The 121,896-nt window shown below is 39.9% G+C and overlaps 8 protein-coding genes across 12 annotated transcripts in view; 7 read left to right on the top strand and 1 right to left on the bottom strand.

The window, feature by feature from the left end:
• Positions 1 to 621: 621 nt before the first annotated feature.
• atad5a (ATPase family AAA domain containing 5a) lies at positions 622 to 18,335 on the top strand. Its single transcript, XM_089019179.1, has 22 exons — positions 622 to 952; positions 1,169 to 1,232; positions 1,327 to 2,834; positions 2,919 to 2,985; positions 3,722 to 3,877; positions 5,221 to 5,347; positions 5,435 to 5,695; positions 6,897 to 7,045; positions 8,170 to 8,311; positions 8,586 to 8,834; positions 9,626 to 9,722; positions 9,817 to 9,899; positions 10,003 to 10,139; positions 10,739 to 10,907; positions 12,127 to 12,294; positions 12,377 to 12,598; positions 12,831 to 12,895; positions 13,734 to 13,923; positions 14,002 to 14,156; positions 15,751 to 16,568; positions 17,536 to 17,694; positions 17,800 to 18,335. Exons 2-22 carry the CDS (start codon positions 1,182 to 1,184, stop codon positions 17,876 to 17,878), a joined length of 5,052 nt encoding a protein of 1,683 aa, XP_088875305.1. The 5' UTR covers positions 622 to 952; positions 1,169 to 1,181; the 3' UTR covers positions 17,879 to 18,335.
• A 930-nt stretch (positions 18,336 to 19,265) lies between these two features.
• rhot1a (ras homolog family member T1a) lies at positions 19,266 to 32,349 on the top strand. 2 transcript variants are annotated; one of them, XM_089019009.1, is made up of 20 exons: positions 19,266 to 19,632; positions 19,951 to 20,009; positions 20,088 to 20,169; positions 20,269 to 20,312; positions 20,389 to 20,442; positions 20,587 to 20,639; positions 20,749 to 20,857; positions 21,457 to 21,558; positions 22,465 to 22,563; positions 22,679 to 22,787; positions 22,884 to 23,004; positions 24,274 to 24,358; positions 24,920 to 25,065; positions 26,183 to 26,283; positions 26,371 to 26,501; positions 26,633 to 26,716; positions 27,988 to 28,110; positions 28,308 to 28,510; positions 29,728 to 29,850; positions 31,476 to 32,349. In XM_089019009.1, the coding sequence occupies exons 1-20, from the start codon at positions 19,596 to 19,598 to the stop codon at positions 31,591 to 31,593; spliced, it is 1,983 nt and encodes a 660-aa protein (XP_088875135.1). In that variant the 5' UTR covers positions 19,266 to 19,595; the 3' UTR covers positions 31,594 to 32,349. The 2 variants fall into 2 exon arrangements, with proteins under 2 accessions (XP_088875135.1, XP_088875136.1); XM_089019010.1 differs by lacking the exon at positions 29,728 to 29,850.
• Positions 32,350 to 33,100: 751 nt separating this feature from the next.
• Positions 33,101 to 36,854, top strand: LOC148885287 (relaxin-3-like). The gene is made up of 2 exons (XM_089019096.1): positions 33,101 to 35,541; positions 36,564 to 36,854. Exons 1-2 carry the CDS (start codon positions 35,382 to 35,384, stop codon positions 36,836 to 36,838), a joined length of 435 nt encoding a protein of 144 aa, XP_088875222.1. The 5' UTR covers positions 33,101 to 35,381; the 3' UTR covers positions 36,839 to 36,854.
• Positions 36,855 to 38,531: 1,677 nt separating this feature from the next.
• Positions 38,532 to 50,373, top strand: LOC148885286 (interleukin-6 receptor subunit beta-like). The gene is made up of 15 exons (XM_089019095.1): positions 38,532 to 38,580; positions 38,673 to 38,762; positions 39,768 to 39,912; positions 40,052 to 40,203; positions 40,532 to 40,674; positions 41,895 to 42,036; positions 42,117 to 42,193; positions 43,036 to 43,270; positions 44,589 to 44,789; positions 45,805 to 45,909; positions 45,990 to 46,124; positions 46,969 to 47,145; positions 48,432 to 48,498; positions 48,592 to 48,685; positions 48,759 to 50,373. Exons 2-15 carry the CDS (start codon positions 38,699 to 38,701, stop codon positions 49,071 to 49,073), a joined length of 2,052 nt encoding a protein of 683 aa, XP_088875221.1. The 5' UTR covers positions 38,532 to 38,580; positions 38,673 to 38,698; the 3' UTR covers positions 49,074 to 50,373.
• A 283-nt stretch (positions 50,374 to 50,656) lies between these two features.
• On the top strand, positions 50,657 to 69,098 carry LOC148885285 (transportin-2-like). 3 transcript variants are annotated; one of them, XM_089019575.1, is made up of 26 exons: positions 50,657 to 50,746; positions 51,576 to 51,658; positions 52,044 to 52,143; positions 53,224 to 53,299; positions 53,393 to 53,542; positions 53,737 to 53,843; positions 55,036 to 55,169; positions 56,164 to 56,245; positions 56,330 to 56,452; positions 57,177 to 57,295; positions 57,395 to 57,455; positions 57,555 to 57,726; positions 57,898 to 58,050; positions 59,011 to 59,236; positions 59,466 to 59,637; positions 60,393 to 60,479; positions 60,605 to 60,712; positions 60,793 to 60,951; positions 61,067 to 61,154; positions 61,250 to 61,348; positions 61,706 to 61,801; positions 61,902 to 61,977; positions 62,929 to 63,028; positions 63,103 to 63,177; positions 64,245 to 64,381; positions 66,779 to 69,098. In XM_089019575.1, exons 3-25 carry the CDS (start codon positions 52,045 to 52,047, stop codon positions 64,350 to 64,352), a joined length of 2,670 nt encoding a protein of 889 aa, XP_088875701.1. In that variant the 5' UTR covers positions 50,657 to 50,746; positions 51,576 to 51,658; position 52,044; the 3' UTR covers positions 64,353 to 64,381; positions 66,779 to 69,098. The 3 variants fall into 3 exon arrangements, with proteins under 3 accessions (XP_088875701.1, XP_088875700.1, XP_088875702.1); XM_089019574.1 differs by lacking the exon at positions 66,779 to 69,098 and adding an exon at positions 65,538 to 65,677; XM_089019576.1 differs by lacking the exons at positions 51,576 to 51,658; positions 66,779 to 69,098 and adding an exon at positions 65,538 to 65,677 and having other exon boundaries at positions 50,678 to 50,746.
• An 876-nt stretch (positions 69,099 to 69,974) lies between these two features.
• Positions 69,975 to 75,456, top strand: fbxw9 (F-box and WD repeat domain containing 9). Its single transcript, XM_089018657.1, has 7 exons — positions 69,975 to 70,424; positions 70,707 to 70,824; positions 71,739 to 72,621; positions 73,749 to 73,897; positions 73,969 to 74,172; positions 75,054 to 75,119; positions 75,230 to 75,456. Exons 1-7 carry the CDS (start codon positions 70,315 to 70,317, stop codon positions 75,311 to 75,313), a joined length of 1,614 nt encoding a protein of 537 aa, XP_088874783.1. The 5' UTR covers positions 69,975 to 70,314; the 3' UTR covers positions 75,314 to 75,456.
• Positions 75,457 to 75,603: 147 nt separating this feature from the next.
• Positions 75,604 to 84,153, top strand: dhps (deoxyhypusine synthase). Of its 2 annotated transcripts, none has more exons than XM_089019432.1 (10): positions 75,604 to 75,726; positions 76,396 to 76,604; positions 76,701 to 76,850; positions 77,156 to 77,277; positions 78,519 to 78,615; positions 78,706 to 78,792; positions 80,031 to 80,136; positions 80,222 to 80,325; positions 80,718 to 80,843; positions 82,199 to 84,153. In XM_089019432.1, the coding sequence occupies exons 2-10, from the start codon at positions 76,410 to 76,412 to the stop codon at positions 82,292 to 82,294; spliced, it is 1,083 nt and encodes a 360-aa protein (XP_088875558.1). In that variant the 5' UTR covers positions 75,604 to 75,726; positions 76,396 to 76,409; the 3' UTR covers positions 82,295 to 84,153. The 2 variants fall into 2 exon arrangements, with proteins under 2 accessions (XP_088875558.1, XP_088875559.1); XM_089019433.1 differs by having other exon boundaries at positions 75,612 to 75,726; positions 76,331 to 76,604.
• A 34,474-nt stretch (positions 84,154 to 118,627) lies between these two features.
• LOC148885282 (Na(+)/H(+) exchange regulatory cofactor NHE-RF2) overlaps positions 118,628 to 121,896 on the bottom strand; it is an 18,168-nt gene continuing 14,899 nt past the window's right edge. Inside the window, exons 4-6 of the mRNA XM_089018492.1 lie at positions 120,702 to 120,855; positions 119,334 to 119,446; positions 118,628 to 119,251 (exon numbers count right to left, since the gene is read on the bottom strand). Coding sequence (XP_088874618.1) covers positions 119,093 to 119,251; positions 119,334 to 119,446; positions 120,702 to 120,855 — 426 coding nt within the window. The 3' untranslated portion in view covers positions 118,628 to 119,092. The remainder of the gene's footprint in view (positions 119,252 to 119,333; positions 119,447 to 120,701; positions 120,856 to 121,896) is intronic.

The raw sequence follows: 121,896 nt of genomic DNA, 5'->3' as shown, positions 1-121,896 counted from the left end.
CACAGACACACCGCCGTAGTTTAGTGATCAATTGCCCATGTATTTGCAATGTGGGAGGAGAAAACCTACGCAGGCACGGGGAGTACATGCAAATCCACACAAGGAGGCCATGGGCAAGAATCGAAGGAAGCCATAGCGTCTCTGTTGTAAGGTTGAGGTGTTAAACTACAAATTGCCCCTCTTGCTGTAATTTTACTAACATACGGTATAGTATACCGTATGTTTTTTGAACCAGGGCACGTTTTTTTTACATTGGAATTTTTTGCGGCACACCACTAACCATCTCGCAGGAAAGAGGCAATCAGTGACGTGTTTCCACACGGACGAATATTAAATTACCCTCCGAGTCTTCAGCACGGACACCGGACAATTACATAATATCGGGAGAAAATGATTAATAAATGTTTGTTAAATTTTAAAAAGGGGCATTGGATAATTTCTCACGGCACACTAGTGTGCCGCGGCACAGTGGTTGAAAATCATTGCGGTATATTATAAACAAGTCGCAAGGGCTGACGCCATATTTAGTTTGGTCATGTGATGACAAACGGTGACGAGTGTGTAATCTCTCCGCTGATTGGTGGAATTCCCTTCCCGTTTTATTTACGTATGTATTGGCGCTCTTGTTCCTCTGGCGCGTTTTTGAAACGCTCGTCTGGAATAATGTTTTTTCGATTGTAAACATTGACGTTTTGAAAAACATTAATTTAACACTTACACTATGCGTTTTTTTTACATCCCAAGGTGACGCTAGCAGGATGTGCGGGCCAGCTGTGGGAACTATTGGGCGCCAAAGTTTCTTGAAGACGTCGTGTTTTGCTAAATTGTTCCATTCGAACATCGATTACGTTTATGCTAGCACCCTATAAATGTCCGTCTCTCGTTGTCGACGTTTATTTTGCTGTCCACACGAAACGAGGTGGCTGTTTCTTCTGGAGCGTTACTCTTTTCGGTAAGTGTTTCGGCACTAATATTACAAATATTTCATCTTTGACAGAACCGCATGTGTTACCCTACAAGTGTTTCCCGAGTTATATGTCTGCCTTGACAAAGTTAATGTTCTAAGATGCTGTCACATTGATTATCAATCATAAATGCAATTTCTATAAACTGACGGGGTAAATATCTTTTTTATTATCATCTTATTGTGATTTATTTTTGGTCTAAGGTCCCAGTAAAGTATGGCGGGTGTTGTGGCAATGGCAACTGTCATAGAGGATTTTGACACACAGGTATTTTTTGTACTCTAAACACATGTTGCATGTAATCGCTATCATGCTGTGTGTCACCTGTGTGAATAACTTCTCTACCCTGTTATGTTCACAGCCTTGCAATAAAGCAAGCAGTGATGGCAGGAGTGCTGTTGTCAAGACAATCACCAGCTACTTCTCTCCTGTGGCCAAAGCTGTGGAGAAACCCTTCTCACCTCCGCGCTCCAATAACATCATGGACTATTTCACCCGTGGGAATTTGACCTCCAAAGTAAAATCCAGCCCATCACAAATTATCAAAGACACTAGTCCGAGATCTTCCGAAAAACATATCAACCCAGTGGTAGTGGAAAAGCATCAGTCTGTTAAACGGAAGAGAAAGACAACAAAAGCTGTAAGTGAAATTGTGGATTTGGAAACTGTTGTCTCAGATAATGTGGAAAACTGCTCTATTGTGGAGGGATCCAACTTGGCGCCAGATTGCCACAGAGTCTGTGTTGTTGTTAGCAATCATAGAGATGCTCTGGCGGCTAATATAGCTAATCGATCAACGGAGAGCAACAACTGTCAGCCCGCTAACCAGGCTCAGAATGATGAATCTCACAAAAGTGCCTCTAAACGTGGGAAAGATAGCACCTCATCTACGGTCGCATGTGTAAAAGACAAGGGGAAACCTGTTAAAACAAAACGTGTATGCACTTCAAGGAAGAGCAAACAAAAGGAGGAAAACCATTCAGAATCCGAGCAGAAAGGTGCAGAAAATTCCTGTGCTGTCCACACTGAGAGTTCCGAGGTGAAGAGCAACACGGTAAGGATCTCCTATGAGGATTTTGTACGCAGTCAAAGTGAGGTCAAATGTGAAGAAACGAGGACACCCGTGCATCGTGAAGGAAATAATATACATCAAGAGGCAAATGAAATGGACACCAATAATTCTGTAGGCTCTACAGAGGTCTCTGTCCAAGTCTCACCCCGAACCATCACCATTCAGGCTCAAATGCACACCATCTCACCAAAGCAGGAAGCGGGAAGACCTAAGAGAAAATGTGCGAGAAGTCTTGCAAAACCAGAATCACCTTCTCACACGGAACCAGCCAAACGGAAATCCAACGTGGTTCTCGAAGAGGAAGATCTTGACCTGGCGGTGATTGAGAGTGAATCCACACCAAAGTGCCAGGATGTTGAGAGAAGACATTTCATGGCGGCCTTCAAACAACCCGGCCTGGGGAAGAACCAGGCTAAGCAAAGGCAACACGTAGAGAAGGATGCAGAAGAAAATGACCTTCAGGAAAATAAAATGATTCCAAACACTAAGTCACAAAGAAAATGTATAAAAACAACAGAAAAAGTCACAACCTTCGAGGACATTGAATCTGATAACAAAGAAGACTATGAAGCTTCCTTAAATCCCGCTCATCCAGTTGTGAGAAGGTCTCAAAGAGCAGCTGTTGTTCGGTTAGCGCCAAAAACATCCGAAACATCTGCAGTTACCAAAACGGATAGCTTGAAGGATTCCGCCGAGACCTCCGTGAAAGGACCAACCCCTAAAATACACAAGTCCAAATATGGAGTCTACGTAGCGGAGATGCTCTCCCCACCTAACCCGAAAGAAAATCCAATCAGGTAATACATGATAAGTTTAATCATTTATAATGCCTGATCGTCAATTACCTTATGATGGTTGATCGATTCATCAATGTGTTCAAGGATAAAATTGAGGAGAATTCATCAAAATGAATCTGGAGGTGGCAAAAATCCTTCTTTGGCCTGTCATGTGAGTAAGACATTTCTTATATACAGTGATACATTGGCTTATGAGCTTAATTGGTTCCCAGACAGAGTTTGTAAGACGAAAAGTGTGCATCCTAAAAATTAATTTCCCATAGGAAACCATTAAAATGAAAATAATCCGTTCCCAGGTCCCCGTAAAACATAATTTTCTACTTTCTAATTTTCGAAGCCTTAAAACTACACAAAATATACATTATTTTATGTATGTGCTATGTTATTATCATTAAAGAAATAAACTGTGCTGTATAATAGTCATTTTATTTACCTTTGTGATGGTCGTTGATGGCTTGATGGAATGGAGTGGCCGTTTTCCTCAGCATGAAACACTTGATAAGGAACGTAACCTTCTTTCAACAGCTTGAGGAATGATCCCTTGTAGCTGCTTTCTCTGTGATAATTTTATCTAGTTCCTCATCAATTGTATTCTGTTTGGCTGGGTTGATAGCTTTTTGCATCAGATGTCTTGTGCGGGTTGGGATGGCTGCCATTTTGTTGTTAGAAGAACGGGCTCGTTCGCGAATGACACATCACTCATTGAGGCAGCTCCGTGTGTATCCCGAAAAAAGTTCGTATGCCAAGGTAAACTTTTCATAAATTTACCGTTCGTAAATCGAGAGGTTCGTAAGCCAAGGGGTTCATAAACCGAGGTATCACTGTAATCGATAATAATTCAGCTGTTTTGAATCAACTAAATGGTGGTCTTGTTTGTTTGTTTCAAGGCATCGGACAACTCCAAAAAACAGAAGAAGGCGAGGAAATTGGTGGCAAAGGCTAAAGCTGTTCAACAGACGAAGAAAGATGCTACAGTGAAGAAATCCTTGAGGCGTTCATCAAGAACTGAGGCTTCTATCGCAAAGAGTTATTGTGAAGATGAGGTAGGTTTGACTATTTCGAAGGTAAGAAGTACAAAGTCAGTTGAAATGACTTTAAATGACGAAGTAGAAAAACAAATACTGGAGCTACTGTAAAGGCACTCACTCTCGCGACGCCATCCTGAAGTCAAAACAACAACAAAACATGTGATCAAAGGTGTGCGGCTTGCCCTGCTTTGCAATCAGGTAAGCAGCTTCATACGATGCTGTGAGGATGGGTTTGCTAACAGGTACAAATCCAAGAACAGGTAGAGTGGCCCATTCATCGAATCTAGCTCTCTTCGCCTTGAATTCAGCAAGTGTTGTGTTCTTGGATTCCCCGTCTCCATGCAGCTTGATGAAGTGCTCCTTTAGTTTTGCTGGTGCTAGTCTAGAGTTGCTCAACTTGCCGTTGCTAATCATGCAAATAGGACGCTCACTCCCATCACGTTCCGTGATACATGAAAATGTTACATGTACATATTCATCCAACCACTTTCTTCTTATGCCCGACATTGTATGGATGAAATATAAAAAACAATGTACTACAACGACAGTCACATGTTGGTTACTGCAAGCTACTGGCTAGCATTTGCATATCATTTTCCAAAGTAAATGCACAGAACCTCAGCCCAGAAGACATATTCAAAACAACAAATGTGACGTTACAAAACGTAAATTTACATTAAACCGTGACTGTAGAGTGTACGTGAGACTTATGAAAGGGGCTTAGTGGCTTGTAGCATGCCATGCAAACGTTGCATTGAGCACCATGATTACAAATGACTACTGCAGAAATATCTACAGCCATTGATTTATACCGTGAATTAAGCAAGGTAGCATTTGTGATAGGTACATCCGTAATTAAAAAAAAAAAAACTTTATACTGACAATGTTATTTTTTAATGTGATTAGTCGTCTAGTTGTGTTTCAAGTTGTGAAAAATGGAGCAGGCAGGTTTCCAGAGTTATCTGCCCTGTTGTCCGCTAACTTTTTGTCATGAGTTTCAGACATTGTTTTTACTATAATTTGGACAAGTTCGGCGGGCCGGGTTAAAAAGCCGAACGGGCCGTATGTGGCCCGCGGGCCGTACTTTGCCCATGTCTGAGCTAGCCTGTTCATTCGTTGTGAATGGGGGAAGCAGCAGCAGTCTACCTGGCCTCTCTTCTTCTCTCTCTGCATTCATTTTTCCATTTTGGTATGCTTCTCACTCTATACTGCCCCCACGATTTCCTGTGGTATTTCTCCGTTTTGCCCGGAGCTCTACCAATTGCTAAACGGGCATAGCACGGACAAACCGACCACTGGAGTGGATACATTTTTTACACGTCTGGCAGTGAATGAGTTACCTTGGTGTTTGATTTCAGAATTTTGTCATCGACCTGGATGACGCCGAAACGGACCCACCTCAGATAGGACCACGAAAAAGTAGAACCAAGACGTCTCTACGCAATCTAAATGACGTCCTGGGGAAAGCCACAAAAGCTCCCCCAGGTAGCGCTTTCCAAGTTTTAAATATCCTTCCATTTGTTTTGATAACTCTTTCAGCAACTGAATGTTTCTATATTGTCTTTCTAAAAGACTCCAAGGGCAGCTTGCCGGGTCAAGAGAAAACTGCTCGAAAGGCACCTTCTGTGATTTCCATCTTTGATCACAACAACGACCAGCGCTCTGAAAACGACCAAGATGATGAGCAGTTCAAGGCTCGCAGAGAGTTCCTCAAGAGTGGCCTACCCGAGTCCTTCAAGAAGCAGTTGGCCAAAGCTGCTGTCACCAAAGAGACATATGCTCTTTCCTGTGCCTCTTTCCAACCAGTTGCACATGTGATGCAAATACCAAATGGTAATGACACCCTCAGAATCATCTTTATTAACCAAGTACAGTGATACCTCGGTTTACGAACCCCTTGGCTTACGAAATTTTCGGTTTACGAACGTTAAATTTATGAAAAGTTTACCTTGGCATACGAACTATTTTTCGGGATACACACGAAGCTGCCTCAATGAGTGATGTGTCGTTTGCGAACGAGCCTGTTCTTCTAACAACAAAATGGCAGCCGGCTTGTTTTGGTCCTCTATTCCCCGCCCCAGTCTTCGGTTAAAGCCACATGATTGGTCAAGAACGCAGCAGTGAGGGGAGGTGGTTCAAACATTAAAGAGACAGGCAGATGACAGTTAGAGAGTTTCAACTTTGATAGTTCAAAAGCAGAGTGTAGACTGTAAGGTTAAAATATCCCATCAATCAGGCTCCACAAATAACCCGCACAAGTCATCTGTACACATGATGCAAAAAGCTATCAATCTAGCTAAACACAACACAATTGATGAGGAACTAGATAAAATTATAACAGAGAAAGCACCTACAAGGGATAATTCCTCAAAATGTTGAAAGAAGATGGTTACGTTCCTCATCAAGTGTTTCATGCTGATGAAACCGACCACTCGACCATCACAAAGGTCAATAAAACGACTTTATTATACAGTGCAGTTTATTTCCTTAATTATAATACCACAGCTCATTTATTATACATAAAATAAGGTATATTTGGTGTAGTTTTAAGGCTTAGAAAATTAGAAAGTCGAAAATTATGTTTTATCGGGACCTGGGAACGGATTATTCTCATTTTAATGGTTTCCTATGGGAAATTAATTTTTGGGATACACACTTTTCACCTTACACACTCTGTCTGGGAACCAATTAAGTTCTTAAGCAAAGGTATCACTGTATGTAGAATGCACAAGCAATTTGTCTCCGGTAGAACACGCTGCACTAGTATCATTTAAAAAATGCAAAGAGGCGCACTATACAGTTAGATTTGGGTTACTGTTTAGAGAGTTAATTGCGACGGGGGTAGAAGCTGTTTATATGTCTGCTGGATTTCGTTCGCTGAGGGGAGTCGCTGGAAAAGGTGGTGAGCAGGATGCTAGGGTCCGGTCGGATTTTCCTCCCTCTTGTCTTTATTCATCTTTTTTTTTCTCTTTTTTTGTCTTCACACCATGCAACGTGTCTCATCAAAATTCATCTGGTCTTTGTACTATGACAGATTGTCCTCTTTGGAATCTACCCTGGCCCCAGTCTAACCAACTCTGCGATCTCAGGAAGCTTTGCGTTCAAACGTCTGACCCCTATCTGCCTCCAAATGGCTCCTTGGGCCTGAAGATAAAACCGCAACATGGAGTGTTTCGTGAACGAGTAAGTTACGCATTAAAATGCAATATATTTAAAGATTGCCGCCTACTTGCTGTCATTCCGTAAACTCTACCAGATTTAATAATAATAATAATAATAATAATAATACATTTCATTTATAAGTGCCTTTCAAAACTCTCAAGGTCACTTGACAGTCACAGGATATGTTTTTCTGTGGTTGAGCAGCGGTAGCCAAATGTGCCAGCGTTCACTCAACCCGGAAGTAAATAGTTAGAAATCTAGCTAGCCAGCTAGTAGATAGCTAATAGATAGCTAGCTAGATAGGTAGCCAACGGGTAGCTAGCTAGATAGGTAGCCAACGGGTAGCTAGCTAGATAGGTAGCCAACGGGTAGATAGCTAGATAGGTAGCCAACGGGTAGCTAGCTAGATAGGTAGCCACCTAGATAGCTATATTGCTAATAGCTAGATAGCTAGTTAGCAAATACACACTGAATGTCACTAATTAAATAAATACAGTGATACCTCGGCTTACGAACGCTTTAGCTAACGAACTTTTTGCCTTACGAATATTAAATTCGCGAAAGAGCTGTCTGCCTGTTGTGAGTATGATAGAGAATAAAAGTTATCCTATTTAAAAGTTTCAAGGTTAGTTGGCCGCCGAACACAAGGCCCACAATGGAAGCACAGAAAATCTGGGGTCAATCTGAGGTGAACAGACACAGCCTGTTAAACTGGCATCTTCATGTAGGAGATCTGGCCTTGGACTAATTTAGGACTTGGTAAACTCCTTCACAGGAAGAGCTCATTAGCCAGGTGACAAATCTATCAGTTCATGGAAAGGACAACTTATTAAAATGTCTATGTTCTGTTGGTTTATGGATGTTGGTTTTTGCAACATGGGACGTCCAGGGGTGTGGTATTCAAATCAAGAAGACTATGTTTTCCGAATGTATCACTTCAATTTGCATATATACTCTCAATAAATAGCTTGGCTGAGAGCTGAAGAAGTTGGGCGTCGGTCATGAATGTCTACGTCCCCTGCCGGCAGTAAAAGTCAATCTTCCTATGTTCGAGCCTTTGTTCAGTGTCCGAACAAACATCTCTGACAGAGTATTCAACTTTTATTGTGTAAATTGTGCTTTTTTTTCCCCACCCACTCCTCTAGGGTTCCGGTTGGAGGCTTGCGATTTCTGAAAAAAATCGTCAGCTCCTCATGGAAGAGATCAGCACCTCAAACCCTCTCTTCCCCTGTAAGACATTCCTGCCTCGCTTTTTGGCCAGACGTGCTGATCACCAACAACACTTCGGTAAGTCTGCTGTGAAGACAAATAATAATAATAATAATGCATTTTATTTCAAGCACCTTTCAAAGCTCTTAAGGACACTTTACAGTCACAGACAAGCATAGATACAATAATAGATAAAATACAATACAATTATTAATAGAAACAAGAGATAGAGCTACACAGAAAATGCAATGGAGTGGACATGATGTAAAAATCAAGTGGTAATTATGAAATAATGTTTGAATGTTTTTTTTAAATGTATTTTGTATGCATTTTTGTAACTGAACTCATACAGACGCCGCAAGTACATGGTCGTCACCCGAGTCAGTAGGAGGGAAAAGAAAGAGGACAGATGACAAGGTGTCCAAAGTCGCGAAAAAACAGAGGGCTGTCCGTCACAAAGACAACATTTGTACCTCGGAGCCAAAGCCATCAAGACGAACCCAGAGAGCCAAACCGGATAAGGCAAAGGACAACCCGTCGCCTGGAAACAAAAATGGTGTGATTTGGATCGATGACCCGTACGAGGACGCCGAGAAGAAACGTGGGCGATTATCATTTTCCTTCTCTCAGGACTTAATTCAACCTGTCAAAATCTCAGTGGCCCTCTTTTGTTTAAAGGACAACCGACGTTACTTTTTTGTTTCCTGACTGACATCAGAAAAACGTTTTATAGCATCTAAAATACCCAAAACACGCAGGCTGATATTTTTAGTCAAATGCAAAACACCAATATAAAATGAGTTAACGTGTCTAAAAAGTACTTCAATTTGAAACCGGAATTGATTAAAGAATTTATTCCATGTCATTTTGAGGCATCAAGGTGGGAAATGTTGCACCCAAAAAAGGCAGAACATGGCGACAAAGCCATGTAAGGAATTAATCAGCCCGTTTCCACAGGCTGATTAATTCCTTACATGGAGCTTTGTCGCCCTCTTCTGCCTCTTTTTTGGTCCTACATGACGTTTTCAGATCAAAGTACAGCAAAATGCATTGACGTGATGGAAGGACTGCTACAATGTGTCCTTTTTTCAGTCAGGGGCGTTCCTTCAGTGACGTAGGGTGAGGACTCCTCACCAACTCAAAAACAAGACTTCCGGAATATTCAGCGCGAGTCTTAAAACGTAAAATATAGCTATATGCGATGGAATATTTGTAAAATACGCTCAGTAGAAGAAATTTGAAGCCATTTTACAAATTATGGACACAACTTGTCTGGAGACGTCGGTTGTCCTTTAAGTTATTATTCCTCCCCGCAGCAACAGCTTCCCTGAATGTCATCTGTGGTTATTAATTCGAATGAACTCAAAGGTCAATCTTTGTTATTTTCCGCAGTCGAGGCAAAAGAGGATGTATTGTGGACCGAAAAATATCAGCCGCAGCACTCCGCTGACATCATCGGCAACGCGACGTCGGTGCAGATGCTGCACAGGTCAGCACCAAAAAGACATTTGTTTTTTTTTTGTGTGTGTTTTTCATTGTTGAAATAACCATCTTACTTCATTGCTTTTCCTTTTTTTGCGCAGTTGGCTGAAAGAATGGAAGCTCCGTGCGGATAGGGACGAGAGAAATAAGCAGAAAGAAAAGAAGCAAGAGGAAGGCGGCAGTGGTGTGTCATTTATAACAAAAAAAAAAGTTATTTTCTTAAAAAGTTTCATAATCAACCATAATTTTATTCACTGAATGTCTGAATATTTGTCTTCTTATTACAGACTCTGACTGGGACTGTGAAGATGAGGACCCTCTGTCTTCTGAGGACTCTTTATGCAATACTGTCCTAATTGTTGGACCCACCGGAATAGGAAAGACCGCCTCAGTCTACGCCTGTGCTCAAGAGTTGGGCTTTAAGGTGATGATGCCGCAACACAATGACAGATAAATTAAATGTATTATTATTATCTAGCTAGCTATTAGCTATATATTAGCTAGCGAGCTATCTTTCTATCTATTTGAGTTAATTCCAGGTTGAGTGAACGCTGGCGCCTGTGGCTGCCGCTGCTCACACACAGAATAAACTGATCCTGTGACTGTAAAGTGACCTTGAGAGTTTTGAAAGGTGCTTATAAATTAAATGTATTATTATTATTATTATTATCATCTCTCTATTTTGCTATCTAGCTGGCAATCTATCTATCTATCTAGCTAGCTATTTGCTATATATTAGCTATCGAGCTAGCGTTCTATCTATTTGAGCTACTTTCGGGTTGAGTGAATGCTGGCATATGTGGCTGCCGCTGCTCACCCATAGAAGAACTTATCGTGTGACTGTAAAGTGACCATGAGAGTTTTGAAAGGTGCTTATAAATTAAATGTATTATTATTATTATTATCATCATCATCATCAATCATTATTATTATTATTAAAAATAATAATAATAATAATAATAATCTGTCCTGCGCGTCCCCGTGCACCTTCACTTTACGCTTTTCTCCATCTGGTCTTCCAAGGTGTTTGAAGTGAACGCTTCGTCTCAACGGAGTGGCCGTCTGATTCTATCCCAACTGAAGGAAGCCACTCAGTCGCACCAGGTGGACGGTCAAGGAGTCAGCGCTAACAAGCCCGCATACTTTAACAGCTACAGCACAAGCGGCGGCGGCAAATATGGATGCTCTCCAAGTACGTACACATACAGGTACCATTCGACTTACGACCGGGTGTCGCTCCGACCAGCCAGTCATAAGTCAAAATGGTCGTAAGTCGAAATCCATTCGTAAGTCGGATGGTACCTGTATTGCCGATCCAATGTCTGTAGATGCTAAAGTCTTTGAATTAGACTTTGCGAAATTTCAAAGTGAGCGTGAAGAATTACATTTACTCCCTATGGCGCGGTTCTGAAGTCACAAAAATGTCACATGGCTGTTGTTATTTTCTTGTTAAAAGCTCCAAGAACTGTGAAATAGGTTGACAGTTTATAGTTAGTTGCTCTATAGCAGGGGTGTCAACGTCAGTTTTTTGCCGCGGGCCACATTGTAATGATGGTTTCCTCTCGGGGGCCGTTATGAATTTGGGGAAGCCATTAGAATGTTGAATTCCCTCCACATATTACATATAGAGCGCACAACAAATTAATGAATAACTAGTTTTCAAATCTGAAGTCAAGAATAATGACTGTTATTGGGGTTTACGTCCAAAAATATAACATTTTGCTTAGGATTTTAGCAAGCATTATGGAATTTCATAAGTTTGATTTACTCTCGTGGCCGAACGAAATGGTGTGGCGGGCTGTATTTGGCCCCCGGGCCTTGACTTTGACACCTGTGCATTATAGCATTGTTAAATTCAGTAAGTTAACTCATTCACTGCCATTCCCGAATTTATTCGGGAATTGAAAAAGCATGACGTGGAGCGCCATTTCCCCGAATTTGTTCGGGTTTAGTTTTTTTTTCCTTGTGGGGGTGTCGATTAAGCACTGGTCAGACCTCTGGCAATGTTTTTACCCTCCCACGAGGGTATTTGCCTTTTGTCCATGTTAATTAACTCCTTCTTTCTTAATGAATGAGAGTTTCAGGTTTCTTACGCTGAATTGAATGTTTATGTAGTCAATGTTCTCAATATTCTGTGGCTCCTACAATGAAAATAACAAAAACCTTGGCACTGGAGTGGACACATTTTTGCACATCGTCTGGCTGTGAATGAGTTAAACAATTAATGCGGCATCAGACTACCATCATACAAAATCACTCCTAGTAGTTATTTTCATCGAATAAGAGGTCTGAAGTGTAAACAAAAACGTTCTCATCAAAAAGATGTCCAAAATATGGACCAATTTTAATCTGCAGACCAAAAAAAAATGCTGAAAAGTAATCTCAACTAATTTCATTTCTCAATCATTCAGGGAAGTTGAACTCTCCTCGCAAGGTTGTCTCATCTCCCAGAAAACCTCCCAACTCCCCGAGAGGAACCAAACGAGGACGCTTGGCTCCAACCTCTTTAGCTAACTTTTTCAAAGTGGCCCAACCCAGCAACAAAGAACAACCGAGCGCCAAGCAGGAAGACCAAAAAGGTAAATGTTTCAACTGTGTCATAATAAAGAAAAAAAAAATCACAAATTGTTTATGAATAATCTTTTATTTTTCACCTCATAGCCCCGTCCAAGAAATTGAAGCCACGAGATAACCCGACAAAACGGAAAATCACAACGGTGGTCCCCACGACAGACGAGAACGAAGAGCAGAGCAAGCGGACGGCCACTTCGCTCATCCTGTTTGAAGAAGTGGATGTGATTTTTGATGAAGATTCTGGCTTCCTTGCTGCCATCAAGACGTTCATGAGCACGACAAAGAGACCAGTCATCCTCACCACCAGTGGTGAGTACAAGCATGGAGGCCACAACAGTTACCGTATTTTCTGCATTATAAGGCGCACCTAAAAGAAAATATTTTTTTCAAAAGCTGGCCACGCGGCTCATAATCCGGTGCGGTTTATGTATAGAAAACATTTTAAAATATGTCATTCGTTGAAAGGTGCGCCTTATAGTCCAGAAAATACTGTATTTTATATATTTGTTTTTCATTTTCACTCACACTGTATGGTTTGCAGATCCCACATTCAGCACCACGTTTGATGGCAACTTCGAAGAGATCCACTTCAAAACACCCTCGTTGGTGAGTGGCGGGGATTTTTTTCTCGTGTAATTTCGAGTGAAGTTAACTGGTTTTCATCTAGAAACAGTCCTCTTAAAGGACAACCAACACCATTTTTTTTTGTTTCCTAACTGACATCAGAAAAACGTTTTATAGCATCTAAAATACCCAAAACATGCAGTATGATATTTTCAGTCAAATGCAAAACACCAATAAAAATGACTTAAAGTGTCCCAAAACTGCAGATTCAGAAAGTCCCGCCCCCTTGTTTGTGACGTCACTATTGGTCACACACTGCCTTGCTCCAGAATCAAAACAATGGCTTCAGATAGTTCAGATTCAGAGAAGATGCTTTCTTGTTACTCATCCAGTTATGAATATGATTCAAATAGTTCTGAAGAGGAAAGCATAAATGTTTGCCATCGATTAAAGAAGTCCTTACGTATCAATTTGAGCCGTCTCGATTCTAATGTAGCGCCCAGAAAATGCACAAGATGGCGCACAAGCTCCGTTGGAAATGGGTTGATTTGTCTGGTGGGAATTTGTGTCAACTAGTATCAAATAGTAGTCAACACACAACGATTCACCATTGCGTTATTTATGTGTTTTCCGTCTAATTTCGCCATCAATACGGATTAACACGATGTTTTCAGACCAAACAAAGTACCCAAAATGTCCTGATGAAAGAAGATAATCTATCATTTCCTTGAATGTTTATGTAGTCCTAAAACTCAATATTTTATGTGTCCTGTAATTTGAGTGAAAATGACAAAAACCCTGGCACTGGAGTGGACACGTTTTGCACATCGTCTGGCAGTAAATGAGTTAAGTTACGCATTACCATCTCTCCCTGTCTTAGTTGGACGTCAGTAGCTATCTGCGCCTGTTGTGTCTGGTTGAGGATACGAGGACGGATCAGCGCGACATCCGCGCGCTACTGCAACTCAATGGCGGTGATCTCCGGCAAAGCCTTTTGCAGCTGCAATGCTGGACTCGAAGTGCAGGGGGGCGCCACGTGACCTCACACTCGGAACACAGAAACCCAAATGGTAAATCAAATTCATACTTCCGATGAAGTTACTGTCCGAATTGGGCCATTAAACTATGTGCGTGTTGTTGAAATTTAGAAAATGAACCCAAGCGAGATCCCGGTGATGAAACAGCAGACACGTGTTCACTGTCTGGAACGTCATCTCAACCGCCATGTGAAAGTGGATGTGCGGAGAGCCGACTGGGTCTACTGAATATTGAACCCGAGCGCGATGTTTGGGAGCTGTTCCGGGTACACCGCCGAATCTTCATGCTGTAGACTTTTTAGCTTTCAACACAAATAACAGGATAGTGAATGCTTTTTTTTTTCTTTTTTAACTCATTCACTGGCAGACACGTGCAAAAATGTGTCCATTCCAGTGCCAGGGTTTTTGTCATTGTCACTCAAATTCCATGACCCATTGAGTTTTAGGACTACATAAACATTCAATACAGCGTAAGAAACCTGAGACTCTCCTCTTTCATTAGAAAAAAAGAGTTAATTCCTAAATGATATGGGTCTGGAGTTATCTTAGCTTGAAATGAGAGCGGCTGTTCAAAATACAATGCAAGACATACATATTGGTTTATATCGCGCTTTCACAACAGCTGAAGCTGGAACAAAGCACTAACATGTAAAAAAGGGAAATGCTGACCCCTTGTGGAAGGAAAAAACATTGCCAGAGGCCATGGCCAGCGCTTTATCGGCACCCAAAAAAAAACACATTTGGGAATACGTCTGTAAACTCTGTCGTACAGGAGTGGTCCATCGATGAGGTTTCTTCAGCCGTCATCTGTACTACTTGGCCGTAGTTGTGATGTATTATAATGTTTTATATTATATTATATTGTATTATAATGTATTATTATAATACAATTATTATAATGTATTATATTTGCTATCTATTAGCTAGCTAACTGGCTACCTAGCAATCTAGCTGGGTATCTAGCTAGCTATTTATTAGCTATCTATCTGGCTAGCTATCTAGCGAGCAATCTGTGACTGTAAAGTGTCCTTGAGAGCTTTGAAAGGCGCTTGAAAAGAAAATGTATTATTATTAATAGCTATGTATTAGCTCACTAGCTAGCTTTCTATCTATGAGTTACTTGAGTGAACGCTGGCGCGTGTGGTTGCCGCTGCTAACTCACAGAAAAACTTATCCTGTGACTGTAAAGTGACCTTGAGAGTTTTGAAAGGCACTGAATGAAATTTATTATTATTATTATTATTTATTAATTAAAAAAAAAATTGTAGTTGTTTATTTTGTTCATTTTGTTTATTGTTCTTTTTTATTATTATTATTATTATTATTATTTATTAATTAAAAAGTTGTAGTTGTTTATTTTGTTTATTGTTCTTTTTTTATTATTATTATTATTATTTATTAATTAAAAAAAAATGTAGTTGTTTATTTTGTTCATTTTGTTTATTGTTCTTTTTTTATTATTATTATTTATTAATTAAAAAAAATTGTAGTTGTTTATTTTGTTCATTTTGTTTATTGTTCTTTTTTTTTTTATTATTATTATTATTATTATTTATTAATTTTAAAAAAAATGTAGTTGTTTATTTTGTTCATTTTGTTTATTGTTCTTTTTTATTATTATTATTATTATTATTTATTAATTAAAAAAAATTGTAGTTGTTTATTTTGTTCATTTTGTTTATTGTTCTTTTTTTATTATTATTATTATTATTATTATTATTTTTTATTTTTTATTTTTTTATTAATTTAAAAAAAATGTAGTTGTTTATTTTGTTCATTTTGTTTATTGTTCTTTTTTTATTATTATTATTATTATCATCCTAGCACCCGTATTGACAGAATACATTTTCCCATCCACAGATTCAGACACACGAGATGACTTGCTGGGAGCTGCTAACAGAGAGCACTCGACGAGGAGTTCATTTGCTCTACTCCAACATGGAGACCCTCTTACCTTTACCCCGCACGCAGTTAATCCCCACCTCCAAACCAGAACCTCCTACGGATATCCCATCTGCCTCCTCGCAGTCTGCCGCTCTGTCTTTTCAAGAGCAGCTGCCAAAATCACCCGCGCTGGTTGATAGCGCCGATGACGAAAGTCCAATTAAAGTGTCTCAAAGAATGAAGCGGAGCAATAGAAGACACGGTGGACCTAACCAGGATAGACTAGACTCGGACTCGGATTCTGAGGACAATTTCCTTTCTCTCTGCAAGCAGCAACGGGGTTCTCAATCCAAAAAGGAACCCAGTGAAAGACTAGTTCCACACTTGGAAAAAAGAAAGCCGCTAACTCAAGCCGAGCGCCAAAAAAGTGTTCCTGTCTCCTTGTGTCTGGAATCCATCAGTGACTTTTTCCACAATATGTCCGACCTCGATTCCTCGCTCGTTCATAATATCCGTGATGTTCACGTCGCAGCTCTGAAGGACGGAATGACCGATGAGTCCAGAGAAGAGCTGGGCACGTCCAGCTGGGTGGCGGACGAACGTACGCTGGAAATCCAAACTGCGGTTGAGGCGCTGAGCTTCCATAAATGTCGACGCTCCGTGGAAGAGGCTTGGGACCGAGCTCGGCGGCTCGAAGGGCAACTGGCGGAGGACGCTACGGCGGAAATCACGCTCCCTGTTGCCGCTCATTGCGAATCTTATAGCTTCACTCAAAGCAGCTTCTGTCAGCCCCGGTGAGTACAAAATATACCATGTATTTATTGTAACGTTTGCGTCAAAATGCGGGGATGCGTGTACATTGAAACGTGGGGAGGTTTTAGCGTTGGGAGTTTTTTTGAGTACTTTTCATGTTTTTTTGTGTATTCTTTTTAGAATAATAATAATAATACATTTCATTTATAAGTGCCTTTCAAAACTCTCAAGGTCACGTTACAGTCACAGGTTATTTTTTTGTGTGGGTGAGCAGCGGCAGCCACACGCACCTGCGTTTACTCAATCCGAAAGTAACTCAATTAGATAGAAAGCTAGCTAGCCAGCTAACTAATAGATAGCTAATAGCTAGATGGCTATATACTACTATTATTACTATGATGACTACTACTACTACTAATAATAATAATAATAAGAAGAAGAATACATTTCCTTTATAAGTGCCTTTCAAAACTCTCAAGGTCACTTTACAGTCACAGGTTAATTTTTTGTGTGGGTGAGCAGTGGCAGCCACACGCGCCTGCGTTCACTCAATCTGGAAGTAACTCAAATAGATAGAAAGCTAGCTAGCCAGCTAACTAATAGATAGCTAATAGTTAGATGGATATGTACTACTATTATTATGACTACTACTACTACTATTAAAATATTAATATATAATATAATGTATATGATATTAATATATATAATAAAAATATTTGAAGAAATGATCACTTTAAAAAATGATGAGCTACAAAATTGTGACAGATCATTTATAATAATAATAATAATATAAAATAATATTAATAATAATATTATGTTTTTTACTTTTCATGTTTTTTGTGTATTCTTTTTATAATAATAATAATACCTTTCATTTATAAGCGCCTTTCAAAACTCTCAAGGTCACTTTACAGTCACAGGTTAATTTTTTTCAGTGGGTTTTTCAGCCCCTTTTTTAATTTCCCCGATGCATCCCTTGAAAACGAGCCTGTTGTTGTTTACCTCCAGAATCGTGCAGCAGAGGCGAGATCTTCTGGAGAACCTGTTGCGCAGCGGAACATTTGCTACGCTGGGCAACAGATCTGCGGTAGCCGTGGACTACTTACCAGCCCTGCGTACCATCTGCAGGTCGGAGCAGATTAAGGAGCGAGGCAAGGTGAAACGACGGTAAGCAGAGGCAGCAGGCCAGGATGCGGTTACGTTTCTTGAGGCGGACGGACACGGTTTGAAACATGCAGTAAGTGGTCTGTTCTTCTTTTTTTTTTCTACTAGGTTCTTGCATTACCTGGACTCCATACGTTTGGGTCTCCACAAGAATAGTCTCCAGTCTCTTTCCAATGATTTCCCATAATCCTCAGAGAAGAGCTTGTGTGTACTTGTGATGATTCCAGGTGAAAAAAACACACGGGTCAGGTGCGCTACTCTGGGTTTCGAACGCGACTACATTGGGTAACTCACTTTTAGCTGCTTTCCTAAGCAACGTTTCTCACAGAATTTGCATCCTCCCATTTGGAATGACTCACCACCACATAAATGTTGTAGCATCATTGGTCTCACACGCGGTGCTTCACTAAATCGATCATCTAAACAATTTTGTACATTTGTGGTTTTTTTGTTTTTCTATACTCGCTAATGATGATAAATTCTTTACTTTTTGCATTTTTTTATATATATAATATCATAGGAATTTCCATGAGAGCAAATTCTGATCTTTAATCAATGTGAAAAATAGTCTCGTAGTTTTACACATACCTTATATTTGTATTTCACATTGGGCGGGGTTTTGTTTTGAGAAATTAAAATGTTATTCCAGTTTTATAAAGTGTCCTCGCTTTATTTAAAGGACAATAGACACCATTTTTTTGTTTCCTAACTGACATTAGAAAAACGTTTGATGGCATCGAAAATACCCAAAACACGCAGGCTGATATTTTTAGTCAAATGCAAAACACCAATAAAAATGACTTCAAGTGTCCCAAAACTACTTCAATATGTCCCCGGAAATGGCGAGTTTCAGAAGGTCCCGCCCCATTGTTTGTGACGTCACGCAAGGACGTCTTGCCTTGCTCCAGAATCAAAACAATGGCTTCAGATTCTGAGAATATGCTTTCTTGTTCCTCATCCAGTTATGAATATGATTCAAATAGTTCCGAATAGGAAATCATAAATGTTTGCAATCGATGAAAGAAGTCCTTCCGTGTCAATTCGAGCCATCTGGACTCCAATGTTGCGTCACAGAAAAACAACAACAAAAAACAAATATACACAAAACATACATAACACAAAAGACACAGACAGTCATTCAATCTTAAGCACTTTCTGCACCCTCATTGTTGTATGAAGCAGTTTTAGATGAAACATGACAGGATTCGGGCATCTTTTTCACCAGTGTATCAGAGACGTCATGGTGAAATATGCACGTCTGCTACAAGTTAAATTGTTGATAGCAAACAACTGTAGCATCAATTGACAAAAAGAGACGGTCTCACATCTCCCGTCCCCACGTAAATCCGCTTCAATTCCAAGCCGCGACAGTTCCACATACACATCGAACTTTTGGGCTTGAATCTCGGTTCCGACCTTCTTTCCGCATTCCCAAAACGTGAATTTTATCTTATAAGACTCAAAATTGCAGGCTTTGTGAAGCATCTGCAGTTATCATCTCTTACACCAGAGGGCAGCATTCGGCGTTTTAATAACACCTCAACAAGATTGTCCCCTTACGGCTCGCCGTAGTTGCCGGGTAGCGGAGGTCAGGCGTGCTCTTGAATCAACTGCGAAATGTAGAATCGCCTCAAACCTGAATTCTGTTCAAAAAAATATATCATGGCGCTTAGCAGTGGTTTATTTTTAAAAATGTAATAGCAGTGAGCGGGAAAAAGTGTTCGGTGTGACGTAACGCGTGAAGGACGACACCAAAAAGCGACCGTCCGTTTTGTCCTACAAAGGCCCAGTTTGACAAGCGCTGGGCCTGACGTAAGACAAACTACCGGAGGAGTGACAACCAACTAAAGGCACTTCATGAAGCAAGCGAGCGTCCCTCATACTGGAGAAAGACTCGTTTAAACATGAGGAAGGACGTGAGGATATTACTCGTTGGGGAACGTAAGTAGCGAGTGCCTTCAATGTGGCGCGGCAAAGCGCCTTATCCGCTTATGCTGTCTGCTAGCGAAGTGGCTAATAGCTAGCTAGCACTTGAGAACCAGCGTTCGTGTTGTACGATAACACGCAGAAAAATATAAAGATGTAAAAGTTATTATTCCTGATCATTCCACTCATAAAGTGTCAGGAAGACTTGCCCGACAAAGCATTCTGAATATATGTAGAAAATAAGGTTTGCTAATAATTTGTGCAGGTAAAAAATTGCAGAGTAAAACGATGTCAAATGACACTGATAAGACCTGTGGTTTATTCATTATACAGCCAAGGTGGGAAAGACATCGCTGATTATGTCTCTGGTCAGCGAAGAGTTTCCTGATGAGGTAATGGTGATACATGCTGATTCAATGGTTAGTTACCTTATTCCCAATTGATGCAAGTGGTTGTTTTCAACGTGTTAGGTTCCTCTGCGAGCTGAGGAGATCACCATCCCGGCAGACGTCACCCCGGAGAGGGTCCCGACACACATTGTGGATTACTCAGGTACTGAAAGAGTCCTTAGCACCTCATAGTTTTGTAGTTAGGCCATCTATATTGACCACGTTGTGATTCAACGTTTCTATTTTTGTTTACATCTTACAGAAGCAGAACAGTCGGAAGAGCAACTATATCAAGAAATATCTAAAGTCGGTTTACTTTATATTCTCCCATTTTGATGTTGCAATAAATGACAGGCTAATTTGAACAATTCCCCCCTACCAGGCAAATGTTATCTGCATAGTGTACTCTGTCAACAACAAGAAGTCAATTGAAAAGGTGAGCAAAGCTCCTACTCTGGCTTCTGTTTATTTACCCTGGGTGTGTCTCCAACAATGGAATTGCAAAGTGTGAAGTATACCTTGGATATCCGATGGCAGCCATTCTAGCGTATTTGTTGAATGTTGTGATGTCTTCTCCCAGGTGACAAGCCATTGGATTCCGCTCATCAATGACCGAATAGACAAAGACAGCCGGTTTGTGCTGCATTTATCTTGACAATCACTTAATATAGGCTTTTTAATTCTTACTTTTATGTTTAGAATGGTCGCATTTTGGCGCTTATGCAGTCCATCTTTTTGGTAGGGTACCACTGATCCTCGTAGGCAACAAGTCTGACCTGGTGGAACACAGCAGTATGGAGACTATCCTGCCAATCATGAATCAATACCAGGACATAGAGACGTGTGTCGAGGTAAGAGAATGTTACCAGACTGCTGCGTTCGGGTCTGCTGAAAAAGACGGAAGACCCTCTCGATTAAATGTTACGTACACGCAGTCTTAGGTGTACAACGGAGGTCCATTTGGAACATGCTCATGTACTTTTGGTTTGAAAGTTCCAATTGAAAATTGCTCTTTTATAATAATAATTAAAATACAATTTATTTATAAGCGCCTTTCGAAACTCTCAAGGACACTTTACAATCGCGGGATAAGAACCACATTTTTTTCCCGCGAAGTTTTTACCAGGAAGTAACACACACACACATATCCACGTTTTTCCTACATGGTGAGGACTATGTATGAAATATTTGCCCCGTGGGAACCCAATTTCTGTAAAGTTCATTTTTACAGTCACGAGATAAGAACCACATTTTTTCCGCAAAGTTTTTAACAGGAAGTACCACACACACATACATGTTTTTGCAACATAGTGGGGACTTGGTGTTCGAAAGATTTGCCCCGTAGGAACCCAATTTCTGTAAGGTTCATTTTGATGTTTTTACAGAACTCAATGAACTTAAAAATAGTCCAAGTCATTAAGTTCCATTTATGCTCTTGTTTCCCCCATAGTGCTCAGCCAAAAATCTGAAAAACATCTCAGAGCTCTTCTACTATGCTCAAAAAGCAGTTCTTCACCCAACGGGACCCTTGTACTGCCCTGAAGAAAAGGAGGTGAGAATTATACAGACGCTCCCCAACTTCCGAACGAGATATGTTCCGAACGGTCGTTCGTAAGTTGAATTTGTTCATAAGTTGCTTCAGTGTTATATTTTATTTGGAATTGAGGCTTATATAAGTATTTTTAAGGATTGTATAAGTAACATGTATTGGTTTGTTGTCAGAGATATGACAGTCAGACACTGTGGACAGAGACTCGGAATCAGAAAGATTGTCCCTACTGCCGGCAGGAAACGCAGTCACCCATGACATACGTCCGAATTCTGCGCCCCTCTGCCAAGCTATTTATTGAGAGTACATGCAAATTAAAGTGATACATTAGTAAAACATAGTTTTCTTGATTATAATATCACACCACCAACAGCTGTGGGCAATAAAACATTGTGTTTTCCATGAACTGTTTGTAACCTGGCTAATGACCTCTTCCTGTGATAAGGAGTTTGAAGTCCTAAATTACTCCTGTGACAAGGAGTTTCCTAAGTCCTAAATTACTCCTGTGAAGCTGACCGTTTAACTTGCTGTGTCTGTTGACCTGATTGACCCCAGGTTGTCTGTGCTTCAATAGTGTATTGAGTCGCAAGTGTTGACTAAGCATACAACAGCATGAAACTTTTAAATATGATAACTTCTTATTCTGCCTAATCTCTATCATTTGTACTGTAAAATAAACATTTATTAAAATATATGTGATATTAAGATATGTACATGTACAACTGAAGAGAATACACCGTAACTTACTACAAAAATGTTTCTATGTACCGTTGTTCGTAAGTCGAATGTCTCTATGTACCGTTGTTCGTAAGTCGAATGTTCATAAGTAGGGGAGCGTCTGTATTTTGTTCCCCGAATTTGACAGCCGTGCGCTGAGATCCTAACGTGTACTTTTACCCGTCTTGACAGCTGAAGCCTTCTTGTATTGAAGCTTTAACTCGAATCTTTAAAGTATCCGACCTGGACAACGACGGCGTCTTGAATGACAACGAGCTCAATTTCTTCCAGGTAGTCTTTGATCATCATATGTGTGATCAAATATTGCAATTCTGCGCTTGACCTTTGAACCAAATTGCTCCATTATTGTGATTAGCCTTTGATTTTTTTTGTTTGATATCTGTAGCGAACGTGTTTCAACACTCCACTGGCATCCCAGGCTTTGGAAGATGTTAAAAACGTAGTCAGAAGAAACATGACGGACGGCGTCAAAGCTAACGGTCTCACGCTAAAAGGTCACACGTCATCCCTTTGTGCTTTTCTGATGTCAAAACACACCTAAAATTAGAGATCGCTCCGTTTGATGACCTCATCTTGACCTTCACTTTTAGGATTCTTGTTCCTGCACACTCTCTTCATCCAGCGCGGCCGACACGAGACCACCTGGACTGTACTGAGGAGGTTTGGTTACGACGACGACCTGGATCTCACCCAGGAATATCTGTTCCCTGTGTAAGTCATTGAAAATGTCAAAACAGCATTATTTTATTATTATTAATATTATTATTATTGTTATTATTATTATTGTTACTATTATTGTTATTGTTATTATTGTTACTATTATTATTGTTACTATTATTATTGTTACTATCATTGTTACTACTGTTACTGCTACTATTATTACTATTACTACTAGTATTACTATTACTACTATCACTACTATCACTACAACTACTACTACTATGACTATTACTACTACGACAACGACTTCTATGACTATTACTACGGCCATTACTACGGCCATTACTACGACTAGTACTACGACTAGTACTATGACTAGTACGACTATTACTACAACTATTATTATTATTATTATTATTATTGTTACTATTATTGTTATTGTTATTATTGTTACTGTTATTTTCGTTACTATCATTGTTACTACTGTTACTACTACTATTACTATTACTACTAGTATTACTATTACTTCTATCACTAGTATCACTACTATCACTACAACTACTACTATGACTATTACTACTATGAGAACGACTTCTATGACTATTACTACGACCATTACTACGACTTACTACGACTAGTACTACGACTAGTACTATGACTAGTACGACTATTACTACAACTATTATTATTATTATTATTGTTACTATTATTGTTATTGTTATTATTGTTACTGTTATTTTCGTTACTATCATTGTTACTACTGTTACTACTACTATTACTATCATTGTTACTACTGTTACTACTACTATTACTATTACTACTATCACTAGTATCACTACTATCACTACAACTACTACTATGACTATTACTATGACTATTACTACTACGACAATGACTTCTATGACTATTACTACGGCCATTACTACGGCCATTACTACGACTAGTACTACGACTAGTACTATGACTAGTACGACTATTACTACAACTACTATTATTATTATTATTATAGTTACTATTATTGTTACTATTATTTTCGTTACTATCATTGTTACTACTGTTACTACTACTATTACTATTACTACTAGTATTACTATTACTACTATCACTAGTATCACTACTATCACTACAACTACTACTATGACTATTACTACTACGACAACGACTTCTATGACTATTACTACGGCCATTACTACGACTATTACTACGACGTACTACGACTAGTACTATGACTAGTACGACTATTACTACAACTATTATTATTATTATTATTATTATTATTATTATTATATGTGATTGGGTTCATCTTTGTTCCTCTTCCAGAGTCAAAATCCCTCCTGACTGCACCACGGAGCTAAACCACAACGCTTACCTCTTTCTTCAGAGCGTCTTTGACAAACACGACAAAGTGAGTGTTCAGATTGACAGTGCGACCCAATTTAACGCATTCCCTGCCAGACGATGTGTAAAAAAAATGTGTCCACTCCAGTTTTACGACTACATGTTTTAGGGCGTTCAATGCATTGTAAGAAACCTTAGACTGTCGTCTTTCATTAGGAAAAATAGACTTAATTCCTAAGTCATATGGATCTGGAGTTATCTGAGCTTGAAATGGGGGTGGCTGTCTAAAATACAATGCAATACATACATATTGGTTTATATCGCTCTTTAACAACAGTTGAAGCTTGAACAAAGCACTAACATGGACAAAAGGCAAATGCTGCCCCTTGTGGAAGTGAAAAAAATATTGACAGAGGTCTGGCCAGCGCTTTATCAACACTCCAGCAAGAAAAACCAAAACCCGAACAAATAATAAAATGCCACTACACGCTCAAATTTTCAATTCCCGAATAAATTCTGGAATGGCAGTGAATGAGTTAATATCTTACCATGTGACTTGTATGATAACTGCGCATTAATTGTGTCGTTATTTGTTGATTGACATGGCGCCGTGTGTTTGTGCTTTCAGGACAGAGATTGCGCACTGTCACCCGAGGAGGTGAAGGACCTGTTCAAAGTATTTCCCTACATGCCGTGGGGTCCGGATGTCAACCACACGGTGTGCACTAATGAACAGGGATGGATCACATACCAGGGTTACCTCTCACAGTGGACGTGAGTTTACAAATACTTGACTTGCGTCACTGGATTAACACATTCATTAATCAACTAATTAACTCATTCATTGCCGGACGATGTGCAAAAATGTGTCCACTCCAGTGCCAGGGTTTTTGTCATTTTCAATCAAATTGCAGGACCCACAGAATATTGAGTTTTAGGACTACATAAACTTTCAATTCAGCGTAAGAAACCGAAGGCTCTCGTTTTTTCATCAGAAAAAGAGTTAATTCCTAAATTATATGGGTCTGGAGTTATCTGAGCTTGAAATGGTGGCGGCTATACAAAATACAATACATACATATTTATTTATATAGTGCTTTAACAACAGCCGAACCAGTAACAAAGCGGTAAGATGCACAAAAGGCAAATGCTGCTCCTTGTGGAAGGGAAAAAACATTGTCAGAGGTCTGACCAGCGCTTTATCTATCGGCAGCACACCCGCAAGAAAAAAGGAAAAAGTTAATCAATCAATTAACTCATTCACTGCCAGTTATGAACTTATTCGGGAATTGAAAATATGACGTAGAGCGCCATTCCCGATGTTTTTTTTTCATGCTTTGGTGCTGATAAAGCGCTGGCCATGGCCTCAGCCAATGTTTTTTTTTTCCATTCCACAAGGGGGCAGCATTTCGTTTTTTTTCCAGCATCAGCTGTTCTTAAAGCGCTATATAAACCAAAATGTATGTATAGCATTGCATTTTGGACATCTGCCCTCATTTCAAGCTCATATAACTCCAGACCCATATAACTTAGGAATTAACTCTTTTTTTTTTTTTCGGATGAAAGAAGAGATTCTATGGTTTCTTACGCTGAATTGAATGTGTATGTAGTCCTAAAAGCCAATATTGTGTGGCTCCTGGAATTCGAGTGACAATGACAAAAACCCTGGCACGGGTGTGGACACATTTTTGCATGTCTGGCAGTGAGTGAGTTAATTAGTTAAATAGTTAGTACATCCATTATTTAGTTAGTTTGTTAGTTCATTGTTAGTTAACTAGTTAGGTACGTAGCTAGTTAGCTAACTGGTCAGTTACTTATATAGTTAACTAGCTAGTTAGCTAGATAGTTATTTAGTAAATAAAATAAAACTTTGGGTCCAATTGGTATGCAGGTTAACGACATATCTGGATGTCCAACGCAGTTTGGAGTACTTGGGTTACCTTGGATATTCTATCATCAATGAGCAGGAATCCCAAGCAGCTGCTATAACAGGTACAAAAAAAATGTAGTATTTCCTGGAATGTTTCTTTTTTTAGTGTGATTATTTTTTTGTAACTTGTTCCTCATCTTGCTGTTCAGTGACGCGCAACAAACGCATCGATCTTCAGAAGAAACAGACCCAACGCAGCGTCTTCCGATGCAACGTCCTGGGCTCCCGAGCCAGCGGCAAAAGCGGATTCTTGCAGGCCTTCCTGGGAAAGAACCTTCAGGTGAGTTCCGCTCGGAATTTTCCGCTTCGGTGGTTACGTAGGATCAAATAAGAGAGAAATGGAACACCAGATCGGATGTCATGTGATCTGTCGTTGATTCCAATGACCTTGTTTTGCTTTTATCACCGTAGCGACAGAGGCGGATTCGAGAAGACCACAAATCCCTTTACGCCATCAGCACAACTTATGTGTACGGTCAAGAGAAGTACCTGCTGGTAGGTGATTTGAAAAAAAATTAAAAAATTGGCGTATAAGGCGCACCCCCAATGAATAGGGTATTTTCAAACTTTTTCCATATGCAGCCAACATCCGCGTTACGACCGGGTTCCGCTCCGACAAAACGGTCGTAAGTCAAACGGTCGTAAATCGAAAAGCATTCAAAATGGCTGACGCGAGGATCACATGATCATATTGACGACACGCTGGCATCTCCTATACGACAGGATAGTATATGATGTCAATCTGTTGTTTTTAAGCAACGTTTTCAATCAAATTACGTTATTATACGTATTATATGCCAAAATGTTGACAGTTCATGTATAAATCTTATAACTTTTAGTGTCATTTTAATCGTTTTATATTTTGTATTATCGATCTTTACTACTGAGTCGGGGCACACGCTTTCTGCTGACCCAAATACGCACGGCTTCTAACGCATGCGTGCTTTCCAAAAATCGCTTTCCCTGCTAATGGAGAAGCCAGAAGAGGTCACCTGTCTCAAAGAGACGGTGGTGCCGACCGTGAGCCCGTCGTAAATCGGATGTTACCTGTATAAGGCGCACAGGACTATAAGGCGCATTTTCAATTAATGAAAAAAGTTATCCAAATATACAAATACAGTGAGACCTCAACTTAAAAACACCTTAACTTACAAACTTTTTGTCTTACAAACGTCAAATTTATGAAGATTAAACCTTATAATAAGCACTATTTTCATAATACACACCCACCACAGCTGGCGGAGTGATCTTTGGCGAAAGCACACGACCGAACGGTACCAACAGTCCTTATGGAAGGTGACTCTCCTTCCATAAGCCATCAACGACCATCAAAAAGTTAAATAAAACTTTATTTTACAGCACAGTTTATTTCTTTAATTACAGTCCTCATGCAATTCCCTTTGACCTTCGACCTCCAACGCCATTCCATTAAGCCATAAATGACCATCACAAATGTAAATAGAGTGACTTTATGATACAATGCAGTGTATTTCTTTCATTACAATACAATAGCATAAGGTATACATAGAATAAGGTATGTTGTGTGTAGTTTTAAGGCTTATTTAGTTGAAAAGTATATTTTATGGAAACCCGGGAACGGATTATTCCCATTTTAATGGTTTCCTATGGGAATTTTTTTTGAGATGCACACTTTTCGCCTTACACACTGTCTGGGAACCAATTAAGTTCGTAAGTTGAGGTCTCACTGTATTTATCTTATTTTATGTTATTGATTGAATTTTCTTTGAAACAAAATTTCCTTCCAGCTGCACGAGATGATGCCAGATTTTGACTTCATGTCAGAGGAGGACCTCGCTTGTGACGTGGTCTGCCTGGTTTATGACGTCAACAATCCGCATTCTTTTGAATACTGCGCCAAAATGTACAAGGTTTGTACACTCCATTTTTGCACTTTCAGAGCACAGATAAGGTTTTAGTTAACTCTTCCACAGATGCCAAAAATAGATTAAATTCCTCAACACAGGGAGAATTTAAAAAATATATTTTCTGTATTTTCCATTGTATAAGGTGCACCGATCTTGTACTTGAGCAAACCAATTTTATGTATCTTTTTTTTTTGTGACAGAAATACTTCATAGACAGCAAGACGCCATGCGTGGTGATCGCCGCCAAGTCGGACCTACACGAAGTACGGCAACAATACAGCCTTTCGCCGCACGACTTTTGTCGCAAACACAAGCTCCACCCGCCCCAGCCGTTCACGTGCAACACGACCGACGCCCCCAGCAAGGATCTCTACACGAGGATCACCACCATGGCCATGTACCCGTTAGTATTTTTCTACACATTCAAATGCTCGACTTGAAGTCCGCGCCTACTTTTTATTGTTTCAAAGTCGTCGGAGCTCAGACCTAAAATCTTCAATCGACTTTGCGGCTTTTCACAGGGTGTCTTAACCTCTTGAAAGCAATCTGATCCCGTTGACTTTTTTTTTTTTTTTTTTCCAGCGGATTAACCAAACGCTTAAGCGGCCAAATCCTGAAAATCTCATTTTAGCTTTCCAGAAATGGTGTTGTCTGAACTCTGGCGGCCATTAAAAACCACTTTTGCTCGGTGGAGCAAGTAATTAACTCATCGTTACTTAACACGACAACCAACGCAGACCCGATTTTTTTTATTTTTTTTAATGAACAAAACAAAAAAAAACAGTACCGTATTTTCCGGTGTATAAGGCACACCCAAAAGCCTTAATTTTCTTCAAAGGTTGACCCTGCGCACCTAATAGTTAGACAGCTAATAGCTAGACAGCTAATAGCTCGACAGCTAATAGCTAGACAGCTAGACACCTAATAGCTAGACAGCTACACAGCTAATAGCTAGACAGCTAATAGCAAGACAACTAACAGCTAGACAGCTAATAGCTAGACAGTTAACAGCTAGCCATCTAGACAGCTATTGGCTAGCCAGCTCAACAGCTATTGGCTAGCCAGCTCAAAAGCTATTGGCTAGCCAGCTCAACAGCTATTGGCTAGCCAGCTAGACAGCTAATAGCTAGACAGCTATTGGCTAGCCAGCTAAACAGCTATTGGGTAGCCAGCTCGACAGCTATTGGGTAGCCAGCTCAGCAGCTATTGGCTAGCCAGCTCGACAGCTATTGGGTAGCCAGCTCGACAGCTATTGGCTAGCCTGCTCGACAGCTATTGGCTAGCCAGCTGGACAGCTAACGGCTAGCCAGCCAAGTAGCCAAAAATATCTATTTTTTTCACACATCTCCATAAGTCGGTGACTGCTGACAGTAGTTGCGAGACCTGTTGTGGCTCAATATTACTTCACATATAAGGCGCACCTGTGTATAACGCACAGGGTCATCTTTTGAAGAAAATCAAGGCTTTTGAGCCTTAAACCCGGGAAAAAAACATGAATGCAACACAAGACAGGCGCATATACTTTCCCCGCCTCCTGTTATCACGTGTTCTCCGTGTTTTCTGTTTTGCATGCGCATACACGCATTCTCGTGTGTACCCCCTCTCCCCCCTTTTCTACAGCCACGTCCGTCTCCGCTGCATGTGCGCCTGCAACAAGTGCACCTATTGCCTGTGTCAGAACCTCCTCAAGATGGAGTTGCTGCGCAGCATTCGCACCCAACTGCGCAGGGTCGTTCGCAACAGGTTCATACGTAGTCCCAATCCTGTGTTTTAGCGTCGTCGCGTGCCGTCCACGTCTCGTTGTGGTAGCAGCTGACCTTCCGCAGCTCTTTAGAACACCCCCTGTAGTGCGTGCTTCAGAAAATAATGTTGAAATGAGTATTTAGTACTCATGTAGTGGAGCAATGTGGACCGTGTTCAGCACTCAAGACTGACCGTATTTTCCGGTGTATAAGTTGCACTGGAGTATAAGGCGCACCCCCAATGAATGGTGTATTTTCAAACCGTTTCCATATATAGGGCGCACCGGAGTGTATTGCGCACCCCACAATTAATGGTGTATTTGCAAACTTTTACCATGTATAAAGAGCACCGGAGTATAAGGCGCACCCCCATTTAATGGTTTATTTTCAAACATTTTACATATATAAGGTGCACCGGTGTATAAGGCACACCCTCCAATGAATGGTGTATTTTCAAACCTTTTACATACAGTATATAAGGTGCACCGGTGTATAAGGCGCACCCCTAATATATAGTGTATTTTCAAACATTTTGCATACTGTATATAAGGCTATAAGGCGCACCCCCAATGTATGTTGTATTTTCAAACATTTTACATATATAAGGTGCACCACAGTATAAGGCGCACCCCCAATGAATGGTGTATTTTCTAACCTTTTACATACAGTATATAAGGTGCACCGGTGTATAAGGTGCACCCCTAATATATAGTGTATTTTCAAACATTTTGCATACTGTATATAAGGCTATAAGGCGCACCCCCAATGTATGTTGTATTTTCAAACATTTTACATATATAAGGTGCACCACAGTATAAGGCGCACCCCCAATGAATGGTGTATTTTCTAACCTTTTACATACAGTATATAAGGTGCACCCCTAGTTAATGGTTTATCTTCAAACGTTTTACATATATAAGGCGCACCGGAGTATAAGGTGCACCCCCCAATTAATGGTGTATTTTCAAACTTTTTCCATATATAAGACGCAACGAAGTGTAAGGCGCACCCCCCAATTAATGGTGTATTTTCAAACTTTTTCCATATATAAGACGCACCGAAGTATAAGGCGCACCCCCAAATTATGCTGTATTTTTGAACCTTTTACAAACAGTATATAAGGTGCACCGGAGTATAAAGCGCACCCCCAGTTAATGGTTTATCTTCAAACCTTGTACATATATAAGGCGCACCGGAGTGTAAGGCGCGCCTCCAATTAATGGTGTATTTTCAAACTTTTTTCCATATATATGGAGCACTGGAATATAAGGCGCACCCCCAAATGGATGGTGTATTTTCAAACCTTTTACATACAGTATAGTAGGGGCATCGGAGTATAAGGCGCACCCCCAATGGATGGTGTATTTTAAATCCTTTTCCATATATAAAGCGCACCGGAATATAAGGCGCAGGGTCATCTTTTGAAGAAAATGAAGACTTTTTGGTGCACCTTATGTACCGGAAAATACGGTTATCTATTTGCATGAATTCAACATAAAGGTTCCTAAAATGACTCTCCCCAAAATGGCCGTATACATCATTCGAAAATGGCTTCTCTGCAAATAACAGCTTTCCGCCATTTATTGTAAACGTTACCTAATCTCACTTTGTTGATGTTCTCGCCAGGCACATGGCGCAAGCGGACCTGAAGAACTCGACGTTCTGGCTGCGGGCCAGCCTGGGGGCCACCGTGTTTGCCGTGCTGGGCTTCGCCATGTACAAAGCGCTTCTCAAACAACGGTGATGGGACGGGCAGGGGGGGGGATGGCGCGCTTATATCCTCAACGTCCTGTCCTTTCCGTCACCTGAAAGACAGACCAAGCAACCAATCGGGTAACAGCCTACTTTATCCTCCGCCCCCTTCATATGAAATAATTTTGGATGCATTTAATCACAAAGTATCAATCATTCTCTTTGTTTTTTGTTTGTTTTTGCCTACCAGTCAATTCTCAAACGCCGACAACTATGTCGGTGTTTGTTTAGTTTCTCCTCAGGTCAAGTCGAGGCAGCCGCAAAGGGACGCGGAGTGTGTTCATAGATTGTGTATATGCCGTCTATTCTAGATGTAGTTCTGAGGAGTTTTTAGCGATGACCACGGTGGCCTCTTTTTGCCTCATTTAGTTACGTCTTTAAAAAAAAATTACCCAAAAAAAAAATCACCTTCACTCATGGATGTCAGTCAGGAAGCCATTTTTTGGATTTAATTTATTAACGCATCAATTTTGAGTGGTTCACATGCTATGAATATTTTTCATGTATTTTTGTATTTAGTGCGATCAAAGCTATTTCCCTGCTGTTTTTAACATATATTTGTTTTCAAGCCGAGCTTTACTTTTCATTCGATAACTTAGCTTAACCATCATGACACAATTTCAGCAACCAAGCGTTTTCCCCATTCCAACCCTGCCACAACTTTTTGAGGTCATGGGTCAAATGGGGACTCATTTCACGAGTCAAAGAAATGGTTTTAACTATCTAATAAATCACATTGACACTCATATGTTTATGTGTTGTTCCAGAAAGATATATTTATTGCATATTTATTCATAATTTACAGCTCATAGTTTAGTCCAATGTCCTAAAAGCTTCACCGGTTTATTTTATATATGCTCAACCCCCCAAAAAAGACAAAATACTGCATTTCCAACAGTAACTGTGTGCAAGTGGAACAAGCAGGATGTTTGAAATAAAATATCAGCAGCAATAAAGATTGTCAAAATGGCTTTAGCCCACAAACAAATGAAATATAGATTTTAAAATGAGACTTTAATAAGCAATTTAGTATTTCAATGGATGTCAGTTATGTATCGTGTTTTTGTCATACAGTAAAAAAAATGCACGTAGGAGAACCATATTTTAAGATTCATTAACGAATGTATATGTGTGTGTGTGCGTGCGTGTATCTATGTATAAGTGTGTGTATTTATGTATATGTATATACACACACACACACATATATATATATATATATATATGTATATATATATATATATATGTATATGTATGTATGTATATATATATATATATGTACATATAAACATATACATGTACACATATACACATATGTCACAATCACAGGTGGATTAAATAATTATATATATATATATATATATATATACGTGTGTGTATATATTTCTGTATATATATATATATATATATATATATATATATATATATATATATATATATATATATACAGTACACATACATATATACATATACATATATACACATTCATACATACACATATATACCATCGGTAAACAACAATTCCCATTATTACCTATCATTGACTAACTTTTTGTTTTCCGTTAACAAAACCGGCATGTTTTTGGGACATGGGAGATAGCGATAGTACCTGAAGAAAACCCACGCAAAGAGCAGGGTGAACGAGCATGCACAACCTCCGTAAGAAAGGCCGGAGATGAGATTCAAACTTCGGAACTGTGAAGTAGATCTACTAACCCCAAGTGCACCATACATCCTTCATCATAACAAGCAGCTCTCTGCCAATTTGAGACTCATTCCAAAAGTCTATCTGCACACTTACTGGTAATGTAGCTTATACACATACAGTAAAGTCTCGTTATATCGATATCGGATATATCGATAGTCCCGGTTATATCGATACTATTTCTATGCACGCACGGAGAAAATTACATGCAAACAGGGTCGGATATATCGATAGTCCCGGTTATATCGATATTTTTTCGGACTCCCTTGAATATCGATATAACGAGACTTTACTGTATTTCAAAAACATGCATGTCAGCAGAACAACACCTCTGTTCACCTGCAACCTTTGTGACGACAAGCAGCATCGAAAAAGACCTCCAGCCTATTAGCCTTGCTTGTATTAATACTAAGCAATACAAATGAGTTAACCTTGCATGACCTTTATGACTCTTTTTTAATGAAGGTCATACTTAAAATGCCATTTTGTTTCATTGCCATTGTCATCTTAATTACAAATTCATCACGCCATTGTAATTTTCCACATGAACGACCTTTGACTAGAGCCCCCCCCCCCCCCCCCAGATAAAAGGTGTTTTATTTTGTGTGTGACTCATAACTAGAGTTCCATGTTATCATACTTTGAAAATGTCAACAGTAATAGCTTTTATTCTCTCTGCTCACCTTTTTCGTTAAAGAAATGACAGGCGAAAAAAGTCACGATGAAGAGCACAGAGTCGTACAGTAATACCTTGGTTTACGAACTTAATTGGTTCCCAGACAGAGTGTGTAAGGCGAAAAGTGTGTATTCCAAAAATTAATCTCCCATAGGAAACCATTAAAATGAGAATAATCCGTTCCCAGGTCCCCATAAAACATAATTTTCTACTTTCTAATTTTCGAAGCCTTAAAACAATATAAAACACAAAATATACCTTATTTTCTGTATAATAAATGTGCCATGGTATTATAATTAAAGAAATAAACTGTACTGTATAATAAAGTCATTTTATTTACCTTTGTGATGGTCGTTGATGGCTTGATGGAATGGAGTGGCCTGTTTCCTCAGCATTAAACACTTGATGAGGAACGTAACCTTCTTTTACCATCTTGAGGAATGATCCCTTGGAGGTGCTTTCTCTGTGATCATTTTACCCAGTTCCTCATCAATTATGTTCTGTTTAGCTGGGCTGATAGCCATTTGCATCAAGTGTACAGATGGCTTGTGCGGGTTTGTGGAGCCTGATTGATTGGGATATTTTAACCTTGCATTCTACACTCTGGCTTTAAACGATCAACGTTGAAACTCTCTCACTGTCATTTGCCTGTCTCTTTAATGTTTAACCCCCCCCCCCCCCCACTGTTGCATTCTTGATCAATCACGTGGCTTTAACTGAAGACTGGGGGCGGGGAATAGAGAACAAAAACAAGTTGGCTGCCATTTTGTTGTTAGAAGAATGGGCTTGTTCGCGAACGACACATGACTCATTGAGGCAGCTCCGTGTACGAAAAAAATTTGTATGCCAAGGTAAAATGTTCACAAATTTAACATTCGTAAACCGAAAAGTTTGTAAGCCAAGGGGTTCGTAAACCGAGGTATCACTATATGTTTATAATTTGTTTGTGAAATTCCTCATTTATTTGTCTGCTAAAAATCACCTGACTGGTTCACAGGGTTCCAAATGAACGACCTTTGACCTTTCATCAAATTCTAAGGATCATTCATTGTGATCCTTATAAATCACCCACAATTCATGGTTTGACCTCTTTTACATATGAAGTTGGAGGACAATGAAATTAACCAAAGCACTTTAGGTGCTTCTGACCTTTGGTCTACCTTCTATTCTTCATAAAGGTCTCGGATTGTATCTACCCTTTCAAATCTGCTATTCTTTCATAGGATGCTGCATACGCAATATGCATGTCCCCCTTTTTCGGGCTTCAAACTGCTTTATAAACCCCGCTTGGACCACTCGTGTAGTCAAAGCTGTTTCTGACAAGGAAGCACCAACCTAATTGCTGAGCAGCATAAATAATTTCCCCTTATTGCTGTGCTTTTAACTCTTTTTTTGGGTTACTATGTGGAAAGTTGTGCTTTTAGCTTTCTGTCTGCTGGCAAATGAAGTTCAGCCTATGGAAAACCCAATTTATGGTGTTAAACTCTGCGGCCGTGAGTTCATCCGATCAGTCATCTTCACCTGCGGCGGCTCACGATGGAAGCGATCGCTCCAATCATCAGGTGAGATCAGATTTTGTCTGTGTTAGGTTAAAATATTACAGGCTTAATATTAACATTAACAGTTAATTTTAAAATTGTGAATATTATGAACGGAATTAAATGGTTACGTTATTGCGCAACTTTTCATCTGTGCTATATGTTATGCATATTAGCATATTTGACAATAAAGCTGACTTTATAACCCAACAATTAGCATGTTCGTTGTGAGAGGGATCACCATAGAAGCCGACAAGTTACTCACAGATGATTTATTCCTAACAATTTGATCTAACTGGCTATCTATATAGCTATTAGCTATTGAGCTAGCTAGCTCTGTATCTCACTATTAACTATTGAGCTAGTTAGCTAGCTCTCTATTTGCTATCCATCTATCTCCATCTATCTCTATATCTACTATATATCTTAGCATATTTGACAATAAAGCTGATTTTGACTTTATCTAGCTATTAACTTGCAAGTTAGCATTCTATCTGTTTGAGTTACTTTCGGGTTGAGTGAACGCTGGCGCGTGTGGCTGCCGCTGCTCCCCAACAAAAAAAATAAATCATATGACTAAAGTGACCTTGAGAGTTTTGAAAAGCACTTAGAAATGAAATGGATTATTATTATTAATGCAGAATTCTGGGTCTCAGCTCTTTGCCACAGAAAATATTTGTGTGCCCTCAAAATCAGGTGAGACTGGCAGATAGAGACAGGGTCCCTTTTTTAGGGTCCCCATGCATATTCAAATTTGGCTCAAACAAAGAAATCAGCAGTTAATTGTTTTTTTTTGTGAACAGCGTATTTTATTTGTATTTCTTTTTTCGAAATGAAGTGGTAGAATGTCGAAGTATTGAAATAAAAATAGTTCATATTGTATTTTTTGTCGCTCAAAATATGCGTCACACGAACTGACAGTATCAGCAGTTGATTGTATCCTACAAAGTTTAAAATGGCTAACTAAATGTACTTATTTCCTTAATTTGTTATGATATCACGCGAGAATTCCTTTGAAACTCAACTTATACTCATTTTCACTGCAGAGGAAGATTTATTCAGCTCGCATCAGGAGTCCTCAGAGGAACTGAGTCACAATCCTGTGATGGAGAGTATACTTCATAGAAACAGAAATCTGGATTTCATATCAAGTGAAAACCAAGGCAAAGTCTTCAACCGGCCAACTCGTTCTTTCATCACCGAAGAGATTCTGGAAGCCCTGAGGAAGGCAGATCGCAAGGGCCGGGACGTGGTGTTGGGTCTTTCCAATGCATGCTGCAAGTGGGGATGTAGCAAAAGTGAGATCAGTTCTCTTTGCTGAGAAGCGAACATTTTTTGGACATCGGTAACATTAAAACTAAACACACACATGTAAATGTATCAGTTCGTTTTTTCATATAAAAATATAGTAGCAATTTGGCCAGAAAATACACACACGATACATAAAAGCAATCCGGATTCTGCAGTAAAATAATACATTTTTAAGGAGTAAGAACAAAAAAAATTAAAGATTCAATTTTTGTTTGTTTTCATTTCACGAGACGTCTTGTATTGAAACGCGTCACTTCCGTACATATCACGTGACGAACGCGTCATAGAAATATTAAAGGGACGGCGGTCATAATGTGAGATTGCAAAATGTCTGAAACAAGACGTGACGGAAGGCAAAATCATACACAGTGGGAGTCTTACTGGACATGAGGTATGTTGTTACTATATTCAATATGTTTTAATAACGCGTATCCTGCTGTGAGAAAGTATAAGGTCACCGAAGGTCTTAACCCAGGAAGTGTGTTTGTTTTCATTCTCGACTACGGACATCTCGACTAAATTGAAAGTGACACAATCGAAGAATGTCGTCGAATGTACTGCGAAAATATATAAAAAACTCATATTGCAACGAGACTACGTTGTTTAGCGATTGTGATACATTCCGCTTCTTCTAATGTTTGTGAGTTGTCATTGTCCTCGACACGTGTATCATTGAAACCCTGGAAGCAGTCAAATTGTTGAACCGAAAATAAAGTTGTGCTGAGTATGTCAATTTAATGGCGTGTGAGCTCTGTTGATGATGTTTCTGTATTAAAAGTGGTTTACGGACATATTTTGTTGCAACAATCACGTTCTTCCTACTTTTAAACTGTGGTTAACCACTTGCTAAAACGATGTCAAGTCTCTACAACAACAAAAAATACATATATTTTTTACAACAAAAAAAATACATATATTTTTTAATCTATCAATCAACAAATGGTGAGTATAGTTTTGATTTTTTTGAATGTTGATTTTTCCGATGACCATTTTGTGTTTGGGAGCCTTTTACTGAGCATCTTCATCGTTATGAAGTTCAGATAGCTGGCTAGCTATCTATTAGCTATCTGGCCAGTTATCTATTAGCCAAATAGCTAACTATCTATTAGCTTAGCAAGCTGTCAAACTAGCTATATTAGCTATCTATTAGCTATCTAGGTAACTAGCTATTAGCTCTCTAGCTAGCCATTAAGATAGCTAGCTATCTAGCTAGCTGTCTATTTAGACTTTTTTTATCTTATTATATAACAGATTAAATTGAAATAGAAGGCAAGCTAGCTAGCTATTGTATAGCGAATAAATAGGTAAGAGATAGCCGCCAGATAGCCAACAGCTAATAGCTAGCTAGCTAATATAAGCGAACAGATAGCCAATCATAGGATACATTTTGCTAGCATACATAGATGCATTGAATGAGTTAATACGCCCCAAAAACATGGTACAATAACCGAAGCAACAAACTTGTAATATGTATGTGTCATTTTGTCACAATTTCCACCGATTTCATTAGCATTTTGAATGAATTAGTAAACATGTAAAGAATTTACGGTAACTCCGTGTTACTGAATTACAAGAAGTTGTCTGTATTTCCATGCTTTAACCACAATTAATACGCTTTATTACCACATATATTTTCAAGGTGTAACAGTACATACCAGATCTGCCCAAGACCTGAGAAGTCAATGGAAACTCCGGATATCTGGTTGTCATAATACATACTTTTCACACAAACACACACAAAACATCATCTCTGTAAGTTAAATCTGTGTCTACTGTATTGTTACAAATATTTAAATATTACTTTTATTGGTAACAACACAGTATCTGCTTGTTTACATTCACAGGGACAAGAAGCCTCCGTCTAAATGTAATGGCCGCAGGATGGCTTCTCTCGATTTTAGTAGTCAACGTGATGATTTTATTTACTGCAGCAGGTATGCTTTTTTGTGATTTAATTGCACAATAAACTGTGCTACTGTATATAAATACTGTGTATATATATTGTAGCTTATATTTACATAAACGTTCCGTGATGAAAGTGTGTATTTTGCTCGTTTCCTGTTCCGATTTCACTGAGCTCTACTGTAGGTCATGCTGCATTGTGACATTGAAAAATGAAGTGCAATGTGTGACACACTTTAAAGGACAACCGACACCATTTTTTTGTTTCCTAACTGACATCAGAAAAACTTTTAGTTTCAGTGAGTTTCAGAAGGTCCCGCCCCCTTGTTTGTGACGTCACTATTGGTCACACACTGCCTTGCTCCAGAATCCAAAACAATGGCTTCAGAGAGTTCAGATTGGGAGAAGATGCTTTCTTGTTACTCATCCAGTTATGAATATAATTCAAATAGTTCTGAAGAGGAAAGCATAAATGTTTGTAATCGATTAAAGAAGTCCTTCCGTCTCAATTTGAGGCGTCTGGACTCCAATGTACCTCCCTGAAAATGCACAAGATGGCGCCCAAGCTCTGTTTGAAATGGGCTTATTTGTCTGCTGGGAATTTGTGTCAACTAGTATCAAATAGTAGTCTTGGTCAACACACAACAATTCACCATTGCGTGATTTATGTGTTTTCCTTCTAATATTGTCATCAACACGGAACAACACAGTTTTCAGATCAAACAAAATACCCAAAATGCATTGTGTGTCGCTTTCTCGGTCAGGGGCGTTCCTGACGTGACGTCACGTCAGGAATCGTCACCAACTCGAAAACAAGACTTCCTGAATATTCAGCACGAGTCTTAAAATGCAAAATTTAGCTATATGCCGGGGAATCTTTGTAAAATGCGGTCAGTAGAAGTCATTTGAAGTGATTATACAAATTATGGACACAACTTGCCCGGAGCCGTCGGTTGTCCTTTAAATCAAATTAAAGTCAAATATGATCTCAATGATGTTGCTCTGTTTTTTTTGTTGACTCTTTTTGGTTCTTTTAGGTCCTCCAGAGCCTCCTTCCAAACCCGAGTGCCACATTCCATGCGCCGATAGCTGTGGGGTTGATATCCACTGTAGTTGGAATCACAGATTTGATCCTCAGATCCCCACAAACTACAGTTTACACTGGGAAACATCGCACAGTATGTAAGTGCAACATAATACTAACGAATAAATGACCAATGCTACGTGTAGCCAAACATTAACTGTTGCTCGTTACGACACAATTCTGGTAAATGAACATCATCAACTGGAGTGACAAGATCTCCTCTTACTTCCTCCCTAGAGAGGGCCGTGTGGATACTGGGACCAGTTTGAGTGGGTTGATCGACCGTGAACGCTTTTTTATGAACAGTGAACTTCGTGTTTGGGCGCAGGCTGTGAGCAAATACGGTTTTGCCAAATCCCAAGTGGTTATCCTCAACACCGGAGACCTCTGTGAGTCATGGAAATGGGACTGGTGTATATACAGGTAACATCCGAGTTACGACCAGCCCGAATTACGACCACCCGTACTTACAACCACGACCTCCAGACCCTATATTTTAACATTTTTAAGAGGTGGAGTTTGGTCTCTATTCAACATTTTGAATGGATTTCGACTTACAACCATTTCGACTTACGACCGTTTGGTCGGAATGGAACTTGGTCGTAAATCGGATGTCTCCTGTACACGTCTACTGAGATACACATTGTTCAACCGCCTGGATAATTACACCACTTACTTTATTTAGTTAACATCATTCTACCCCATCTCTGCTTATAGTGAAGCCATTGTCTCCAGTAATTTCATGGAGCCCCCAAGATCCTTTGGAAATATCTTGGAGCTCCATCTGTCATGAGCCGCACCTCTCGTTAGGATCTTGCGATGTCCGATTTCGGCCTGAACTGGGAAAACTCTGGCATGAGGTAAACATTTTGCCGGGTTGTTTCAGTCGACAAGTGCAATGAAGAATGATTGCAAAATCCTCCGAATTTTAGCGTCTCTCAAAACTGAACAAGTGGATGTGAAATGGATGGTTTAAACACATTTTCAGGGTGAAAGCACCTACCAAATATGGACGGGCAATATAAATAAACAAACAAATACATAAAATAGATTGTTAGATAGATACAGTAGCTAGCTAGCTAGATGGATAGATACAATAGCTGCAGTAGCTAGCTAGATAGCTACAGGAGATACATGGCTCAATTAGGTCTGTGTAAGCTCTCAGTCGTACAGGAGTGGTCCATCGATGAGAAGGTTTCTTCAGCCGTCATCTGTACAAAAGTGAAGGTTTCGGACGTTTCGCCTCCTATCCAAGAGGCTTCGTCAGCGAACTAAACTTTAGTTTAGTTTAGTTTTGTACAGATGACGGCTGAAGAAACCTTCTCATCGATGGCTCAATTAGGGCATCATTTTGATGTTTGTTGTTTATATTTTTTATTTTGGCGAGAGATACAGCAGCTAGCTAGCTAGATAGATACAGTAGCTAGCTAGACGGATAGATACAGTATTAAGCTAGCTAGCTAGATAGATACAATAGCTAGATAGCTGGATAGATACAGTATTAAGCTAGCTAGATGGATAGATACAGTAGCTAGATAGATGGATAGATACAATATTAAGCTAGCTAGATGGATAGATACAGTATTAAGCTAGCTAGATGGATAGATACAGTAGCTAGCGAGCTTGATATATAAAGTAGATAGATACAGTAACTAGACAGATAGATAGAGTAGCTACAGTAGCTAGCTAGATAGATACAGTAGCTAGATAGATAGCTACTGTAGATACATGGTTCAATTAGGCCATCATTTTGATGAACCAGTTGTTTATATTTTTTATTTTAGCGAGAGATACAGTAGCTAGCTAGCTAGATAGATAGATAGATAGATAGATAGATAGATAGATAGATAGATAGATAGATAGATAGATAGATAGATAGATAGATAGATAGATAGATAGATAGATAGATAGATAGATAGATAGATAGAGATGCAAAAGTGTGAAAAACAAAGCGGTTCTCTGCTCAGACTCCATGGACACGTCCCCTTTGAAATCAAATACCCAAGAATCCCGGTTCAAAATCAAAATTCTTCATCTTCTACCGCACTTCTATACCCATTGCGTTGTACTTTTGGTTTAGGAAGAAGTTGGAGCTCAAGTCATCTACGATTTCAGTGGTCTAATCCAGGCTGGAATAGTCTACGAATTTCAGGTTCGCTGTTCCTGTGCCACAGGCTTGATGAGTGATTGGAGTGAAACCCGCAGAATAACTTCTGAAAAAGGTAGGCCTTCTCTTAAGAGACGATTTTGTTCACCCCCAAAAAAACCCACAAATTTGTAACACAATTTTTTTTTTTTTCAGCTCCCACTGGACAAATGGATGTATGGAGGGATTGTGGCGTGCCTGCTACTAATATTGATTGCGCTATGATCTGGAAGGTAGTCAACAACACACAATATAAAAGACAACAATGAAGATAGAACTGAAAATTTTGCCTTGCAGCTAAAATTTATTTCACCAAAAAATTACTCATAACAATGAATTAAAGGACAACCGACGCCACCGTACAAGTTGTGTCCAGAATTTGTAAAATCGCTTCAAATGACTTCTACTGAGCGTATTTTACAAAGATTCCATCGCATATAGCTATATTTCACGTTTTAAGACTTGCACTGAATATTCAGGAAGTCTTGTTTTTGAGTTGATGACGATCCCCTAAGTGACGTCACGGAGGGAACGCCCCTGACCGAGAAAGCGACACACAATGCAAATCAGCCCATTTCCAACGGAGCTTGGGCGCCATCTTGTGCATTTTCTGGGAGCTACAGTCCAGACGCCTCAAAATGAGACGGAAGGACTTCTTTAATCGATTGCAAACATTTATGCTTTCCTCTTCAGAACTATTTGAATCATATTCGTAACTGGATGAGTAACAAGAAAGCATCTTTTCCGAATCTGAAGCCATTGTTTTGATTCTCGAGCAAGGCAAGACGTCTTGGCGTGACATCACGAACAAGGGGGCGGGACCTTCTGAAACTGGCCACTTCCGGGTTCAATTTGAAGTAGTTTTTGGACACTTTAAGTCATTTTTATCAATGTTTTGTATATGACTAAAAATATCATCCTGCGTGTTTTGGGTATTTTAGATGCTATAAAACGTTTTCTGATGTCAGTTAGGAAACAAAAAAGTGGTGTCGGTTGTCCTTTAAATACAGTCATTTCATGCAAATTCAACCGTCGTGTGTAATGCCATCACTCTTCTCCTTTTGTGTCCCTCCAGAAGCTTCCTCTATCTCAAGCTCGTGGCCACATCCTGGGGTATGAAGTTATACTGTTCTCCAAAGACAACACGACTCTACTGAATATTTCCGTCGCTGAGCCGAGGGACCGTTTGATGTGTGATGAGCTGCGGTGTTACCTCAACTTCTCTTTAAAGAGTGTGTCATCTGCCAGTATATCGGCCTACAACGCCCACGGCGCTACAGTGCCCTCTCACCTCACAATTCCTATGCCAGGTATCAGTTGTCCAGATCGGCTTTGGATTTCTTGATTAGGAGCGATGGTGTAATTGGGAAAAACACAACACTTTGGTAGGACAAATACAAAGAAAAATGACTTTTTTATCACTCTGTTTTCCGGTGTATAAGGTGCACCGGAGTATAAGGCGCACTCCAATGAATGGTGTATTTTTCACAGGAGTACAAGGCACATTCAATGAATAAAAAAGATTTTCCAAATATAATATGTAATTATATAAAAGTTTTCCAAATATCAGGCACACCACCTTTTAAGGCGCTACAGTCAAGGCTGGGGCTAAGCACTACTTCGTCTACAGGGAGGGGGAAATTGAGTCGGTGGCTGCTGACGGTAGTTGCGAGAACTGTTGTGCCTCAATATTTCTGTACATATAAGGCGCACCTGCGTCTAAGGCGCAGGGCCATCCTTTGAGGAAAATCAAGGCTTTTGGGTGTGCCTTATACACTGGAAAATACTGTATTATTCCAACTGCAACTGCTGAAACTAAAAGATTGAGTTACTATATTTACAGTACAGTGATACCTTGGCTTACGAACTTAATTGGTTCCCAGACAGAGTGTGTAAGGCGAAAAGTGTGTATCTCCAAAAAAAAATTCCCATAGGAAACCATTAAAATGGGAATAATCCGTTCCCGGGTTTCCATAAAATATACTTTTCAACTAAATAAGCCTTAAAACTACACACAACATACCTTATTCTATGTATAATAAATGTGCTATTGTATTGTATTGAAAGAAATACACTGCATTGTATCATAGTCACTTTATTTACATTTGTGATGGTCATTTATGGCTTGATGGAATGGCGTTGGAGGTCGAAGGTCAAAGGGAATTGCTGTTTGGAAAGAGAGGCACATTACACGAGGACTGTAATGTGCTGTAAAATAAAGTTTTTTTTAACCTTTTTGATGGTCGTTGATGGCTTATGGAAGGAGAGTCACCTTCCATAAGGACTGTTGGTAACTTAACCTCTGGTGCTGTTCGGTCGTGTGCTTCCGCTGAAGGTCACTCCGCCAGCCGTGGTGGGTGTATTATGAAAATAGTGCTTATTATAAGGTTTAATTTTCAGAAATTTGTAGTTTGTAAGATAAGGTGTTTGTAAGTTGAGGTCTCACTGTACTTAGATATTTTTATATTTACAGTACTTAGTACAAGAGAAATATGTAATATTTTTTTTTAGATTTCACATTCCTGATGGTGTTGCGGGTTTATGGGGCTACTTTGGAATCGACAGAGTGTAATAATTTTCTTTCTTTATTTGTTTGAAATATCGTAACTACTATTGTAACTATTACAGTTGAAGTGAGAAGTGAGAACCCAATAGATGTCAAGATGAGTATGACGAACCTCACCGTCTCGTGGGAACTGCCCTCTCAACTCCCCGACGTCACATCAGTCAAGGAATACGTGGTGCAATACAAGGAAACCGGAAGTCTTCTGGGAACGGGATTTGACTGGATTCGAGTCAATAAAAACTGTCGTACAGTTACATTTACAGGTTTGTTTTATTTGTGTTGTTTTACAGGAATTAAAATGGTGCACAGTCATTTGAATTACTGTATTTTCCGGTGTATAAGGCGCAACCAAAAGCCTTGATTTTCTTTCAAAGCCTTATACACAGTTGCGCCTTATATGTGAAGTAATATTGATGCACAACAGGTCTTGCAACGACTGTCAGCAGCCACCGACTTATTGAGATGTGCTAAAAAAATATATATATTTTTGGGTACTTGGCTGGCTAGCTATTAGCTATCTAGCTGGCTAGCTATTAGCTGTCTGGCTATCTCTTAGCTATTGACCTTGGGAGTTTTGAAAGGCGCTTGGAAGTGAAATGGATTATTGTTATTATTATTATGATGATTATTATTATGGTTATTCTAATTATTATGATTACTACCCGGCTGGCTATCAAGCTAGCTACCTAGCTGGCTATCTATTTGCTATCTAATAGCTATCTGGCTGGCTCACAAGCTATCTAGCTGTCTATCTATTAGTTATACGGCTACCTAGCTAGCTTTCTATCTATTTGAGTTACTTCCGCGTAGAGTGAACGCTGGCGCGTGTGGCTGCCGCTGCTCACCCGCAGAAAAAAAAACTGATCCTGAGACAGCAAAGTGACCTTCAGAGTTTTGAAAGGTGCTTAGAAATTAAATGTGTTATTATTATTATTATCATTATTATTCTATATACAATAGCTAGCTAGCTAGCTTTATATCTTTTCGAGTTATTTCCGGGTGGAGTGAACGCTGGCGCGTGTGGTTGCCGCTGCTCACCAACAGAAAAACTTATCCTGTGACTGTAAAGTGACCTTGAGAGTTTTGAAATGCGCTTTGAAACGAAATGTATTATTATTATTATTATAAAACTTTATTTGTTTAATACATTATGGAAAACCTTTTTTTCTTTATTCAAGGTGCGCCTTTTAGTCCAGTACGCCTTATACACCGGAAAATACCATAAACACTATTTATGTCCATCACACTGCTTCACTTTGGCTGTATTTCCTCTTCCAGGTCGTTTTGAAAAATACAAACCTTACCAAGTGTCGCTGTTCGCTGTTACAAACAATCAAGAAAGCCGCCATCTTTCCTCTGTTATTGAATATTGTGGTCATGGAAGTAAGTATCCTAATACATTCAATTACTCTTCCCATCCTCAAAAATATTTTCAACCGTTATTATCTTTTTGCTTCTTTCAGTTCCTGCCAAAGTGCGTTTGTTTACAGTCACTTCTATTGCTGCGACACATGCAACACTGTTTTGGGAGCCTGTAGTGCTGAGCATGCAGAATGGGCTGATCTTGTATTACCAAATAGGTGTCCATGGGCAAGCAGGTAAACGGAAAGAATAAACACATTGTTGAGTTACCCAAAAAACTTTTTGAAATTGCACACTCGTTACTGCATTTGAAATATGTCTGTTTATGATTAGAATTAATAACCTACATATGGCCATCGATGAGAAGGTTTCTTCAGCCGTCATCTGTACTTCTTTGAAGGTGTCGGACGTTTCACTTCTTATCCAAGAGGCTTCGTCAGCGAACTAAAATTTGCTGGTAGTTTAGGTCCTATATCCCTACTGTCCAGACATGGCAGTGACAGACTCTGCTATAATAGGTCCCTGCTCTCAGGTTGGGGGGGGGAGTAGATGACTATTCCCTGAGACTACACTTGTATTGTCCTGCTTGTTTATGGGGTCTACAAATCGCCTGATTGCCCCATTTGCTCTGGTACCACCTCATCAGCATAACTAAGCCTATGTTGCCTAAGAAGATCCAAATTAAACCTCGCTCCACCATGGCGATTTAGTGAAGGGTTTTGCTGTTTTATGAAAATAGCTTCTTTTACTCCCCTTTCAAACTATATATTTTCTTTTGCGAAGATTTTAACCTCCTTGTCGTCAATGAAGTTAAAATCTTAACTGACAAAGCCTCTTGGATAAGAAGCGACACGTCCGACACCTTAAAAGAAGTAGAGATGACGGCTGAAGAAACCTTCTCATCAATGGACCACTCCTGTACGACTGAGAGCTACACAGACCTACATATAGCCACTTCTTTTTCTTTCTAGAATAGACGAGGACCAATAGTTTTGTCCTTATATTGCTCATTTCATTATTTCAAAAATCTATGTGCGTTTGTAACCGTTTTATAAACTACATTTCATTTTGTTTCAACAGTGTACAACGTGAGCACCTCCCCTCAGGATGTAAATAAGACATTTGAGCTGCCAAACCTCAGTCCATCTCAGGAGTATGAAGTGTGGATCAAGGCTGTGACTAAAGCTGGGCCAGGAGCCAACGTCACCACCAGTTTCATAACAAAACAACAAGAGGATCTTGAGTTGACATCAAAATGTACAGTAACTTTTTTTTTCTTTTTTCGCATAATTACCCTTCGCATAAAGACAAATGTAGTAACTCTCCTCTTCTTTTCCTTTCGGCTTTTATGTGTGTGTGGTAACCGAAATTGCAAATCACACAAATCCATCATAATTTGTCATATACAGTAGTAGACTTTGATAAACTGGGATTTATTTATTTATTTATCTAGCTATCTATCTAGCTAGCTAGCTATGTAGCTAGCTATCCACTATAATGTGTGGATCAAGGCTGTGACTAAAACTGGACCATGAGCCAACCTCACCACCAGTTTTATCACAAAACAAGAGGATTTTGAGTTGACATCAAAATGTACAGTAACTGTTTTCACATAATTACCCTTCTCATAAAGACAAATGTAGTAACCCAAATTATTTTTTTTTATTAGCAATGAAGAAATTAGCCATATGTAGCATTTTAACATAGTTACCATGTTTTGCTGAGAATACTGATGGAGATTTGGGGCACTATGTACTTGGCTATCTGTTAGCTAGCTAGCTGGCTGGCTATCTATTGGCTAGCTAACTGGCTTGCTATCTATTGGCTAGCTATCGAGCTGGCTATCTCTTGGCTAGCTAGCTGGCTTGCTATCTATTGGCTAGCTAGCTGGCTGGCTATCTATTTGCTATCTAATAGCTAGCTAGCTTTTTATTTATTTGAGTTATTCCGGGTTGAGTGAACGCTGGTGCGTGTGGCTGCTGCTGCTCACCCACAGAAAAACCGATCCAGTGACTGAAAAGTGACCTTGAGAGTTTTGAAAGGCGCTTACAAATGAAATGTATCATTATTATTATTATTATTAAATTACAAATCACACAAATCTATCATGATTTGTCATATACAGTATGATACACTGGGATTTATTTACAGTAAAGTCTCGTTATATCGATATCGGATATATCGATAGTCCTGGTTATATCAATACTATTTCTATGCACGCACGGAGAAAATTACATGCAAACAGGGTCGGATATATCGATAGTCCCGGTTATATCGATATTTTTTCGGACTCCCTTGAATATCGATATAACGAGACTTTACTGTATTTATCTAGCTATCCAGCTAGCTATCTAGCTAGTTATCCAGCTATTTCTCCACTGTGAGACTAATAAAGGCATATCCAATCCAATCCAATCTATCTAGCTATCTATCTAGCTAGCTATACATCTACTTATTTATGTATTTTTCTATTTATTTATTTGCTTATTTATGTATTTGTTTGTTTATTTAATGCCGACCCTCTCGTTATTTGTATTTTTTAGCACACGTATTCACACTCCTGCTCCTACTTTGTCTCCCAGTCATATGCTGTCTTGTGGTTTTATTCAGGTGAGATCTGACATTTTCGTCTGATGGAGACTAACATGTACTCATGGATTTTCCAGTTTCAACATAACTTAACACGACATGCTTGTATTTCAGTTTTCATAAAAGAACAAGCAAATCTTGTCTGTGTATAAACGGCACCGTACCAGATCCATACAACAGCTCCATCTTTGAAATGATGAAACATCAGGTGAGTTTCATTCCATTCCAGTAAAGGCTCTTCATTGTCAATCTTTTAACATAATCGTGCAATATCACTCTAGGTGAATGAACCTTTGGCTTGGATCTGTGTCCCCGTCCATGATCCGCATCCCACCATGTCCATGTTAGAGATAGTGGAAATCCAACAAAAATGGCCCTCCGAAGGCCAAACAAGACCACCAGTTGCTTCAGAAAAATATACTGGGAGAACACATGGCAAAGACGAGTACAGCAAAATGGTTGACTCTGAGGAGGAAAAGATTGTGAGCGGAATGGGCAGGAGGAACGATGGTTGGACTTCATCAGATGAAGAACCAGAAACATCCGGATATGAACAGCACTTCATGCCAACCGCAGTAGAAATAATGGATGCTTGATACAGTATGCAGTGATACCTTGGCTTACGAACTTAATTGGTTCCCAGACAGAGTGTGTAAGGTGAAAAGTGTGTATCCCAAAAATTAATTTCCCATAGGAAACCATTAAAATGAGAATAATTTGTTCCCATAAAACACGATTTTCTACTTTCTAATTTTGTAACCCTTAAAACTACACAAAGTATGCCTTATTTTATGTATAATAAATGTGCTATGGTATTATAATTAAAGAAATAAACTGTACTATATAATAAAGTCGTTTGATTTACCTTTATGATGGTCGTTGATGGCTTGATGGAATGGAGTAGCTGGTTCGCTCAGCATTAAACACTTGATGAGGAACATAACCTTCTTTCACCATCTTGAGGAATGATCCCTTGTAGGTGCTTTCTCTGTGATAATTTTATCTAGTTCCTCATCAATTGTGTTCTGTTTAGCTTGGTTGATAGCTTTTTGCATCAAGTGGACAGATGACTTGTGCGGGTTGTTTGTGGAGCCTGATTGATGGGATATTTTAACCTTGCAGTCTACACTCTGCCTTTGAACTATCAAAGTTGAAATTCTCTCACTGTCGTCTGCCTGTCTCTTTAATGTTTACACCACCTCCCCTCACTGCTGCGTTCTTGACCAATCACGTGGCTTTAACCGAAGACTGGGGGTGGGGAATAGAGGACAAAAAGAGTCGGGCGCCATTTTATTGTTAGAAGAAAAGGCTCGTTCGCAAAAGGCACATCACTCATTGAGGCAGCTCCGTGTACGGAAAAAGTTCGTATGCCAAGGTGAAGTTCGTTTGCCAAGGTAAAATTTTCAGAAATTTAACGTTCGTAAACCGAAAAGTTCGTAAGCCAAGGTGTTCGTAAACCGAGGTAGCACTGTATTTAGTGTTGCAAAGAAAGTGCTGTCAATTAAAGAATATGTTTTGATTAACTATTGAAACGTTACATTTTATACATATGATTTTTTTTTTGAAAATGAAGAAAATTGCAGTTGCTTGGGTCATTTTCATTTATAGATAGTGTAGTGGCAATAACCATTGTCAGGAATACTTTGTTGATGATGCCAATATCCTCTTGTATACACACATACAAATAAGCAGTAAGTATTGTTTTTTTAAGGTTCTTTCCATAATTTCATGAGTAGTATTTGCTGGGTCAGTTGCTTTTTTTTCCAACCCACTGTAAATGTATACAAATAAGATTGTGGTCTGTATAGTATACATGACTGAAAGCACAATTAAAGATGTAATCACTGTATTTTGCTATGCATTTACCGGAGTATTAAAAATATATAGTATAGTGCACTTTATATATTTTCTTACATAAATTGCCATTTCAACAGTGTCCAGCTCATGAGTAAATAAAAAAATGAAACAATAGCTGTCGTCGCTTTCTTTTAATCATATACTATATATGTAACGCATAATGACTATCAGTGATGACATACAAAACTTGAAATTGGACAACAGCCGATGTATACTTGATGAATATGACGTGTATTGTAATAACGTGAATACTGCGAACCAATGGCAGTGGGGTAATCTCGCGAGAAAAGGAATTTACCACAACGGAAGCCGCCATGAGTCAGTTTAAGTCAGTGTCCATTTGAACGAGAACCGCTACGAGGGACGGTGGAAGAGCGGCCCAGCGTTAATAAATCAACAAAAACTCGTTATTGTACGTACAATATTGACGTAAGGTTTGAATAGCATTTTACTAACATTATGATGTCTGTTGTACCTCGTTTGTAAGAAGTGCATTCGTTTTGGTAGAAGTTTGCGTTTTTTCCTTTTTTTAGCAGTAGCTCACAGAGTAGCATTAGCACTAGCACCATCTTGCGCAACGTGTTCAACAAGTTTTCAACGATTATTAGCTGAGATCACTTTGATTGCGATTGCTAATCCGATTCGAGTTGTGGATATGCTAACATTAATTGGGCTGTGCTTCCTTGTTCGGGTTCGTGTTGTAATTGGTTTTTTTTTCCTTGCCCGTCGCCCGTGAACACGATGCTTTGAAACTTTCCATTTGACTAGGCCCGAACTAGAAGGACGATTTCTTTTAGCGTAATCTGCTCTGCATATCGTTATTGAAACGTGAATCGGAACAAATAATCGACGTAATATTTTATTGTTATTGTCGTGTAAATTGAATGGTCGGTGCTGTTTTATTGATGTAACTGATCTTTTTTGGTAACAGTCAAACCTGCACACGGCGGTCCTGCTAAATTGCTAAAGTTAGCTGACTTTTAGCCTCGCCGTCTCTCAACCAAAATCATTACAAAGCGGGGTCACCAGGCAAGGCTTTTAACCCCAAACCTACCAGTAATCATTTGAAGCCTTCCTATTTAAATTGGCCTTTCGGTAACTGTATTCCTAGATTATATTTCAACATTTTAACGGATGGTGCGCGGGGGTTGTGGTAGGATTAATTTGAAGGATTAAGCCCGGGTCATAGATTTTAACCGCCAGTGTTTTTCTTTTTTTATGTGCTCCTTTTGGGCCTCAAGCCTCTTCCCAAAGCGGATTTATAGCCATAAATATAACCAGGGGTGTCCAAAGCCTCGCCCTCTGTACTTCAGGCGAAGAACAGGTACGTGTTTAAAACAAGGACAGTGGCAAACGTATTACAGATGCAAGTTTTGTACATAATTAAAACTACAGTCTGTAAAGGGTACCTAAGTGGAATACAAGAGTATACCTTGGTTTACTAACTTAATTGGTTCCCAGACAGTGTGGAAGGCGAAAAGTGTGAATCCCAAAAAATTATTTCCCATAGAAAACCATTAAAATGAGAATGAGTTCCCACGTCCCCATAAAACATACTTTTCTACTTTCTAATTTTCTAAGCCTTAGAACTACACAAAATATACCTTGTTTTATGTATCATAAATGCGCTATGGTATTATAATTAAAGACTCATTCACTACCCCCCATGTGTATTTTATGATGCCAAATTAATAAATGCATTTGCACAGGATGGAGTGGCAGCCAGATGAGCAGGGGCTCCAGCAGGTCCTCCAGTTACTAAAGGACTCTCAATCACCAGACACAGTAACACAAAGAGCCGTCCAACAAGTATCCTGACTTTGTCATGACTCTCGAAGAAAAAAAATCTCACTGTTTAGGGTAGGGGGGAGTATTTGTTCGATTAATGCCACTACATACTGGTTGTTTGTATGTTGGACAATCTGTATGATGGTGATGGACATCTCTGTTTGGATTAGGGGTCGGGAACCTATGGCTCTTGATGATTGCATACGGCTCGCCGATAAACCTAAATACATATTCTAGCTTTTTTTATATGTATTTTCTGTTCGGGCTGCAGTTGGCGGAAAGCGCAATTTTGATTGGATGATACTGGCCGTCAGTTGAAATTGGTAAACGACCCTTTAAATGAGCCCGACGAGTAAAAATAAAGTTCACTTCAGCTTGAATGCACCGGAGGATTCGCCTTTGTGGAGAGAAAATGTTCTGATTCTAATGTGCAATGAAACACAATACCTTCGATTTTAACGAGCCCCATGTTCACGTTAGCATCAATATACTTCTGTGAGAAGTACAGTTAATTCGATATATTCGTTATATCGATATTCTCAGGAGTCGGAAAAATATCGATATAACCGGACTATCAATATATCCGATCCTGCGGGCATGTAATTTTCTCCTTGAGTTCATAGAAATAGTATCGTAATAAGCAGTACTATCGATATAACCAGACTTTACTGTATGTTGCTTATCAAGTGTGGAAGCTAATGAGCTGTGTGCAGGCTAGCTAGCAGTAACTTCGCGTATGGACCCGGCAAGTTGATTTTCATTCCGATCGTTTGGCTGGATTTTTACCAATCATGTGGAACGGAAAACCATTCGTGTTAACGCTGAGTACTATCACAAAGTTATTTTGGATTGGATTGGATTTGCCTTTATTAGTCTTGCCTTTATTTTTATTTTAAATAAAACATTGACATTTTGTTGAAAAGTGGCCGTGTGTGTGTGTGTGTGCTCGCATCTTGTGGCTCTCACTGAAAAACATTTCTAAATATTTTACTTTTATCAAAAAGATTCCCGACTCATGGTTTGGATCGTGTCATTTTATAATGATCAAATATTTTTATGCGATGTTGGTCATGATGGCATTATCTTTAACTACTCCTAAAGAAACTTGAACAACTGAACCAATTTCCCGACTTCAACAACTATCTCATATTTGTCCTCACGAGACTTAAAACTGAAGGTAAGCAAGTCAAGAGATGACATTTTTTTGATATTCTGATAAACTCATTAATCAAATAGTTTAAATCTATAACCCCTACGTCTTACTTTACAGATGAGCCGACTCGCTCTCTCAGCGGTCTGATTTTGAAAAACAACGTCAAGGCCCATTACCAGAACTTCCCGCCAACCGTGGCCGATTTCATCAAGAAGGAATGTGTCAACAACATCGGCGACCCCTCACCCCTCATCCGTGCCACCATCGGTGAGTGTCGATAACCCTCAATTAATCACGCTATTTGCCGTTTGAAGTTTTTGGAGGTGATGCATATTCATTAATCATCTGACTGCCAGTGAAGGTTTTTGTACTCATACTGTCTGATCCAGAAATGTCGCCAACCCACCACCAATGCACTCACCCGTCCGTCTCTCATTAAAGTCTTATTCTATGTCTCGTAGGCATCCTGATAACGACTATTTCCTCCAAGGGAGAGCTGCAGGCATGGCCGGAGCTCCTGCCTCAGCTCTGCAACTTGCTCAACTCGGAGGACTACAATACATGCGAGGTACATCGCATTCTTACTTGACCTTATTATTCACTGCCAGACGATGTGCATGAATGTGTCCACTCCGGTGCCAGGGCTTTTGTCATTGTCACCCGAATATTGAGTTTTAGGACCACATAAAGATTCAACGTAGCAGCATAAGAAACCTTAGACTCTCTCTTTCATCAGGAAAAGAGTTAATTCTTAAATGATATGGGTCTGGACTTATATGTGCTTGAAATGAGGGCGTCTGTCAAAAACACACAGTCATACATACATATTGGTTTATATAGCGCTTTAACAGCTGATGCTGGAACAAAGCGCTAACATGGGAAAGAAAGAAGTGCTGCCCCCTTGTGGAAGGAATAAAACACTGCCAAAGGCCATGGCCAGCGCGGTATCATCACCCAAGCATTAATAAACAAAACCGGAAAAAAATCGGGAATAGCGCTCTCCGCCATATTTTCAATTCCTGAATGCATTCATGATTGGCAGTGAATGAGTTAAAATGAATCTCAAAACTACAACAGCGGCTCAATGTTTGTTTCAATTATGAACCTGAACAGGTGAGCCCGTTCTCAAGTCTCCCTTTTTTAATCTACGGGTAATATTTAAATCACTATCTCGTTAGCTGGCTGGCTGTCTATTGGCTATCTAGCTAGCTTTCTATCTATTTTGAGTTATTCCGGGTTGAGTGAACGCTGGCGCGTGTGGCTGCCGCTGCTCACCCACAGACAAACTGATCCAGTGACTGTAAAGTGACCTTGAGAGTTTTGAAAGGCGCTTAACCCTCATTATGTTGAAGAAAAAAACCCACATTATTTATCATACGCGTTCTCACATTAATTATGTTGCGGGTCATTTTTACCCGTATGTAAAAATCTACACAAAACTGTTAAATAGGTGACTTCAGCAATAACCTGTTTGTGAGATGTTATAAACATACTTGAAAAGAGACGCAACATATTTTATATCCCATTGGGATATTTTAGAACTGTTTTGAAGAAAGAAAAAGGAAAGCTAATCCAGCGTTGCAGTCAACACACAAATGGCAATGGGTCAAAATGACCCCTTAACATAAGACAAGGGTTAATTCAATATATTTTTTTGCTGCTATGCCATCTTATTTTCTCACGCAACTTCATTCTCTCCTCTGTCTCTGTGTATGTTTGCGTTTGATTTGACAGTCTCTCTGTGTGTGTCCGTGTCTCAGGGCTCGTTTGGAGCATTGCAGAAGATCTGCGAGGACTCGTCGGAACTGCTGGACAGCGACGCTTTGAACAGACCGCTCGATATCATGATACCCAAATTCCTTCAGTTCTTCAAACACTGCAATCCTAAAATTAGGTACTTACATAACAGGAAGGGTATTTACTCTTATTTACTGACCTCTTCCTGTTAAGGAGTTTACCAAGTCCTAAATTAGTCCAAGGCCAGGAAATCTGGCCTCGGACATGAAGAGGACAGTTTAACAGGCACTGTCTGTTCACCTCAGATTGACCCCATGTTTTCTGTGCTTCCATTGTGGGCCTTATGTTCGACGGCCAACTAACCATAAAACTTTAAAATATGATAACTTGAGCGCATTTTACAAAGATTCCACCGCATATAGCTATATTTTACGTTTTAAGACTAGCGCTAAATATTCAGGAAGTCTTGTCTTGATGCCCTACGTGACGTCACGGAGGGAACGCCCCTGACGGAGAAAGCAATGCATTCTGGGTACTTTGTTTGGTCTGAAAACTTCGTGTTGATCCGTGTTGATGGCGAAATTAGGAGGGGACCACATAAATAACGCGATGGTGAATCGTGTGTTGCACCAAGACGACTATTTGATACGAGTTGACACAAATTCCCAGCAGACAAATCAGCCATTTCCAACACAGCTTGTGCGCCATCTTGTGTATTTTCTGGGACGCTACATTGGAGTCCAGGCGGCTCGAATTGATCCGGAAGGACTTCTTTAATCGATTGCAAACATTTATGCTTTCCTCTTCAGAACTATTTGAATCATATTCATAACTGGATGAGTAACAAGAAAGCGTCTTCTCCCAATCTGAACTCTCTGAAGCCATTGTTTTGATTCTGGAGCAAGGCAGTGTGTGACCAATAGTGACGTCACAAACTAGGGGGCGAGAGTTTCTGAATCTGCCCAGTTTTCAAGCTCATTTTGTGCTAGTTTTGGTACACTAATTCATTTTTTTATTGGTGTTTTGCATTTGACTAAAAATATCAGCCTGTGTGTTTTGGGCATTTTAGATGCTATAAAACGTTTTTCTGATGTCAGTTAGGAAACAAAAAAATGGCGTCCGTTGTCATTTAACTTGTGTGGTCCATGCAGGTCCCATGCCATAGCCTGTGTGAACCAGTTCATCATTGGCAGAGCACAGGCCCTAATGAACAACATTGACACCTTCATAGAGGTTGGCGTTTTTCCCTCTAAAGGAAATCCGAGCTAGTTTTTACTTGATGTTGGTTTTCTAAAATGTACTGTCGCCTTTTTTTAGAGCCTCTTTGTGCTGGCAGCAGATGAGGACTCCGAAGTCAGAAAGAATGTTTGCCGAGCTCTGGTTATGCTTCTGGAGGTCCGCATCGATCGTCTTATCCCTCACATGCACAGCATCATCCAGGTAAAGGGAATCACAGCTCGTTTGAAAAATGATAGACGCTCCTCAACTTAGGAACATTCGAGTTGCGGTCCCGATCCGCTGAGCTTGCTTCCGATTGGCCGATTCCCTATTGCCAGTTGACACCCCAGGAGGACACGATGCATAACAAAAAATAATGGCTGCTGGCACTTAATTACTGAATTACGTGCCAGCAGGCTTACTGAAGACCCAAGGATATATGTCGTCGTACTACAGTCGGTGTGAATTTATTTTACGACTGTTAGAACATCTGTGTTTTATACGTCCTTGTTCAGTGTTTGACTTCAACATACATTCCATACAAAATAATAATGGTCATAATACATTATATTTTAAGCGCCTTTCAAAGCTTTCAAGGACACTTTACAGTCACAGACAAGCACAAGTACTATAATAAATAAAATACAACCACAATAATGGCACTGAAGCAACTTACAAACAAATTCAACTTACGAACGACCGCTCGCAACGTATCTCGTTCGTCAGGTGGGGAGCGTCTGTCGTTTTGGACTATCTTAATTTTTCCACCTTCAACGCTGAACGCTTTCTATTTCAACTGGATATGATGACAAACCCAGCTCATTGATTCACAATGATACCTTAAGTTCCTAAAGTTCTGATCCAGAATTGCTGCATCTCTGCGCGCAGAACCGTGTTAAAAATGCACATTCAGTCTCCCAACATGTTTTTGTAAATCCTCCCGTAGTACATACTGCAGCGGACACAAGACCCAGATGAAAATGTCGCTCTGGAAGCCTGCGAATTTTGGTTGACTCTGGCAGAGCAGCCCATCTGCAAGGATATGCTGTCAGGACACCTGGTGCAGTGAGTAGCAAACAGTTATTGTAACGTTCTCCTTTTGTCAAAAAAAAGACTATTTTTATAACAATTTTTTTCTCTCCCCACTTCATCTTCCTAAAAAAGACTGATCCCTATCTTGGTCAATGGGATGAAGTATTCAGAGATCGATATCATACTATTGAAGGTGAGTCATTTTCTAATGTAAATTGTTGTAGCAGCCGACATAATTAAACCCAAAGTATGATTAGGATGATGTCTCAATTGCACATATGCTCTGACCAAGGGGGATGTGGAGGAAGACGAGGCTGTACCGGACAGCGACCAGGACATCAAGCCACGTTTCCACAAGTCTCGTACAGTCACCTTGCAACATGAAGGTTTAGAGGCCGGGGACAGTGAGGACATTGAAGACGACGACGATGATGACGACGACGCGCTGTCTGACTGGAATTTGAGTGAGTGGCAGTACATTTTTCTTTCTTCTCTTTCTTTTTTTTTTTCCATCTCAAACTGCTTTGAATCACAAAGGGTATGAGAGGAAAAGTGGCTCTGATTGCATGACTGTCCATGGTTTAGATTGGATTACGATAGATAAACCTTGACACTCAACCGATTTCGATCCACAGGAAAGTGTTCGGCGGCAGCGCTGGACGTACTTGCCAACGTGTTTCGCGATGAGCTGCTGCCCCACCTGCTGCCACTCCTGAAAGCTTTGCTCTTCCATTCCGACTGGGTCGTCAAGGAATCCGGCATCCTCGTACTAGGCGCCATTGCCGAAGGTAAAACCAGTGTCTGAAATAACGTTTGCCCGGACTCCCGGGGCGTGCAACTTTTACGTCGGGCAAGATTTATTTTTTTTAATCAAACGTTTGCTTTACTCAAGAAAGCAAATGTTTGAACGAAGATTTCGAAATCTGAATAAATTATTCTGATTTCGAAATGTTTGTTTGGTTTGTTTGGCAATTTGCATACGCGCCACGGCAGCCAATCAGAAGCCCTCTTCGTGCTTCCGGACTTTCCCGAGCGTTCTCAGGTCATGCATTTGCATCTCATTTTCCGAAGTAGCCCCAGAAGAAAGATTCAAAATAAGCTAACAAAACATAAAAGTACATTATCCTGTGACTGTACAGTCTCTTTGAAAGTTTTGAAAGGTGCTTAGAAATGAACGTATTATTATTAAAAGCATTGTGGAAAGAGGAGTTTACGTGGCTTGTGTGGCAAACCGTGTAAACGACAATTGGAGCAAAATTAGCAGCAAGGGATATTTACCATAAATTAAGCAAGGGAGCATTTGTTGTAGGTACACCCTTAAAAAAATCCTAAATACAGTAAAGTCTCGTTATATCGATATTCAAGGGAGTCCGAAAAAATATCGATATAACCGAGACTATCGATATATCCGACCCTGTTTGCATGTAATTTTCTCCGTGCGTGCATAGAAATAGTATCGATATAACCGGGACTATCGATATATCCGATATCGATATAACGAGACTTTACTGTACCTTACAACAATAAGATTTTTTTTTTTTTTTGCGATTAGTTGTCTTAATTGTGTTTCCAGTTGTGAAAAAACGGGGCAGGCAACTTTATGGCCGGGCAGGCAATTTTTCAGTGTTGTCTACCCTGCTGTCCGGTAACTTTTTATCATGAGTTTCAGACACTACTAAAACCCGACGATCTTCCATTGCCGCCGATCTTCAAATCCGTGAAACTTAACGATGTTGTTTGTGCCCCAGGCTGCATGCAGGGTATGGTTCCCTACCTGCCGGAGCTCATCCCCCACCTTATCCAGTGTCTCTGCGACAAGAAGGCCCTGGTGCGCTCCATCGCCTGCTGGACCCTGAGCCGTTACGCACATTGGGTTGTCTCCCAGCCCCCCGATTCCTACCTCAAGCCCCTCATGACCGAGCTTCTGAATTGCATCCTGGATACAAACAAGAGGGTTCAAGAAGCTGCCTGCAGGTCAGCACCCCCCGCCCCCCTTTAGGGTCTTTTCCTCAAGTGGAAACGATGACTCTCCCAGCTCATTGAATAACAATGATACATGTTGTTCCCATATTTTGTTCTGATCCACGTCTTTTTTTTTTTATCAAATCATTTGTTGACTGGTAGTCATTTATTTATGTGGCATAGAATAGATTAGTCATGTTGTTGTTGTTGTTGTCCTCCTCCATCTTTGTTTTCACCATAGCGCATTTGCCACCTTAGAAGAGGAGGCATGCACAGAGCTTGTCCCATATTTAAGCTTCATTTTGGACACGCTGGTTCTCGCCTTTGGAAAGTACCAGCACAAGAATCTCCTGATCCTCTACGATGCCATCGGAACGCTTGCCGACTCGGTGGGCCATCATCTTAATCAGCCTGTAAGTACTTTATCACTCTTTTTTTTGTTTCGGACCTCCAGACACTCCCCAAAATACGAACATTCGAGTTCCGAAAAGCGTTACATACGAACATTTTTACGGGTACGTCGAAAAATGTTCAGACAGAGATGCTGTGGGTTAGATTTTGTATCGCGTGCCTTTTTCCTGGCTGTGCTCGCTTGCGATAGGCTGCGTACCAGCACAAATTGAGTTAGCTGACGGAAGCTTTTCGGATGAGGAGCGAAACATCTGACATCTTCAAAGAGGTACAGATAACGGCTGAAGAAACAGAGTTCAGGCCTCGATCTGCCGAGCTCGCTGACGATTGGCTGCGTAGAGTATGTGGGCGGGGACGAAATCCAGCTTACCAGTTAACGCTGCAGGAGGACGCGATGCATAACCAAAAGTAATGACTGCTGCCACGTAATTCAGCAATTGCGTGCCGTAATGGCTTACTGAAGACCCGAGGATATATGTTGTCATACTACAGTAGGTGAGATTTTATTTTACAACTGTTAGAGTGTCTGTGTTTTACGTCACTCGTTTGTAACGTGGGGAGCGTCTGGATTAACCTTGGACATACTTGTATCAGACCTAAACATACATTGCATTCAAAGTATAGCGCTGAAGCAACTTACGACCCAATTCAACTTACGAACGACCGCTCGGAACATCTCGTTCGTAAAGTGGGGGAGCGTTTGTCTATAATCCAGCTGATATTTTCATTTGGGTGCTTTGCGCTTGTGTTTTCTTAGGAATATATTCAAAAGCTGATGCCCCCTCTTATTTCCAAGTGGAATGAGCTCAAGGACGAGGACAAAGATCTTTTTCCTCTTTTGGAGGTAACTTTTAAGACAAATAAATTGCCATTTTTGATTTTAGGGTTGGCCATGAAATGTTTCTACTGCAGTGTCTCCTGTAAAAAAAAACAAAACGATCCAGTAACGTGTCACTCTTTGCCTCCCAGTGTTTGTCTTCAGTCGCCACTGCACTGCAGAGTGGCTTTCTGCCCTACTGTGAACCTGTCTACCAACGCTGTGTAACTCTTGTCCAGAAGACTTTAGCTCAGGCTATGGTGAGGAAGTCATATATCTCCCATTTTGTGTGTACTTCTTAATCGCAATCTTTTCCAATACTGAATCGCAACCTTTTCAGATGTACAACCAGCATCCGGACCAGTACGAGGCTCCTGATAAAGATTTCATGATCGTGGCCCTCGATTTGCTCAGTGGCCTGGCTGAGGGTTTGGGAAGTCACGTGGAGCAACTGGTCGCCCGGTCCAATATCATGACGCTGCTTTTCCAGTGCATGCAGGTCCGGGCAAGTGTTTGCTTCTTTTGTGTTGGCTGTTTGGCTAAGAGATGCTCCAATTGGATTCGCAGCGCTTTTAAAAAGGGGGATCTGATAAAGATGTGCGGATGTGTTACAGGATACGATGCCGGAAGTGAGGCAAAGCTCCTTTGCTCTTTTGGGGGATTTAACAAAGGTCTGCTTCTTGCATGTTAAGCCTTGCATCGGTGAGTTTTTTTTTTTTTGTCAGAATGAATGACCCCCGCCCTCGTCTATCTGTATGTGTATTCAAACAAATTTTTGTGGGTATTTTTTTTTCCAGCTGAGTTTATGCCCATCCTCGGCCTGAATCTGAACCCGGAGTTTATTTCGGTGTGTAACAACGCCACCTGGGCCATTGGAGAAATTGCCATCCAAATGGGTGAGTAGATAAGCAACAAGTTGACCCAACCCCATGTTTGCCTCCCTGCGTACTGCATACAATATCTGAACATGATGAAAATCCCAGCTCATTGACGAACAAATGAAACATTCTGTTCCTAAATTTTCTGATTCAGATATTGCAATGCGATTAGCGCTGAGATCACCTCTGAAGTATCAGCCTTTGGAAGTCAACTTGAACCACTTGCGCATATGCGCAACTTATACCCACTTGGTTACTCATTGATCACTGTGTCCTCTGCTCATTAGTTTGACCAACTCCATGATTAAATTCCCTCGCACAAATTTGTACAGAGGCAAGTTAAGGATTGTTCATGTGGCGTATGTCGTTTCTTAGGTGCAGAAATGCAACTTTACGTTGGAGTGGTTTTGCCACAGCTGGTGGAGATCATCAATAGACCCAACACACCAAAGACCTTGTTGGAAAACACGGGTATGCGCATTAATCGTTAACTACCTCAAACGATTTGTATTTCTTTATTTTAAAAGCAATGTTTTTCTGAATTCTGAATTTTTTTGTACTTCATGTGCAGCCATTACAATAGGCAGACTGGGTTATGTCTGTCCTCAGGAAGTGGCGCCACAGCTTCAACATTTTATTAGGCCATGGTGAGTCACGATCACAAATTGTTTCCGTTTCATGAAATATTCAGTGTTGTGTGTTGACTCATTCCAAATTGGAATTCAGATCTACTCAAGCGCACCTCCTCGTGCCAAAAACAAACTGCAATATCAGCCACTTATTTCCAATTATAAGGTTAAGGGCTTTTTTTTTCTCTTTTTGTATTTTTGTGCATAATGCAGGGATGCGGAGCGTAGTGACAATTCATTGCAGCAAACTGCTGTTCACGATTCGAATTTAGTGGATAATGGGAATGATTTCAGAGCATATTGGAAATCTTCAAAGCAAAAAGAAGTTTAAGTAGACACTCTTAAGAAATATTGTGCTAAATCTGTTCTCTTTCTCTTCTCTGTAAAACAGTCGAGGATCAAAATAGCACAGGGTTGATTGTGTAGTATAACTAAATAAAATAGAAAATGTTTATTTTATGTAGGAATAAATTATTTGACTTGAATTAAAATTGTTGATACAGTAAAGTCTCGTTATATCGATATGACGATAGTGATATTACTAACCTATGCACGCATGGAGTACATGCAAACATCGGATATATCGATAATATCGATATTTTTCGGACTCCCTTGAATATCGATATAACGAGACTTTACTGTATATTAAAAAATAGTTTTTAGTCAAATGGGTTTATTTCCATCAGTTTTGTATACTTCGGCAATATAGTTAAATCGGGCCCCATCAATTTTAGAATTTGGCCCCTTTTTCAGGCACAATGGGGGACCCCTTTTTTAAATTCCCAAATGCATCCCTGCATAATGTACATGCACGGCAAACAGACGGAAATTATAGCGATAATTGTACAGTATATAGTTTCAGTTCCCTCCTATTTTAACCAGTTGTCTTCCACAACCATGTCTTTCATGTGCAATGATTTTGAAATCCCCTCCTGTCATAATTAATGTGATTTATATTTGTTTTCCCAGGTGCACGTCGCTTAGGAATATCAGAGATAACGAAGAGAAGGATTCGGCTTTCCGTGGTATCTGTGTGATGATTGGGGTGAATCCAGCCGGTGTTGTGCAGGTGAGCTGATTCGATCCCCATTTCAGTGGTGTAAAACTTTCCTAGATTAACCTCACCAACTATTTCCTGTTCAGGACTTCATTTTCTTTTGTGATGCGGTGGCATCCTGGGTCAACCCAAAAGATGACCTGAGGGATATGTTTTATAAGGTACGCGACATTGTTTATTTCAATACAGTGATACCTCGGTTTACGAACCCCTTGGCTTATGAACTTTTCGGTTTACGAACGTTAAAGTTATGAAGATTTTACCTTGGCATACAAACTATTTTTTGGGATACACACGGAGCTGCCACAATGAGTGATGCGTCGTTCGCGAACGAGTCCGTTCTCCTAACAAGAAAATGGCAGCCGGCTTGTTTTGGTCCTCTATTCCCCGCCCCCAGTCTTCTGTTAAAGCCACGTGATTGATCAAGAACGCAGCAGTGAGGGGAGGGGTTAAACATTAAAGAGACAGGCAGACGACAGAGAGAGAGTGAGAAAATGGATAGAAAACAGTGAAATTTTGACTCGTTTCAACTTTGATAGTTCAAAGGCTGAGTATAGACTGCAAGGTTAAAACTCCCATCAATCAGGCTCCACAAATAACCCGCACAAGCCATCTATACACCTAATACAGAAATCTATCAACCCAGCTAAACAGAACACAATTGATGAGGAACAAGGTAAAATCAGAAAAAAAGGCTACGTTCCTCAAGTGTTTAATGCTGATGAAACCGGCCTCTCCATTCCAACAAGCCATTAATGACCACCACGAAGGTAAATAAAACGACTTTGTTATACAGTATAGTGTATTTCTTTAATTATAATACCGTAGCACATTTATTATACGTAAAATAAGGTATATTTTGTGTAGTTTTAAGGCTTAGAAAGTATAAAATTATGTTTTATGGGGACCTGGGAACGGATTATTCTCATTTTAATGGTTTCCTATGGGAAATTAATTTTGGGGATACACACTTTTCACCTTCCACACTCTGTCTGGGGACCAATTAAGTTCGTAAGCCAGGGTATCACTGTATTTCCAAGTGTCTCAGGTTGGCTCGTCGTGCTGTGATGATCACTTCTAAGACATTCGAAATCTGACACACTGTGCGGATGACTTTATAATCTGACAAGTTGCGGTAAAGCTAACCGGGAAAAAAAGTCTTACAATTTGAGCTCGTCGTTGATAAGGAAGTCCAAACTTTGACCTTCTTCTTGAAATTTTGTCTTAGATCCTGCATGGCTTCAAAGACCAGGTCGGTCAAGAGAACTGGCAGCAGTTTTCCGAGCAGTTCCCTCCCTTGTTGAAGGAGCGTCTGTCGGCGTGCTACGGCGTCTAACAAGTCCACACTGGATGCTGAACTGTTTGGTATGTTTGCCAAAATTGTTTCCCCTTTGCACTGTCTAAACGTTACCTTTCTGGAGATGATGACAAACCCAGCTCATTGAAAAAAGAAAAATGAAACATTTTGTTCCATGATTTCTGATCCAGAAATGTTATGACGTCACGTTGTAGGTGCACCCTGAACCAATGGCAGTTTTTTTTCGATGAGAAGGGTTCTTCAGCCGTCATCTGTACTTTGAAGGTGTCGGACGTTTTGCTTCTTATCCAAGAGGCTTCAAGCGTCAGCGAACTAAAATCTTTTGCTGGTAGTTTTGGCCATATATACATATACAGTAAAGTCTCGTTATATCGATATCGGATATATCGATAGTCCCGGTTATATCGATACTATTTCTATGCACGCACGGAGAAAATTACATGCAAACAGGGTCGGGTATATCGATAGTCCCGGTTATATCGATATTTTTTCGGACTCCCTTGAATATCGATATAACGAGACTTTACTGTATATATTAATCCCTACTGTCCAGTATGGGGTCTACGACTGGCCTGATTGCCCCATTTGATCTGCTATCACCTCATCAGCATAACTAAGCCTATGTTGCCTAAGAAGTCATTTGTAGGAACGATCCAAATTGAACCTCACCCCACCATGGCGATTTAGTGAAGGGTTTTGCTTTTTTATGAAAATAGCTTGTTTTACTCCCCTTTCAAACCATCGATTTTCTTTCGCTAAGATTTTAACCTCATTGTGAGGTTAAAATCTGAGCGAATGGTGGCTATCAGGCCAGTCGTAGACCCCACACTCAGGCAAGACAATAGAAGTAATCCGTCAGGACTATAGAAGTAATCATTGTAGCTGCAGGGAGTAGTCCTCTGCTCCCCCCAACCTGAGAGCAGGGACCAATCATAGCAGAGTCTGGCACCGCCCCGTCTGGATAGTAGGGATATATATAGGTCTAAAATTACCAGCAAAAATTGTTAGTTCGCTGATGAAGCCTCTTGGATAAGAAGGGAAACGTCCGACACCTTCAATGAAGTACAGATGACGGCTGAAGAACCCTTCTCATCGATGGACCACTCCTGTTACGACTGAGAGCTTACACAGACCAATGGCAGTTTTGCAGCCGTTTCAAATTCTTCAGTGCATTTTTCTTTCTTCCTTTTATCTCTTCTCCAGGTTAACTTAGGGAGGGGTTACCAGGGGGGACTCATTGCGCTGCCCAGCATAGCAGGGAAGGGACGATCTGGAGACAACGTGACGGGCCTTCACATGGCAGAGGGGTCCCCTCTTCCACCTTTTCTTGTGCCCTGTGTCTCTGTGAGGGAGGGAGGGTGGGTGGGAGGAGGGAGGGTAAACTTAGGGATATACACATACCTCTTGGATTTCACACCTCGCAACAAAATCCAACATGCTCAAAACTGACTTTCACCAATAGCACCACAGGGATTCAAAGTTGGTTGGTGGTAAAATAAAAAAGGGGGTGGGGCCCACTTGGAACCCACTGCCCCGCCTCCTTAACTCATTCACTGCTAGGTCATGTGCACAAATGTGTTCACTTTAGTGACAGGGTTTGTCTTTTTTTTTTTTTTTTTGCTCAAATTCCAGGACCCGCAGAATATTGAGTTTTAGGACTACATCTTCTTTCATCAGAAAAAAAAAGTTAATTCCTGAGCGATATGGGTCTGGAGTTATCTGAGCTTGAAGTGGGGGTAGCTGTACACAAGACAAATGCTGCCTCCTCGTGGGATGGAAAAACATTGCCAGGAGGTCTGACCGGAACTTGATCAAGAAAACCCGAACAAAATCGGGAATGGCGCTCCACGTCATGCGTTTCAATTCCCGAATAAATTCGGGAATGGCAGTGAATGAGTTAATTATATCAGAATACCATTGATGGGGGGGGGGGGGTCTTCTAGGTACACTAAAACGGAATTATCAGAACCAGCATAGGGTGCCATACTCCCAAATCTCTCGCTGCACAGTACATTGACGCGCATACATCAGTGTGTTAAAACGGGCTAGCGCCATTTTACTATTACGAGTCACCTCTCGCTTTTGCCAGAGGCTAAACAAAACATGCTTTTATGTAATAATGCAGGAAACGTGCATCAGTATATTTGCACCTTTTTACGGGAATATATTGCCGAAACCCTTCAATGTGCATATACTAGGGTCTTTCCTTCCTGTCATCTGTACATTTTATGCTGAGTTACCATCTGATTTGGTCTATCGTGGTGCATGTTGAATTAATATCATCAATAATTGGGATGCTGCCATTATTGTGTAGCCAATCACGCCCCTTCCCTCCATTACGTTGGTCGGCATCCTTGATTGTTGAAAGGTTGCGTCGATTAACCAATAATGGGGTTAAATGGGAAACGTATAAAGCTGAAATACTGTTTGTTGGCATGTTACAGATCCCATCTGCTGCTTCTTAATTTCTCAAGAACTTTCAAAACGGGACATAATGAGAGCTAAGCCGTCAAGAATAACTAGGTTCGTACTGATATAAATGCACTTTTTTTGTTTCTTTTCTAAGAATGATAGAATTTTAAAGTATGTATTGTTTTTTTTTTTTTTTTTGAGGGGGATATTTCAGATAAGGGATTATAGGACTGTCTGGATTGTTAGTCATTTTAATAATGATGACAATTTTAGGTAATACAAAAGGCCTCTTAACATAGTAAGAATTTAGCTTGTCCTAAAATAATGATTGAAGAAGAGAGACTTTCAGTATTTTACATCCCAGTGCAGCTCTTTAACCTTGCGCTTTTCTTTTTGTGCCCCCCTCCCCCCTTAAAGGACAACCGACACCATTTTTTTGTTTCCTAACTGACATCAGAAAAACGTTTTATAGCATCTAAAATACCCCAAACACACAGGCTGATATTTTACTCAAATGCAAAACACCAATAAAAATGACTTAAAGTGTCCCAAAACTACTTAAAAATGACCCCGAGTTTCACAAGGTCCCGCCCCCTCGTTCGTGATGTCACGCTACGACGGCCTGCCTTGCTCTAAAATCAAAACAAGGGCTTCAGATTCGTAGAGTTATGAATATGATTCAAATAGTTCTGAAGAGGAAAGCATAGATGTTTGCAATCGATTAAAGAAGTCCTTCCGGATCAATTCGAGCCGCTAGGACTCCAATGTAGCGTCCCAAAAAATGCACATAATGGCGCCCAAGCTCCGTTGGAAATGGGCTGATTTGTCTGCTGGGAATTTGTGTCAACTAGTATCAAATAGTTTAGGTGTTTTCCTTCTAATTTCACCCTCAACACGATGTTTTCAGACCAACCAAAGTACCCAAAATGCATTCCTCTCTCAGTCAGGGGCGTTCCCTCCGTGACGTCACTTAGGGGATTGTCACCAACTCGAAAACAAGACTTCCGGAATATTCAGCGGCAGTCTTAAAACGTAAAATATAGCTATGTGCGGTGGAATCTTTGTAAAATACGCTCAGTCGAAGTCATTTGAAGCAATTTTACAAATTATGGACACAACTTGTCCGGAGGTGTCGGTTGTCCTTTAAGTTTTGAGGCAAATGGCAGTCATTCCAAGATGTCATAAACCTTGCATGCTTTCCCAATTAAGTGTTAGTCCTTTTTAGACATTTTTGTAATGTGTCCCTTATTTTTTTGGGGGGGGGGGGGTGTCTCGCTTAAGAGCTTTGTTGATGGCAATATAACGTTCCTGCTGGAGTAATGGGCTACTGTTCCAGCTTTTGATCCAATTTGTGATTCTTGACAGCATTACATGTTATTCCACCTGTTGGCACTGTGTATCTTGATGCCAGGAAATACACTGATCCCAATAGTTCTACCCGACGACACTGGATAGCTGGATTGAGGGATCTTTATCCAGTTTTGTCTTCTAGCCATTGTCCACAGTGGACAATTGTATTTGGAAGTGTGTATGTATGGCTTTTAGCCTATGGGTGTTCCGCTCTAAAGGTGTGTGTGTACGCGACTATTGCTTACATGTTTATTTTGCACCAGCCCGACCCTAAGGTTATGTGCCGGGTATAGTTGAGGAAGGGGTGAAAAAAAAAATGGGTGTTGGTTGCCCTTGCCAATAAATAACATTTGCCTGCCAGTTAAAATCAGATCAAGCTTCTGATGGGAGTGACCATGGTAAAGGAAAATGTAACTGCATCGACATTGTGTCCCAGAGTATTAGGTTAGCGTTATGAATTTATTTTGTTATTTTTTTTAAATCTAATGTTTTGGGTATGTATTTTTATAGCACGATTGCATTGGCTCATTTAAAGCTGCTAAAACACTCAAGAATGCTCACTGATGGCAATACTTGTTTGATAAGCGAGAATTGAGGCAAGAGGTGGTCTTTGCATATTGTGACACATGAAGTTATTTTTGTTTATTTTATTTTTTTTGTATTATTTTCATGCTTGTGATGTTTTATTTATTTCGTTTTTTGTGCTTTCTGCACAAATTTTTTTTGGACTTTAAAAGTTTTTTTCTTTTTATTCTTTTCGTTTAAAGAAGTATTCGTTTTATTATGGACCATTTAATTACATCAAATTTGATGTTGTGGTTGACTGAAGGAGTCTGGGCTTGGCGCATACCTTAGGGAAGACAAATCATAACTGATTAAATATGATATCAAGGCTGGCGAGTTTCACCTCTCTTTTTTTGTTAAACTGTGGTGCAGGTGGAATGTTTGCTGATGTACTCATTTTTAAATTTATCAAATGGGGAAAATAAAAGTTTTCTATGACACTGTGTTCCAAATTATTATGCACCTAACTTTAGTTGAGCATTTTCTCCCTGTCTTACATCACTAATATCAGTGTTTGAAATAGCGTCTGCCTGTGGCGTACAACTTTCAAAATGTCTTTCAAAAGGAAAAATAAAAAAGAAAATATTTTTTTTTCAAATCAAACGTTTGTTTGATTCAAAAAAGCAAAAGCTACAAGCCACATGGACTCTTCTTTCTAAGCGCCTTTCAAAACTCTCAAGTACACTTTACAGTCACATATAGTCCGAAGCACGAAACAGGCTTCTGATTGGCTGCCGTGCCGAATTTCCAAACGAACATTCGTTTGGCAATTTGCATACGCGGCCCGGAATCAGAATCAGAGGGACACCCTGACGAAGGCGGAAGTATACGCCGAAACATGTCAGGTAATTGAACACCTAAAATACACAAAGAAAATAATCTTTTAAATTAGATATCAAGTAGACAGGATGAACTTAATACAACTATAAAATAAGGTATATTTTGTGTAGTTTTAAGTCTTAGAAAATTATGGTTTATGGGGACGTGAGAACGGATTATTCCCATTTTAATTGTTTCCAATTGGAAATTATTTTTGGGATACACACTTCACCTTACTGTCTGAGAACCAATTAAGTTCGTAAGACAAGGTATCACTATTTCATAACTACGGGAAACCCCTCGGTCTGTGGACATAAATGAAAAACACCATGTGAAAACTAAATGTACAAATTCATGTTTGAAATGTTTTCGCTAAGACGCATACAAGTAGAAAAACATCCATAAGAGGCGATTCCGTTTGTTTTGGCAGTTTTTCTATGGCGCGCTTTGATTGCGTCACACGTATACTACCGGAAGTGCCGTTTTGAATTTGTACTTCGCCGACACTTACAAAACCGATTGCAGTCGGTACACTACGGTGTTATTTTTACATATAACTCGGGTGATTTACAGTTTTTCGTGTCACAAATAACCACGAGTTAATTAAGTAGTTTACATTTTATCGCGGTGAACAGGTGCCATTTGACATTTGTTATTTTCCGTTTTAGTTACATTTATCTTATGGGCTTACTTTTTAAGCAGTCTATTTTAGCGAAACGAATATCTATGTTTTTGTTTTAAAGCTAGCTTAAGATAGCACCGCCGTTCAAAATAATGCAAACACCAAAGGAGTTTAGCGTCGCTTTGAGGGACCTGTTTTAATACTGTTACGGAAATGGATGACGGAAGGATAAACAAATGGTCCACAGCCGGTATAGATGGCGAGCAGAGTGGAGCATCTCACGAGTTTGTGACAAGTCAAGTCTCGAGTGCAGAGATGCCAAGGTAAGAAAAACCATCATCAAAATGACCAACTGCACCGAAGTTTTGAAACATTTATTGAGACAAGACATGTATTTTACATTCAAAGAACACATCGTCCCCACACATGTGTGTATATATGCTCGAATTTGCTTGAAAAGTGCCTATTTAGCTCATCTGGCTGATCGTACCTATCCTCCCGTTTAGTAGAAGCACATGTAATTGTTCTACCACGCTGACATCGTGAAACAAATATACACTATTTGTAGAAAATAACTCGATTTTTCGGAATTAAAATCCCTCCAGTCCTCCTGATATTGACCCTTCTCCTGAAGCCAGTGGATTGTTGTCATTGCCGTGGGAGATGGTAACCCACATTGCCTCACATCTTCCTGCTCAGTGTGTCATCTCTGTGCTGCCGAAGGTGAGTCAGGAAAAACTCCACGTATCTATCGATTGCAGGGCACGTATAGATAAACAACCACAAAACTCATTAAAGAACCTCAGTTAAGAGTGGAATTGCATCATCCTTGCGCTTATTCACTATTATTATTTAAATAAAGCTATATTTTATGAAAAGGGCTCATGATTTTAACGAGTGAAGTAATAAATTAGCACCGAATCTAGCAACACTTACCTTTCCCATTGTGGGACTGTTAAAGGTTTCTGATTTGCCAATTCCATCCAATTCGAGATAATCATTACTTCCGGGTTGAGTGAACGCTGGCGCGTGTTTCTGCCGCTGCTCACCCGCAGAAAGAATATCCTGTGACTGTAAAGTGTCTTTGAGAGTTTTCAAAGGCGCTTATAAATGAAATGTATTACAGTGATACCTTGGCTTACGAACTTAATTGGTTCCCAGACAGAGTGTGTAAGGTGAAAAGTGTGTATCCCGAAAATTAATTTCCCATAGGAAACCATTAAAATGAGAATAATCCGTTCCCAGGTCCCCATAAAACATAATTTTATACTTTCTAAGCCTTAAAACTACACAAAATATACCTTATTTTGCGTATAATAAATGTGCTATGGTATTATAATTAAAGAAATACACTACTGTATAATAAAGTCGTTTTATTTACCTTTGTGGTGGTCATTTGATGACTTGATGGAATGGAGTGACCGGTTTCATCAGCATTAAACACTTGATGAGGAACATAGCCTTCTTCTTTTACCATCTTGAGGAATGATCCCTTGTAGGTGCTTTCTCTGCGATAATTTTACCTTGTTCCTCATCAATTGTGTTCTGTTTAGCTGGATTGATAGCTTTTTGCATCAAGTGTACATATGGATTCTGGAGTATATTTGACCAAAATCCCCATTTCCGTCTTATTTCAGGTCTGTCATGCTCTGCGCAATGTCGGGAAGGACACCACTGCCTGGCAGTTACGTGCACGCAGACTCATCGGGTCAAAAGCTAGCTTTCCAGTGAGGCCAAGAGAAGACTTTGACTGGCCTTTGGCTTGCTTGGAAATTGAGAAGCTGATCACCTACTGGGCCAACATAGCACAAGATGGGACCAAGGAGCACCAAAATAACGCTGACTGTGAAGGGAACTTGCCAAATCCTGCAGAAGTAGAGGGAGGAGCATACGATGTTGAGGAAGGGGTTGTATTTGAAGAAGCTGAAGTGGTAGATGAGGACCAACTGGATCATTTGAGGGGAGTCATGGAAGACGGGTTGGAAGATGGGCACCACCCAGTTGGATTTGAGGCTCAAGACCACAATCCAGATCCTCAACATTTGGCTCACCTCGGCTTTGCTGGTTCTGGAGGACATGTCGAAAAACGGCCTCAACCCCCCAGCAGGCTTTGTCCACCACCAGCGTTAGAATGCATCACTCTCCATTCCGGTCACATTGCCGAAGTCAACTCCGTCCTCTTGGTCGGCGGCGACGGCGCTGTTTGTGCCACAGGATCCCGAGATCGCGATGTTAAACTTTGGAATCTACAAGCTGAATCCGGCAATATGTTAATGCACACGTTGGTAGGCACCGGTCAGTTCAATACCCATCAAGGTTGGGTTTGGTGTTTAGCATCCCAGGGATCCCTTCTGGCTTCCGGGGGATTTGATAGAACGGTGCGGTTGTGGGACCTCCACGCCTGCGGGACGGAGAGGGGAGTGATCAGGACCGAAGCTGCCGTCATTTGCTTGTCCTGTCTACCTGATGTGTTGCTTGCTGGTACTTTCAATGAGAAGGTCCAAATGTATGACCCAAGAGGTGAGATGCGTCCACAGTATACTATACACTCACGGACAATGGGATCTGAAGACTGTATAATAAAATAATAAATATACCATATTTTACGGTACGTCTGTGTAAGCTCTCAGTCGTACAGGAATGGTCCATCGATGAAAAGGTTTCTTTAGCCGTCATCTGTACTTGTTTGAAGGTGTCGGACGTTTCGCTTCTTATCCAAGAGGCTTCGTCAGCCAACTACAGTCTTTTACTGGTAGTTTCGGCCCTATATATATCACTACTGTCCAGACGTGGCGGTGCCAGACTCTGCTATGATTGATCCCACTTCAGAACAGTGGGTATGCTAGCGATTTGCTATCTAGCTGGCTACCTAGCTATCTATTTGCTTTATAGTAAGCTAGCTAGCCATCTATTAGTTATTTTTAGCTAGCTAATCTCACTGCCTATCTAGCTAGCTATCTAGCTGGCTACCTTGATACATATCTATTTGATGTCTATTTGCTATCTGGATACCTGACTAGCTATCTATATGCTATTTATAGGCTATCTGGCTATCTATTAGTTATCTATTAGCCAGCTAGCTAGATATCTATCTACAGTGGTGAGCCCGTTCTCAAGTCTCCTTTTTTTAATCTACAGGTAATATTTAAGTCACTATCTCGCTAGCTGGCTGGCTGTCTATTGGCTATCTAGCTAGCTTTCTATTTATTTGAGTTACTTCCGGGTTGAGTGAACGCTGGCGCGTGTGGCTGCCGCTGCTCACCCACAGAAAAACTGATCCTGTGACTGTAAAGTGACTTTGAGAATTTTAAAAGGCGCTTATAAATGAAATTTATTATTATTATTATTATTATTATTATTATTATTATTATTATTATTATTATTATTATTATTATTATGCTCTTTTATTATTTATCATTTTATTTATGGTTATATTGTTCTGGTGTTCATTGTTCTTTTAATTGTAAAGTGTCCTTGGGTGCTTTGAAGGCGCTTGTAAATTAAATGTATAATTATTATTATTATTATTATTATGATTATGATTATGTACCGATTCTCCTTAGATTGTGCACGTCAGTGGTTTTGATTCTCATATCTGCAAATTCTACAAGGTATTCTTTTTTTTTTTTTTTTTACTTCACTCCAAGCCACTGTTCCCTTGGTGAAGACCCTCAAACACCACAGCAATTCCGTCCTGTGTCTAGCAGCAGACGACAAGTACATCATCTCTGCGAGTAAAGACAACACCGTGGTGGTCCATGATCGCACGGCTGATAAAACCTTGTATAAAATCCGAGTAAGTGTTGATAGACACAATGGAAACTCACGTATGATAGTCAACTCCAAATGTCCTCCTTCTCTTTCCAGCTGCGCTCTTATCTGCGTTCTATGAGCTACCGTGACCGTGAGATTTGGGGAGGAGACATCAGGGGTATGCTCAGCTGTTTTTCCATGCAGCAGGGGGTCTTAAACCATCTGTCGCAGTTCGATGTAGGACACACGGCCATGGTCACTGGCATTCACAAGTCACCTGGGAGTCTCTATACTTGCTCCTCTGATTTTACCGTCAAGGTATGTAGAAGGTTCAAGCGTGGAGTACAGTGATACCTCGGTTTACGAACCCCTTGACTTACAAACTTTTCGGTTTACGAATGTTAAATTTATGAAAAGTTTACCTTGGCATACAAACTATTTTTCGGGATACACACGGACCTGCCACAATGAGTGATGTGTCGTTCGCGAACGAGTCCCTTCTCCTCAGAAGAAAATGGCAGCCGACTGTTTTGGTGCTCTATTCCCCGCCCCCAGTCTTCGGTTAAAGCCACGTGATTGGTCAAGAACGCAGCAGTGACGGGGGGTGGTTTCAACATTAAAGAGAAAGGCAGACGATAGTGAGAGAGTTTCAACTTTGATAGTTCAAAGGCAGAGTGTAGACTGCAAGGTTAAAATATTCCATCAAATAACCCGCACAAGCCATCTGTACACTTGATGCAAAAAGCTATCAACCCAGCTAAACAGAACACAATTGATGAGGTACTTGGTAAATTGATCGCAGAGAACGCACCTCCAAGGGATCATTCGTCAAGATGGTGAAAGAAGAAGGTTGTGTTCCTCATCAAGTGTTTAATGCTGAGGAAACCGGACACTCTATTCCATCAAACCATCAACGACCATACATATACATAAAATAAGGTATATTTTGTGTAGTTTTAAGGCTTAGAAAATTAGAAAGTAGAAAATTATGTACGTATGGGAACAGATTATTCTCATTTTAATGGTTTCCCATGTGAAATTAATTTTTGGGAAACACACTTTTCACCTTACACACTCTGTCTGGGAAACAATTAAGTTCGTAAGCCAAGGTATCACTGTATATTCAAACATGTCAAATGCAATTAAAAAAAAAAATCTGTGCAGTGATTTTACCAATTCAACTTCTTCCATCTCTCCAGGTCCACATCCCTTGTGGGCCTCCAAAGACATTATGCACTTTGCGTCACCAAGATGGAGTCTCTGGGGTAAGTTTGTTGCATAACCGTTCAAAAACTATTTGCAATTCTTTTTATTGAAATTTAAAAAAAAAAACATATTTCACACACACATAAGTTTCTTCTCTCCCTTCTGCCAGTTGAGCGTGGAAGCCGGAATCCTGGCTGTTACCTCAGGGGATATGAGTGTGGACATCTGGAGGCCTCGAAAGAACGAGATGTGAAATTGAATATGGACAATATCCGTAGCTTATAATCATGCACTGTTTAGACGTGAAAATATTATGTATTCTGCATTTTAAAAATGTATTTGATAGCTTTAAGCTATGATCATCAAAATTGTGAAAAATAAAATCTCCAAGTATAACATTCTGGTGCGTAGTGTAATTTATAATATAATTTATATCAAAAATATTCATATTAGATTTAATTGCTCCACAAAATCATTCTTATTCGCATGAAATAAATATTAAAACGCGTTTAGACGAAATTTGTCCCTTACCGCATTCCGGCTCAGCGTTGCCGTAGTCGTACACTTTTTCATGCTAAATTTTCACCAGAAGCGGATACCAGATACAGTATTATTTAACGTAGCCCTTTACTTTTTAGGCACAGTTTTTCCAAGCGCCTCTTTAAGGTATGTGAACTACTTATCAATTTTCATTATCTTAATATTCGTAGTGGGGTTTTGGAATAGCGTAGTCGTCTTGTTTGAGCTAAACGTCAGACGACGCTTTGAAACACGGTAACGTTATTCCACTACATGTGGCAAGACAATGTTACATTTATTGTATAATACAAGTAAAACTACCGTGGTCAGAGTGGAAATACATTTTGAACTTATTAAGTAAAAAAGAAAGTACAGACCCTCATTTAAAACTCACAAAAAATATACACATTACCGTCATTTACGTACAGCATAATAATAATAATAATAATAATAATAATCCATTTAATTTCTAAGCGCCTTTCAAAACTCTCAAGGTCACTTTACAGTCACAGGATCAGTTTTTCTGTGTGTGAGCAGCGGCTGCCACACGCGCCAGCGTTCACTTAACCCGGAAGTCACTCAAATATATACAAAGCTAGCTAGCTTGCTAATAATAGCTAATAAATGTACGTATTGATTTGCAAAAAAAACATTTCCACGGTTTTGAGAGCAACGTGAAGTGGGTCAAGACAAACAAACAACATTACTCAAATGAGGGGAAAATGCATCAGTATGTTTTTTTTTTTTTTAGATAGCTGCTCAACATTGCAAGCATATGGTGAAAACCATTTCTGCCGTCACATTCCCACTTTTCAGGATCAACCGAAGACATGGCAGAAAAGGCTCCTTCTATTGCTCTTGAGGCTGTACTTAAAGCCAGCAGCGACCTACCTGAAGATTTACCGAAAATCAAAGGCTATGACTTCAACCAAGGGGTTGATCTTCAAGCAGTTCTCAAGTCCTACTTAACCACAGGCTTCCAGGCCAGTAGCCTCGGTTTGGCAATCCAGGAAGTGAACCTCATGGTAAGATCTTGCCAACGTATCCGTATGTATACTCATTGACTGCCAGTAACTTTTCGTATTGTTTGAGAATTTAAAAGAAATATATTTTCAATCTAGATTGAGAAACGTCTGGAGGTAGTTGAAGCGGAAAATGAGGCTGGTGACGCACCATCCCGCCCAGGATGTACCATCTTTCTGGGATATACTTCAAACCTCATCAGCTCTGGAGTCAGGGAGAGCATCCGATACTTGGTAGAACACAAAATGGTACTGCCATTAATATGCAATGGATAATATTCATACTGTAGTTGATTTCCTCTTGTCTTTTTCTAAACTATAGAAATGTTTGTGCTACCCCAACTTGTCAAAATTTGGCATTGTGATTAATATTGTGGTTGGGGAATATGAATTAAGCAACAAAAGCAATTAGTTTTTATTGATTTACGGGGGCGGCCATTTTGTTGCTGCTTCATTTATATTCAAAATGGCAGCTTCTTTTGGTATTCCTCAGAATGCTCTTAACAGATATTTTCTCTATCTCTCACAAAACAACTGTGTGGACGTTTGTTTAGGTGGATGTGGTTGTGACCACAGCCGGCGGCATAGAGGAAGACTTGATCAAGTGTCTGGCTAACACGTACCTTGGAGATTTCAGCTTACCTGGCAAGGAGCTTCGTCTGAGAGGAATTAACAGGTTGGTGAAATTCGACTTGACATTTTTCCAGATCCCCCTTTTAAGGACAACTGACGCCTCCGGACAAGTTGCGTCTATAATTTGTAAAATCACTTCTATTGAGCGTATTTTACAAAGATTCCACCGGATATAGCTATATTTTCCGTTTTAAGACTCGCGCTGAATATTCAGGAAGGCTTGTTTTTGAGTTGGTGACGTCACATCTGGAACGCCCTGACCGAGAAAGCGACACACAATGCATTTTGGGTACCTTATTTGCTCTGAAAACTTCATGTTGATGGCGAAATTAGAAGGAAAACACATCAATAACGCGATAGTGAATCCTTGTGTGTTGCACCAATGCTACGATTTGATACTAGTTGACACAAATTCCCAGCAGACAAATCAGCCCATTTCGAACTGAACTTGGGCGCCATCTTGTGCATTTTCTGGGACGCTACATTGGAGTCCTGACGGCTCGAATTGATACGGGAGAACTTCTTTAATCGATTGCAAACATTTATGCTTTCCTCTTCAGAATTATTTGAATCATATTCATAACTGGATGAGTAACAAGAAAGCATCGTCTCCGAATGTGAAGTCTCTGAAGCCATTGTTTTGATTCTGGAGCAAGGCGGTTTGTGAAGGAGTATCTTGGCGTGACGTCACGAACAAGGGGGCGGGACTTTCTGAATCTGCCCACTTCCAAGCTCATTTTGTGGCAGTTTTGGGACACTTTAAGTCAGGGGTGTCAAAGTCATTTTTTGCCGCGGGCCACATTGTAGTTATGGTTTCCTCTCGAGGGCCGTTATGAATTTGGGGAACCCATTACAATGTTTAAATCCCTTCAAATATTACATATAGAGCACACAGCAAATTAATGAATAACTCGTTTTCAAATCTGAAGTCAAGAATAATGACTTTTATTGTTGTTGACATCCAAAAATATGAAATTTTGGCTCAGATTTTAGCAATCATCATGGAATTTAACAAGTTTGATTTGCTTTCGCTGGCCGAAAAAAAATGATGTGGCGGGCCGGATTTGGCCCGCGGGCCTTGACTTTGACACCTGTGCTTTATTTAAGTCATTTTTATTGGTGTGTTGCATTTGACTAAAAATATCAGCCTGCACGTTTTGGTTATTTTAGATGCTATAAAACGTTTTTCTGATGTCAGGTGTCGGTTGTCCTTTAAGCTGGTCTATCTACCGTACGACCATTTCATGCTCTTTAATCAACTCACTCTACCTTCTTTGCTCCAAGGATTGGCAACCTACTCGTACCCAATGACAACTACTGCAAGTTTGAAGACTGGCTCATACCCATTCTGGACCAGATGTTGTTGGAACAGAATACAGAGGCAAGTCGAATCAAGACACACCAATTTAGTTACGTGCTATTAGCTACTCACTTTATTCATTTTTGTCTCTTGTGAAATGAAAACTTTTAGGGTACCCGGTGGACTCCTTCCAAGATGATCCATCGGCTTGGCAAGGAGATCAATAATACTGACTCTGTATACTACTGGGCATACAAGGTGAGTGTGACGTTGTATTCTTCATAAGGTACGTTGACCAAGGCATGTATTACACATTGTAAAAATGTCACGCCAGTTAAAATGATCGAGTCATATTTATTGAGAAATATATTGAGGATTCCTGCAACTCATATAACATTTTTTGCCATTTAAGTGATACCTCAGCTTACGAACTTAATTGGTTCCCAGAAAGTGTGTGCATGGCGAAAAGTGTGTATTCCAAACATTTATTTCCCATAAGAAACCATTACAAATGAGAATAAACCGTTTCCAGGTCCCCATAAAATAGAATTTTCGACTAAATAAGCCTTAAAGGACAACCGACGTCTCATGCATGCAAGGTTTATGACATCTTGGAATGACTGTCATTCGCCTCAAAACTTAAAGGACAACCGACACCTCCGGACAAGTTGTGTCCATAATTTGTAAAATCACTTGAAATGACTTCTACTGAGCGTATTTGAATAAGATTCCACCGCATATAGCTCTATTTTACATTTAAGACTCGCGCTGAATATTCGGGAAGTATTGTTTTTGAGTTGGTGACGAGTCCGTACGTGGCGTCACTAAAGGACCGCCCTTGACCGTAAAAAAGACGCATTGTAGCGGTCCTTCCATCTATTTGAATCATATTCATAACTGGATGTGTCACAAGAAAGCATATTCTCCGAATCTGAAGCCATTGTTTTGATTCACGAGCAATGCAAGATGTCTTGGCGTGACGTCACGAACAAGGGGGCGGGACTTTCTGAAAATGCCCAATTCGCAGCTCAATTTTTTTTTGCAGATTTTGGACACTTAAAGTCATTTTTATTGGTGTTTTGTATTTGACTATAAATATCATACTGCGTGTTTTCGGTATTTTAGATGCTATAAAACGTTTTTCTGGTGTCGGTTAAAAAAACAAAAAAGTGACGTCGGTTGCCCTTTAAAACTCCCAAAAATTACCTGCTTTTAAGTATAATAATTGTGCTATTGTTTTGTAATTAAAGAAATAAACGGTACTATATAATAAAGTCGTTTTATTTACCTTTGTGATGGTCATTGATGTAGTTGCCTCTTGGTGATATCCGAGTGAAGTTGCCGTGCTTTCTCGGCGATAATACCCTCACTCACAATGTCCCCTGCTAGCTGCTTTTCACTCAACCCAGAAGTAAAAAACATCAACAAAAACTAAATAACAAACAAATATAAGTGCACGTTAGTAATGCCCATTTCCTCTTTATTCCCCCTTCAAGAATAACATTCCGGTGTTCAGTCCTGCATTGACAGATGGCTCTCTTGGCGACATGCTTTATTTCCACTCCTTTAAGAAACCTGGCCTGATACTCGATATTGTGGAAGGTGAAACAGCTAAATTTCCTTGTTTATGCCAAAAAATGATAATCATGCGACCATTTCCTGAATGTGTATCTTTTTTTCTTTGTAGATATCCGCAGATTGAACAGTCAGGCCATATATGCCAAAAAGACCGGAATGATCATTCTGGGAGGCGGGTTGGTCAAACATCATGTAGCAAACGCTAACCTGATGGTAAAGCATCTTTTTTTGCTCTCTGGTAATGCAGCAAACTCAAATTGATTGAATTGGCTCAGTTATTTGAATGGACGAATTTAAAGGACAACCGACACCTCCGGACAAGTTGTGTCCATAATTTGGAAAATCACTTCAAATGACTTCTACTGAGCGTGTTTTACAAAGATTCCACGGCATATAGCTATATTTTACGTTTTAAGACTCGCGCTGAATATTCAGGAAGTCGTGTTTTCGAGTTGGTGACGATCCCCTAAGTGACGTCACGGAGGGAACGCCCCTGACCGTGAGATCCGCAGGTGTCGGTTGTCCTTTAAATATATATTTCTTTATTATGTATTTATATATAAATATATTATATATATTTCTTATGTCACACACTCTGTCTACAGAGAAATGGCGCCGATTACTGTGTGTATGTAAACACGGGCCAGGAATTTGACGGCTCTGACGCTGGTGCCAGACCTGACGAAGCCGTGTCCTGGGGCAAGATCAGAACCGACGCCAAACCTGTCAAGGTATCGGTATTCATTCGTACAATATTTTGCGATAGAGAAGACGCATGTTGTTAGCCAGGAAAGAACTGACAGACCTTTTTGATTGACGTCCATTTTTTTTTTCTTGGAAATAGCTTGAACGGTAAATTTGCAAACAAATCCATTTCTTCTCCTCCTTCGGCCATTTTGAGTTGACAAAACCGCTATTAAATCAACACAACGATATATTTGCTTATGCAGCTAGCGACTCATACACTGTGCTAGCTCCTGCCAGTATGCAATTATCACTAACGGATTGTGATCAGAGCAATTAGCGAAAACTCTGTTTTATCGATACATATTAAGCGGCAGGGCCTGCAGAACTGATTGTGAAGGCGTCCAAGTAACAAATCTGACCCTGGTAACAAATGATGGCTGAAATCTGATTGGTTAAATGCTTAAATATGAAAACACACATCTGGAAGCAGCGCAACAGGGGAAAAGTAACGAAAGGAAGCTGAAAGACAATTTGGAATTATTTAATAAGAATTCATGGACGATATATAATTAACATCAGTATGTGATTCAGACATTTTTAGGACAGCAGAGAAGGCTTTGCAGGCCTTGACGGTCCACCACTGATGTACACAGCAAACTCATTTGCAATTTGATAAAATCAGGATGGTTCTGAGTTTGCCCTCAAGGTGGCAGTATTTTCTCATTGTATGCTGAGATTCAGATTCCAAGGCAAAAAAAACCTTAAAGCGCCACAAAATACAAATAAATGGCTAATATTAATAATAATAATAAAATAATAATAATACATTTCATTTATAACCGCCTTTCAAAACTCTCAGACACTTTACAGCCATGTAATTTTTTTTTTTGTGTGGGTGAGCAGCGGCAGCCATTCGCGCCAGCGTTCATTCTCCCCGGAAGTAACACAGCAGCAAAATTATGAAAGGAAACTAAAAAACAAATAATATGACAACACAAAGACACAGAGAGTCATTCATTCTTTAGCACTTGCTGTACCCTCTTTGTAATACTAACGCTAATACATGTACTAACGCTAGCGGTAATGCGAACACTAGTACTAATGCTAGTTCTAACGCTATTGCTAATGCTAAGACTAATAGTAAAACTCATACTAACACGAATGCTAACGCTAATGTAAATCCGAATGCTACCGCTAATGCTAACACTGTTGCTGTAATTGTACTGCCAGATGCATCCATTCGTCCATTTTCGTCGCAATCCATTGGCGCGTCTCCTAGCTGACCTTGCGCGAGAGGTTGGATCCATCCTGGATTGGTCACTAGCCAATAGCAGGATTATTGTGAACTGGGTTGGGGAGAAAAAAAAACATATATTTATTTTCTCTTTTGTATTTCCAGGTTTACGCCGATGCCTCTTTAGTCTTTCCTCTGATTGTTGCCGAGACCTTCGCTCTCCACGCCGACAAACTGACAGCAGGCAAGAAAACCGAATGAAGGCTGCCAAGCACTTTTTTTTTTATTACAATGGAAAACTTTTTTTTTCCCGGGTGGGGAGAAGCAGAGGAGGGTGTGAGCTTCATGCTGGATGACTTTTTTTTTAAGCACCGTGGCATTCCTGTACAATCAGTGTGCTGCCATGTGGAAATGAGACGCTGCGGTCCTCTCTTGGGTCTCACTCACAATATTTACTTGTCAGGACAAGTTGTATTATGCTTATTCAGATGACTGAAATAACACAGTTGCGTGTTGCAGCATGCGCCAAAGAAACCGTCGCTTGGGTGTGAGCACACGCCAGGGAGTACCTACGGTCCCACGAGACCTTTTTAACTACCGTAATTTCCGGACTAAAGAGCGCACCTATGTATATATTATATAAGCCTCACCCAGTACATTTTTCAATGAAAAACCAAATTGTACATACGTAAACCGCACCTGTCTATAAACCGCATGTTCATAAAGACGGTACACAGAAAACGTTTTCAAAGTTTTAATAATACAGTGATACCTCAGTTTACGAACCCCTTGGCTTACGAACTTTTCGGTTTACGAATTTTTAAATTTATGAAAATTTTACCTTGGTATACGAACGATTTTTCAGGATACACACGGAGCTGCCGCAATGAGTGATGTGTCATTCGCGAACGAGCCGTTCTCCTAACAAGAAAATGGCAGCCGGCTTGTTTTGGTCCTGTATTCACGCCCCCAGTCGTCGGTTAAAGCCACGTGATTGGTCAAGAATGCAGCAGTGGGGGGACGTGGGTTACAGACAGACAGACAGAGATTGAAGCCATTCTCCGAAAAAGAAAATGGCAGCCGACATTTTTTGGTCCTCTATTCCCCGCCCCCAGTCTTCGGTTAAAGCCACATGATTGGTCAAGAACGCAGCAGTCAGGTGAGGTGGTTTAAACATGAAAGAGACAGGCAGACGACAGAGAGAGTGACAAAATGGATAGAAAACAGTTACATTTGGACTTGTTTCAACTTTGATAGTTCAAAGGCAAAAGTGTAGACTGTAAGGTTAAAATTCACATAAATCATCTTTAATTATAATACCATTGCACGTTTATTATACATAAATGAGGTATATTTTGTGTAGTTTTAAGACTTAGAAAATTATGTTTTATCGGGACCCGGCAACGGATTATTCTCATTTTAATGGTTTCCGATGGTAAATGAATTTTTGAGATACACACTTTTCGCCTTACACACTCTGGGAACCAATTAAGTTCGTAAGCCAAGGTCTCACTGTATACCTTAACTTTTCTTTCACAAAAAGTGCCTGTTACAGGGCAGCAACACAACAAGCATTACGGTAGTAACACAACCCTAACAGTACTAGTTTAAAAAAAAACATTCTGGTAAAAGTCACTGATACACGGCAGAAACACAGCAGCAACACGTTAGCACTTGCTAACAGGTCTTACGGTAAACAATAAACTCTGTAGGGTGCTTTTTGAGATTGGATTGGATTGGATTTGCCTTTATTAGTCTCACAGTGGAGATCATGTTAAAAAAAAACTAGCGTGATGCGAAATTGTACAGCACGCAAACAATCAAAGCCTTTTTGTTCACCGGATGTGACAAAAATCATGGAACTAATTCCAGGTGAACTTAGAAGAGGAGTTAGCCATCGACAGAAGAAATACATTTTACTTTTCGGTGTGGATTTGAATTTTATTTATTTGTCATTCGAGTATTGTGTGTGTGTGTATGGATTATTCTATTCTATTCTTTCAAAAATACAAATTCCTCCCCAAACTGTTATCATATTTCTTTGCATCTTTTCCCTACTTTGTAAGACCGTCCTGGTTTGAAATGTTCTGTTTTAAATTAAATAAAAATGAACAAACAGTCTTGTGACTCGAGAATTCCCAAATGGCAGAAACGATAGAGCCGTTACTGCCGTTCGCTTGTTGACGTTACAATTTGTACTGGCCCAGACACAATACATCCTCTTGAACTGCCGTTCCTCTCCGCTCTCCGCTAAAACAACCCCATCATTAAGTCAAGCCATTTCCCAATGTGATAAATCAGTTTCATGTTGTGGAAAAAAATATTTCCTGTGCCTAATCACACTTCCCATAGCCTCAAAATGTATTTTCCTTATTCACTTTATAGTTATACCTAAAAAAATAAAGGGTGGTGGGAGAATCGTGGATTACTTTGAGAGTACGTAACCTGCCAACTACTTCGGTTTTGCTTTAATGAGTACGATTTTCATGATCCCTTTCGGTTGATTAATAAAAATGACAGTTTCCAATAAAAACAATCAAAACAAGAAATACCAAACGTTCATCTAAAACACAATATCGCGAAGTATCGTATCTAAATTTAGAACAGGTGATCGGCTCAGTGATGAATTGCGCATGCGCGTGCAAAGGATCATTCATGGAATCGAGTCAGCAGTTGGCATCGTTTTTTAATCATTTGCATGTAATGGCACCTGCCGGAGAAAAAGCAACGAAAAGTGTGAAAAGTAAAAGACAACTACAGTCGTTTTCGTGAGGAGTACACCCAAGCATTTCCAGGAGTTATACATCGCTCACGAAAAGGTGAAAATTACACGAGTTTGTCATTTATGTTTCATACCTGTCAACCTTGGTTAATAGCTAGCCCGTATACATGATGAAACGCAACAAAAAGTGTGAAATCTAAAAGAAAACTACAGTCGTTTTCGTGAGGAATACTCCCAAGCATTTCCAGGAGTTATACATCGCTCAAGAAAAGGTGAAAATTGCACGAGATTGTCATTTGAGACCTGTCGACCTTGGCTAATAGCTAGCCTGTATAAATGAGTACAATTCCCTTATAAAGGTTGTTGTACGCCATACATTATTCAAAATGGCATACTTGCCAACTACTCCGGTTTTGCCGTAATGATCATCCCATTCCGGGTTACGGTTTATTAATAAAACACGGTTTCAAATTTAAAAAAACATTCAAAACACGAGATCGCTAAGTATCGTATCTAAATTTAGAACCAGCGATCCAGCTGTTAGCTTCCGTTCGATGAAATGCTAATGCTAAGGGTCATTCCTGGAATCGAGAGTCAAGAGTTAGCATCGTTTTTAATCATTGTCATGTAATGGCATCTGCCGGAGAAAAAGCAACGAAAAGTGTGAAAAGTAAAAGAAAACTACAGTCGTTTTCGTGAGGAATACTCCCAAGCATTGCCAGGAGTTATACATCGCTCAAGAAAAGGTGAAAATGACGCCAGTTTGTCATTTGAATTAAATAATTCATACCTGTCAATTTTGGCGAATAGCTAGCCGTGTAAACGATTACAATTCCCGTATATAAATTGTAGTGTGCCGTTCATTATTCGATTCGAAATGATAAAAAAACGCTAACAAGTGTAAATGCAGGCAGTTTACTGAGCGAGCGAACGTTATAGTTTTTTTTTTCAATCACTCCGTACACAGCGATTAATAATAATAATAATAATAATAATAATAATAATAATAATAATAATACATTTCATTTATAAGAGCCTTTCAAAATACGATTGAGGATTACTTTTGCTGATTTGCCGTGCCAATAGAAGCGATCAGCGGCAGCATTGTCGTTGACTATCAAAAACAGTTGAGACGAACTGGATTTGAACCAAAATGATCATTGGAAGATTGGTTCACAATTAAAACAAAAATCCTGTATAAAAGTTGTAGTACGCCGTACATTATTTGAAATAGATGACAAGGTTACTTCAGCCGTCATCTGTACTTCTTTGAAGGTGTCGGACGTTTCGCTTCTTATCCAAGAGGCTTCGTCAGTGAACTAAAATTTGCTGGTAGTTTTGGCCCTATATATATATATACCTACTGTCCAGACGTCCAGATTATTTGAAGTTGACAGATCAGGAGTTTGTTGCTATAAAATGTTTTTCTGATGTCAGTTAGGAAACAAAAAAAAATAGTGTCGGTTCTCCTTTAAAACACTTGCGTGGCAATTTGCAATGGTAAAATATTATGTAAAAAGTTGCGTGTGTCAAGAATAAAAAGTTGAATCAGCCTGCACCAAATTGATTCATTTTACATGATTTCCTATGAGAGAATGCCTTTTTCAAAACTTATTCTCTCATAGGAAATCATGTAAAATGAATCAATTTGTTCCAGGCTGATTCAACTTTTTATTCTTGACACACGCAACAAAGTCAAGCAGCGTGACAGAACAGATTGTTTTGACTTGATTTTGGTTCCACTCTAATGTGTCCATGAAAGGACTCCAAAGACGGCTGAGACGTCATCTACAGGAGACCTCGTGCGGAATGTTAGATTGTTGTCAGACTCTTTTTTTTCTCCTCCCTTCGATGCTATTTAACGGTTTTCAAATTGAAATTGAGACTCGATTTGATTGAGGTCAAGGGGGTCATCCATGACCTTGAAGGCCTCACAGCGACGCAAAGACTTGATTTTCAGGGCGAGGGCTGAGTTGTAGTCACGCTTGTGATGCAGTCATCATGCCAATGATCAGAATCAGAATCATCTTTATTGGCCAAGTACAGTAAAGTCTCGTTATATCGATATCGGATATATCGATAGTCCCGGTTATATCGATACTATTTCTATGCACGCACGGAGAAAATTACACGCAGAAAGGGTCGGATATATCGATAGTCCCGGTTATATCGATATTTTTTCGGACTCCCTTGAATATCGATATAACGAGACTTTACTGTATGTAGAACATACAAGGAATTTGTCTCCGGTAGAACACGCTGCACTAGTATCGTCACAAATGACAAATAAGTATGGAGGACATTAATAGAGGCTAATCTATATTTGGGTTACTTTTTAGAGAGTTAATGGCGACGGGGGAAGAAGCTGTTTAAGTGTCTGCTGGATTTAGTGCGCTGAGAGGAGTTGCTGGAAAATGTGGTGGGCAGGGTGCGGAGGGTCCTGTATGATTTTCCGTGCCCTTAATAATAATAATAATAATACAGTAAAGTCTCGTTACATCCATATTCTCGGGAGTCGGAAAAAATATCGATATAACCGGACTATTGAGACATCCGATCCTGCGGGCATGTAATTTTCTCCTTGAGTTCATAGAAATAGTATCGTAATAAGCAGTACTATCGATATAAGTGATATCGATATAACCAGACTTTACTGTAATAATAATAATAATAATAATAATAATAATAATAAAACTTTTCATTTCTAAGCGCTTTTCAAAACACTCAAGGTCATTTTACAGTCACAGGATAAGTTTTTCTGTGGGTTAGCAGCGGCAGCCACACGCGCCAACGTTCACTCAACCCGAAAGTAACTCAAATAGATAGAAAGCTAGTTAGCTAGCTAACAGATAGCGATTAATAATAATAACAACAATAATAGTCACAGTTTAGAATTGATTGTGACTGTCCGGGGCTGAGCCCCAATGTATGCCACCTCCTTATCTCCGATGTTTTTATCGGTTATCACCGTGGTAATACAAAACTGAAGAGGCTGGTGAGTGAGTACGCAAACGTTTGGGTGTGAGTGTATCAAGGGAGGGGCTGACACAAAAGGTAAAAACATTCAAACCCGGAGAGCAGGCGGGGGGGGGGGGGGGGGGGGGGGGGGGGGGGGTACGTTCTATCTACCCCATGTTGAGAAACAGGAAGTCCTCTGCCGCAGCTGGGTTTATTTTTTACTCTAATCATGGCCCGTGTGACATTGTTGTCATAGCGACACAAAGCAGCAAGGACAAACATCCGACTGATTGACTGATTGTTTTGACATCGGCGTTCTAAATCTGACTGGTTGTCGGGAACGACGACGCTTTTTCAGCAACACATCATTTTAATTTCTGACACTTTTAGTGTCGCCTCTGGCCATGTTGGATTTTGTGGAAATATGGATGGATTATTAAAATAAAAAATAAGAATTCATTTTCAGTTTAAATTTCTTAGAATTTCTCATGAGACTATTTTTTTTCTGTAAACCCTGTCAACAAATATTTAACTATACAGGTAACATCCGACTTACGACCGAGTTCCTTTCCGACAAACGCTCGTAAATCGAAATGGTCGTAAGTCGAAATCCAATCAAAATGTTGAATAGAGACTCGGAGGCTAAATGACACGCAATTTCTTATTAGACTATTGTTTCTGTAAACCCAGTCAACAAATATGTAACTATACAGGTAACATCCGACTTACGACCGAGTTCCTTTCCGACAAACGGTCGTAAATCGAAATGGTTGTAAGTCGAAATCCAATCAAAATGTTGAATAGAGACTCGGAGGCTAAATGACACGCAATTTCTTATTAGACTATTGTTTCTGTGAACCCAGTCAACAAATATTTAACTATACAGGTAACATCCTACTTACGATGAGTTCCTTTCCGACCAAACGCTCATAAGTCGAAATGGTCGTAAGTTGAAATGTTCCTGTTGTGTTGATTATTTTGCTTTGTGTTGACTATTATAAGAAAAGCTTTGTTGTGAAAGCTGCCTCTACAGTAGCTCCCAACCCATTTTAAATCCCTTTCCGTTGTACTATTTTGTGTATTTATTTTATTTATATTATACATCGATGCTACCAGCAAATTTTTGTTCGCTGACGAAGCCTCTTGGATAAGAAGCAAAACGTCCGAGAGCTTCAAAGAAGCACAGATGACGGCTGAAGAAACTTTCTCGTCAATAGTAGCCATAGATAGATAGATAAATAAATAAATAAATAAATAAATAAATAAATTGAAAAAATCCTTTTACTTTGGAATACTCGCGCTCTACCTGATCTTAATTGTTTCGATATGCCGTGCTCTCATCTCATGATTTCTTCCGTGATTATGCTCGATGGTCATTTTGTCATTTATTTTTCCTGTAAACACATAGCTGTCTTACTCATCGTCATGGCAACCCAGGGCTAACTTGGGGTGATCTTTTGTCACATGAGAGCTGCTCATTAATTTTGTGGAAGTACAGTAAAGTCTCGTTATATCGATATTCTCTGGAGTCGGAAAAAATATCGATATAACCGGACTATCGATATATCCGATCCCGCGGGCATGTAATTTTCTCCTTGAGTTCATAGGAATAGTATCGTAATAAGCAGTACTATCGATATAACCAATATCGATATAACGAGACTTTACTGTATATGACAACTAGAGGGCGTTCAGGAAAAATAGAAGTAAAAAAATCCGGTATAATTTGACATTTGTCCCATGAAAATTTGATTTATTTGTAGTAGAGCCAACAGGTTGAACTCGTTTTAAAATTACTTTTAACAGTAAGGCAGGAATATGCATGAAAATGCCCAGACGGTGTGTGTTCAAGCTTAAATACACAGAACTCATCTTTGCGCTTGATGTCTCGCTCCTGGCGAATCATGTTTGCGTAAAGTGCATTTCAAGTCACGCCAAACCACAAAAAGACTCACAAACCTCACCAAAAGGATTTTTTTAATTTTCAATTTGCAAATCACATCCATTGAATCAAGCAGACGTCAATCAATATCAACATGTCACTTCAATCGGACGTGTGCGTCGACTGTACGTACCCCTCTGGTGTAAGTACAGGCAGCGTACATGAAGACGACGGGCCCCTGTTCCTGCTGAACTGAGCCAGCCGACGTCACACACTGATTATCAGCACAGCAGGCACAGGAGACCGGTCCAGGATGCTGGCCATACTATTTAAAACGTAAATTAAAAAAAAAAAATAGATATAGAGATATAGTGTTATAGTATTGACATGTGTATACATATGTGTATATATATGTATATATGTATACATGTAAATATATATGTATTTGTGTGTGTATATAGATGTATGTATGTGTGTGTGTGTGTGTGTGTGTGTGTGTGTATATGTGTATACGTATGTGTATATATATATATATATATATATATATATATATATATATATATATATATATATATATATATATATATATATATATATATATATATATATATATATATATATGTGTGTGTGTGTGTATATATATATATATATATATATATATATATATATATATATATATATATGTGTGTGTGTGTGTGTGTGTGTGTGTGTGTGTGTGTGTGTGTGTGTGTGTGTGTGTATATATATGTGTGTGTATATATATGTATGTATATATGTATGTATGTGTGTCTATATATTATATTGTATGTATGTGTGTATATATATATATATATGTATGTATATATATATGTATGTGTATATATATGTGTATATATATGTGTATATATGTATGTATATGTGTGTATCTCTCTCTCTCTCATATACAGTAAAGTCTCGTTATATCGATATTCAAGGGAGGCCGAAAAAATATCGATATAACCGGGACTATCGATATATCCGACCCTGTTTGCATGTAATTTTCTCAGTGCGTGCATAGAAATAGTATCGATATAACCGGGACTATCGATATATCCGATATCGATATAACCGATATCGATATAACGAGACTTTACTGTATATATATATATATATATATATATATATATATATATATATATATATATATATATATATATATATATATATATATATAGTAAAGTCTCGTTATATCCATTGATACAGAAAGAAACCCACAAATAAAACAATGCAATTCCGAAGTTTCTTATGTGTCCTTTAAAGGATGATGAGGGAACTGACACGACATTTTGCTTTTTCAACAGATTAGCAGTTATTAGCGGACGACATTATCCCATCTCCCAAACGCTGGGTGCAGCACGCTGACATTGTCATAACACAATGGTGAGTCATCCGTCATACAACACGCAACACGCAGACAAGTGTGATCAATAGGCACAATTGTTTTTTTTTTTTTCAAGTTGTAAATTGTTTCACAAGCTCTGTCGGTATTTTACAGCAAAGTGCAACACAGTAGGGACATACTCAAAAAATGTGTATGTATAAATAAACAGTACATAAATCTAAGGGGCACACCCCCCTCTCTCAAAAAAATATAAACAACAACAACACTAATAGTGTATTTTCCCACAATGATTTACAAGCCTGCAGCATGTGACATCATTGACCAGATGTACGTATAATGAAACAGAGGTTTTTGAAAATAAAACAATGTTTACAATGTGATCGTAGCGAATTGCCTTAACAGTTAAATATTATATGTCGGCTTTAGAATAAAATGAACATTTAAAACTCAAATTTTCATTTTAATAGACCTTTCGTGCCTCTTATCTCATCCACCAGTGTAACTTTAATGCACATGCACAACCTCGAAATCATGCTTGCTGCAAGAACCAAAATAATGTACATTATGAAATAATACAGTGATACCTTGGCTTACAAACTTAATCCGTTCCCAGGTCCCCATAAAACATAATTTTCAACTAAATAAGCCTTAAAACTACACACAATATCCCTAATTTTAGGTATAATAAATGTGCTATGGTATTGTAATTAAAGAAATAAACAGTACAGTATAATAAAGTCGTTGATGGCTTGATGGAATGGGTAGCTTTTTGCATAAAGTGTCTCAAGAGCTCTGGGTTGTACATCTTGGAAGTTGTGATATTGGAACAGATGCAGGGAGACACACCAGAAACTTCATGACAAGCTGGTTCCCTTGCTTGTATGTTCTCTTCAAATTGTACATATGGCTTGTGCGGGTTATTTTTGGAGCCTGATTGATGGGATATTTTAACCTTGCAGTCTACACGCTGCCTTTGAACTATCAATAAAGTTGAAACGAGTCCATATTTCACTGTTTTCTACCCATTTTCTAACCATTTCACTTTTATTGTTTGTTTTTTTCACTTTTTTTTTTTTTTTATTTCAAGCTCTGTCGTCTCCCTTTCGTGTGTGTGTGTGTTTCTGTCTCTGCTCGTTCGCGAACGACACATCGCTCATTGTGGCTCTCTGTGTGTTTCCCAAAAAAATAGTTTGTATGCCAAGATTATATTCTCGCGAATATAACGTTCGTAAAGCGAAAAGTTTGTCAGCTAAAGCGTTCGTAGGCTGAGGTATCACTGTAAAATAAAATAAAAAAGTTCCTTAAATCTAAAATCCGAAATCTCAGTGGGCCTCTGCTGATGTCATCCGGCGACCTTGACCTTTCCTCCAACCCCCAGCATTTTGCAGCCCTGTGGCGACAGAACTTAACCACTGTGAACATGGCAGACTCTGTTCACATGTGTGCTAAGCCCTGCCGCCGCACGGCCGGAAACACAAGCAGGGTGTTTATTTTAAAGGACAACCGACGTCTCCGAACAAGTTGTGTCCATAATTTGTAAAATGGCTTCAAATGACTTCTACTGAGCGTATTTTACAAAGATTCCACCGCATATAGCTATATTTTACGCTTTAAGACTCGCGCTGAATATTCCGGACGTCTTGTTTTTGAGTTGGTGACGAGTCCTCACCCTACGTCACTGAAGGAACGCCCCTGACCGAAAAAAGGACACATTGTAGCTGTCCTTCCATCACGTCAATGCATTTTGCTGTACTTTGGTCTGAAAACGTCGTGTAGGACCAAAGAGAGGCAGAAGAGGGCGACAAAGCTCCATGTAAGGAATTAATCAGCCTGTGGAAACGGGCTGATTAATTCCTTACACGGCTTTGTCGCCATTTTCTGCCTTTTTTTGGGTGCGACATTTCCCACCCCTGATGCCTCAAAATGACATGGAATAAATTCTTTAATCGATTGCAAACATGTAAGCTTTCTTCTTCAGAACTATTTGAATCATATTCATAACTGGATGAGTAACAAGAAAGCATATTCTCCGAATCTGAAGCCATTGTTTTGATTCTCGAGCAAGGCAAGACGTCTTGCCGTCACACCACGAACATGGTACTTTTTACACACTTTAAGTCATTTTTATTGGTGTTTTTCATTTGACTAAAAATATCACACTGCGTGTTTTGGGTATTTTAGATGCTATAAAACGTTTTTCTGATGTCAGTTAGGAAACAAAAAAGTGACGTCGGTTGTCCTTTAAATGTATTATTTTTTTCGATGACTGAGCACATGGAAAAGGTGAGCGAGGAGCGTGTCGTGTTGCATTCCTCATGCCAGCCATTGGAAATCCCTGGCAATGTGATTCAGTATTTAGTCTCCAAAAATCACTCTGCCAGGAATTCCCCTGGCCAGCAGAGAAGGCTTGCGACGGGAAGTGTCGTCCTCATCGTCATCCTCGTCGTCGTTGTCGCCACATCTACAAAACAAACATAACTGTCATCGTTACTGCGCATTAGCCGCTGCCCTTGCCTCGGTTCAGCGTCCTTGTGTGTGTTTCTCGTCAACTCCCAGACTTCCCGTGGCCTCTTATAAAAATAGCTTTTCAATGACAGAATGGAGAATTTGGTTAGAAGGAAGTGGCCAGTCAAGTGGCCACTCCCTCTAATAGATGGTGCGCACCAGTCGGCTCCGTTCCTTCATCTTTGCGCCCGTTTGTTTAAGAAATAATCTGCACGTTGGTCTTTTTTTTGTGCTATTTATCTTCTTACTGTCAGCAAAACGAAAAACAAGATTATTGCAAAACAGCCAAACTCCGCCACTCTGCGGTTTTGTTTTGTTTTTTCTTCCCATTTGAAGCGGATCCAAATCTTTTACATGTTCAGTAGCTAACTTATCTAGCTGGCTATCTAGCTAGCTATGTGGCTAGCTAACTATCTTTCTACCTCACTAGCTATCTATTTGCTATCTAGTAGATATCTGTTTGGCTATCTGGCTAGCTATCTATTAGCTATGTATCTAGCTGGCTGGCTAGCTAGCTAACTTTTTGCTATCTATTAAGGACTTTGAAGTTCTGTTTGTCATGAAATGTAGGGAAAGAGATGCCCATTTCACGGTAAGATCAGAGCATTGTATCTACTCTCCCGGCAGATTGGCATTTTCGTGTTTATTATGTTTGCTAAAGTCATTATAAGTGCCTTGCACGCTGGGTCAGAGCGGACAGTAATTTCATCTGTGCTGTATGTTATTCGTATTAGCATATTTGACAATAAAGCTGACTTTGACGTGACTTTGACTTTGAAATGGTGAGTATCGTTTTGCTTTGTTTGAATGCTGCTATGCTGATGACCATTTTGTGTTTGGGAACCTTTTACTGTGCGTTTTCGTCTTAATTAAGTTCATAGAGTTGCTTGTTCTGTAGCCACAAGGGGACACAAGCCAGCGTCTTATTGTGCCGGTCCCAAGCCCGGATAAATACAGAGGGTTGTGTCAGGAAGGGCATCAGGCATAAAAGCGTGGTCAAAACAAACATGCAAATCAAACCTCTGAAAATGGAGGACACTCGTTCGAAAAGCCGAAAGGAAAAGAAGAAGATTTGAAGAGGGGCGTGTACAACGTATGAGTCAGCGGGATACTCCAGATTCTAAATACGTGAGAGACCGTCTGTAGCGAGTAGTACTTGGGACACAGTGGACACTCTTATCAGCGATCTACTTCAGAAAGCGTAAGCCGAACGGTCTGGAATCACAGTCCTAAAAATAGTATAATGGCTACCTAATGTTTTCGTTGATGCATAGCCAAAGTTTGGTTAGCTTTCTCAAGGTTTCTTCTGAATTAGTCCTGCTTAATATGTGACCTGAAAAGGGAGCAGGATACAAAATGGGATTATAAATGTCTGTTGTGTAAAATTGTATTGAAAGTTTTAAAAACTAACCAACATTAACATGCTTGATATTTATCTATTTATTTATAATAATAATAATACATTTCATTTATAAGCGCTTTTTAAAACTCTCCAGGTTACTTTACAGTCACAGGATCAGTTTTTCTGCGGGTGAGCAGTGGCAGCCACACGCGCCAGCGTTCACTCAACCCGGAAGTTACTCAAATAGATAGAAAGCTAGCTAGCTAGCCAGCCAATCAATAGCCTGCAGACACCTAGCTAGATAGCCAGCCAGGTGAATATATAGCTAGATAGATAGCCAGCTAGCCAGCCAGATAGCTAATAGACAGCAAATAGCTAGCTAATAATAATAATAATAATGATGATAATAATAATTCCAGATCCATATCACTATCAGGAAGTAACTTTTTTTTTCAAATGAAAAAAAAAGAGTATAAAGTTTATTACGCTTCTTGAATGTTTATGTAGTCCTAAATCTCAATATTCTGTGGGTCCTGGAATTTGAGTGAAAATGACAAAAACCCTGGCACTGGAGTGGACACATTTTCGCACATTGTCTGGCAGCGAATGAGTTAAAGGGGTTAAAACTTATAAAAACAACCCAAAATTAACATTATTGATATTTATGTATCCCTTTCCTTTCGGCTTTTCCCTTCAGGGGTCGCCACAGCGAATCACCGTGCTCCATTTTCAGAAGTTTGATTCGCATGTTTGATGTAGCCAAGCGCTCTTAAAACAATTGTGATCGAGAAGATACCAAAAACTGTTTGATATTAAATTGGTAGGAGATTTATTTCCTGGTTTAAATATCGCATTGTTTTCCCAAATGTACAACGTAATCCCGATATAAAAAATTAGGTGGACGTCATGAGTGACTTTGATGCCAATTGAATCTGAAGTTATGTAATCCCGAACACCCGCCAATCATAAGGCATTACTTCGGCCCAAAAAAAATAAAATACAGTAAAGTCTCGTTATATCGATATTGGTTATATGGATATTGGTTATATCGATAGTACTGCTTATTACGATACTATTTCTATGAACGCAAGGAGAACATTTACATGCCGCACATGCTCTATCCAGTGAGTTGCCGGTTTTAGGATCTTCCATTTCATGAAAATGATTTGCAGTGGAATCTTTATTTGTATCTTATTACGTAAACGGTTTCTTTCCTCAAGGTCCCAATCAGGACGCTATTAAAAAAAAAAAAAAAAAAAGGGAGGGAGGCGTCCCAACACCCATCAAAGCCCTCATCCTGCCGACTCCTCCCAAACGCTCCATCTCGTGGCCATCGTCTCGTCTTGTGCTATTTTCTTCGCCTTTTCATCTTTTCCATCGCTTCGAACCCGCGGCTTTTCCTGCCGATGGACTCACTCCTTCCATTTTCCCCATGCGATGACGCACACTGTCCAACACCTCACCTCAAACGCTCGCCGTGTGATGTCTCACTTTAGCGTCTTGTTTAGTTTTGCGTGCGGAACCATTTCAACGATCCTCTCTTTACCGGGATGTTTATTATGGTTCGATGTAATCATAAGCTTCTGCGGCTCGTCGTCGTGCCAACGTTGTACACCTTTGAGGCATATAGGGGGGGGGGGCGAGTCTCCGAGGGGGATGATGGCCAGGAAATGCACCTGAGTGGAGAATTTGCATAAAATGGGCAACTTGGGCAAAAAAATACAGAAAAGGGGATTTTTCCAATACAGTATAAAAATTAAAGATTTACACTGTGCTACCTCTGGCCAGTATGCTTTTATCAGTAGCGGCTAGTGACGCTTTTCGAAAACCAATGTTTCCAGTGCCTGCAACCAACTCGAAATCTGATTGGTTATAGCAACAGTTTCATTGACACTTATTTTATGCCCCGGGCCTGCAGAACTTCACAGATTGTGAAGGCGTCCACGTCGATGTCTGACCCTGGTAACAAATGATATCCGAAATGTGATTGGTTAAATGCTTAAATATTCAAATCTCCGTTCCCTCTCGGGCCCTCAGATCCCCTTTCTCCCTCCACCTCTGTATGCCCTCTGCCTGTCTCACCACGATGGGGTGCAGAGCTTTCAGCCGCTGCGCTCCCAAACTCTGGAACTCACTTCCACCCAACATCCGTAACATTGACTGTCTTCCTACTTTCAAATCTCACCTGAAAACCCACCTGTTTAAACTTGCTTTCATGGCCTAGTTTAATCTGCTGTTTTATTGTGTATTGTTTTATTCATGATTTTATTGTTGTATGTATTGTTTTTATTGTAAAGTGTCCTTGGGTGTTCAGAAAGGCGCTTGTAAATTAAATGCATTATTATTATTATATAAAAACACACATCTGGAAGCAGCGCAAAAGAGGAAAAAGTTGCGGAAAAGAAGCTTCAAAACATTTGGAGTTATTTTAAATTATTATTATTATTATTATTATTATTATTATTATTATTATTATTATTATTATTAGTTTTTTATTGTAAAGTGTCCTTGGGTGTTCAGAAAGGCGCTTGAAATAAAATGTATTATTATTATTATTTAACAAGAATTTATGGAGAAAATATCATTCGCATTAGTCTGTGGATTCAGACATTTTTAGGCTAGCAGAGAAGGCATTGCAGGCCTTGACGGCCCACCACTGAAATATTAGCATATTAAGTGCACCGCCACACTGTTTGCTCTGGGAAGCTTTTGCCAACCCGGGAAGTGCGAATGATGTCACATCGGCGCGTATTGGCGCTATTCTCGGCTTTATGAGTCCGAGTGAACAGCCAGCGAATGCGCAGGCCATGTTTGCCCGGCAGCGAGACTGACATAACGTTGTTTGCTTATCAATCGTATTTTGGGCTGGCAGGGCGCCTTGTGTGCGTCTCTTTGATTGCGTCAGCAAGGTATTGCGTGCGCACGCAAAGACAACCGGGGAGAAGATATGTGTTGAAATAATAAAGGACTGGAGACCCCAGCTGTCTCAACATAGGCTTTTCCAATTAACCGTGTGCCCTTGCGTCAATGGCAAAGTCAAGCCCGAAGAGAGCCAGTGAGTGAAAGCAGCCAGCGGCCACGTCGCCACTCGCCCGCGCGTCGTCTGGATGGTTGGGTTTTCCGAAGTATCCTGAGAGATGATCAGAGCAACCTGATACATCTCAAGGTACAGTGATACCTTGGCTTACGAACTTAATTGGTTCCCAGACAGTGTGTAAGGCGAAAAGTGTGTATCCCAAAAATTAATTTCCCATAGGAAACCATTAAAATGAGAATAATCCGTTTCCAGGTCCCCATAAAACAGAATTTTCTACTTTCTAATTTTCTAAGCCTTAAAACTACACAAAATATACCTTCCTTATTTTATGCATAATAAATGTTCTATAGTATTATAATTAAAGAAATAAATTGTACAGTATAATAAAGTCGTTTTATTTACCTTTGTGATGGTCGTTGATGGCTTGATGGAATGGATAGCTTTTTGCATAAAGTGTCTCAAGGAGTTCTGGGTTGTACATCTTCGAAGTTGTGATATTGCAACAGCAACAGATGCAAGCAGACACACTAGAAACATCATTAATAGCTGGTTCCCTCGCTTGTCTTTCCATTTCAAATTGAACTGATGGCTCGTGCGGGTTATTTGTGGAGCCTGATTGATGGGAATTTTTACCTTGCAGTCTACACTCTACCTTTGAACTATCAAAGTTGAAACGAGTCCAAATTTCACTGTTTTCTATCCATTTTGTCACTCTCTCTCTGTCGTTTGCCTGTCCCTTTAATGTTTAAACCACCTCCCCTCACTGCTGCGTTCTTGACCAATCACGTGGCTTTAACCGATGACTGGGGGTGGGGAATAGTGGACCAAAACAAGCCGGCTGCCATTTTCTTGTTAGGAGAACGGGCTCGTTCGCGAACGACACATCACTCATCCGTGTGTATCCCGAAAAATAGTTCGTATGCCAAGGTAAAATTTTGATACATTTAACATTTGTAAACCGAAAAGTTCGTAAGCCAAGGAGTTCGTATACCGAGGTATCACTGTACGAAGATAACGTCAGGTGAAAAGCCGGCGCACTGGATCTTTTGAGGCCACACACACAGACACCTTAGTACTGTACCACACCCTGTCGCTAGCTCGCTTACGGCGTCTGTCTGGGTATGTGCGTGCATGGCCGCGTATTCATTTCACATTGCGTGCGAGGGTGTAATTATTACTGAGACCGTGACATTCAAACACTGCCGCGTCGCTCTGGCGCTACGTGCCGGGCGCCTTTCGCTCGGTTCCACGCTGCACTTGGCTAGCTATCAGCGGGATGGGCCGCTCGGGTGACATTAGTCTGCGGGAATTCCAAGTTGAGGACTTTGTAAAGACGAGAGAGTCTCCTGGGACTAACGAGCTCGAGGGCTGGGCTGGCGGTTCTGCTCTGTGTGTAACTTTATCCTCGGTCTGGTCTTCTGCCAACACACCCTTTTTTTACCGCCACCAGGCCTCTACTTAGTCCATGACCGCCCTGCTGCCATGAACCACACATGTACAAACGGAGGCAGGAACACTCTTTTATTCCACTACGCCATCCTTTTCCTGAGTCTGCTCCCATTTCCAGAAGCCACGGCTAACGCTTTATCGGCACCCAAGCATGAAAAAAAAAATCAAAACCCGAACAAATTCGGGAAATGGCGCTCTGTCATATTTTCAATTCCCGAATAAATTTGTGAATGGCAGTGAATGAGTTAAAAAGGGGGAAAAAAATCCCTTCCTTTCAAGGACTTTTGGGATCCGACGGATTTTACAAGGCCTTGGAACAAAGAGAGGAATGTTTGAGCAACTCCAGCCTTGTTTTACCACCGACGCCGTAGCATCCCCCCCCCGTCACTGCTTCTCACTAGCGTTTAATACAATACAATACAATACAATACAATACAATACAATACAATATACAGTAAAGTCTCGTTATATCGATATTCAAGGGAGCCCGAAAAAATATCGATATAACCGGGACTAGCGATATATCCGACCCTGTTTGCATGTAATTTTCTCCGTGCGTGCATACAAATAGTATCGATATAACCGGGACTATCGATATATCCGATATCGATATAACGAGACTTTACTGTATATTGATGCATATAGCGCTTTAACCACAGCTGAAACCGTAACAAAGCGCATTACATAACTATTAATATAAATGTAAAATATGCATCAATGCAGTCAGATCGCAGTCGGATGACAAAAAGGCATAGTTTGAGAGTTTTGAAAGGCGCTTATAAATATACAGTGACGTTTATCGCGCAGATACACGATAGGTGAAATCCACCAAGTACAATGTAGTCAGCTTTTTTTTTTTTACACAATGCAAAACTGTACATACTGCTACAACTGAAACAAAAAAATAAAACCTCTTTTTAATAGTTTAAAGAACGGTGTTGTAAAACAATATTTTACTGCTGCGCCTATTCGTCCTGACTCCACTGCGCTGTAGCGTCTTTTTCTACTGAAGGAGTCTTTCTCCGAGAGAAGAACGTTGTTATCGGTAGTTGTTGGCACTCTCTTTTTTTTTTAGCAAGAAGATTTTTATCAACCGACATCGCCCGATTTCTAGAAGCAGAATGCTCCATAAGCTGTTCAAAGCCAGTGTGTTTGATTTTATTCTGCTTTGTTTGCAGTGTTGTTTGTTTTTTGTACTTTGTTTGTTTGTTTGCACATTTCCATGCCATTAATAAAAATTAAGAAAAAAAATTTTCCCTGAAAAAAACATCCGTGATGCACTGAAGCGGCGATAAGTGAACCTCGAAGTAGCGGGGGATCACTGTAATGTATATCAAAAAAAAAAAAAAGAGCCGGAACGACGACAACGTCACCACACAATGAACCCGCTGACAGTTGCACAGCAAAGCAGACAAACAGGCCGAGGAGAAGCCAATTATGTCATACGCAAAGGGTGGAGTTCAAACTGACAGACAGACGACCAAACATCCCATTCAAAGCAACCATTTATGTCTGACTTTTGTCAAAGGAAACGCTCGCAAATGAGCGTTCGAGCCCCCCCCCCCCCCACCTCCCTCCCTATCAACAGGTTGCAACCTGGGCGGAATGACGTAGTTCGTAACACAACAGGAAGTAAACTGGACGGACTCGCCAGGGTTGTAAAAACAGTTAAAAACAACAACGGTGATTATCTCGGGGACGAACGGCGCTTCTTACCTGAGAGAACTTTTATTACTCCTATCTTTGGTCTCTTGTTAACTCTCACCATGCACTCCGGTGATGTGGCTCAAGCACAAAGATGTCGCCCCCCCCTTTTATCCCTCTCTATCTGTCTCTCGCTGTCTCTCTTTCTGTCTTTCTCTCTCTCTTCTGTGAGCAGTGCAGACACGAGCGTGTGAGAAGGCGAGTGTGTCTGCGAGCCGGACGGGGTGAGAATAAGCGAGTGGGTGGGGCCGAAGCCATTGCAGGGGATTCCTTTATGACGATGTCAGAAGAGAAGAGACGTCCCCCTTCTATGTCTCTCCTCCATTTTACTCCCTAAAAAATAGAAGAAAAAAAAAAACAAGTAGACGCAACCTCCATCTTGACCCCCCCATTTCCTCCCCCACAGGAAAATGGGGGGCAGGGAGCTAATTGGCCACACGGTTGCTAATAAATGAGCAGCGGCAGTCAAAATCAATAGCAGGAAATGTGCCACAAGTTCAACAGACTAACATGATGGGATAATTTGTGTTGGCGTCCTTTACATACTATAATAATAATAATAATAATAATAATAATAATAATAATAATAATAATAATAATAATCTTCATGTCACAAAGAGGGTACAGCAAGTGCTGAAGAATGAATGACTCTGTCTTTGTGTTGTCATATTAGCTATCAAGCTGGCTAGCTATTAGCTGTCTAGCTGGCTGGTCGTAGGCTGTATAGTTGGCTAGCTTTTGGCTATCTTGTTATCTCTTAGCTATTTATTCGCTATAAAATAGCTAGCTAGCTAGCTTTCTATCCATGTGAGTTACTTCCGGGTTGAGCTCACTCACAGAAAAACTTATCCTGTGACTGTAAGGTGACCTTGATAGTTTTGAAAGGCACTTAGAAATGATATTTATTATTATTATTATTATTATTATTATTATTATTATTAGGTTTTTTTTTGTTCTTTTGAATTCAAGATGGCGCCGCGAGAGTGACTGCCTTTCCCTCAGCTCCTGTATTTTGTTTTTCTACTTCTTTCTTTCCTTTCCTCTTCCTTTCATAACTTTGCTGCTGTGAAATGTAAATTTCTCCACTGCGAGACGAATAAAGGTGCAATCCAATAGTAATAATAATAATAATAATAATAATAATAATAATAATAATAATAATAATAATAATAATTAGCTAGCAAACTAGCTATTAGCTATCTTTTAGCTGGCTAGACAGAAAAAAAACTTATCCTGTGACTGTAAAGTGACCTTGAGAGTTTTGAAAGGCGCTTAGAAATGACATATATGATTATTATTATCAGTTTAATGCACATTTTTGAAATTGAAAAAAAGAACCCTAACTCCTGTGCCAGCAACACAATCTTGTGACAGGCGCTATTAGAAGCTTTACAACTTCCCCCTTCAGGTCTTTGTGTGGATACGTGCGTGTGAGAACAACACAAGTCGTACACAGACAACAACGCCCCTGTAGACGTCACGCATTCCGCTGACACACATATGTATACACACCAGCTTGTCTCTTAGCAACATATGCAAGTGTGCCAAGTGTAAAGACAACGAGCACTTTTTATTTAATTTTATGACATTTTTATTTTCATAGCCACATTTTATCTGTATTGAGGCTAATGATCACGACATGGACAGAAATATTCTCATCAGTTGCAATTCTTTGTAAGAAAAGTTTCTGTCCGGTTTTAGAGGGTTGGACATTCCCTTCTAACATGACACGTAGCAGTCGGCGCTGTCATTAATTAGCTAGGTGACAGATTAGTCCGAACAATGCCCTCCAAACATCGACTTTACGGAAACATGTGAGGCCACGCCCCATTTGAGTGTCATGATGTCAGATGATTTCCTTTGCAAACGCGCAAGAAGGCGCAATTTTATATTTTGGACAGACAAATGTGTGTGTGTGTGTGTTTGTATGACTAGTCTTGTGAGGACCACTAACATTTTATACCAGGGGTGTCAAAGTCATTTTTTTCCGCGGGCCACATTGTAGTTATGGTTTCCTCTCGAGGGCCGTAATGAATTTGGGGAACCCATTAGAATGTTTAAATCCATTCAAATATTACATATAGAGCACACAGCAAATTAATGAATAACTCGTTTTCAAATCTGAAGTCAAGAATAATGACTTTTATTGTGGTTGACATCCAAAAATATGAAATTTTGGCTCAGATTTTAGCAATCATCATGGAATTTAACAAGTTTGATTTGCTTTCGCGGGCCGAAAAAAATGATGTGGCGGGCCGGATTTGGCCCGCGGGCCTTGACTTTGACACCTGTGTTTTATACCATACGTAGTGAGGACATTTTTGACAAGTGAGGACCTTTTGGCCGGTCCTCACTAGTTTTTCATTCTAAAGGCTTCTAGAGGGTCTATATATGCATCTGTTAAAGTTTCCTAGAGGTCCTCACAAATTCACCCAAAATGATTTTTTTGGTGTGTGTCATTTCACTTGGATACACACACTTTTTACTCACTGTGTGTGTTTATCTGTGTGTGCATGGTTAATGAGAGGAAAAAGTTCATACACACAAAATTAAAATGATATTTTAACCAAATTCACTCCAGGGGTGAGGACTTTGAATGTAGCCATTCAGAAACCTCACTCCTGCTGTTATTTCAGTTTCAATTCCACTTTTTATTTCTTTGTTTTTAAAGAAGTTGAAGTAGGAAATGGGGTGACATCTAGTGTTCAAATGTAACACTAGTTCTTCTCTAAATTTATCAGCAACGGTGGTCCTCATTCCTTATCTGGAGTTATCCGGACTTCATAAAACCTTTAAAACAGGAATGTGTGTGTGTGTGCGCGCTCTTGTTTCTGACTAGTTGTGGGGACACAAATCTGTTAACACAGTCACGTCCTGGGGACCATTTGATGTATGGGGACAAAACCTGGGTCCCAAAAAGAAAACATAAAAAATGTTAATCATATACCAAGCTAGGACTTGATTCATCATTAAAGGTCGCTAGTGAGTCGCTAGCTAGTTAGCTTTCTATTTATTTCAGTTACTTCCGGGTTGACTGAATGCTGGCACGTGTGGCTACCGCTGCTCACCCACAGAAAAACTTAACCTGCGACTGTAAAGTGACCTTAAGAGTTTTACAGTCACAGGATAAGTTTTTGTGTTGGTGAGCAGCGGCAGCCACACGCGCCAGCGTTCACTCAACCTGGAAGTAACTCAAATAGACAGAAAGTTTGCTAGCTAGCTAATAGATAACTAATAGCCAGCTAATAGATAATTAATTGAAGCAGAATTCTATACAAATACAAGATGAAAATTTCACTTGGCAAGATTTATCAGTGGGTATAAAAAAGTCTGCATCCCGCTGCCCTGACGCTATTTTTTAAAGTTGTTTTTCAAACTCACTGTTGATGCCACTGTAGTCAAGCCGATCTTTCAGTTAGCTAAAAGGGTGTCATCCGCGTGAGCATCACAGGGCCTCGTTATTGTGTGTGTGTGTGTGTGTGTGTGTGTGTGTGTGTGTGTGTGTGTGTGTGTGTGTGTCCCCGGCCAATAACCCGTCAGCTATTCAGTGGCCTTCCCTCCTCCAACTGTCAACCCTATACGTTTCCCCTCCTTTTCCTCGGCCACCCCACCCTGAACATCCCCATTCACTCCCGGGATACTTGAGCTCACTGCTTTTTTATACGGATCGCTCACTCTTGACCACAGGGCGAGCGGCAGGCCATAAAATGCCTCAAAAAGATCTTGCACGCATTGGACTGAGGCCGCGTCAGCCGTCTCCAAGGTTTCGACTGGATTCATTTTACTTTGATTGCCCTGTCGCTATTTTTTTTTCTTTTTCTCTCTCTCTCTCTCTTTCGCTGTGCCTTGCTCTGTCTGGTATTTATGTGCTAGTTGTTACCGTGGAAACAAGACACACAAACACTGTGGCGGTAGACAGGAAGTACTGTGGAACCACAATGGCGTCACTGCGGCTCGGGACTCGCTTGCCCCGCTCTTTCCTCCGTTTGCCCGAGCCAGCGCGCATGCTGTTATCCTTAGCTCGGGAGACCACAAGGCTCTGTCGCCGCCTTACCCGCGTCGTTGCTTTTTCAGCTGCTCGCCTCTCACTCGCCAGCCATGTTTGCTACGCTTTGGGAAAAAAAAAAAAAAAAATCCCGTGTCTGATTTGCGGCGTCTTTCGCTGACTTGCCGGAAAGCGGTCGGTGCCCCTTTCAGTGTTTTGCGCAAGTGGCTTAGTCATAACAACTTTACAAGCATGAGGCTGTGTAGCACAGTGGCACTCCAACCGGGGGCCCCTGAGAGTCCACAATTCATACTTCAGACTGCCACAACTTGCGAGCTATCTAGCTATCAATCGAGTTATCTAGCTATCAATATAATAATAATAATAATAATACATGTCATGTCACCTTTGAAAACTCTCATGGTCAGCTAGCTCGCTAGATGGATATCGATCTGGCAATCAGGCGATCAATCTAGCTAGCTAGCTATCAGCCTCGCTATCAATATAATAATAACAATTATAATAATACATGTCATTTATAAGCACCTTTCAAAACTCTCAAGGTCAGCTCGCTCTCTAGATAGATATCGATCTGGCAATATATCTAGCTATCAATCTAGCTAGCTAGCTAGCTAGCTCTCTAGATCTATATCTATTGATCTATCGAGCTATCTATCTATCTATCAAGCTTGCTATCAAGCTAGCTAATTTAAAACAGATTATTTACTTACAGCTAGCTATCAAGCTATCTAGCTATCAATCTGGCTATTTAGCTATCAATCTGGCTATCTAGCTATATCTTGCGATCTAGGTAGCTAGCTCTCTAGCTAGCTAGCTATGTATAGACATATATAATAATAATAATAATAATAATAATAATAAATATCATTTATAAGCGCCTTTCAAAACTCTCAAGGTCACTTTAGAGTCACAGGATAAATTTTTGTGTGGGTGAGCAGCGGCAGCCACACATGCCAGCGTTCGCTCAACCCGGATGGATAGATAACTCGATTCGTCGGCCATTTTGGACCCCATTCTGAATACTAATACTAATAAATTTAATTTATAAGCGCCTTTCAAAACATAAAATATAAATAATACAATATAATAAAATATATATATATATATATATATATATATATATATATATATATATATATATATATATATATATATATATATATATATAGTAAAGTCTCGTTATATCGATATCGGATATATCGATAGTCCCGGTTATATCGATACTATTTGTATGCACGCATGGAGAAAATTACATGCAAACAGGGTCGGATATATCGATAGTCCCGGTTCTATCGATATTTTTTTCGGACTCCCTTGAATATCGATATAACGACACTTTACTGTATATATATATATATATATATATATATATATATGTATATATATATATATATATATGAGATTTTTTTATAGGACATTTGGGGTGGGGTTAGGAGGTTCATAGCAGTCTATTACATATTTGGGTCCCCTCGAAGGTTTGCAAGAGACCCTCGTGTAGCCTAAGCGGAATCAACAGGTGACCCACTCACAAAGCCTGCGTGTGGTCCTGTTGCAGAGTCTTACATCAGAACGGCTTAAGCGTCCAAGCGTACTCGCCTCCTGTTCTGCCTGGTCTTCCCATCTCTATATATACACTCCTGGAAAAACCCCTGGAATAGATATTGCCCTTTCCCGATCCACGTGCTAAAAATAGGAGGACCACCTTTGCAAATTTCTTCCCCGCCAACTTAAGGCCTGTCTCGCTTTTTCACTTTTGACACTCGATACGTGTCCGCAAGCTTTGTGTGCCGCTGCCCTTTTGTTATCATCCACTCCCCTAACCTGCGCTTCTTTGACGTTTTCAACTCAACGACCTGTAAACTGACACCTACCAGACAAAAGGCTTCCTCAAGCTAACTGACCGCAGCTGGACTATTCAGTCATCTTTCACCGACTGTATGCAACTGGTCATCCGCCACGTCGCAGGGCACATAGGGATAGATAAACAACTATAGTGATAACTTGGCTTACGAACTTAATTGGTTCCCAGACAGAGTGTGTAAGGCGAAAAGTGTGTATCCCAAAAATTTATTTCCCATAGGAAACCATTAAAATAAGAATAATCCATTCCCAGGTCCCCATAAAACATAATTTTCTACTTTCTAATTTTCTAAGCCTTAAAACTACACAAAACATACCTTATTTTATGTATAATAAATGTGCTATAGTATTATCATTGAAGAAATAAACTGGACTGTATAATAAAGTCATTTTATTTACCTTTGTCATGGTCGTTGATGGCTTGATGGAATGGAGTGGCCGGTTTCATCAGCATTAAACACTTGATGAGGAACATAGCCTTCTTCTTTCACCATCTTGAGGAATGATCCCTTATAGGTGCTTTCTCTGCGATAATTTTACCTAGTTCTTCATCAATAGTGTTCTGTTTAGCTGGGTTGATAGCTTTTTGCATCAAGGGTACAGATGGCCTGTGCGGGTTATACTCTTAATTGAGATATCAAGTAGACAGGATGAACTTAATACAACTAGCTAGCTATATAGCTATTAGATTATAATAATAATACATTTCATTTTGAGGTAGCTATCAAGCTAGCTATTGAGCTAGCTATCAAGCTCGTTAGCTATCAATCTGGCTATCTAACTATCAATCTGGCTATCTAACTATCAATCTGGCTATCTAGCTATATCTCGCAATCTAGCTAGCTAGCTAGCTAGCTAGCTCTGTCCGTCCATCCGTTCATGTAATCGCTCGACCATCCCGTGTGGATCCGACGGGCGCTGAACCGCGGTCAGTAGATGCGTTCCCAGGATACACAAACCAAGATGAAAACACAAGTAGATCGTGTTGCGCTGAGCTCATCATCAGCGCCGGAGATGAATCGAAGCGCCAGCCACGGGAAGGATTAGGAACAGATAAAAGAAACTCACAGGGACTTTTGTCTCGCAGTGGGAGCTGAAAGCGTGTTTAAACATAGAAACTTGCTGCATCAGGGATTAATTATGAAAACGACCAGTAGCTGCGTTGTTACAAGCAAAGGATTAATTGGCCGCAATTGAGGGAATAAAAGTTTTTCCTTTTTTTTCACGAGGAAATGCCTATAATACATTGATTTTTAACGTCCAAAGTGTGTGTGGTGCATTCCGGCAGTGTACAAGAAAATACAAACGCTCCCCTACTTACGAACATTCGAGTTACGAACAACGGTGCATACGAACATTTTTGCGGATTTGTCGAAAAATGTGCGGACTGAGATGCTGTAAATTAGATTTTGTATTGGGTTGGATTGGATTGGATTGGATATGCCTTTATTGCGCGCAGTTTTCCAAGTAGTGCTTCTTTCCGCCGCTAATACCGATTTGAGGCGCTGTGAGAGCACATATGTAGTATGCAGTTGTACATGTACATATCTTTATGGTCCATTTTTTTTAATTAAATGTTAATTTTTCAGTACAAACCAATACAGGTTACTGATGCAAACCTTAAACATACTTATATAAACATTAAACATACTTATACATACATTCCATACAAAATATAGCCCTGAAGCAACTTATGAACAAATTCATTTTATGAACGACCGTAACGTATCTCGTTTGTAAGTTGAGGAGTCTTCTTTTCCTTTCGGCTTTTCCCTTTGAGGCAGGGGTGTCAAAGTCATTTTTTGCCGCGGGCCACATTGTAGTTATGGTTTCCTCTCAAGGGCCGTTATGAATTTGGGGAACCCATTAGAATGTTTAAATCCCTTCAAATATTACATATAGAGCACACAGCAAATTAATGAATAACTTGTTTTCAAATCTGAAGTCAAGAATAATGACTTTTATTGTGGTTGACATCCAAAAATATGAACCTTTGGCTCAGATTTTAGCAATCATCATGGAATTTAACAAGTTTGGTTTGCTTTCGCGGGCCGAAAAAAATGATGTGGCGGGCCGGATTTGGCCCGCGGGCCTTGACTTTGACACCTGTGCTTTAAGGGGTCGCCACAGCAAATCAGTGTCCTCCATCTTTAGAGGTTTGATCCGCATGTTTGTTTTGGAGTGTCTGTAATAAATGAAAATAACCACATTTGTTGGGGTGCTACTAGCTGCTATTTGTATTCCTGAGCTAGTTGTAGGAACCCCGTGTACTACCCCGGCACTGCCCGTGCATTAGCGATTGTGAGCAACTTACAAACTAATTCAACTTACGAACGACCGGAAAATGCTCAAATTAGGCCCGATAGTCGGCATGCGTGTAACCTCGTCAACATTATGCTGTATGTGTAGCAATTCTTCAGCGCATCCTCGTTGGTCGGCGAAACGGATGTCTATCTGTGACCACATGGTGTTTCTGTTCCTCCGTTGACATCATTCGGGAAGGGGTGGGGGGTGACGTGGACGGGTGACTTCCTCCTCACCATCAATCACACTTCCCAATCCCGATGTACTTTACAACTCCGCACCACATTCTGCCCCCCTCTCGTTAGCTTTGGCGTTAGCCGTCGACGCCATTTTCCAGCCGCTTGTCCATTTAAACGGCGACCTCTACGTCATTCGCGCCTTCTTAAAGTTATAGCCGTGAAATTCACCCGCCTGCTGCACAAGGGAGGACAATGCGTCAGTTTGTTTCAGAAATTGCCTCCGTGAAATCTACAGCCGTTAGAGGGCAGGTGGTATTTCATATCCGCTTCGATAACAAGGCAAGCTGAACAATCAACACCGGGCTCTGATTGCCTTATTTTGCTTCTATGTTATCAAAACAGGAAACCTTTTACAACTGAGGATATCAATGGGTCTTTCCCCGGGGGAACCACGTTCCGGACCGTGGACCACTTTAAGAAAATGTTTTACCCCAATTTAATTTAAAGTAGATTAGATTAGATTAGATGAGCCTTTATTTATCCCACAGTGGAGAAATGTACATTTCAAAGCAGCAAAAGCAAAATACAGGAGTTGCTGTAAAGGCAGCCACTCTCACGGCGCCATCTTGAAGGCAAAAACAAACAAAACTATATTACAAATAATGTAACACAACACAAAAGACATTCAGTCATTCAATCTGAAGCACTTTCCGCACCCTCTTTGTTGCATGAAGCAGTTCTAGTTGAAAGAAGAGAGGATCAAAGCATCCTTTTCACCAGTGGATCAGGGATGTCATGGTGAAATGTGTGCGTCTGCTACAAGGTAAATGTTGAAAGCAAACACGAAGCTAGCTGTAGCATCCATTGAGAAAAAGAGATTGGCTCACATCTCCTGTCCCATGTAAATCCGCTTCAATTCCAAGCCGCGACACTTCCACAACAGCAGAGGCATCTCTGCATTGACTCTCCTTTCTTCTCATTGCGGACTCCCCAACTTAACATCTTTGCTCATTGCAATGTTCCTCACCCGTCGTAAATCGTCAACTGAGCCTTCTGCAGGACTCTCTACGCCTTCTGCAACTTAACTTATACAGTAGTGTACATGTAAATACAGGTAACATCCGACTTACGACCAGCTCGACTTACAACCACCCGTACTTACGAACACAACCTCCAGACCCCATTTTTACAATTTTAATTCTACGCTGGCAACCACAACGCGCTATCAGGTCGGCAACGCGTATGACAATTTTGGCCAGCCAGCCAGCATCTGACGCTCACACAGCAATCGACCGTGCGATTGCACCAGAGGGGGGAGTTTTTGCCAGTCATTTAGCCTACGAGTCTCTATTCAACATTTTGAATGTATTTCGACTTACGACCATTTCGACTTATGACCGTTTGTCGGTCGTAAGTCGGATGTTACCTGTATTATACTTTATATACTACATGTTGATAGTGGACTGTTTACTTTACTGAATTAGAATTTTGTACTGTCCTATAAACACTTACTGTGCTTCTTTATGCATGTCCTCTACTTTGTTCCACTAAATTCGGCGTTATAAATACTATTTTTGTACTCATACACATGTAAATTTACCAAAACATGTAAGGTTCCCGGTCTGCATTTACCGCAATAAACGAGGGATTACTGTACTTGCAGTACCTAATGCTGTGTCTATTCGGTGCCTGACCATATCGTCACCCTGATCTGTTCAAAATGACCCAGATGTAAGCCTCAAGGCGTCTCAGCGTGGCAAAAAGGTTCCCACGCGCTAACAGCGATCAAAGATGACAGCTTGGTTATACCGAGGAGTAATTAGCATGACCTGCCCTTGACTCATCTTCCTGTAAACCCTTTTTTTGTTTGTTTATTCATTTTAAATCCTTTACATGTTGTCCGTTTCCAAAACTAAATAGGCGCGTTGTTTGCTAAGCAAAACCAGGTGCTTGTCGTTAGACCTTGTGGGCGTCGCACAATAAAATGGTCGCGCCATAGGTGTGTTCAAAAGGAGTGTCTGTAGGTGCTCACGTGTCCACAACCTCCACCCTGATGACCCCGAATACTCTCACGGCCTCATTGGAACTTTAAATTTCTTTCATGTGTTGTTTTTTTTTTTTCCTAAAAAAAATGACCTCATGCGGTTCCTTCTGCCCTTACGTTTAGCCTTTCCGTGCACATTGTTGCAGCTGTCCTTATTTGGCTTCCCTTTGACTAAGTGGGAGTATGTATTCCGCTGTGTGTGTGTGTGTGTGTGTGTTTCCTCCTGACTATGTGACTCACTGCTTGTCTGACTCACGAGTGTGCTAACAAAAACACACAGTTGCCATGGAGACGCTAACTCTTGGTTTCCCTCCCCCGCCCTGTCGGCCTTCTTTTTTTTTTTTCGTGGGCATCGCTGCATCCTGGGCAGCCTTGGCACAGCTTAATGGGTGGCGCCCCTGTGTTGGGTGGGACTATTTGGCTCATACTTAACTGAAAATCAGCGGTAGGAAGTAACCAGGGGTGTGTCGAGAAGGGGAACATTTTTTTTTGTACTGTATATGCAAAAATCTGCCCGTTTTTGCATTTTTAAAAGTAACATTTCCCGAAAATCACAATATTTAATCAACGTTTTGAGAACAGACCGACAGACTATTCATGTGGCTCAGGATAAGTCAGCTAGCTAGCTAATAGATAGCTAACAATAATAATAAAAATAATACATTTCCTTTATAAGCGCATTTCAAAATCTCAAGGTCATTTTATAGTCACAGGATAAGTTAGATAGCTAGCTAGATAGCTAAGAGATAGCTAATACTTTTGCATAATTTTGTTGCCTTATTTATCATTAGAGCTAACAAAAGAAATATACATTGACTTACAATGAATAATAATAATGATGATGATGATGATAATAATGATGATAATAGTAATAATAACAATAATAGTAATAATAATAGTATAAATATACATTGACTTACAACGAATAATAATAATAATGATGATGATTATGATAATAATGATGATAATAGTAATAATAACAATAATAGTAATAATAATAGTATAAATATCCATTGACTTACAACGAATAATAATAATAATGATGATGATTATGATAATAATGATGATAATAGTAATAATAACAATAATAGTAATAATAATAGTATAAATATCCATTGACTTACAACGAATAATAATAATAATAATAATAATAATAATAATAATAATAATAATAATAATAACAGTAGTAGTAATAATAATAGTAATAATAATAATGATCTTCTTCTTTTCCTTTCGGCTTTTCCCTAATGATAATAATAATACATTTAATTTTCAAGCACCTTTCAAAGCACACAGGGACACTTTACATCTAAAAGAACAATAAACACCAGAAAAATAAATATAGTTACTTTTATTAATGTTATAGTTATAATATAATATAATAAATAATATAACTATACTAACTTATCCTGTGACTATAAAGTGACCTTGAGAGTTTTGAAATGCCCCCATAAATGAAATGTATTATGTATTATGTAGTTGTTATTAGTAATAGCTATCTATTCGCTAGCTAGCTAGCTATCTATTTGAGTTACTTCCGGGTTGAGTGAATGGATTATTATTATTATTATTATTATTATTATTATTATTATTATTATGTTATAACTTTTATTCATGTTAGCACATTCACCGCCATTCCCAAATTTATTCGGGAATTAAAAAGGAGAGCGCCATTCCTGAATTTGTTAGGTTTTTGTTTCATGCGAGAGTGCCGATAAAGTGCAGGCCAGACCTCTGGCAATTTTTTTCCCTTCCACAAGGAGGCATCATTTACCTTTTGTCCATGTTAGCGCTTTGTTCCACCTTCAGCCGTTGTGAGAGCGCTATATAAATCTGTATGTATGTATTGCATTGTATTTTGGACAGCCGCCCTCATTTCAATGTCATATAACTCCAGACCTATATAATTTAGGAATTAACTTTTTTTTTCTGATGAAAGAAATGAGTCTCAGGTTTCTCACACAGTATTGAATGTTTATATAGTCCTAAAACTCAATATTCCATGGGTCCTCGAATTTGAGTGACAAAAACCTTGGCACTGGAGCGGACACATTTTGCACATCTGGCATTTTGCGCATCTGGCAGTGAAGGAGTTAAAATGCAGCAATTTCCTGAAATGTAAAACAAATTAAAAAATCAAATAAAATAAGAGCATCACTGCCACCTATTGTGCTGGATATGCAATTACATGACAATCAAGGACCCCTCCTGGCGGTCCTCTCCTGAGAAAGAGATTGCTACAAAGAACCAGAAAACTGCTTTTGATGAAGACAATCAGCTTTCGTCAGTACCAAGTACAAAAAATGCTTTTCTGGGCACAAGCCCAAGCGGGACCACCTGGGGTTCTCCACCCCACCTTGTCTTGATGCTGTTAACGCTCGAAAATTGCAGACCCAATTTAAATGGAGGTTTGACAAAGGTCAGGTGTGGCGCCAGCTGTGCCCAATGTCGCACACAATTGCATAGCGGGTTCGGCCTATTTCCTGGAAACGAAATGATCATGATACACCACCTAGTGGAATCATTGTTTGTTTTGGGTTATCTCCCTAAAAATTTCCAGTAATCTTTTAAACAACAGCGGTTTCCAAACTATGAAGCAAGGCCGATTTGGAAAATCTCACGGAACATTACCAATCAGAAATGTTTCAAATTTGTGCCACACTGGGGAAAATTGCAGTGTCAAGTCAGGTCACCGTTTTGAAGGTTTCATAATTTGTTAATTAACATCCAGTGGAAAACAGGAAACTTGTTCTACGTGATCACTGTAACGATGTTGAAATGACACATTTTACGACACTGTTTGCTCTGCATGACATTTGCGGAAAAAAAAAAACCTTTGGTGGTTTTGTCCCGTTGTTAATTTTGTAGATGTCACTTGAAATGTCCCCCAAATGACGGCCAAACAAAACAAATGCAAAAAACAATCGTCATCTTTTGTAATGAGCCTATAGGTGTGGTGATATATTGGGAACAATTAAATGATTCATTATATCGCGCTCTGGCTAGCTAGCTCTCTAGCTAGCTATCTAACATATCCTGTGACTATAAAGTGACCTTGAGATTTTGAAATGCACTTATAAAGGAAATGTATTATTGTTATGATTATTATCAAAGTCAAAGTCAAATTATTAGCTATATCTTAGCTAATTAGCTAGCCAGATTTTGAAATGCACTTATAAAGGAAATGTATTATTGTTATGATTATTATCAAAGTCAAAGTCAAAGTCAAATTATTAGCTATATCTTAGCTAATTAGCTAGCCATCTAACTTATCCTGTGACTATAAAGTGACCTTGAGAGTTTTGAAATGCGCTTATAAAGGAAATGTATTATTGATATTGTTATGAGCTATGTATTAGCTAGCTAGCTAGCTAGCTAGCTAACTCATCCTGTGACTATAAAGTGACTGAGATTTTAAAATGCGCTTAGAAAGGAAATGTCTTATTATTATTATTATTATTATTATTATTATTATTATTATTATTATTATTATTATTATTATTATTATTAGCTATCTCTTAGCTATCTAGCTAGCTATCTAACTTATCCTGTTACTATAAAGTGACCTTAAGAGTTTTGAAATGCGCTTATAAAGGAAATGTATTATTGTTATTATTATTACAGTATTAGCTATCTCTTAGCTATCTAGCTAGCTATCTAACTTATCCTGTGACTATAAAATGACCTTGAGATTTTGAAATGCGCTTATAAAGGAAATGTATTATTGTTATTATTATTGTTAGCTATCTATTAGCTAGCTAGCGATCTGACTTATCCTGTGACTAGAAAGTGACCTTGAGATTTTGAAATATGCTTATATAGGAAATGTATTATTGTTATTATTAGCTAGCTAGCTAGCAAGCTATCTAACTTATCCTGTGACTATAAAGTGACCTTGAGAGTTTTGAAATGCGCTTATAAAGGAAATGTATTATTACTGTTGTTGTTATTATTATTAGCTATCTCTTAGCTATCTAGCTAGCTATCTTACTTATCTTATGCCTATAAAGTGACCTTGAGAGTTTTGAAATGGGCTTATAAAGGAAATGTATTATTGTTATTATTATTATTAGCTATCTATTAGCTAGCTAGCTAGCTTTTTTATGTATTTACTTCCGGGTTGAGTGAACACTAGCACGTGTGGCTGCCGCTGCTCACCCACTGAAAAACTTATCCTGTGACTCTTGAGAGTTCTGAAAGGCGCTTCTGAATGAAATGCATTATTATTATTATTATTATTATTATTATTATTATTATTATTATTATTATAGGCTTGACTTTGTCGCGCTTATGTTGGTGCACGATACCTAAAATGATATTGTGAGCCATTTTAATTTCGTTGACATTTCAAGTGCAGCACGACATTAGTGTATTTGGAATGTTCTCCCTCAAACTGTCACGATAGGACAATGACAACCCAACAAAACTTGCGTAGTGCAAGGCAGACATGGACGTACACACACGTTGACACGCGTCTTTGACCTTTGCGCGGCCTGAGCAGCTGGAGAATTCTGAGAGAACAGAATGAAACCGTATACCGCCGTAATCCTCATCTGGAGCGACAAAGAGTGCGAGGACTGACGACACAAAACATTCCATTGGTGGTGTGATGGGGCAGGGACAGGGGAAGGGGTCTTGAATGTAACATAAGAAAAACTCTGTGATGGAGTTTTCATATTTTATTGAAAATGCGAAGCACACGTGTCAGCTTTGCAACAGCGTTTGTTTGTTATTGAACCATCCGAAGTGGGTGGCTTTGGATGGGTTTTAAAATAGAACACGTACATTGTCCATATAAATGATGTTTTTCTAACTTGCGGATCCATTTTGAACACAGTGGCTATATCAACACGTGAAATGAAACACACCGGCATGTGCGTGACAGCTGCTGATTTTTTTTGCAGCGAATAATCCTTCGTAAAATCCTCACAAATTTCTTCCCCGACGCAAAGCGTCGCTAAATTCGGACTGTCTGAGTTTAGAATGCCTCGGAGCATTTATGACGCCATTCATTCACAAGCGCGCCTTTGTTCACTTTGCCATAATGTGCTTGGACTTCAAAACTATAAACACGATAATTTTTTTCTCAACGCGAGTCATCAATTACTTGTTGTCCTGTCCATAAGTGTGTGTGAGTGAGTGTGTGTGCGTGTGTGTGTGTATAGCTAGCTAGCTAGATAACTAGCTAGTTAGCTAGTTAACTTAATGAACTAGATAACTTAATGAAGGTAGATAGCTAGCTAGATAGCAATCTAGCGAACTAGCTAGCAAGATAGAGTAGTTAGGTAAATAGCTAGATAGAGTAGTTTGCTAGATAGCTTGACAGAGTAGTTGGCTAGATAGCTTAGATAGATTCAGTAGTGTGTGTGTATAGCTAGCTAACTAGCTAGTTAGCTAGTTAACTTAATGAACTAGATAACTTCATGAAGGTAGATAGCTAGATAGAGTAGTTAGAGTAGTTGGCTAGATAGCTTGACAGAGTAGTTGGCTAGATAGCTTGACAGAGTAGTTGGCTAGATAGATAGATACAGTAGCTAACTAGATAGATACAGTAGCTAACTAGATAGATTCAGTAGTGTGTGTGTGTATAGCTAGCTAGCTAGATAACTAGCTAGTTAGCTAGTTAACTTAATGAACTAGATAACTTCATGAAGGTAGATAGCTAGCTAGATAGCAATCTAGCGAACTAGCTAGCAAGATAGAGTAGTTAGGTAGATAGCTAGATAGAGTAGTTTGCTAGATAGCTTGACAGAGTAGTTGGCTAGATAGATAGATACAGTAGCTAACTAGATAGATTCAGTAGCTAGATAGCTAGCTAGATATACAGTGGCTAGCTAGATACAGTAGCTAGATAGGTAGGATAAATATATAGATATCTAGCTAGCTACTCGATGAGAAGGTTTCTTCAGCCGTCATCTGTACAAAAGTGAAGGTTTCGGACGTTTCGCCTCCTATCCAAGAGGCTTCGTCAGCGAACTAAAGTCTGACTGGTCGTATCGGCCCCATTTATATATCCCTAATGTCCAGACCTGGTGGCGCCGGACACAGCTATGATAGGTCCCTACTCTCAGGTTGGGGGGGGCGCGGGACCCCCCCCTGTGGCCCCACTGATTGTTCCTACATTCCTGACTAACGATTGGCCTATTACACCCACACCCCCCGGTATCACCTCATCAGCATAACGACCCTCATCAGCATTGCGAAAGTTGCCTAACCTGTTTTGCCTGAGCAGGCTATTGTATGAACGATCCAAATTGAACCTCACACCACCAGACCGGTTTAATGAAGGATTTTGTTGTTTTATAAGAATCGCCTCTTTTACCCCCCTTTCAAACCATCTATGTTCTTTCGCTAAGATTTTAACCTCATTGTCGTCAAATGAGTGGTTGCTAGCTTTTAGGTGCAAATGTACTGCCGATTGAGGCCCACTAGTATTATCCCTGCGATGTTGATAAAGTCTTTTTTTGAGAATTTGTTGAGTCTCCCCAATGTACTGCTCTTTACAATTTTCATTCTTACAATGTATGGAATAAACTACATTACTTTGTTTTTCATTTGGTAGCCTATCTTTTGGATGCACTAATTTTTGCCTTAACGTGTTTATCGGTTTGAAATAAGTAGGAATTTTATGTTGCCAAAGGACTCTTTGTAATTTTTCAGAAACTCCTGCAATGTACGGTACTGCTACTCCTCTCCTTTTTGAATCTTGAGAATTATTGGTTTCGTTCGCTATTCTTTCTTTCTGACATTTGTTGAATGACCACTGAGGGTACCCACAGTTAGTGAGTGCTCTCCTGATATGTTTTGACTCCTTTTCTCTACCTTCAGTGCTAGTTGGTATTAGTTTAGCCCTATGCTGGAGGGTTCTGATAACTCCTAGTTTATGTTGTAAACCTATCATAGCTGTGTCCGGCGCCACCAGGTCTGGACATTAGGGATATATAAATGGGGCCGATACGACCAGTCAGACTTTAGTTCGCTGACGAAGCCTCTTGGATAGGAGGCGAAACGTCCGAAACCTTCACTTTTGTACAGATGACGGCTGAAGAAACCTTCTCATCGATGGACCACTCCTGTACGACTGAGAGCTTACACAGACGCCTAGCTAGCTACTGTATCTATCTAGATAGATACATATCTATCTATATGTATCCTTTCTTTCTAGCTAGCTACTGTATCTATCTAGCTAGCTACTGTATCTATCTAGTTAGCGAGCTCGATAGTTAGACAGATAAGACAATATCAACTTTAAAAATACAATTTTATTGTAATACTGTCTTCAATGCAAGTCGCCGTTGCCAAATTTCCAACGCTCATCTAATCTCCAGCACATTGATGTGTTTTTTTTCACATTAACTCACCTTTGTGAGTAAATACATACATAACCTTAATCATTTCTTGTCGAGAACAAACAAAGAATGACAAAAAAAAAAAGTCAAATAAGGTCATGTTGTATTTGTGGTGCCGGTCTGCCCTCTGCTGTACACGTTCAGTTAGTTTCCTTGAGGTGAATGGCGTCCGCATCTCACTGTGATCTTCTGGGCCACAATCATTGATGTCACCGTGACCATATGGCAACTTCACATTGCCGTGACCTAGCTTGTATAACACTTCATATACTTTACTACAAAAATATGTCCGCTATAGTCGAGGAGTGATTTTAAAATAATCCTTTCAAATCAGCCTCTCATGTTGGAAGCATCTCTTTTAGAAATTGCTAAAGAGCTCATATTTCTTCATCCAGTCCATCTGCGGTGCCCGCCTCTTCTCTTTGGCGTGGAGCTTCCGCTTCTCCTCGGCCGCCGTGGCGCTCAGGCCGATTTCGGCGAACGGGTCCGAAAATCTACTTCGTTCGTCACCCACCATCTAGAGCGGACACATGATGCAAAGGTCGGTCGGACGTTACGATGATGTGAAGTGAGTGTCGGTGACGAATAAGTCCACCCACCTGTGTGCCGTTGCGCCTGTGATTGAAGGTTGTTGACCTGATGGAATGTGACGTGGAGCTCCCGTTCATAAGAGGACTGTGAGATCCGTTGGAGATCGAGGGACCATCGTAATCTATGACAATAATCGGAATGTATACTTGAGTACAGTGATACCTTGGTTTACGAACTTAATTGGTTCCCAGACAGAGTGTGTAAGGCGAAAAGTGTGTATCTCAAAAATGTATTTCCAATAGGAAACCATTAAAATGAGAATAATCCGTTCCGGGGTCCACATAAAACATAATGTTCTACTTTATTATTTTCTAAGCCTCAAAACTACACAAAATATACCTTATTTTATGTATAATAAATGTGCTATGGTAGTATAATTAAATAAATAAACTGTACTGTATAATAAAGTCATTTTATTTACCTTTGTGATGGTCGTTGATGGCTTGATGGAATGGAGTGGCCAGGTTCCTCAGCATTAAACACTTGATGAGGAAGGTAACCGTCTTCTTTTACCATCTTGGAATGATCCCTTGTAGGTGCTTTCTCTGCGATAATTTTATCTAGTTCCTCATCAATTGTGTTCTGTTGAGCTGGGTTGATAGCTTTTTGCATCATGTGTACAGATGGCTTGTGCAGGTTATTCGTGGAGCCTGATTGACGGCATATTTTAACATTGCAGTCTACACTCTGCCTTTGAACTATCAAAGTTGAAACTCTCACGGTCGTCTGCCTGTCTCTTTCATGTTTAAACCACCTCCCCTCACTGCTGCGTTCTTGGCCAATCACGTGGCTTTAACCGAAGACTGGGGGCGGGGAATAGAGGACAAAATAAGTCGGCAGCCATTTTCTTTTTGGAGAACGGTTTCACTCTCTCTCTATCTGTAAACCCCACCCCCTCACTGTTGGGTTCTTGACCAATCACGTGGTGTTAACCGGAGACTGGGGGTGGGGAATAGAGTACAAAAACAGTCGGCTGCCATTTTGTTGTTAGAAGAACGGGCTCGTTCGCGAACGACACATTACTCATCGTGAAAAGTTTGTATGCCAAGGTAAAATTTTCATAAATTTAACATTCGTAAACCGAAAAGTTCGTAAACCAAGGGGTTCGTCAACCGAGGTATCACTGTACTTCCTTTCAGCCAATTCAGCCAAAACTATTTTCCCCCCTCATGCTATTTCAAAATGTTTGTAAGTAGCCTTGCCTTGGTGCCTTGCGATACAAGTTTAATGACCACTTTTGTAACTCAAAACTCATGTCAGATCATATTCCCCTATTGAAATGAGTGGAAATGCCATTAATCCGTACCAGGTTTCGTCCAAAATAACCCTAAAACGTCGCGTGAGTATTTTTTTGAACCAAGTGATGACATTTTTACCTTTCACATGGCTAACAGTGGGGATGACGCCCTTCATCTTAAAGTACTCATCCGTATCCGGATCCACAACCAGCAGCCAGGTCTCATTGCCTCCTTTCTTTATGAAGGCCACCACTTCGGAGTGCCGCATACCCTCGATGTTCACGCCATTTACCTAATAGACAAAACATGACAAAAAAAGTAGGGAAGATAATTAATACTTTGCTCCTGAATCTTTATTGAATAATTATAGTAGTTATGAATTCTGAGGTCTACAAGACCATTTTATCCGGAAATCTAACAAATCAAAAGTTGCTTGTAGTAGACATGCACATTCCACCATGACGTCCCTGATCCACTGCTGAAAAGGACACTTTCACTGAGAACTACTTCATACAACAAAGAGGGTGCAGAAAGTGCTGAAGAATGAATGACTCTCTGTGTCTTTGTGTTGTCATATTATTTGTTATTTTGTTTTTTACTTTGTTTTACTTGTCGGTTGAGTGAACGCTGGTGCGTGTGGCTGCCGCTGCTCACCCCCAGAAAAAAATATCCTGTGACTGTAAAGTGTCCTTGCGAGTTTTGAAAGGCACTTATAAATGAAATGGAGTATTATTATCATTACAATTATTATTATTATTGAGAAACAATCCAAAGTATCTTCCAGCTACAGTATATTTGGTCACACTTTCTCATTCAACCAGTAGAGGGCGTCATAGATCAACATACTATCGTGTTCAAGCTATTCTATAAGATCAAGCAAGCTTTCTCATTTTGAGTGATGGTTGTTTTTTTTTGTATTGTTTTGGAAAACGGACCTTTGGAAAAATCGGGTAGCTGTGATGTGTTTATGGGATGGCCCAGGGAAGGGGACCTGTGGACTCTGGGATGGGGTTGCTTTTTCCAAGTATGAAAGCTGCTATCATTATTAACTATTTATTAATCGACTGATACTGACTGCAACATATTCATTTGACTGACCTCAGCGTGCACCCTTGCTATGTATTAAGTGGGCTCTATGTGACTGTAGGGGGGGGGGCAAAGCTTGTGTCTAGACCTGCGCCTTCCTGTGTCAGGTAATTTCACAGCATGCCCAGTTAGCCATCAATTTTTCATGCCGCTCTTTGGTTTCGGTCCTGGTTTCGTATGTCTTTGTGCTGACGAGGACCTAAATTCGTGCTTGTCATAATACACTGGAAAAATAAATACATTGACA

Source organism: Hippocampus bargibanti, linkage group LG17 (genome assembly GCF_051943395.1).
Source record: "Hippocampus bargibanti isolate YZ-2025 linkage group LG17, ASM5194339v1, whole genome shotgun sequence".
NCBI lineage: Eukaryota > Metazoa > Chordata > Actinopteri > Syngnathiformes > Syngnathidae > Hippocampus > Hippocampus bargibanti.
This window is presented reverse-complemented; position numbering and strand designations above follow the sequence as displayed.

Coding starts and splice junctions, on each gene's coding strand:
- LOC148885287 (XM_089019096.1), top strand. CDS start 35,382: ATGTGGAAAGTTGTGCTTTTAGCTTTCTGTCTGCTGGCAAATGAAGTT. Junction 35,542..36,563: donor GCGATCGCTCCAATCATCAG/GTGAGATCAGAT, acceptor TTTTCACTGCAG/AGGAAGATTTATTCAGCTCG.
- LOC148885286 (XM_089019095.1), top strand. CDS start 38,699: ATGGCCGCAGGATGGCTTCTCTCGATTTTAGTAGTCAACGTGATGATT. Junction 46,125..46,968: donor AGGTGTCCATGGGCAAGCAG/GTAAACGGAAAG, acceptor TTGTTTCAACAG/TGTACAACGTGAGCACCTCC. Junction 48,686..48,758: donor TTGAAATGATGAAACATCAG/GTGAGTTTCATT, acceptor ATATCACTCTAG/GTGAATGAACCTTTGGCTTG.
- atad5a (XM_089019179.1), top strand. CDS start 1,182: ATGGCGGGTGTTGTGGCAATGGCAACTGTCATAGAGGATTTTGACACA. Junction 2,835..2,918: donor CCGAAAGAAAATCCAATCAG/GTAATACATGAT, acceptor AATGTGTTCAAG/GATAAAATTGAGGAGAATTC. Junction 3,878..5,220: donor AGAGTTATTGTGAAGATGAG/GTAGGTTTGACT, acceptor GTTTGATTTCAG/AATTTTGTCATCGACCTGGA.
- dhps (XM_089019432.1), top strand. CDS start 76,410: ATGGCAGAAAAGGCTCCTTCTATTGCTCTTGAGGCTGTACTTAAAGCC. Junction 78,616..78,705: donor TGTTGGAACAGAATACAGAG/GCAAGTCGAATC, acceptor GAAAACTTTTAG/GGTACCCGGTGGACTCCTTC. Junction 80,137..80,221: donor GATACTCGATATTGTGGAAG/GTGAAACAGCTA, acceptor TTTTCTTTGTAG/ATATCCGCAGATTGAACAGT.
- fbxw9 (XM_089018657.1), top strand. CDS start 70,315: ATGGATGACGGAAGGATAAACAAATGGTCCACAGCCGGTATAGATGGC. Junction 70,825..71,738: donor TCATCTCTGTGCTGCCGAAG/GTGAGTCAGGAA, acceptor GTCTTATTTCAG/GTCTGTCATGCTCTGCGCAA. Junction 74,173..75,053: donor CCTCTGATTTTACCGTCAAG/GTATGTAGAAGG, acceptor CCATCTCTCCAG/GTCCACATCCCTTGTGGGCC.
- LOC148885285 (XM_089019575.1), top strand. CDS start 52,045: ATGGAGTGGCAGCCAGATGAGCAGGGGCTCCAGCAGGTCCTCCAGTTA. Junction 60,480..60,604: donor ATCTTTTTCCTCTTTTGGAG/GTAACTTTTAAG, acceptor TTTGCCTCCCAG/TGTTTGTCTTCAGTCGCCAC. Junction 60,713..60,792: donor AGACTTTAGCTCAGGCTATG/GTGAGGAAGTCA, acceptor CAACCTTTTCAG/ATGTACAACCAGCATCCGGA.
- rhot1a (XM_089019009.1), top strand. CDS start 19,596: ATGAGGAAGGACGTGAGGATATTACTCGTTGGGGAAC. Junction 23,005..24,273: donor CAGGAATATCTGTTCCCTGT/GTAAGTCATTGA, acceptor TTCCTCTTCCAG/AGTCAAAATCCCTCCTGACT. Junction 26,284..26,370: donor CCAAGCAGCTGCTATAACAG/GTACAAAAAAAA, acceptor CTTGCTGTTCAG/TGACGCGCAACAAACGCATC.